The 144,179-nt window shown below is 34.9% G+C and overlaps 5 protein-coding genes and 1 long non-coding RNA gene across 7 annotated transcripts in view; 2 read left to right on the top strand and 4 right to left on the bottom strand.

Annotated features, from left to right (window-relative positions):
- LOC138311019 (uncharacterized) overlaps positions 1 to 3,355 on the bottom strand; it is a 7,554-nt gene extending 4,199 nt beyond the window's left edge. The window contains exon 1 of the mRNA XM_069252447.1: positions 3,095 to 3,355. The gene's annotated coding sequence lies outside the window, so the exon portion shown is untranslated. The remainder of the gene's footprint in view (positions 1 to 3,094) is intronic.
- The window catches only part of LOC138310704 (uncharacterized), a 73,796-nt gene extending 58,255 nt beyond the window's left edge, over positions 1 to 15,541 (top strand). For both annotated transcript variants that reach the window (XM_069252037.1, XM_069252038.1), the window contains exon 3: positions 10,568 to 15,541. In XM_069252037.1, the coding sequence (XP_069108138.1) occupies positions 10,726 to 12,429 (1,704 nt within the window). In that variant the 5' untranslated portion in view covers positions 10,568 to 10,725 and the 3' untranslated portion in view covers positions 12,430 to 15,541. The remainder of the gene's footprint in view (positions 1 to 10,567) is intronic.
- Positions 15,542 to 35,411: 19,870 nt separating this feature from the next.
- Positions 35,412 to 56,326, top strand: LOC138310316 (FMRFamide receptor-like). Its single transcript, XM_069251480.1, has 4 exons — positions 35,412 to 35,546; positions 50,788 to 51,226; positions 55,105 to 55,536; positions 55,906 to 56,326. The coding sequence occupies exons 2-4, from the start codon at positions 50,807 to 50,809 to the stop codon at positions 56,149 to 56,151; spliced, it is 1,098 nt and encodes a 365-aa protein (XP_069107581.1). The 5' UTR covers positions 35,412 to 35,546; positions 50,788 to 50,806; the 3' UTR covers positions 56,152 to 56,326.
- A 27,289-nt stretch (positions 56,327 to 83,615) lies between these two features.
- On the bottom strand, positions 83,616 to 86,670 carry LOC138311027 (uncharacterized). Its single transcript, XR_011206511.1, has 3 exons — positions 86,598 to 86,670; positions 85,238 to 85,342; positions 83,616 to 84,815 (listed from the first exon to the last, which is right to left on the bottom strand). It is a non-coding gene; the product is annotated as an uncharacterized lncRNA (long non-coding RNA).
- A 2,345-nt stretch (positions 86,671 to 89,015) lies between these two features.
- LOC138310197 (putative per-hexamer repeat protein 5) lies at positions 89,016 to 90,994 on the bottom strand. Its single transcript, XM_069251314.1, has 3 exons — positions 90,971 to 90,994; positions 90,433 to 90,735; positions 89,016 to 89,267 (listed from the first exon to the last, which is right to left on the bottom strand). Exons 1-3 carry the CDS (start codon positions 90,992 to 90,994, stop codon positions 89,016 to 89,018), a joined length of 579 nt encoding a protein of 192 aa, XP_069107415.1.
- On the bottom strand, positions 90,782 to 129,916 carry LOC138310196 (putative leucine-rich repeat-containing protein DDB_G0290503). Its single transcript, XM_069251313.1, has 15 exons — positions 129,905 to 129,916; positions 128,459 to 128,513; positions 126,669 to 127,852; positions 115,396 to 115,472; positions 114,768 to 114,845; positions 114,543 to 114,627; positions 113,801 to 114,031; positions 112,160 to 112,255; positions 106,899 to 107,009; positions 105,677 to 105,904; positions 104,069 to 104,230; positions 102,920 to 103,021; positions 102,631 to 102,716; positions 98,242 to 98,359; positions 90,782 to 92,318 (listed from the first exon to the last, which is right to left on the bottom strand). Exons 1-15 carry the CDS (start codon positions 129,914 to 129,916, stop codon positions 92,145 to 92,147), a joined length of 2,799 nt encoding a protein of 932 aa, XP_069107414.1. The 3' UTR covers positions 90,782 to 92,144.
- Positions 129,917 to 144,179: the final 14,263 nt, after the last annotated feature.

Below are 144,179 nucleotides of genomic sequence, written 5' to 3'. Positions count from 1 at the left end.
GGTTGTTTGACTGGTTTCCTATCCTGCGTGTCAATGGTATGTTTGATTACATTTGTCCGACCAAGGTCCTTGTCTGAGCTTGCAAATAAAGAGGAATATTTCAGTAAAAGAGCTCTAGCTTGTTCCTTCTCCGATTCTTTGAGATTCTCCGAGGTCCTTTTGTACAAATCTTCCAGGTGCTTAGGTAACTCATTGCATTGCTTCCCTGTTCCCTTGTCAACAGTATCCAACACTTTCGCAATAGGGCTAAGTGTTGCCACAAATGAATGTTTGTATATTCGTTGGGTATCCGTTGTAGGGTTAAGTAGCCTTATGGGAACAGTAGAACCGGACCTGACCAGAGTTCTTGCAACAATACCCCGTCCTGAAGCTACGAATTTGTCGCTGGACTCTATCATGCATTCCTGTTCAGGTAACAGTTCGACAGTTTGATAATGGACCTTGCCTTCACATATTATTTCAGACCTTGGGGGTAGACTCACTGTGTCACTCATACACACCCTAAAGCATCCTAGTGACCCTTCAAGCTGTAGTGACTTTTCTTGGCCTACAATGGTCAACTTTTGTTTGGCTACATCCACTACACTTCCGCTATCTTTCAGGAAGTCCAATCCAAGAATCCCTTGTAGTGAAATATCTACGACTACAACTGTGCATGCCGCGTGATACTCGTCTATTTTGAAAGTAAACCTTCCTTTCCCTTTGACTTTTAACCTTTCTCCATTTGCTGCTACTATCTTCTGATACACAGGTTCCAATGTTACCTGTTGCTCACTGGAGATAGACTTGTAAAAGTCTTCAGACATGAGACTTACTGTAGCTCCTGTGTCCACCAGCATTTTTGCACTTAGTCCATTAACACTAACGTCCACAAATAAACCACTTTCGCTGATTACTGGTTTGTCTTCAGATACACCCTGTGCATGAAGTACTGTAGGAGTATTCTTACTATGTGCATTGTTACTTTCTCCCGTTGTAGACTGTTCGCCTTTTGCCACGGGTAAAGGAGACTTTTTATTTTCCTTGCAGTCTCTCTTAAAATGTCCTGTTTTGCCACATTTGTAGCATCTTGATCCCTCACGTGGATCGCGTTTTGACCAGGTGTTCTTCTTATGACCTGTATTACCACCTGTCCTTGTCTTGGATTCTCGCAGCTCTTTTATCTCCTTCTCCATGTTGGAGATTGACTCTTTAACTGAGGACATGAATATCTCCAGTTCACCTGGTAAATCCTTTTCTGCATAGCTTTCAGAACATTGTGCCTGCCGTGCATATCCTTTACTACTACTTCGGCGTTCTTTGTCAGCTCTTGTAAAAGCTTCTATTTCCACAGCGAGTGCCACAGCTTCGTTAAGTGTCTTTGGTCGGGACTGCTGGACCCTTAACCTCATATCAAAGTCAATGAGGGCATCGACGAAGTGGTCCCTAGAAATCATTTCCGCTATGTCCCTTGTTGCCGTGGGGTATGCTAAATGTGTTAAGCGTTTTATCCCTTCACCTAACTCCGGTAATGTTTCCGAGGTCTTCAGTCTCCGTTCCCTCAGCATAGAGCGATACAGTTCTGTTTGGTTATATGGCGCAAAACGTGATTCCAGTGCCTCTGTGAGTTTTGCATAACTGTGTTTATCACCACTTTGCAGATTCCCCAGTACTGTTTGTGCCTGGCTTCTAAGGGACGCAGCCAAATACAGACCCTTCTGCATGTCGTTCCATGAATTAATCTGTGCACAAGCCTCGAAATGTGCCTTATAGTCAATCCATGATCCAGTACCATCAAACGTTGCTGGCTTGATATGCGACTTGCTTTGTGTAAATCCATCAGTCCTTGTTTGACCTATGTTATTATCCTGCGTATGCCGTGTGTTTGCATCCATGGCATGATCACCACGTCCATCTCGTTGTCGAGGTCGTCCAAGTGCATAGGCACTGTGTACTGATGTACCCTTGTACATATCCCCAATATCCGCCATACGACTGAGTCTCGGCATCTCGCCATGAACACTTCCCCCAGGACTAGAGTATAACACCGCATTGTCCTCTTGTGTTCCATAAGTCTTCCGGTTAACCGACCCTCGAAATGGTATGTCGATATGTGGCGTACTGCTACTGATAGGACCTAAGTTCGTCCTCATGGTTGATACACCCGAGTCCCTTACCGTAACCTCGTCATCAACCTTCCTATTCGTAGACAATTCATGGCTGAGTTGCGCCACCTCCTCTTCTAGCCTACTAATTTCCTGAGTCATATCCATATTAAAGCAATGAAATACTAATTACCAAAAGAAACAACTGGATATCACACAAATATCACAAATAACAGCTATCTGTATACTAGGTATCAAAATACCTGTTCAACAATTTGAATCTAACATAAAACACAGATGTATAAACAACCCCAATCCGACCGCTTGCCACCAGAAATTGTGTAACGTGTTTGAGTTCGTACCAGGTCTTTTCCTGGGTTGGGGTGTTGGCGGTAGCAAATATATACAAAGGAACCGCTGGTCTACCTTGACCAACACATAACAAATCCCTATGACATGTGAACAAAGAAAGAAACATGCACTGTGTACCTCACAGTTACTCAATGAACAACATACAGATAGAAAGAAATATGTACTAAGTGATCAAACAACAATAGCCTACTATACACTGTGCCAGCACTCTGTACCTATGCACCCTGTACTGCTGTGTACTCTGTATCTGTTAACCATGTACACCTATGCACCCTGTACTCTGTGACGTGCACCTTGTACCCTTATACCCTGTACCCTGTGCCTGTGCACCCTGTACTGGTATGTATCATGTGCCTGTGCACCCTGTACTGGTATGTCCCCTGTGTCTGTGCACCCTGTACACTTACACACCCTGTACCCTGTACCTGTGCACCCTGTACTGGTATGTCCCCTGTGTCTGTGCACCCTGTACACTTACACACCCTGTACCCTGTACCTGTGCACCCTGTACTGGTATGTACCCTGTGCCTATGCACCCTGTACTCCTTTACACCATGTACCCTGTGCCTGTGCACCCTGTACACTTATCCTCAGTACTCTTAGCACCTGGTATGCCTTGGGGGTATTACTGGATTTACCTTTGTTATTGCGTCAGCGCTATATATAGTAGTATCCACTTGAAAAGCTGGAGCAGGAATGATGCTGGGGAGCTGGGTTCTCCACTTTTATAGTCAGCATCAACCAATCAGATTTCAGCCAATCAGAATGCACCATTGCATTATACTCAAGCCAAGCTGATACTGTTGATCAACCGAACCAGTGCTGATATAAGTAGGTTATGGTCTTCAAATGAACCATTCAGCTATATATACAAAATAACTTAACTGTGGGCGACCTATTTCTGTCACAAAGCTCATCTAATAATACCGCCATGCAGTCAAAACGATTGCATTCAGTCAATCCAGAATCCAATGCCAAGATTGCGAGACAAACAGTAAATAGACCGATAACGAGAGTCGCAGAGACTGGTGGTGCGTCTAGGCCAGCCTTCCGGGCTTCCCTTTCTCATGATTACGTGACAGTAAATAGGAACATGGAAATAAGATTTGACCATGTCACTTTAAACTCAGGTGGACATTATAACAGTGGAACATTTATTTGTCCTTCCGCCGGCCTGTACTTGTTTACATGGTCTGTTGAAATCTTCGAACACATGCTGTACACAAACCTTGTCCGTAACGGTGCTGCAGTCGCGACAGGATACTCCGGAGATACGGATTATCACTCGGCCGGTACTTGTATTGCGCTTGTCGAGTTGAATGACGGAGATCGGGTGTGGGTGGAAATAAATAGTTTTACTTCTGGACCTCCTAAATCAGGACACATTGTTGGCAGGACAGGTGTTACAACTTTTTCTGGATTTCAAATACAGTAAGACAATGTACACTATAAACGTAATAAATTATATAAAATAAATCTTTGTTTTGGTAATTTCAATCATGATCAAGGAAAAAGCAATTAAAAGTTCATTAACTCCAATGAATTGTGCGACTTTTGATACATTTTGTATTTCAATGCGTTGACCGTATGTGGTCACAGTCAGTTTTGTGTGTTGCACATCGGACTTCACGCCCAGTTACACACACGCGTCAACGTTATTTTTTCTCATTCTATATCACATACTGCTTATTTAATTGGAATTTGAATTACGTTCTATAACGACGATAATATTGACGTATTAAGTAAGGAATTTTAGCACTGTTGGCTTTGAATGTAGCAGATGGCATTGCAAGGACAGTTCTGTGTTGTACGACAATACCGAGTTCACAAATAAGAGTTCGCCAATTCCAAGAATATGCATACAGAAGAATATAAATACAATAGCCTCCAAAACAATTCTACACTTAAAACACGCAAGTGGCGGGGAAATAGATGAAATTATTAAACATAACGTAGTGAGTTCTGTCATAACCAAACGTGGCAAGAAATATCCTCACTGGAGGGGGACAGAGTACCAATTTTGTCTCTTGTGGTTTTGATTAAGTATGACATTGGAAAAAAAACAGTTGACAAACGAACCGTAAAAAAATCTTCGACTTTGAGAGAAATAAGCTATATTGCTAAAAACTAAATAAGCAATTGTTTTTCTGATAAAGAAATACCGGGGGAATACCTTTTTTAGATTGTTACGTGCGGACTGTCACAAAGACTTTGGAATTACACGTTCTGTAAATTAACGCCGGAAAATCAATACAGTGGTTTCATTCCGATTTGTGAAACTAATTCTACCTTGACAAACCGGTTCAGGGTTGTACACGCCACACCTCTATACCGGGCGCCTCACAGAAAATTAACTTACCGTATACTTCCTGTCAAACCAGCCACGTCCCATTACGTCTTCCATTTATCACTTCTAAATTTTCCTGCAAATCGAAGAGAATTGCTTGTGCTGCTTGGTTTTAAGACTAACACAAAAATAGAACAGAGAGAGGAAAGTATGCTTCGTTTAAGTGAGACTACGAAGCTATGTTTTTTACAATTGTTGATTTATTCTGGTACTTAAAAATAATTAAAAATAAATACGATTTGAGGTGGGTTAGAACTGAGCTCTGTATTCTGTTTTCTAGTCCGTGATATAAAATTGACCAAACTTAGGCTTTAAAAGAGTCTAATGCCAAAACTTAATGCAACAAAAGAAAATAATTTAAACTCGTTAGATGTGAAACTTTAATACCAACAGGCTTATTCTCAGTTATTATGAAAAATGTATTCAAAGACCTGACAAACCGTAAAACTTTAAGGATCAGATAACAAAATAATTACCGTAGACAAGTATTCCTTACTTAGTCATCACATTCAGTGTGGATATGGTGTCTGATTCCGTACCGCATTCAGTGGGGATATGGTGTCTGATTCCGTACCGCATTCAGTGTGGATATGGTGTCTGATTCCGTACCGCATTCAGTGTGGATATGGTGTCTGATTCCGTACCGCATTCAGTGTGGATATGGTGTCTGATTCCGTACCGCATTCAGTGTGGATATGGTGTCTGATTCCGTACCGCATTCAGTGTGGATATGGTGTCTGATTCCGTACCGCATTCAGTGTGGATATGGTGTCTGATTCCGTACCGCATTCAGTGTGGATATGGTGTCTGATTCCGTACCGCATTCAGTGTGGATATGATGTCTGATTCCGTACCGCATTCAGTGTGGATATGGTGTCTGATTCCGTACCGCATTCAGTGTGGATATGGTGTCTGATTCCGTACCGCATTCAGTGTGGATATGGTGTCTGATTCCGTACCGCATTCAGTGGGGATATGGTGTCTGATTCCGTACCGCATTCAGTGTGGATATGGTGTCTGATTCCGTACCGAGACATACATGGGTATATAGGTTATTTATCTAAGTGTATATCTTTGATTTGCTTACAGGTTTTCACTTTCTGTACTTTAATATAAAGATTATATTTTACACCTGTGTTGTTTCATTTTATAGGTTAATACTTTGAGTTATCATCTTAGCCGTATATAACTTGCATGAATAGTGACGTGTGGTGTTATTTTATATTATTTCATATCGTAATGTACCTGCTGCTCCCATTGTATAATACCACAAAGGCGACTACATTTAGGGTTGGAACTTTTATCTTCTTCATTATTGAATTCCTGAACGTCTTCATTGACACCACCTCAATTGCCCTTCTGTCAATCGCTCGCCCCTGGTAGGAATGGTCTGGATCCTTCTGTCAATCGCTCGCCCCTGGTAGGAATGGTCTGGATCCTTCTGTCAATCGCTCGCCCCTGGCAGGAATGGTCTGGATCCTTCTGTCAATCGCTCGCCCCTGGCAGGAATGGTCTGGATCCTTCTGTCAATCGCTCGGCCCCTGGTAGGAATGGTCTGGATCCTTCTGTCAATCGCTCGCCCCTGGTAGGAATGGTCTGGATCCTTCTGTCAATCGCTCGCCCCTGGTAGGAATGGTCTGGATCCTTCTGTCAATCGCTCGCCCCTGGTAGGAATGGTCTGGATCCTTCTGTCAATCGCTCGCCCCTGGTAGGAATGGTCTGGATCCTTCTGTCAATCGCTCGCCCCTGGTAGGAATGGTCTGGATCCTTCTGTCAATCGCTCGCCCCTGGCAGGAATGGTCTGGATCCTTCTGTCAATCGCTCGCCCCTGGTAGGAATGGTCTGGATCCTTCTGTCAATCGCTCGCCCCTGGTAGGAATGGTCTGGATCCTTCGTCATCGTCGCCTGAGGAATGCAGTCAATCGCTCGCCCTGGTAGGAATGGTCTGGATCCTTCTGTCAATCGCTCGCCCCTGGTAGGAATGGTCTGGATCCTTCTGTCAATCGCTCGCCCCTGGTAGGAATGGTCTGGATCCTTCTGTCAATCGCTCGCCCCTGGTAGGAATGGTCTGGATCCTTCTGTCAATCGCTCGCCCCTGGTAGGAATGGTCTGGATCCTTCTGTCAATCGCTCGCCCCTGGTAGGAATGGTCTGGATCCTTCTGTCAATCGCTCGCCCCTGGTAGGAATGGTCTGGATCCTTCTGTCAATCGCTCGCCCCTGGCAGGAATGGTCTGGATCCTTCTGTCAATCGCTCGCCCCTGGTAGGAATGGTCTGGATCCTTCTGTCAATCGCTCGCCCCTGGCAGGAATGGTCTGGATCCTTCTGTCAATCGCTCGCCCCTGGTAGGAATGGTCTGGATCCTTCTGTCAATCGCTCGCCCCTGGAAGGAATGGTCTGGATCCTTCTGTCAATCGCTCGCCCCTGGTAGGAATGGTCTGGATCCTTCTGTCAATCGCTCGCCCCTGGTAGGAATGGTCTGGATCCTTCTGTCAATCGCTCGCCCCTGGTAGGAATGGTCTGGATCCTTCTGTCAATCGCTCGCCCCTGGTAGGAATGGTTGACCTTCTGTCAATCGCTCGCCCTGGTAGGAATGGTCTGGATCCTTCTGTCAATCGCTCGCCCTGGAGGAATGGTCTGGATCCTTCTGTCAATCGCTCGCCCTGGAGGAATGGTCTGGATCCTTCTGTCAATCGCTCGCCCTGGTAGGAATGGTCTGGATCCTTCTGTCAATCGCTCGCCCCTGGTAGGAATGGTCTGGATCCTTCTGTCAATCGCTCGCCCCTGGTAGGAATGGTCTGGATCCTTCTGTCAATCGCTCGCCCCTGGTAGGAATGGTCTGGATCCTTCTGTCAATCGCTCGCCCCTGGTAGGAATGGTCTGGATCCTTCTGTCAATCGCTCGCCCCCTGGTAGGAATGGTCTGGATCCTTCTGTCAATCGCTCGCCCCTGGCAGGAATGGTCTGGATCCTTCTGTCAATCGCTCGCCCCTGGTAGGAATGGTCTGGATCCTTCTGTCAATCGCTCGCCCCTGGTAGGAATGGTCTGGATCCTTCTGTCAATCGCTTGCCCCTGGCAGGAATGGTCTGGATCCTTCTGTCAATCGCTCGCCCCTGGTAGGAATGGTCTGGATCCTTCTGTCAATCGCTCGCCCCTGGTAGGAATGGTCTGGATCCTTCTGTCAATCACTCGCCCCTGGCAGGAATGGTCTGGATCCTTCTGTCAATCGCTCGCCCCTGGCAGGAATGGTCTGGATCCTTCTGTCAATCGCTCGCCCCTGGCAGGAATGGTCTGGATCCTTCTGTCAATCGCTCGCCCCTGGCAGGAATGGTCTGGATCCTTCTGTCAATCGCTCGCCCCTGGTAGGAATGGTCTGGATCCTTCTGTCAATCGCTCGCCCCTGGTAGGAATGGTCTGGATCCTTCTGTCAATCGCTCGCCCCTGGTAGGAATGGTCGGATCCTTCTGTCAATCGCTCGCCCCTGGTAGGAATGGTCTGGATCCTTCTGTCAATCGCTCGCCCCTGGTAGGAATGGTCTGGATCCTTCTGTCAATCGCTCGCCCCTGGTAGGAATGGTCTGGATCCTTCTGTCAATCGCTCGCCCCTGGTAGGAATGGTCTGGATCCTTCTGTCAATCGCTCGCCCCTGGTAGGAATGGTCTGGTCAATCCTGCCCTGGAGGAATGGTCGGATCCTTCTGTCAATCGCTCGCCCCTGGTAGGAATGGTCTGAATCCTTCTGTCAATCGCTCGCCCCTGGTAGGAATGGTCTGGATCCCTTCTGTCAATCGCTCGCCCCTGGTAGGAATGGTCTGGATCCTTCTGTCAATCGCTCGCCCCTGGTAGGAATGGTCTGGATCCTTCTGTCAATCGCTCGCCCCTGGAGGAATGGTCTGGATCCTTCTGTCAATCGCTCGCCCTGGAGGAATGGTCTGGATCCTTCTGTCAATCGCTCGCCCCTGGTAGGAATGGTCTGGATCCTTCTGTCAATCGCTCGCCCCTGGTAGGAATGGTCTGGATCCTTCTGTCAATCGCTCGCCCCTGGAGGAATGGTCTGGATCCTTCTGTCAATCGCTCGCCCCTGGTAGGAATGGTCTGGATCCTTCTGTCAATCGCTCGCCCCTGGTAGGAATGGTCTGGATCCTTCTGTCAATCGCTCGCCCCTGGTAGGAATGGTCTGGATCCTTCTGTCAATCGCTCGCCCCTGGTAGGAATGCTCGCCCCTGTCTGGATCCTTCTGTCAATCGCTCGCCCCTGGTAGGAATGGTCTGGATCCTTCTGTCAATCGCTCGCCCCTGGTAGGAATGGTCTGGATCCTTCTGTCAATCGCTGCCCCTGGTAGGAATGGTCTGGATCCTTCTGTCAATCGCTCGCCCCTGGTAGGAATGGTCTGGATCCTTCTGTCAATCGCTCGCCCCTGGTAGGAATGGTCTGGATCCTTCTGTCAATCGCTCGCCCCTGGTAGGAATGGTCTGGATCCTTCTGTCAATCGCTCGCCCCTGGCAGGAATGGTCTGGATCCTTCTGTCAATCGCTCGCCCCTGGTAGGAATGGTCTGGATCCTTCTGTCAATCGCTCGCCCCTGGTAGGAATGGTCTGGATCCTTCTGTCAATCGCTCGCCCCTGGTAGGAATGGTCTGGATCCTTCTGTCATTCGCTTGCCCCTGGTCGAGACACACCTTGGTCTATATAAGTGATAGTTTCTGTTCAACGCTCAGTAGAAAGAGGAAGTGGGACGACTGATTTGTCTGTTTCAGTATTACATGACCGGATACGGTTCGGTGTCATTGCCGATATGTTCCAGTGAAATATCATTATAAAGGTCTAGCTGTCCACTATCACAAAAGACACAACTGGACCTCCCTTAACACACGCAACATATTACATACCGATGAGGGTGTGCTTAAATGATCTTGGCTATTAATTTTATACTTAGCCTTACCAAACAATAATAGGAGAACGAGAACAAAAAGTCTAAGAAACACATCATTTTGATGATTTTTTTTTCTATTTCATCACATACAGTGGATTCCACAAATCTATATTGTATGTAAAGGTTTTATATTGGATTCCACAAATCTATATTGTATGTAAAGACTTGTATTTGACAAATATAATCATATCCTAAATCAGATAACTTCATGTCCTGAAATCCTGAAACCGGGAGGATCAAAACACGCAACATCATCACTGGTTCTTTTAACTGAAAGTGTCAAAACTAATTTCTTCGTGTCACAATTATATTCTAGTGAACGTAATAGAAACTCTGTGTAAGAGCTGCATTGATGACAATCATCCAGCCAACACTGTTTCCTACGCCGCCGATTTACCGGTCGATACTACATTATCGCTTTTTAGCAGTTTGCAAAGGAAATAAAAAGCGAATAAATGTCAGTAATCTTCCGAGATGTTAAATATTTTGAAGTTATTGACCTCAGACAAGGTTAGAGCGTTGTTAACACGACACATTCACACTCGATACAAAAGCCACCTTACCAGATCACAAAAGGTCGAGCGTAGATCACCAGACGTACTGACAGCTGGTCGACGGTTTTACTCGTGGAACTGTGGCTTTCCTGCACTAAAATCAAGCAAGTTTTTTAATGATCCTGACTATCATTAGGACGTTGAAGTAGTTAAATCAAACCAAAGATAATTTTAGGTCACAATATGTCAATCCACAATCTTACGTCTATGTCACATCAATGTATCGGTTGGACATCGGTAACTAATAAGTCAATATTTATAGCATTATTTCTTTGTTTCAGGTGGCAATTTCTGTACTAAAAAAACTGACGCTGCACAGATCCCAGCGACGACCACAAGGCGCCTAGACGCATCGTCTGATATGGATATGCTTCATAGGACATCAAGGAATGTTCATTAATTCCTAGTACACTATTTGTTCTGGGTTTTATAGATCAACATGAGGACGAGTAGACTAAGATGGCGTCGTTTCTACTTCCTGTCTATGGGCCTCTTTCTCCTCAGTGTGTTCCTGTTCTATCAGTCTTTGTCAGTGGAAACAGTCACGTGTCTGGATCGATTTGTCTCCCCAAGGATCTCACAGGAAATCCAGGACCAACTTCTCACCGGAACAGGAAGTACGAATAACGCTAAGTTATACAGGAAGTTTGTTGACGACAGATTGATTTCCGGTGTGGCTTCCGATATGGAAGGAAATGTTGTTCCTAACAGTATTCACTTCGTGTGGTGCCATAACCGAAGTCTACATTTTGAGAATTATTTGAGTATTTTAAGTGCCTGGAAAGTTATGCAGCCCGATATTATTGAGTTACACACGAAATATGATGTCCACGGTGGCCAAGATAAATACAATTACTGGTTTGAGGATCTAAAGAAAACCATACCTGGGTTTGTTGTTAAAGTCATGCCAAATTACAATAACGACCCGGCCTGCGGGGTGTGGTACGGTATAGATGTTCTCATGGATCGTGGTGGAATGTATTTCAGTGAAAATCTATTTTTGATGCATTCTCTTAGAGACTTACGTAAAGAAGACTCGGCGGTTGGGGTAACTAATGGCGACTGGAAGGTCAGTTACATCATGTCTGTTCACCACAACAGGCGTGCCCTCGTCACCTTAAAACAGTTGTTAACTTTAAAACATTCGGAAGATTCAGACGTCACCTTTCCAGGCAATTACTCCCACTGTGAACAGATGGGCAATGATTTTGAAATTCTATACGAAAATACGACATGTATTGAGATGCCAGCTTTATATCCGAAAGACATAATGCATTCAAATACTTCATTCGCACATAATGTAAGATTGGTTCTTTATGGAGATTCAGCTGTGGTAACGCCGAGGGCTAAACTACTCGGGGTTATTCCAAAAGTCATTCACCTCGTCTGGTTTAACAGGAAAACAATGGATTTCATGATGTATCTCAGCTTGAGGAGTGCTCTCACGTTTCTAAAACCAGATAAAGTTTATATTCACGGTGATAATTTACTCGAAGGGAACTACATGGAAAAATTCAAAAGAGATCCGAGGATAGTGATGGTACTTAGAGAGGTACCCAGATATGTGTTCGGAAAGGACGTGCTTTATACACAACACAAAAGTGACATCATACGAGCAGACGTCTTGTTGAAATATGGCGGGATATACATGGATTGGGACGTACTATGGCTCCGGCCAATCGACGATTTGATCGATAAGGGGTATGACGCTATACTTAACTTTGATCACATGCCCTGGCCGGACTTTCCAGACGCGTTTAATTTGGGAGTCTTAATGGCAAAGCCAGGGTCAGAGTTCATTCAAAAATGGCAGTCGGCCTTGGTGGACTACAGATCGTGGGACTTCTTTTATAACGCCATCTTACTGCCTTATAAGGTATATGAACGATATCCGCACAGCGTTCATATAGAGAAACACTTACAGGTAATGTGTTACCAACTGAAGTGCCATCCGACATTCAAGCCCGGATACAAAAATTACAACAGGGAGCAAGACTTTAACTGGAAGATGGATACGTATTCGGTCCACTTCACATTTCCGGACCCTCCCGCCTTAACCAACATATCGACACTCCGTAAAGCTAAAGGCATGTTCGCCGACATCGGGCGGTATATCCTGGAACAACCGTATGAGTATGACTGAAAATACACAGGCAATATTTCCCGTCATAATTATCATGTCGTTTACTACAAGACAGCTGTTTGTCTATGTTAATGAAGAATTTATTCTCTAGTACTTACATCTTTGGTTTTCTAATGTTTAATCATTATTGAAATCCAAATACAAATAGAAAAATTCTTTGAAGTATCTGAATTCAATGTATGGTTTTCATGTGAAAATAATTCATCTACTGTTACCAATATTTTTTTTATTATTTGAGACTAATAAATAAAACATTGACAGGTATACTATTGGAATTCTTATAATTAGTAGAAATAATAGTACATAGAGAATATTCATGGTTTCACTTGAATAATAACAATGATTTTACATCGAGCAGGATGGAAGTTTTTGATATTTTACATGAGTGCTTCGCACTTGTGAGAAAGTTAAAAAATGTCCGTCTCACGTACTGAGACTTATCATCAAGAAACAAGAAATATTTGATCTTATATAAGAGACTATGTCATATGAACATTATAAAAAAATATTCAATAATTTGAATTTGAGTGGCATATCAAATTATTTAACGAGTTTGATAAATTTCGTATCACAAGTGTAAGATTCGATTTATCACATAAATGTTAATAATAGAAATATATTATTATTAAGTTCAACTTTAGATTTTGTTTTTATATAAAACAGTAGAAATCTGGCTCGGATTTGACGTTTCCGTCTACTGAGACAATCATGCGACGTCATATATATATATATATATTTAAGACGTCAAATATACATGTGACGTCATAATAGTGTTATTACACATGTGTCTTACGATATTTCTGACATGACTGTATGACATGGCTGAACGGACCAGTAATGTGATAAATACCACATGTATGCTCATCTTACAACATTATAGTTCATTGTGAGAATTGTAAAACAATTTATTCCTTCGTTTAATCTAATACAATGTTATAAATTGGGCTTTAAGACTCAGCTCATTTATATATGCCTAATAAAGCAACACTACTTGACAATGTTTATATGGTAATTGCACTCAGTTACAGTATAAAATTCTATGTTTCATTTTAATTCGGATACAGTTTTATAATTGATACGTGTCCATACAGTCATTGTTGTAATTAAGACAATCATTTACATTATAATCTGTACACGCCTATATAGGAATGGTTAAGTGTTATTATACAACTATGATATGTATAGCTGGCGATTTGTTTCTAATGCTAGGTTTACACTATGTTCCCGGCGACCACGGTAGCCCCGTTTTCCCGAAACGTGGTGTGCCGTGGAATTTTGGCTATTTTTGTCTCTGTATTCAAGTTGAGCTAGGTCTTGTGAAGTTTTGGCACGGTCTTTTACGGATTACGTGGTGGACCGTGGATACAGGGGAAAGTGGTGTTCCCGGAGGTTAAAGGTACACTACGGCTTTAGCACGGTCTATCAAGGATAACACTACGTTCTCTCTAGCCCTGTTACGATCTGATGAGGTCTGCTACGTTTTACATGTTTTGATCAAGCTCCGATACGTTTTTCACGGTCCACCAAGGCTTACTAAGGATGAAAGCTTGATTACGGGCTTTTTGGAGCAAATGAAACAATATTTATTGCCGAAAATGTCATTTCAAACACGTTTCGTTACAAAATGTGTTAAAAGAAATATATAATTATTATAGCCAAGTGTTTCTACGCATTTTTTTCTGTAATTGTTATCACTTAATCTGCCTTTTACAATAATAGGTTTCGTATAATTTGATGGTTTAAATGTGTTTGATAATGACTATTTCTATCTATTAAAACAAATAATTCCAAAAAGTAGCAAAATGCACCAGGCAAGGCAATGATACTCTATCATATAATGCTTGCAACGTAAGACCGTAATAGGACGTAACACGCCGTATTACGTCGGGCTTTCCACCGCTACAAGCCGTGATGTGCCTTGACAGAACGCATCAAAACGGCTATCATCCACCTTGGCTTGCCGTCAAAACCTTGACAAACCTTGACAAACCGGCACAAAACGTGCAGTCAATCTGCATCAACCTTGGCAAAACGTGGAAAAAACGCAACAGAACGTCACAAAACTTGAAATCACCGTGAGATTCCCGGGAACGTGCTTGCTGCCCGTTCCACCACGGACCGTCTGGAAGTTTTGTTACGGCCTCGTACGCACTGTTACGTTTTGTTACGTCAATGCCGTTTTATTACGTCCTGTGGGGTTCACCATTTGTACCGTGACTGCCGTGGCAAATTTTTTGACAGTTTAAAAATCTGGCACGGCATCCACGGTAATCACGACCGCTCACGTTTGTCTATCACGTCCTTCTGCGTTGTCTATGCGGTCACCACGTTTTGTCCGCGGTGGTCTGAAACGGGGCTGCCGTGGCTGCCGGGAACATAGTGTAAACCTAGCATAAGCTGTAGCAAGTTACTTTTAAGGTAGATATTGCACGGCAATATTATTAAAAGAGGTAGTGAGTTTTAAAACAAATATTTTGTATAACCCAATACTGTGATTGGCCATCTTTTAAAGCATCAAGGAACATATATCTATCTGTCGTTTCTATTGATGATTTAACTTCTGTTTGTACATGTGTTATAGTTTCATAGTTCTTTCCGGTAAAGTCGGTCGAAACATCAACATAACCATCTATATAAATATAAGTATGGAAGTGGATGTTAGTGGACTTAACACACGTTCAGTACATATATTTCTGTCAAATAACCACATCATTGTGTTAACTAGTGTCTATAACCTGTGCAAGGAACACATGTTTGACCATATTCGACTTAATACACAATTAGTCCTTATATGAGCTGAACAAGGTCAAACATTAACAATAATTTCATCTGACTTCACAATTCAACATATTATGCTTGTAGATTAACGGTAAACAAGGTTATGTAGAGTGTGCTATACATTGAAATCCTCTAGGGCTGCGTGCTAGAGATGGTGTGGACTTGTATATTATAGGAAGGCATTGAGTGTGTTTGGTAGCAGATAATGTGAACTTGTATATTAGAAAATGAGGAATTATGTGTGATTGGTATTAGATGTGTATGTATGTCAGCATTAAATGTCGGAAGAAAGAGCAAAATTTATAATGAAAGTAATAAATGATTCCTGAATTTGCATGTTTGTCTTGTTTATAATTTCTGGTTCATTAGTTTTTCTACGTCATTTACAAGATTGATATATTTTAAGTTACAATACATTATGTCCCCTACAAATCAGACATACATTCATCTGACCAGTGCACGAACACCTATTTCATTTTTCACTTCTCATTTCTAAAATAAGCCAAATCTTTTGCTGAACGACTTGTGACGACAAATCACAAAATTGACCAGAATAAAGAAAACTTTTCAGAAATACAATCTTTCATTTTTATTCAGGTGTTGGAGGTCTCTCTTGTGCAATTTCCGCCATTTTTACAGTAGTCTTTCACTCGTTGCCGAAAACAAACCAACACAAATATCATTCATTGCTTACTTTTTAAATTCATCAACCGAAATCCGTGTTTTTGTTCAAACACTGGTCAGGTGAGTCTATATAGAACATGGCATTTATCATATTAACTGGAACTTTCACATGCTGATCAAAACCCTGTCATTCTCATAAGAGTTACCTCCCTTCGCCTTCGTATATACATTTCAATTTTTAGATCATAATTCGATATCTCAGAAATATACTTATATAAGTAGATAAATGAGACCGAACTCTCCTTTGTGGGGAAATCCTCTATCTAGAGACGTCCTTAAGACACACGCTCTGAGATAATTAAAGGGGCGAATAGGATGGGTAAGACTTCCACAACAATTACATTTATTTACGTCTTTTAGATCAAATTCGATCAATATCATATCCGTATATTCCAATATATTAATATATATGCGTTTATCTTAATATGTTTTCCAGCGAAGACATTGTAGGCGAATAAAAACTATACACTCAGGTAAGTAATTTTCAATATTTATTCAGTTATTACATATTTTGTATATTGGTTATAACATATGTGTCAGGTCAAACAAAACACGTGTTATCATCAATTATTTTGAACCATTCTCACCTATGTCATAGAACTATTTATCTAGTATGGACTGGTTGAGTCATACAACTATTCCCAACTATGTCACACAACTATTCACACCTATGTTATACAACTATTCACACCTATGTCATACAACTATTCACACCTATGTCATACAACTATTCACACCTATGTCATACAACTATTCCCACCTATGTCATACAACTATTCACACCTATGTCATACAACTATTCCCACCTATGTCATACAACTATTCCCACCTATGTCATACAACTATTCACACCTATGTCATACAACTATTCCCACCTATGTCATACAACTATTCACACCTATGTCATACAACTACCTATGTCATACAACTATTCACACCTATGTCATACAACTTCACACCTATGTCATACAACTATTCCACCTATGTCATACAACTATTCACACCTATGTCATACAACTATTCACACCTATGTCATACAACTATTCACACCTATGTCATACAACTATTCACACCTATGTCATACAACTATTCACACCTATGTCATACAACTATTCCACCTATGTCATACACACTATTCATACAACTTTCACACCTATGTCATACAACTATTCCCACCTATGTCATACAACTATTCCCACCTATGTCATACAACTATTCACACCTATGTCATACAACTATTCCCACCTATGTCATACAACTATTCACACCTATGTCATACAACTATTCACACCTATGTCATACAACTATTCCCACCTATGTCATACAACTATTCACACCTATGTCATACAACTATTCACACCTATGTCATACAACTATTCACACCTATGTCATACAACTATTCCCACCTATGTCATACAACTATTCACACCTATGTCATACAACTATTCACACCTATGTCATACAACTATTCCCACCTATGTCATACAACTATTCACACCTATGTCATACAACTATTCCCACCTATGTCATACAACTATTCACACCTATGTCATACAACTATTCACACCTATGTCATACAACTATTCCCACCTATGTCATACAACTATTCACACCTATGTCATACAACTATTCACACCTATGTCATACAACTATTCACACCTATGTCATACAACTATTCCACCTATGTCATACAACTATTCCCACCTATGTCATACAACTATTCACACCTATGTCATACAACTATTCCCACCTATGTCATACAACTATTCACACCTATGTCATACAACTATTCCCACCTATGTCATACAACTATTCCCACCTATGTCATACAACTATTCACGATCTATTCACACCTATGTCATACAACTATTCACACCTATGTCATACAACTATTCACACCTATGTCATACAACTATTCCCACCTATGTCATACAACTATTCACACCTATGTCATACAACTATTCACACCTATGTCATACAACTATTCCCACCTATGTCATACAACTATTCCCACCTATGTCATACAACAATATTCCACACCTATGTCATACAACTATTCACACCTATGTCATACAACTATTCACACCTATGTCATACAACTATTCACACCTATGTCATACAACTATTCACACCTATGTCATACAACTATTCACACCTATGTCATACAACTATTCACACCTATGTCATACAACTATTCCACACCTATGTCATACAACTATTCACACCTATGTCATACAACTATTCACACCTATGTCATACAACTATTCACACCTATGTCATACAACTATTCACACCTATGTCATACAACTATTCACACCTATGTCATACAACTATTCCCACCTATGTCATACAACTATTCACACCTATGTCATACAACTATTCCACCCTATGTCATACAACTATTCACCACCTATGTCATACAACTATTCACACCTATGTCATACAACTATTCACACCTATGTCATACAACTATTCACACCCTATGTCATACAACTATTCCACCTATGTCATACAACTATTCCCACCTATGTCATACAACTATTCCCACCTATGTCATACAACTATTCCCACCTATGTCATACAACTATTCACACCTATGTCATACAACTATTCCCACCTATGTCATACAACTATTCCCACCTATGTCATACAACTATTCCCACCTATGTCATACAACTATTCACACCTATGTCATACAACTATTCCCACCTATGTCATACAACTATTCCCACCTATGTCATACAACTATTCCACCTATGTCATACAAACTATTCCACCTATGTCATACAACTATTCCCACCTATGTCATACAACTATTCCCACCTATGTCATACAACTATTCCACCTATGTCATACAACTATTCCACCTATGTCATACAACTATTCACACCTATGTCATACAACTATTCCACCTATGTCATACAACTATTCCACCTATGTCATACAACTATTCACACCTATGTCATACAACTATTCCCACCTATGTCATACAACTATTCCCACCTATGTCATACAACTATTCACACCTATGTCATACAACTATTCACACCTATGTCATACAACTATTCACACCTATGTCATACAACTATTCACACCTATGTCATACAACTATTCACACCTATGTCATACAACTATTCCACCTATGTCATACAACTATTCACACCTATGTCATACAACTATTCACCTATGTCATACAACTATTCCCACCTATGTCATACAACTATTCACACCTATGTCATACAACTATTCCCACCTATGTCATACAACTATTCACACCTATGTCATACAACTATTCCCACCTATGTCATACAACTATTCCCACCTATGTCATACAACTATTCACACCTATGTCATACAACTATTCACACCTATGTCATACAACTATTCACACCTATGTCATACAACTATTCACACCTATGTCATACAACTATTCACACCTATGTCATACAACTATTCCACCTATGTCATACAACTATTCCCACCTATGTCATACAACTATTCACACCTATGTCATACAACTATTCACACCTATGTCATACAACTATTCCACCTATGTCATACAACTATTCACACCTATGTCATACAACTATTCACACCTATGTCATACAACTATTCACACCTATGTCATACAACTATTCACACCTATGTCATACAACTATTCACACCTATGTCATACAACTATTCACACCTATGTCATACAACTATTCACACCTATGTCATACAACTATTCACACCTATGTCATACAACTATTCCACCTATGTCATACAACTATTCACACCTATGTCATACAACTATTCACACCTATGTCATACAACTATTCACACCTATGTCATACAACTATTCACACCTATGTCATACAACTATTCACACCTATGTCATACAACTATTCACACCTATGTCATACAACTATTCCCACCTATGTCATACAACTATTCCCACCTATGTCATACAACTATTCACACCTATGTCATACAACTATTCACACCTATGTCATACAACTATTCACACCTATGTCATACAACTATTCACACCTATGTCATACAACTATTCCCACCTATGTCATACAACTATTCACACCTATGTCATACAACTATTCCCACCTATGTCATACAACTATTCACACCTATGTCATACAACTATTCACACCTATGTCATACAACTATTCACACCTATGTCATACAACTATACACACCTATGTCATACAACTATTCCCACCTATGTCATACAACTATTCACACCTATGTCATACAACTATTCCACCTATGTCATACAACTATTCACACCTATGTCATACAACTATTCACACCTATGTCATACAACTATTCCCACCTATGTCATACAACTATTCCCACCTATGTCATACAACTATTCACACCTATGTCATACAACTATTCACACCTATGTCATACAACTATTCACACCTATGTCATACAACTATTCACACCTATGTCATACAACTATTCACACCTATGTCATACAACTATTCCACCTATGTCATACAACTATTCCCACCTATGTCATACAACTATTCACACCTATGTCATACAACTATTCACACCTATGTCATACAACTATTCACACCTATGTCATACAACTATTCACACCTATGTCATACAACTATTCACACCTATGTCATACAACTATTCACACCTATGTCATACAACTATTCACACCTATGTCATACAACTATTCACACCTATGTCATACAACTATTCCACCTATGTCATACAACTATTCACACCTATGTCATACAACTATTCACACCTATGTCATACAACTATTCCACCTATGTCATACAACTATTCACACCTATGTCATACAACTATTCACACCTATGTCATACAACTATTCACACCTATGTCATACAACTATTCCCACCTATGTCATACAACTATTCACACCTATGTCATACAACTATTCACACCTATGTCATACAACTATTCACACCTATGTCATACAACTATTCCCACCTATGTCATACAACTATTCACACCTATGTCATACAACTATTCCCACCTATGTCATACAACTATTCCCACCTATGTCATACAACTATTCCCACCTATGTCATACAACTATTCACACCTATGTCATACAACTATTCACACCTATGTCATACAACTATTCCCACCTATGTCATACAACTATTCCCACCTATGTCATACAACTATTCCCACCTATGTCATACAACTATTCCCACCTATGTCATACAACTATTCCACCTATGTCATACAACTATTCCCACCTATGTCATACAACTATTCCCACCTATGTCATACAACTATTCACACCTATGTCATACAACTATTCACACCTATGTCATACAACTATTCCCACCTATGTCATACAACTATTCCCACCTATGTCATACAACTATTCCACCTATGTCATACAACTATTCCCACCTATGTCATACAACTATTCACACCTATGTCATACAACTATTCCCACTATGTCATACAACTATTCCACCTATGTCATATTCAACTTGTCATAAACTATTCCACCTATGTCATACAACTATTCCCACCTATGTCATACAACTATTCCACCTATGTCATACAACTATTCACCACCTATGTCATACAACTATTCCCACCTATGTCATACAACTATTCACACCTATGTCATACAACTATTCACACCTATGTCATACAACTATTCCCACCTATGTCATACAACTATTCACACCTATGTCATACAACTATTCACACCTATGTCATACAACTATTCACACCTATGTCATACAACTATTCACACCTATGTCATACAACTATTCACACCTATGTCATACAACTATTCACACCTATGTCATACAACTATTCCACCTATGTCATACAACTATTCCACCTATGTCATACAACTATTCACACCTATGTCATACAACTATTCCCACCTATGTCATACAACTATTCACGCCTGTGTCATACAACTATACACACCTATGTCATACAACTATCCCCAACCTATGTCATACAACTATTCACACCTATGTCATACAACTATTCACACCTATGTCATACAACTATTCACACCTATGTCATACAACTATTCCCACCTATGTCATACAACTATTCACACCTATGTCATACAACTATTCACACCTATGTCATACAACTATTCACCACCTATGTCATACAACTATTCACACCTATGTCATACAACTATTCCACACCTATGTCATACAACTATTCACACCTATGTCATACAACTATTCCACCTATGTCATACAACTATTCACACCTATGTCATACAACTATTCACACCTATGTCATACAACTATTCCCACCTATGTCATACAACTATTCACACCTATGTCATACAACTATTCACACCTATGTCATACAACTATTCCACCTATGTCATACAACTATTCACACCTATGTCATACAACTATTCACCACCTATGTCATACAACTATTCACACCTATGTCATACAACTATTCACACCTATGTCATACAACTATTCCCACCTATGTCATACAACTATTCCCACCTATGTCATACAACTATTCCCACCTATGTCATACAACTATTCCCACCTATGTCATACAACTATTCCCACCTATGTCATACAACTATTCCCACCTATGTCATACAACTATTCACACCTATGTCATACAACTATTCCCACCTATGTCATACAACTATTCCCACCTATGTCATACAACTATTCCCACCTATGTCATACAACTATTCACACCTATGTCATACAACTATTCACACCTATGTCATACAACTATTCACACCTATGTCATACAACTATTCACACCTATGTCATACAACTATTCACACCTATGTCATACAACTATTCCCACCTATGTCATACAACTATTCCCACCTATGTCATACAACTATTCACACCTATGTCATACAACTATTCACACCTATGTCATACAACTATTCACACCTATGTCATACAACTATTCACACCTATGTCATACAACTATTCCCACCTATGTCATACAACTATTCCCACCTATGTCATACAACTATTCACACCTATGTCATACAACTATTCCCACCTATGTCATACAACTATTCCCACCTATGTCATACAACTATTCACACCTATGTCATACAACTATTCCCACCTATGTCATACAACTATTCACACCTATGTCATACAACTATTCCCACCTATGTCATACAACTATTCACACCTATGTCATACAACTATTCCCACCTATGTCATACAACTATTCACACCTATGTCATACAACTATTCCCACCTATGTCATACAACTATTCACACCTATGTCATACAACTATTCCCACCTATGTCATACAACTATTCACACCTATGTCATACAACTATTCCCACCTATGTCATACAACTATTCCCACCTATGTCATACAACTATTCCCACCTATGTCATACAACTATTCCCACCTATGTCATACAACTATTCCCACCTATGTCATACAACTATTCACACCTATGTCATACAACTATTCACACCTATGTCATACAACTATTCCCACCTATGTCATACAACTATTCACACCTATGTCATACAACTATTCACACCTATGTCATACAACTATTCACACCTATGTCATACAACTATTCCCACCTATGTCATACAACTATTCCCACCTATGTCATACAACTATTCTCACCTATGTCATACAACTATTCCCACCTATGTCATACAACTATTACCACCTATGTCATACAACTATTCCCACCTATGTCATACAACTATTCCCACCTATGTCATACAACTATTCACACCTATGTCATACAACTATTCCCACCTATGTCATACAACTATTCACACCTATGTCATACAACTATTCACACCTATGTCATATAACTATTCCACCTATGTTATACAACTATTCCACCTATGTCATACAACTATTCACACCTATGTCATACAACTATTCACACCTATGTCATACAACTATTCACCTATGTCATACAACTATCCTATGTCATACAACTATTCACACCTATGTCATACAACTATTCACACCTATGTCATACAACTATTCCCACCTATGTCATACAACTATTCCCACCTATGTCATACAACTATTCCACCTATGTCATACAACTATTCACACCTATGTCATACAACTATTCACACCTATGTCATACAACTATTCACACCTATGTCATACAACTATTCACACCTATGTCATACAACTATTCACACCTATGTCATACAACTATTCCCACCTATGTCATACAACTATTCCCACCTATGTCATACAACTATTCCCACCTATGTCATACAACTATTCACACCTATGTCATACAACTATTCACACCTATGTCATACAACTATTCACACCTATGTCATACAACTATTCACATGTCATACAACTATTCACACCTATGTCATACAACTATTCCCACCTATGTCATACAACTATTCACACCTATGTCATACAACTATTCCACCTATGTCATACAACTATTCCACCTATGTCATACAACTATTCAACCTATGTCATACAACTATTACACCTATGTCATACAACTATTCACACCTATGTCATACAACTATTCACACCTATGTCATACAACTATTCCCACCTATGTCATACAACTATTCCAACTATGTCATACAACTATTCACACCTATGTCATACAACTATTCCCACCTATGTCATACAACTATTCCACCTATGTCATACAACTATTCACACCTATGTCATACAACTATTCACCACCTATGTCATACAACTATTCCACCTATGTCATACAACTATTCCACCTATGTCATACAACTATTCCCACCTATGTCATACAACTATTCCCACCTATGTCATACAACTATTCCCACCTATGTCATACAACTATTCCCACCTATGTCATACAACTATTCCACCTATGTCATACAACTATTCACACCTATGTCATACAACTATTCAACTATGTCATACAACTATTCCACCTATGTCATACAACTATTCCCACCTATGTCATACAACTATTCCCACCTATGTCATACAACTATTCCACCTATGTCATACAACTATTCCCACCTATGTCATACAACTATTCACACCTATGTCATACAACTATTCACACCTATGTCATACAACTATTCACACCTATGTCATACAACTATTCCCACCTATGTCATACAACTATTCACACCTATGTCATACAACTATTCCACCTATGTCATACAACTATTCACACCTATGTCATACAACTATTCCACCTATGTCATATGTCATACAACTATTCCACCTATGTCATACAACTATTCCCACCTATGTCATACAACTATTCCCACCTATGTCATACAACTATTCACACCTATGTCATACAACTATTCCCACCTATGTCATACAACTATTCCCACCTATGTCATACAACTATTCCCACCTATGTCATACAACTATTCCACCTATGTCATACAACTATTCCCACCTATGTCATACAACTATTCACACCTGTCAACAACTATTCACATATACAACTATTCCACCTATGTCATACAACTATTCCCACCTATGTCATACAACTATTCACCACCTATGTCATACAACTATTCACACCTATGTCATACAACTATTCACACCTATGTCATACAACTATTCCACCTATGTCATACAACTATTCCCACCTATGTCATACAACTATTCCCACCTATGTCATACAACTATTCACACCTATGTCATACAACTATTCACACCTATGTCATACAACTATTCCCACCTATGTCATACAACTATTCCCACCTATGTCATACAACTATTCCCACCTATGTCATACAACTATTCACACCTATGTCATACAACTATTCCACCTATGTCATACAACTATTCCCACCTATGTCATACAACTATTCCCACCTATGTCATACAACTATTCCACCTATGTCATACAACTATTCACACCTATGTCATACAACTATTCCACCTATGTCATACAACTATTCACACCTATTCATACAACTATTCACACCTATGTCATACAACTATTCCCACCTATGTCATACAACTATTCCCACCTATGTCATACAACTATTCACACCTATGTCATACAACTATTCACACCTATGTCATACAACTATTCACACCTATGTCATACAACTATTCCCACCTATGTCATACAACTATTCACACCTATGTCATACAACTATTCACACCTATGTCATACAACTATTCCCACCTATGTCATACAACTATTCCCACCTATGTCATACAACTATACACACCTATATCATACAACTATTCACACCTATGTCATGCAACTATTCCCACCTATGTCATACAACTATTCCACCCTATGTCATACAACTATTCCCACCTATGTCATACAACTATTCACACCTATGTCATACAACTATTACCACCTATGTCATACAACTATTCCCACCTATGTCATACAACTATTCACACCTATGTCATACAACTATTCACACCTATGTCATACAACTATTCACACCTATGTCATACAACTATTCCCACCTATGTCATACAACTATTACCACCTATGTCATACAACTATTCCCACCTATGTCATACAACTATTCCCACCTATGTCATACAACTATTCACACCTATGTCATACAACTATTCACACCTATGTCATACAACTATTCCCACCTATGTCATACAACTATTCACACCTATGTCATACAACTATTCACACCTATGTCATACAACTATTCCCACCTATGTCATACAACTATTCCCACCTATGTCATACAACTATTCCCACCTATGTCATACAACTATTCCCACCTATGTCATACAACTATTCCCACCTATGTCATACAACTATTCCCACCTATGTCATACAACTATTCTCACCTATGTTATACAACTATTCCACCTATGTCATATTGCAGTAAGGTTAGTAACCGTTTACATTAGCATCATGCATAGGAGACATAATCCTGAATTATATGCGCATGCGTCGCGTGACAATAAGTTCTGAGAAGCAGGTGTGCGTTCACCTAGAGAACCATTTATATGTCGTGAAGTTTTAACGTTGTGATTACATTCTGTCTCCCCGAGCCTCTAAATTGGTTTAAATGACTTATCAAGAGATTCCTATCTGCCTCATTTTAGCGACAATAAAACGTTATTGTCAGCCTTAAAGTGAAGGTTTTAGGGAATGTCAGACAGTGTAGGTATTCTACTGCCGGTATATAGATCTCACATACTCACACACAGTCATATATTTTCTCTAGAATTGAGAACTCCTAAAAACAAAAGATGTTTAGAAACTCGTGTTTTTCCTCTAATATAGACAATCTGCGGAATCACTAGCTGCAATATTGTATCTCGTTGTCGTACAATTGAAGTCTATTACTACAAATAAAGCAAGGTACGTAATAATTATGCACCTTTGTATGCATTTTATCGTGTTGTCTTGTACAAATATATATAATATGACTGAAAGCAATGCCTTAAAGGGCGCAGTCAGATGTTTTAGTAACATTGATAGATGTTTTTATTACCAACAATGTGAATATATTTAATTCAACAGTAGTACTTTCACCTCTCTGCAGTGATCACTGCCCAATCCTAGCTAATATTTGTTTTAAAATTTTAAAAGTTAAACCATACAAAAATGTCTTCAATTTTAATGAAACAAATTGGGATAATATTAACAATGAGTTAGTGAATGTTGATTGGGATACCATATTTAATGACAATGATAATATTAACAATGAGTTAGTGAATGTTGATTGGGATACCATATTTAATGACAATGATAATATTAATGATTTATATTCTGTTGTCTTAGAGAAAATAAACACTACTACTAGTTCACATATACCACATAAAACAGTTACTGTACATCCTAATGATAAACCGTGGATGACTGGTGAAATAAGACACAAATTGAGACAAAAGAACAGATTACATCAATCCGCTAAACAAAACAAAAAAACAGAGAACAGGACTGGGCCAAATTTAGGAAATTCGGAACAAAGTTATTGATTTGATTAGGCAAACTAAGGATACTTACATGAAAAAATTACAGAGCTCTCTTGCTAATAAGTCTATACTAATCCTAGAAAATGGTGGCAAATTGCCAAAAATATGGGGAAAATTACTAATAATAGCAATCAATCATTTAAAAAAAAAGACAATGAAATTCTTATCCATCCACTGGATAAAGCTGAAGCTTTGAATACACATTTTACTAGTATTGCCTCCGATATTACTGACTCTGATCTACCCGACTTACCTCCCCTGTCCCATGTTGAACTATCTGATATAACAATAACTGAACAAGATATAATTGATCAACTTAACATTTTAAACAAAAACAAACCAGCTGGACCAGATGGCATTTTACCAGTTATTATTAAACACATATCACCATCTTTAGTATATCCACTTAAATTATTGTTTAATAAAACATTAACTATTGGAGAAATCCCTGATATTCTAAAAGTTTCTAATGTTACAGCACTTTATAAAGGAAAAGGTGAAGTTAGTGACCTTAATAATTATAGACCCATAGCGGTCACTTCTGTCTTTATTAAAATGTTGGAAAAAATTATTTTTAAATATACATATAATTTTATTTCAAGTCATAATATGTTAAGTGAACATCATTCAGGTTTTTGACCCACTGACTCTACAGTTTATCAGTTAACTGATATATATAATCTATAAGTAGTAACATTTTTATCTTATTTTTATTTCTAATGGCATTTTTTCCAAACCAAATATTAGCAATAGAAATTGAGTTAAATTTACCTAAGCTTGATAAAACTTTGATGATGTATTCAGCTGAGTTTATGGATGGTATTAATTTATACGTTGTCTGTCGGTGATACATATAAGTTACTCTAACTATATAACAGAACTATATTTCAGCCATTCAATAAACCTACACTTTAGAACTGACACTAGCTTTTTATTTTCTCTGAAATAAGGCACGTGGAGAAGTGTTAAGAAGCCTTTTAAGTCAACTTAAAGTCAGTGGAAACACGGTGTAAAGTAAAATTACACGATTTGTATCGTGAAAAATTGGTGCAAATTGTCCAATTAAATTCAATATCTCAAAGCATACTTTGGTTACACCCGATTTTTAAGGTGCCAGCCATCATTGTTACAAAAGAGTTCTAATATTTTACAAGCTTGTTCAATGGTGGGACTTTGTATGTAATCAGAATCACACTGGGCCGAAGATGAGGGACAAATATAAGCTAAATATTGTTTCTGACATTCCTATCTCACATGCGATGTGAAAATCCATGCGGCATATGAATATGCACAAAAACAGTTTATAGCATATATTTCACGTTCGTTGTGAAAATATGCCTTGCAGGTAGAGCGTTAGAATTTTACACCTCACCTTTGGTCATCGTTGAGCGTTCGCCAGAGACACACCAAAGTCTATAAAAGTAGTAGTTTCTACTCCTGCTCAGAGCTCAGCATTAAGGGAGTGGGACGACTGGTTTCTCCATTGTCAGTATAATGTGATCAAGTGGGGTGTGCTTGTTGGCAAGAGTTTCTCTATTAGAAGACACAACGCGAATTTACAAACTCTTCTTCCACATACTTCACACATACAATACAACACATAAAACTATCCTTAAATGGTCCAGGCAATTAACTTAATATAATTACACAAACAAACCAATTATGTAAAGCTGCAGTGTTGCTGCTACATAATCTTACTAGAGTGTCGATTAGGACAAAACTTGATGTCATCTACGAACAAATGTTATTTCTTATCCTACTTTCGTCGATTACTTTTGCCTACACAGAAACAGTCAATGCTAAGGTAAAGATAAAGAAAGTAATAGTCACAGGTGTCTCGGATATTGTCAGTAGAAAATCACTGTTTAAAATGTACCTCAATGTACACTCACTTCGAACGGTTGCTTCTGTAACTTCACCAACTTCAACTTCACACCAGAGTGTGACGTCAAAGTGCTGTCTGCTACGTCACGCGACCTCTTTGACGAGGAAGTTACCATTAGTGTTGACCCACATATAGATTGCCAAACATTCCATGTGTATCGTGTTTAATTGGCGATGTCGTCCGCATCTCACTGTTACACACTATATGTCAAGTATTTATCTGTTACAATGGTGTCACTGCTATACGTCAACATTGTATTTATCTCTTTACACCAGCAGGCCTTTATGATCTTGTGGCGCCAATATATCTGTGGATTGATAGGAGCCTTTTCTTCCTCTTGCACTTTTCGTAAATGGTCCTACCTACAAATGTATATATTACTTCCTTTTCATCGTCTTCCATATTTATTCAGAGATAAAAAAAAATTCTTCAGTAATTACGCTACTTTGATTTCATCATTACCATTAAGATTGCATTATTCGATATTTGTCTGTGGTAAACACATGTGGGACACATCGTAATATACCATCTGCCATTAGGCAATTAATAAAAGATGTAATATTAAACACAAAAGAGGAATACTACAATTTTCGTTGTAAAAAATTGGATGTAGACCGAGTTTGATGTTAATTAGTTACATAAAAAGATTACCAGAAATTGATGTATTGTTTAATTTATAAGTACATCCGAAAATCAGTCATTGTGTATTACAAAAAAAAACAAAAAAAACACCAATCCACGCTAATATTGACATGCGTTACCTAACAACACTGTACCATTGTAACATGACAACGCTAGGTAACTCCTAAGTTGATATCGAAGTACCGCAGTAAATTTTGCAGATCCGCATTAAATGTTATCTCATGAGATAAAATGATGATAATGTTACCTCTAGCTTAAACGTTATTGTCGGGAGTTTCAGTGATTAAAGAAACTGCATACATAATTCTGTAAGATTTAGTTTGAGGTGAGAGTGATCTTTCCACAAATACTATACTAACACGGGAACTTATCAAGACCCATACACATCACATTTTTTTTTTTTTTTTGCTTTTATTGTTATTTCCTAATCTGGAGATATATAGAGGTTCCTTAACAAGCGACTGTTGTTTATCATGTTATTCAATCTCGAGTAAGTTAATTTTCAAATTTTGAAAAGACACGAGCTTTAGCGATTGTCTTTAAAAACTTGAAAAAATAACTGACGAGAGTTTAGATAAACATGATAAACAGCAGTCATGCGTTAGGGAACTTATTTATCCCATATAACTTTAACATTATATCTATACCGTGGTGACCATTTTCTCGTCCTACACTCTGGAGTGTGTAAAAACAATTATTACCAACTACTATGAAATTTATCACATTGGTTTTCAATTGTGAAACATGCATAGTTATGGAATAAATCTAGGTAAAAAAACAGACACAAATGTGAAAACACACGTCTTAAACCAATACCTGGATCAACAGAAGGACTGATGCCAAATTTGGACGCAATTTCTGATCTACGGTATATTCTTGTTGTGTGTGTGTGTGTCTGTCTGTCTGTTTGAGAGTCTGCGTTATATATGTGTCGTGGTGTGTGGATGTCTGTCATTTTGGGAGTCTGTGGTATATTCGTGTTGTGAGTCTGGATGTCTGTCATTTTGGGAGACTGCGGTATATTTGTGTTGTGTGTGTGTGAATGTTTGTCTGTTTGAGAGTCTGCGTTATGTATGTGTCGTGGTGTTAGATATCTGTCATTTTGGGAGACTGCGGTATACTCGTGTTGTGTGTGTGAATGTCTGTTTGTTTGGGAGACTGCGGTATATTCTTGTTGTGTGTGTGTCTGTCTGTCTGTTTGAGAGTCTGCGTTATATATGTGTCGTGGTATGTGGATGTCTGTCCTTTTGAGAGACTGCGGTATATTCTTGTTGTGTGTGTGAATGTCTGTCTGTTTGGGAGTCTGCGTTATATTTGTGTTGTGTGTGTGAATGTCTGTCTGTTTGGGAGGTTTGGGAGGCTGTGGTATATTCGTTTTGTGTGTGTGAATGTCTGTCTGTTTGGGAGGCTGTGGTATATTCGTTTTGTGTCTCATGTTGTGTTCCAATAGAAGAACCCTTGCCCTGTTTATATTGCATTGGTATTGACCTATGCCACCGAAAACACCGAACAAAGCACCCCCAACCCGGTCACATCATACTGACAACGGATAAACCAGTCGTCCCACTCCCTTCATCAGGAGCAGAAACTAGACCATGTTGAGAACATGGCACAGATAAGAATTGATGGAGTCATTTAAACCAAAGGTAATATAAAAATCACAGTGGATGTCTGAAATAATAACTAAATATATATACTTCGAAATGAAATCGATCGATCCTAAAACTTCTTACCACTCTTCATCACACCTGCCATTTCCCATGCCAGCAGATAGCGGGATATCCCTCTCTGTTACATAGAGTTGCTGCCACTTTCTTATAAATGTGTTTTGATAGATTTTAAAATGAAAACTTGAATTTCAAAAGGCTATCCAATATTCTTTTACATGTATTTAAATATGAATTCCGTCCTTCACGGGGGATTTATACTCAATTGATAAATATTCGACCGTTGGATCATGAAAGCTCATCGTTATAATAATTCAATATATCCCCTATGGTGATGTTTCTGCCAGCCTAATTATAATGTTATTATCTCGGTCCACTGACAATCGTGACATTATCTGTCTAGCTTCGTAGATACCAAGTCGATTTGAACATCATTTACACCTCAAACCTAGGTGAACCACACATTAGCGCCAATAGTACCCCAGCCATCCTAGACCATATTATGCCACACCAACTATGTAAGTGATAATTGTACTCTCTATTTTCTAGAACGTAAGCGATTTCGAATGAAATGAAATTTTAAAAAAGGTTAATTTCAAGTAAAAACATGCTAATTTGTTTTGAGAAATGATTCCACTTGCCCATAACATCACTTATAGCTCACAAACACTTGTCAATGAGCCGCCAAAAACAGTCATATGGATGTTCCATGAGTTCACGCTACTACGACCTCACGTGTTGATACCTGCGGTGGGATGGTGTAGCGGGTAATTACACTGCCCACCATATATGTACAGATCACGTGAAATTCAAACACATGTCTAACCTAACGCTTCCCTAATTGAGAATCTTTCTGAAAATAATTGTGAAATGGAATGTACGAATCTGGATTTTACCTACAATGGCACAAATAGACACTTTCTTTTTTATGTTATGCTTTGTTTACAAGAGAGCTTTGAAGTATGTCTGGTCCAGCGCTGAGTTTCAGCAGGTCCGAACACTCCGAATGGAACACCTCCCAAATATAGTTTGATTCTATAAATGTTCATTTAAAGAAAGTTCAACATGCTTTAATTTATTTTAGTCACATAACTGTTTGAAAATTAAAAAATCCAATTCAACAATAGTATGTCTTGTATACGGAGTTTTAGAGACCGCAGAACCAATGGGATTCCCATAGACGACAATGTATGCATTTGTCACTGTCTTAGTTTTCAACTCCGGTCATTCATTACTAATTTTGAAGACGTCATCTCACACACCTGTGAATAAAAAAATGTTAAAGACGTACCCTTTTGCTAAACGTTTAGGTGGGGGTTCCATCTTGTGTTGAATTCCGCTCTACAAATCGACCACATTTTTCCTAATATTGCAATCTTGATTTTCTGCCCTCTCAGAAACAAACTTCAGAGGATTTCAAAATTGCTTTACACATTTGACATCTACATTTAGATGTATTGCCCCACCCGAACATAAAACATTTGAAACTGATGCATCCTGAATATCCAATATGCAGGCTCCGAAATATTCGCCTCTCTATGAAATCTTATACCCTCAAGGAGGTTTCCAGAAATCTATTTTTGGTTTGACGCTGTGATCCCTCTTTAAGGTTTATCACACGACGTCATTTTCCGGAATTTTTATATTCATTTAAGCATTATATGTCACTGTTTTTTTTAACTTCATTTGGCAATGAAAGAAATTCTGTTTACACACTGTGTACGTGGATTCTCACAAAAGTTTGCAAACAAAATTTAACTTTCATGACCCGATAAAATTAAAAGATAGCGACATCAATGCTTATAATTAATTTTCAAGCCTAATTGATAAAATAAAATACATTTACACGAATGATTCCATTGATATTCTAAGGAATTTGGGTTTTTTCCAAATCATTACGCAACGTCGATGTTTCTGCTTCGCGCGCCATTCCTGGATAGTGATATGATAAAAAAGAATCGGTCAATAAGAATGCCGGATTTAGTACAAAATTTAGTAAAAATAATCATATTTAGATAGAAATATTATCAAATTAGGCAACAAGGATTAAACATTATCACAGTGACTATTTTGTACAAGAATATAAAGGCTTTCTTTAAATTCGAAAAAGAATTTAGTAACACCATACTACCACGTTTAGTACTCACCTAAGATCATTAGGATCCTTCCCTACCTTTAGGGTAGGGTAGAGGAATCTCTGAGAAGGAGAATTCCGACTGTATAACCCGATGCTTGCCGAGGGTTAGACTGTCATGAATCTCATCCGAGGTATTCTCCCTGTCGTACTCTTTAGGTAGGGAATGATCCTTTTTTCTGCCCCTGTAATTCCCTAACCCCATTATTGAAATAAACAAATACGTCATTAAAAAACCCAACAAAACTAATCAAAAGATCAACTTAGAGATTTCCATTTTACTTTGTCTAAAACTTTGTTAAACTTGTTGCTCTGTTACAAACAAGAATCTAAATCTGTTTTTTAAATATTCACCGCCATAGAAATCTTAATTAACATTGAATGAAACCCTGTTAAATAAGTCTTGTTATCGGGTAAATATCAAAGAAATATGTGAATGTAGGTGAACTTCCGATTGTGATGATAATTAGGTCAAAGTTCAGCACGCGCGTAAAGTACGAGCTCGAGTTCGAATGTGATATTGATTGTCCAATTTGACTGTACTAATAATTTTTTATTTGCATATGACGTTTTATAACTTCCAGTTTATCACGCGAATATGTTCTACGCGTGCAGGCTGTCTTGCCCTGGATAAGACAGAGAAATCTAACCCTTACCGGAAGTGCAGACCTCTCTGTCCGATGGGATAGAAACAATTATCAAATGGGCAAGAGTTCCACTATTTCAAGGAGACAAAACACTAATATACCACAGCCTCCCAACACATGCAGATATCCACACAACGCCACATATTGCTCACGTGATAGGCAGTCCTGAAATTACCCTGGTTATTAATAGAAAGTTAATAAACACTACCAATACAATCTCATCCGGGCTCTCAAAACACTAACCACAATGTACTACCAATTGAGCTACCTGGTCGCCGGCCATCTACTCCAGTTACATCCGCAGCCAACATCTTACATTTTTTAGGTTTTAAAAAGACAAACAAACCAATTCATAAAACAATAAATATTTTAATTAGGGGGGTCAAACTTTAACTATAAATACATTGTGTTTGAAATTATTATTAGGCAAATTATTATTATTGTGACGATAGGTTTTGTTAAGAATACAATAACTGCAATAAGCTTTAAAAGCAATTAACATATTTCCAGATTGAATCTATGAAATACCAGTTATTTAAAGTGTTCTTCCTGTTCCCGACCTATCCTCGCCTTAAAGGGGAAGTTGTTTGTAAGCCTAAGAGATGAAAGCTTTGATACAGAAATGACACTCTTCATTCTGATTGGTCACTTGACCAGGCGACGCCGTATAAACCGATTATCACGTGATCTAGCTGTTAGTTAACATTAAGGCTGCCCATACATCATTTCGGATCTGTGAAAATCTTCTCATTTCCTAAAGGTAAGCCAAATTATTTATTTTCTGATTTCCATTGTGATTCAAATGATTATAAATATTGTAATGTTTTTACTCTCTCTAACGCAATATACGTAGTAGTACCAATCAATCATTTAACTCAATAATCAATTCAGTTAGATTTTTAATTGCGATAGATGGCATGTTCGCGCCAAAGTTACATTGTTTTTATTGTATTTCAGATCACATTAAATACGAATTGTTCACCAATCGAATATTTTCATCTTTAATCAATACACTCCAGTTAAACAATACCTATATTATCCATATAAAGTTATAAGTTTAGTTATTTATGTATTAAAAAAACTGAATATGTCATGAAAATGGCATGAATACTTATTTCCTCAATATTAAATCAATTAATTTACAATTTCGGTTTACCTAAAATGTGAACATAACTTAAAGCCAGCATTTGTTTGGTAAATTATTCACGTCTGTGATCACTTCAATTGCCCTGACTAAACCTCTAACTAAAAGATATGTATAACATTGTGTCTAAACAGTGTTATCATAAAAAGACAACATGATGTGAAGGTGGCAAACTAGTGTTCTACACTCACTCATTACATTAGGTAAGTAACTACAATGAATGCCCCTACGTTCATTTAAAATATCAAAAACCGTACAACGTCTACATATCATCCATCTTGTTTACTTAATCTTCTACGTTTTTGTGTCTGCGCTGTTTGTATTTTTTGTGTTAACATTTATTGCATTAGATATATCATGACAAAAGACCAACACAAATAATCCTTCACTTTGTTGTCGTAGACTCTACTAAACTGCTGTTAACCCTCCAAACATTTTGTTGCAACAAAACAATTAACGTGATTATACACATTCAATTCAAAATAACAAGAAATCAGTTTCATTTTTGATTAGGAATTCAGTTGATAATCTGTTACATGTAAAGTATGAAGAATATACCGCAGTCACCTAAAACATACACGAATACAAATTAAATTGTGTGCAGGGGATGTTGTCCATAAAGGCCTTAACATATGAATGTAACGTAAAGTAGAACCAGCCTACATTCATTGGGATATACAGATGTATTAGATTTCGTATGTTGATATCAACATATTTAATCATTACCATTGCAATAATATCACTGAAAGAATACAGATACAGTGTATCGAAAACAAACTGTTTTTACATGCGATTTGATTTCACATGTTGTCTTGATGGCAATAAAAATCCTGAAATTCAATCGCCCCAAGTTGTTTCAAGCAGTACATGTAAGGAAACGTAATTGTATAATCCTACATTGACAGATTGAATATTCGTGAAAGTATAAAAACGCGAAATAAAGTCGCCGGGAAAAGTGTTTTAATAAATTATTCTGTTAGTCTGATGTACATTACTCTTGTCGATTTATTTGCAAAAATATTCTTCCTTTTTTAAATACCGGATGATGCATTAATGCAGTAAGAGTAAACATATTTTTTCTCCCATTGCATTGTACATAGCCAGGTAGTATAATCCGTGGCTTTGTACAAGGTTCCTGATTACTACGTAAACACTTCCTCATGCCTGTAGAAATAGGACAGATGCTGTAATAAATTCCAACACTTAAACCTAAAACCTAATTATCGTACCCCGCTGAATGTTTGATAGACACCACATTGCCAGAGTTGTGTGATCCTTCAGATTGTGATATAATTAATACGACAGAGTTTCCTCGTTTTATGTTTTCCCTGCAACATGTAATTATACATGAACTGTTAATACCTCATATTTTGTGCATATAATACGAGCTAATTGCAATTATGAACAAGTGAATTTGATATGTACAATCCAGATGTGTATTTGATAAAATAAAACAATGAAATATTTTTTTCTCAAAAGGAAATATTGAAATATCGATATTTTAGTTGACATACACTTTTAAATCAATTACACTTTCATGCTGCATAACAATACAATTACAAATAATCTATCATCTTATACCGATGTCCTTCTCATAGTAAGTTTGCATTGTTTACACTATTATAACATTACGTCTTCTGAGTACGATAACAAAAACAACGATCGTATGTTTGATATACATATCCTGTTATATTTCCCATGTGGGAGTGGGACGACTGGTTTGTCCGTTGTCAGTAAAATGTGACTTCTTTTGGTGTGTCTGGCGGTATGCTTCACTGAGGTACTAAACTTGGTAAAAAGACAAGGAATCCACTATCACAATGAGACACAATAGACTGAAGACTAGGGATACCATCCTTAAATGATCCTGGCTTGTTACTGGGACGTCAAGGTCAAGGTCAAAGATTAAAAGTGTTATTAACTTAAAATAAGCAAGTCGAAATATCTACAATTGAGAAATAAATGAAGATACTTATTACAAAAAAAAAACATTAAAAAGGATTTAGTTTGGATTCTTTACACGATACATATAATTATAAAACAGACCTAATGCAACAACAAACACAACAATTTAGCTGTCGTTATTATCTTCCAAAATAATTCGGTCAACACTTACTGCAATACACTTCTCGTGTTCTTATATCCCCTATTGACCTGACATATGATATAAGTAGTATTGAGGATGAATGGAAAACGTTAGTGTCAATTTGAAAGTGAATTGTCCGGGAAATAACAGTGTCGTCTTCAAAGACTTCAATTGGACTGTTATGTAACGATTTTAATTATGTACTCTCGTATTTCGTGACGGTGTAAGGTTTTACATTCACCTCGTGACTGACGTAGATGAGTAGATATAAGTGTGTAAGATAACTAGAACCATTGGGCGGATGTTGTAAGGGTCATCTGAATTATCTTTTCCGCTACACTCACACACAATAAATGTACGTTATAGTCTCGATGTGTACAATGTAAATATGTACTTTCAGAAACGAAATTATTCGCGAGGTGGGGATTTTCACCTATTTAAATACATGACGATATACATGTGTGCGAAAGTACCAAGTTTACAGTTACGAAATTATTTTAACTCTAATAGAACGATTTCTACAAAAGCAATATTTCCTATCCTGAAATTTACCAAATTTTCTCTTGAAAATGATCTGAATTTTAGTTCAATAAATCTTAACCTAAAATTGACCAGAATGTTGTTTGTGGTTTCATATGATATACAAAATAGAAATAAGTGTAAATGTCGTCTAAATTATGGAACGATTCTTAGAGGTTTTGATTGTGCTAGCCCTGACTCTAGGGAACTGAGATGTCTTTATACTGGAGTTCTTTTTATGATATTTAACAATATACAATAAATATAATACCGTAATATAATGATTAACCAGAATACATTTTAACGTCGTTAAGATCGGTGACCTCACATCTCATGATACACAACTTTATATATTTATCCAATAAAAATGTAGAGGGATACCAAGATAACAATGGGCTGACACACACACACACACACACACACACACACACACACACACACACACACACACACACACACACACACACACACACACACACACACATATATATAGCATATTACGTAAAGAAATGTTTCATAAGTTTCATGAAATGAGTCCGTATTGCACGAGCACAGGTCAAAACTCTTTTATTGAAATTACATATGAAAAAAAAATCCATATACATGTATCGATAAAAAATTAATTTTTCAAGGAACTACTCTATCCTTAATTTCGAAAATATCCTGTATTAAATTGCGTTACCACAACTAGGCCGAAGCAGCCATTTTACCAGGCCATCCTTGACTTCTGACGTCACTTTATTATTGATACTAGTAGAACGACGTCACTGGTCATATTACTCTGGTGGTATGTGAAGACATTACATGAGTGAATTCATTGGATATCAGATGGATTGTATGATAAAAGGTGAATTGAAGTTAAAGTTAATTTCAAGATTTGAATGGTGTCGGCCAGAGAATGAAGAGCATAGAAAAACTTTGTGGTCGCTCAAACATGTCGCCAATAGCGTAAGTTGGCAACTCTGGTTGACCCTAAATATAATATAAAGATAGTCAATGACTAATAAAATGAAACTAGAAACAAACGTCTTTACAATATAAAGATAGTCAATGACTAAAACTTTACCCATTACATTTTTCCACAAAATATGTCTCGTTAAAAAGCTCGCTAGAGGTCAAAGTTTACCAAAAGTGACTATTTTTAGATTTTTTTTTTAATTTTTCATTTTTTCCCCAATTTTTTTTTCAATACATCGATGCAGTATGTCATTCTGAAGGTTTTGATGTCTCCAAATTTAAAATTGGTCGACTAACTAATGTTTTATGACGTAATTAATATTTAAGTAAGAATTTTTTGCAAATTTCGACAAATATATTTTAAACATCTCCTCTGACGCCACCAGTCAAATCAAGCCCAAACTCACACAAGATCTTCCGCTTATCACCGTGAACAATTCTTGCTAATATGGTGTCGATTCAAATTCAAATATGGCTGCAATGATGTCACTTCCGGTTTAACCTAGACAGCCATGATTCGTTAACCATTGAGCTAATTCCTTTGAATTTTTTTTTTATATTTTATGTAGAATACCATACTGATAAACTTTGTAATTGTACATTTTCTCTAAAAATGTCAACTTCCGGTTGATCATTGACTCATATTGCAAATTCGCTGTTTTCGGTGAAAATCACGAATACATCTTCTTGTCATGTTTTTTGACAAAATGATTAACAAATCTTCTTTTGAAATTCTAGGAGGCATAGACACCTAATATTAGGCATGTAGCATGCTGGCATAAATGCCTACCAAGTTTTTCGATATGATTGACCTTGACTTATATTCAAGGTCACCAGGGGCCAAAAAATCTAAAATCTCAAAATGACTTCTTCTGAAGTTCTGGAAGGCCTTATTTATATAAATGACCTTTATCGGAATACCTTTTAGGTGAAAAGCCCGTCAAATTGTCCCGGTGACAATTTCTAACTTTATTATTTTTTTTTTATGTTTTTTTTTTTGCTTATTGCAATTTTTTTTGATTTAAACGTTTAATACTGAGGACCTTCGGATACTACACAAGTATATGATATGTTTAATGTAATACTTGAGGATACTACACAAGTTTACGATGATATGTTTATGTATACATGAGGATGCTACACAAAGTATGATGATGACTACATTGAGTATGATCCTACACAAGATATGATATGTTTATGTTTACTTGAGGATACTACACAAGTATGATGTGTTTATGTATACTTGAGGATACTTCTACACAAGTATGATGTGTTTATGTAATACTTGAGGATCCTACACAAGTATGATGTGTTTATGTAATACTTGAGGATGCTACACAAGTATGATGTGTTTATGTAATACTTGAGGATGCTACACAAGTATGATGTGTTTATGTAATACTTGAGGATCTACACAAGTATGATGTGTTTATGTAATACTTGAGGATACTACACAAGTATGATGTGTTTATGTAATACTTGAGGATCCTACACAAGTATGATGATGTGTTTATGTAATACTTGAGGATCCTACACAAGTATGATATGTTTATGTAATACTTGAGGATGCTACACAAGTATGTATAGGATGCTAAACAAGTATGATGTTTATGTAATACTTGAGGATCCTACACAAGTATGATGTGTTTATGTAATACTTGAGGATGCTACACAAGTATGATGTGTTTATGTAATACTTGAGGATCCTACACAAGTATGATGTGTTTATGTAATACTTGAGGATCCTACACAAGTATGATGTGTTTATGTAATACTTGAGGATCCTACACAAGTATGATGTGTTTATGTAATACTTGAGGATCCTACACAAGTATGATATGTTTATGTAATACTTGAGGATGCTACACAAGTATGATATGTTTATGTAATACTTGAGGATGCTACACAAGTATGATGTGTTTATGTAATACTTGAGGATCTACACAAGTATGATGTGTTTATGTAATACTTGAGGATCCTACACAAGTATGATGTGTTTATGTAATACTTGAGGATACTACACAAGTATGATGTGTTTATGTAATACTTGAGGATCCTACACAAGTATGATATGTTTATGTAATACTTGAGGATACTACACAAGTATGATGTGTTTATGTAATACTTGAGGATACTACACAAGTATGATATGTTTATGTAATACTTGAGGATCTACACAAGTATGATATGTTTATGTAATACTTGAGGATCCTACACAAGTATGATGTGTTTATGTAATACTTGAGGATGCTACACAAGTATGATTGTGTTTATGTAATACTTGAGGATCCTACACAAGTATGATATGTTTATGTAATACTTGAGGATCCTACACAAGTATGATATGTTTATGTAATACTTGAGGATACTACACAAGTATGATATGTTTATGTAATACTTGAGGATACTACACAAGTATGATGTGTTTATGTAATACTTGAGGATCCTACACAAGTATGATATGTTTATGTAATACTTGAGGATACTACACAAGTATGATGTGTTTATGTAATACTTGAGGATCCTACACAAGTATGATGTGTTTATGTAATACTTGAGGATCTAACTACACAAGTATGATGTGTTTATGTAATACTTGAGGATCCTACACAAGTATGATATGTTTATGTAATACTTGAGGATACTACACAAGTATGATGTGTTTATGTAATACTTGAGGATCCTACACAAGTATGATATGTTTATGTAATACTTGAGGATCCTACACAAGTATGATGTGTTTATGTAATACTTGAGGATCCTACACAAGTATGATGTGTTTATGTAATACTTGAGGATCCTACACAAGTATGATGTGTTTATGTAATACTTGAGGATGCTACACAAGTATGATATGTTTATGTAATACTTGAGGATGCTACACAAGTATGATGTGTTTATGTTGTTTATGTAATACTTGAGGATCCTACACAAGTATGATATGTTTATGTAATACTTGAGGATACTACACAAGTATGATATGTTTATGTAATACTTGAGGATCCTACACAAGTATGATATGTTTATGTAATACTTGAGGATGCTACACAAGTATGATATGTTTATGTAATACTTGAGGATGCTACACAAGTATGATGTGTTTATGTAATACTTGAGGATGCTACACAAGTATGATGTGTTTATGTAATACTTGAGGATCCTACACAAGTATGATGTGTTTATGTAATACTTGAGGATGCTACACAAGTATGATGTGTTTATGTAATACTTGAGGATCCTACACAAGTATGATGTGTTTATGTAATACTTGAGGATCCTACACAAGTATGATGTGTTTATGTAATACTTGAGGATCCTACACAAGTATGATATGTTTATGTAATACTTGAGGATCCTACACAAGTATGATATGTTTATGTAATACTTGAGGATCCTACACAAGTATGATGTGTTTATGTAATACTTGAGGATACTACACAAGTATGATGTGTTTATGTAATACTTGAGGATCCTACACAAGTATGATATGTTTATGTAATACTTGAGGATCCTACACAAGTATGATGTGTTTATGTAATACTTGAGGATCCTACACAAGTATGATATGTTTATGTAATACTTGAGGATCCTACACAAGTATGATATGTTTATGTAATACTTGAGGATCCTACACAAGTATGATATGTTTATGTAATACTTGAGGATACTACACAAGTATGATGTGTTTATGTAATACTTGAGGATCCTACACAAGTATGATATGTTTATGTAATACTTCAGGATCCTACACAAGTATGATATGTTTATGTAATACTTGAGGATACTACACAAGTATGATATGTTTATGTAATACTTGAGGATCTACACAAGTATGATATGTTTATGTAATACTTGAGGATCCTACACAAGTATGATGTGTTTATGTAATACTTGAGGATACTACACAAGTATGATGTGTTTATGTAATACTTGAGGATCTACACAAGTATGATGTGTTTATGTAATACTTGAGGATACTACACAAGTATGATATGTTTATGTAATACTTGAGGATCCTACACAAAGTATGAATACTGAGATTTATGATTGTTTATGTAATACTTGAGGATCTACACAAGTATGATGTGTTTATGTAATACTTGAGGATCTACACAAGTATGATTGTTTATGTAATACTTGAGGATCTACACAAGTATGATGTGTTTATGTAATACTTGAGGATCTACACAAGTATGATGTGTTTATGTAATACTTGAGGATCCTACACAAGTATGATATGTTTATGTAATACTTGAGGATGCTACACAAGTATGATATGTTTATGTAATACTTGAGGATGCTACACAAGTATGATATGTTTATGTAATACTTGAGGATCCTACACAAGTATGATGTGTTTATGTAATACTTGAGGATGCTACACAAGTATGATATGTTTATGTAATACTTGAGGATGCTACACAAGTATGATATGTTTATGTAATACTTGAGGATCCTACACAAGTATGATGTGTTTATGTAATACTTGAGGATACTACACAAGTATGATGTGTTTATGTAATACTTGAGGATCCTACACAAGTATGATATGTTTATGTAATACTTGAGGATCCTACACAAGTATGATGTGTTTATGTAATACTTGAGGATCCTACACAAGTATGATATGTTTATGTAATACTACTTGAGGATCCTACACAAGTATGATATGTTTATGTAATACTTGAGGATCCTACACAAGTATGATGTGTTTATGTAATACTTGAGGATCCTACACAAGTATGATATGTTTATGTAATACTTGAGGATCCTACACAAGTATGATATGTTTATGTAATACTTGAGGATCCTACACAAGTATGATATGTTTATGTAATACTTGAGGATCTACACAAGTATGATGTGTTTATGTAATACTTGAGGATTCCTACACAAGTATGATGTGTTTATGTAATACTTGAGGATGCTACACAGTACACATGTAATGATATGTTTATGTAATACTTGAGGATGCTACACAAGTATGATGTGTTTATGTAATACTTGAGGATCTACACAAGTATGATGTGTTTATGTAATACTTGAGGATGCTACACAAGTATGATGTGTTTATGTAATACTTGAGGATCCTACACAAGTATGATATGTTTTATGTAATACTTGAGGATGCTACACAAGTATGATATGTTTATGTAATACTTGAGGATCCTACACAAGTATGATATGTTTATGTAATACTTGAGGATCTACACAAGTATGATGTGTTTATGTAATACTTGAGGATCCTACACAAGTATGATGTGTTTATGTAATACTTGAGGATGCTACACAAGTATGATATGTTTATGTAATACTTGAGGATCCTACACAAGTATGATGTGTTTATGTAATACTTGAGGATACTACACAAGTATGATGTGTTTATGTAATACTTGAGGATGCTACACAAGTATGATATGTTTATGTAATACTTGAGGATCCTACACAAGTATGATATGTTTATGTAATACTTGAGGATGCTACACAAGTATGATGTGTTTATGTAATACTTGAGGATGCTACACAAGTATGATGTGTTTATGTAATACTTGAGGATCCTACACAAGTATGATGTGTTTATGTAATACTTGAGGATGCTACACAAGTATGATGTGTTTATGTAATACTTGAGGATGCTACACAAGTATGATGTGTTTATGTAATACTTGAGGATCTACACAAGTATGATGTGTTTATGTAATACTTGAGGATCCTACACAAGTATGATGTGTTTATGTAATACTTGAGGATCCTACACAAGTATGATATGTTTATGTAATACTTGAGGATCCTACACAAGTATGATATGTTTATGTAATACTTGAGGATCCTACACAAGTATGATATGTTTATGTAATACTTGAGGATCCTACACAAGTATGATATGTTTATGTAATACTTGAGGATGCTACACAAGTATGATATGTTTATGTAATACTTGAGGATACTACACAAGTATGATGTGTTTATGTAATACTTGAGGATCCTACACAAGTATGATGTGTTTATGTAATACTTGAGGATGCTACACAAGTATGATGTGTTTATGTAATACTTGAGGATCCTACACAAGTATGATGTGTTTTATGTAATACTTGAGGATACTACACAAGTATGATGTGTTTATGTAATACTTGAGGATGCTACACAAGTATGATGTGTTTATGTAATACTTGAGGATGCTACACAAGTATGATGTGTTTATGTAATACTTGAGGATCCTACACAAGTATGATGTGTTTATGTAATACTTGAGGATCCTACACAAGTATGATGTGTTTATGTAATACTTGAGGATCTACACAAGTATGATGTGTTTATGTAATACTTGAGGATACTACACAAGTATGATATGTTTATGTAATACTTGAGGATCCTACACAAGTATGATGTGTAATACTTGAGGATGTATGATATTTGAGGATCCTACACAAGTATGATATGTTTATGTAATACTTGAGGATACTACACAAGTATGATATGTTTATGTAATACTTGAGGATACTACACAAGTATGATATGTTTATGTAATACTTGAGGATCCTACACAAGTATGATATGTTTATGTAATACTTGAGGATCCTACACAAGTATGATGTGTTTATGCAATACTTGAGGATCCTACACAAGTATGATATGTTTATGTAATACTTGAGGATGCTACACAAGTATGATGTGTTTATGTAATACTTGAGGATCCTACACAAGTATGATGTGTTTATGTAATACTTGAGGATCCTACACAAGTATGATGGTGTTTATGTAATACTTGAGGATCCTACACAAGTATATGATTTGTTTATGTAATACTTGAGGATCCTACACAAGTATGATGTGTTTATGTAATACTTGAGGATGCTACACAAGTATGATGTGTTTATGTAATACTTGAGGATCCTACACAAGTATGATGTGTTTATGTAATACTTGAGGATCCTACACAAGTATGATATGTTTATGTAATACTTGAGGATCCTACACAAGTATGATGTGTTTATGTAATACTTGAGGATGCTACACAAGTATGATGTGTTTATGTAATACTTGAGGATCCTACACAAGTATGATGTGTTTATGTAATACTTGAGGATGCTACACAAGTATGATGTGTTTATGTAATACTTGAGGATCCTACACAAGTATGATGTGTTTATGTAATACTTGAGGATCCTACACAAGTATGATGTGTTTATGTAATACTTGAGGATCCTACACAAGTATGATGTGTTTATGTAATACTTGAGGATGCTACACAAGTATGATGTGTTTATGTAATACTTGAGGATCCTACACAAGTATGATATGTTTATGTAATACTTGAGGATGCTACACAAGTATGATATGTTTATGTAATACTTGAGGATCCTACACAAGTATGATGTGTTTATGTAATACTTGAGGATGCTACACAAGTATGATGTGTTTATGTAATACTTGAGGATCCTACACAAGTATGATATGTTTATGTAATACTTGAGGATCCTACACAAGTATGATGTGTTTATGTAATACTTGAGGATCCTACACAAGTATGATGTGTTTATGTAATACTTGAGGATGCTACACAAGTATGATGTGTTTATGTAATACTTGAGGATCCTACACAAGTATGATATGTTTATGTAATACTTGAGGATCCTACACAAGTATGATATGTTTATGTAATACTTGAGGATCCTACACAAGTATGATATGTTTATGTAATACTTGAGGATGCTACACAAGTATGATGTGTTTATGTAATACTTGAGGATCCTACACAAGTATGATATGTTTATGTAATACTTGAGGATCCTACACAAGTATGATATGTTTATGTAATACTTGAGGATCCTACACAAGTATGATATGTTTATGTAATACTTGAGGATCCTACACAAGTATGATATGTTTATGTAATACTTGAGGATCCTACACAAGTATGATGTGTTTATGTAATACTTGAGGATCTACACAATATGATATGTTTATGTAATACTTGTCCTACACAAGTATGATATGTTTATGTAATACTTGAGGATGCTACACAAGTATGATGTGTTTATGTAATACTTGAGGATCCTACACAAGTATGATGTGTTTATGTAATACTTGAGGATCCTACACAAGTATGATGTGTTTATGTAATACTTGAGGATCCTACACAAGTATGATATGTTTATGTAATACTTGAGGATCCTACACAAGTATGATGTGTTTATGTAATACTTGAGGATCCTACACAAGTATGATATGTTTATGTAATACTTGAGGATCTACACAAGTATGATATGTTTATGTAATACTTGAGGATCCTACACAAAGTATGATGTGTTTATGTAAGGATGCTACATGGGATTCAAGTGATATTTCGTCACTCCGGTAGTTATATTTAAACACACTTAATACTGTGGTTATCATACAATGCGCATCATACACTTATTACATCGGTTAGTCCATGTGATTTACTTAATACGGAATAGTTACTTAATAGACCATCAAATACTGTGAGTTATCATGTGATGTCACTTCATGGAGTTATATTTAACGGCAATATCATGTGATAGGTTATCACACTCATGATCGGAGTTATATTTAACGCGCAATGATCAGATCATAGACCATACACTTAATACTGTGATAGGTTATCATGTGATGTCACTCCGGAGTTATATTTAACGCGCAATGATCAGATCATAGACCATACACTTAATACTGTGATAGGTTATCATGTGATGTCACTCCGGAGTTATATTTAACGCGCAATGATCAGATCATAGACCATACACTTAATACTGTCATAGGTTATCATGTGATGTCACTCCGGAGTTATATTTAACGCGCAATGATCAGATCATAGACCATACACTTAATACTGTAATAGGTTATCATGTGATGTCACTCCGGAGTTATATTTAACGCGCAATGATCAGATCATAGACCATACACTTAATACTGTGATAGGTTATCATGTGATGTCACTCCGGAGTTATATTTAACACGCAATGATCAGATCATAGACCATACACTTAATACTGTCATAGGTTATCATGTGATGGCACTCCGAGTTATATCTCCTTTCCTCCCAAAAATATCCAAACATTTTCACAACATTTACTACATTTGGTGACTGAAACAAACCCAGATAAGGAATTCCAGTTGTTGAAATTCGCTGGGTAAACGAATATTTTCTCGCGTCCTAATTTTCGGCTTATCTGCGATTAACGTATATTCCATATATATTCATATTGTGTTATAAAACGTAATATATGATAATGTGACCAAACTGTGATTAATTCGGATTTTTGTTATAACATTTCAATATGAGACGTAAACAGCTGTTGAGTATATTGATTGTTATCTTATAAATAAGGACACAAACAGGGCATGACATCTGACACAATAAAATTAATCAGGACAAAACAGATAAGATACATGGATTATCTGTCTTATTAAGTGTGCGGTTTTTGACATTCCATTAAGTGTGCGGTTTTTGACATTCCATTTGTATTTAACTATTTTTTTTCGTTATATATGTCAAAGAGATTGCACATATCAACATTTCCTGTAATATTTTCAATAATCAGGGGGTTTCAAGGGGATATGTTCGAATCACAGGGAACTAAACGTTAAACATGATTCCATGTGGAGCTTTAATAATATTTTTTTATATTTACACATTGGTAGTATATGACTATCTATACCTTTATCGGTTGGCTGGTAGACCGTCGGTCTCACATATTACCATAGCAAATATTAGTCTTTAAGATCGATACATTAGGAACATTCCGTACGCCTTTAACCCATTATTCTATGGACAACTTTAATTTAAAGAAATCCAGGAGCCTGAAAAACCCATCTATGTAGTGAGATTGAGGACTTGCTTTAGCAAATGGTTTTGATATTTACCAACCATGGAGTTTAATATATGGGTAATTCAATCTAATTAAAAATAGAATTGTTATTCCGCTCCCACTATATTGAGTGTAACGTAGAGTATCGTAGTGGGAGCGGAATCACAAGTCTAATTTGAATTAGATTGATGTGTAGTCATGCTATTGATATAATATTCATACACGTTTTTTAAGGATTTTATATCAGGGCTGCGGTGGCAGAGTGGTTAAGATGTCTCGACATATTACCACAAGCCCTCCACCTCTGGTTCGCGATTTCAAATCCCAAATGGTGCATTTGCTAGCTACTGACCGTTATTCGATGTTTTTTCTCCGGGTATTCCGGCTTTCCTTCATCAATAAACCTGGCATGTCCTTACATGACCCTGACTACTTATAAAACATTAAACTAATAAAACCAAAGCCCAAGTACTAGATCAGTTCAAAACTGTTTTGTGTAATGTTTGTCCCTTTATTTTGTATTACATGACTGAACTTATATAACCTTACAATTCCTTCCTAATTACGTAACATTATCAGACATTTTAGTACAATAATAGACTAATGACGCGTTCTGAACGACGTCATGATGCAAACAATGCGAAATTATTGTGCGTACTATCGTACTACCGCATTGAAAAACCTCAATTGTTTTACGTTATTCAATTGGTCTGCAATCCTGGGAAGGTTATAGGACCATAAATCATATATAGAAGACAATAAATTTATATAGGGATTGAAAATAATCTTTTAATTTTCATAGCGGCTGTGAATAGCAGAAGCTATCTACATTTCCCGTGGAGCGCGTTAGAGCTTCTGTTATTCATAACCGCTATGGAAATTAGAAAAATACATTCAATCCATGTATTTACATTAGAATAACTTATGAAAATAAAAAAAAATGAAAAGTTATTATATTACATTTAAAATTATGACACCCATATACGACGAGAAACGAGATTAATGTAACAGCTCGATGACAAAAACGTTCCACAACGTCGTGTTTTCAATCCTCCGCCTTCCGGTCGACTTGTTTTTGCAAATGACAAACGATAAACAAAAAATATAGTTAAAATAAGATTTGATTAACTAAATACAGTAAACCTTAGTTGATTCTACACCAAGAAACAACACATTAAAGATTTTACATTAAAGAATTGTTGGGGACTATTTTGTATTGATATGAAACTGGCATAATGTTTGAAATCAGCTGATGCATTTATAGTGTATTTATAGTGTTTTCATATCTTTATATGTAGTGTATGTTATGACCTTAATTTTGGCCATTATAATCCTCCGGGGAAAATCAGCTAGTAATTTGTGGTTTTCTTTTTTAATCTATTTATTTATTTATTATTATTGCTTTTGTTTCTCTGTAACGCAGGTCGGTTTATATTCTACTATTTTTTGCCAATCATTATAGAACTGTGAGACTGGACACCATGGAGAACGTCACCCCGGCCGTCACCATCAACACCACCTCCCACGACGAGGACGCCATGGCCATCGCCACCAAGATGCACTGGATATCCAGTGTAGTCTTTGGCACCATCTTCATGGTCATCGGACTCACCGGAAACAGTTTATCTGTCCTGGTGTGGCGCCGGAAGGCGATGAGGTCCTCTACCGGAACTTATCTGATCGCCCAGGCGGTGGCGGATTCCGGTCTGTTAGCCTTCTTCTTCATCACAGATACAATAAAGATGATATGGCCGGAGATAGCCAAGAGCTATGTGTACGGGAGTTTCTTCTCCTACGTGGGCTACCCGATCTTCTTCCTGTTTGTGGTGTGTAGTATCTGGCTGACCGTAGGGGTCACAGTCGACAGGTACATACAGGTGTGCTGGATCATGCATGCCAAGGTAAGTTGGTACGCGTGTTGCATTATGTTATTTTTCAGAGAAAAGTGAATAAAACCTCGATCTTCATGTTACCTCGCATATATGACTTCCTCATTGCACAGTTAGAAAAAAAATAATTGAAACTTAACCATCTTATTACGCGATTTGATTCCACGTATTTCACCAGTGATAAGACTTACGAATATACATCCCGGCCAAATCGTGTTACATCTCGGCCAAATCGTGTCACATCCCGGCCAAATCGTGTCACATCCCGGCCAAATCGTGTTACATCTCGGCCAAATCGTGTTACATTTCGGCCAAATCGTGTCACATCCCGGCCAAATCGTGTCACATCCCGGCCAAATCGTGTTACATCTCGGCCAAATCATGTCACATCCCGGTCAAATCGTGTCACATCCCGGCCAAATCGTGTCACAACCCGCCCAAATCGTGTTACATCTTGGGTTGCTTTACAGTAATCTAAGAGGTTGGCTACATAACAGTCGTAACAACGATCCTTATACAGTTTATTCACTTTCTCTTTTGTTCCCATTTTTCCAAGATTGAATAATATTTTTATTGATCAATTTCCATTTTTGTGTTTGGCTCTGTGTAATTTTGGACGGTTTAAATGCATTTGATGTGCATATGTCTCCTTGCGATGGTGGTACTTCTGTCGACTTAACAGTGCGTTGTTATTGAAATACACTACAACAGACACAGAGAAGGAAACCCTACTTATCTCATCCATCTGTGAATGGTGAGCAACAATTAACAATGAGCGTTAAGCTACCTTTGACACCAAATGTCTTGAAATTTGAGGCTAACGCTGAGGCAGTGTCATTGGTAGTTCAAACGAAAACAGATAGGTATCACATCCAGTCGATCGACTTTTTTAAAGGACCGTCAACTGATTATATTGTATACATCATATTATGATTCACATTCTCGCTGCACCTGGCAGAGATAGGACGGTATATAGCAGACACTGAAGATAACATCTCTGTTTATTATTTACATAGCTATTTACTTTCTCTCCATATAACTCCGGCCTGTTTACTGTTCGTAATAGGAATCACGAATCGGCTTATTTAATCTACCTTTCTGAAACGGCTTTTGATTTTTAAAATGGGAATGTAGAACGAGATAGATAATTTTGTAGAGTCGCAAAAGTTATTAACTTAACGTTAATACTACACTTATAATCAATTCCTAAACGTTTTAATTAAAAATATATTAAATGTTAATTTTCATAACGCGGGTCGTATTATGTTTCCCGCCGTCGTCCTAAATACCGCTCGTTTGTTGATTATCACTGCGGCAGACGGTAAAACAGCGAAATGAATCTTCACTGTAAGCATATGTAGAAGAACAGGGAAAATACACATTCCTGTCGAGTGCCCCGACATTTGTGTGACAGAGACCTTATTTTAACACTTTACAAGTCACACCCGACCCGCTCCTTTTACACATATATAGATTACGCAAGGAAAATCTTGCATTTGTTTTGGTGTTTAACCTTATCTTAGGGCCATCGATATAGGCTTTCTTTTGTTATTATTGTTTAAAAAAATGATTTCGGGAAAGTAGTGGGGCTTTAATGTATTATATTGCTACAGAATTCGATTTGTTCGATAATAAAAGGTGACATGTCAGTCAGCTATCTTAGTTAAAAACGCGGTATAAAATTCTAATATATCCAGTAACATCGGACATGGAGAGGCTGATAACATAATCAGCAATCTCTGTAAGAATCCTTGATATAAATAAGTCTCTGTCAGAATCCTTGATATAAATAAGTCTCTGTCAGAATCCTTGATATAAATAAGTCAATTATTAATCAATAATGATTATTTCTGTATAAATCTATATTGACTGCCGAGTTTCAGGTCAGTGACTTGGTTTTCGTAGTATATTATAATCGTGAAGACTATCAGCCTCCAAAGTAGTTGTACACACTAAAACGTAATGTTCCTACTGGTATAATGGTTTCACGTGAAGTATTGACAGCAACAGAAACAAACTCTGGGTTACAAATAGTATTTTAAAGATTAAATATTTTTCAAAAAATTTCAGTATTACAAGCAAATATAGGCAGAACATCAAGGCTGCAAATAACTTCATCCCAGAACTAATTTTATTTTATAGGATTTCGATGTAACACGTTCTGCAGCATCATAATACAATCTAATGATTTTAAATTATAAATCATTAATAAGTGTGAGATGAAAAGAATAACGCTTCCAGAAAGAAAATTAAATTCAGAAGAAAAACATATCGAGATTCGTATGCCAAAAAAATATTCGAAACTGCAAGCTAACAAGTGGTAAACTATTACGTAATTTTATTTTGAAGGAAGTAAGGGAGTGGGAGTGTTATTGTTAAAGTATCTTGTGTGACGCAATGATGTGCCACTTATGGACAAGGAAGCTGACACATTTAGCCTTGTCTTGTTTGGCCAATATCCAACAAATGCTGCTGTGTTATAAAATATAATTTAAATATATTTTTATCAATTTAGTTAAAGCCCCATTACTTTTCCGAAACAAGAAAATAAAAGTTTCTTAAAAACAATAATAACAAACGAAAGCTTATATCGATGGCCTAAGATAAGGTTACGACACCAAACAAATGTTTACAGTGAAGATTCATTTCGCTGTTTTACCGTCTGCCGCAGTGATAATCAACAAACGAGCGGTATTTAGGACGACAGCGGGAAACATAATACGACCCGCGTTATAAAAATTAACATTTGATTTTTTTTTTTATTTAAAACGTTTAGGAATTGACAATAAGTGTAGTATTAACAGTAAGTTAACAAATTTTGCGACTCTAGAATTATCAATCTCGTTTTACATTCTCATTTCCCGTTTCAGAAAAGTAGTGGGCCTTTAAAGCCTTTATGAGAAGTAACGATAACAAATATGAATTCCAAAATCAATCATTCCCATTTAAGATAAGGCTGAAATGATAATGTTGTTGAATTCAATTTTCCACTGAATGTAGGAATCTTATGTAACAAAGACAACTAAATAAAATATTCTAAAGACAAGCAATCCAGTTCCCATACGCATATCGTAAGTAAAGTGTTATATAAGGTAATATAAACGGCAATCGTCACCCTGTGAATAGAAACTTAATTCATACGTTCAAACATGTATAACGTCATTTCTTCCATTCAAACCTTCAATGATACATAAGACCGAACATTAAAAAGTCAACACTTTGACATTGTAGAACATCTTATTCATCTGACGATAACATCAGCTAAAAATAAAATGGAGCTTGATATTATGAAGATTGTCTGTAAAGCTCTGGTATTTATATAGACCATATATCCTAAGGGAATATAGTTTAATGTTTTACATTACCAACTCATTCTGGGGGTGTTTCCATTAACATTGTGTTAAGTGGTCAGTTAACGTTACCATGGTCACATTAGTGACGTCATAATGGTCACGTTTAGGGCGTCATTTATAGCCTCATAGACGTCAGTTTGGATTGGTTAGGTTATAGAGTAGAAGTGACAAGTGAATGTAAATATAATGGTAAAGGACACCATTTGAAAAAATAAATACAAAAAAAAATGAAAAAAAGTAATTTCTTCCATCCAAGACATCAATGATTCGAATAGCCATGTAAAAAGTCAAATAACATTTTGAAAACAACAATTCGACAATATAGAAATTCAAACTTCCATGATCATAACATTAAAAAAATAAAAAAGGAAGCCGATTATCTGTGTCAAAATATAGTGTATAAACTATAGTACATTATCTTGCTTTCGAGTAAAGATGTTCGCTACAAAATAACTTGACAGTTTTCACCAGATATGTAGCGTGTTTGTGTTTCCATACGCAAATTACTATATATTATCTCCATTTCCTATTTTTAAGACAATGTGCAATGACAGACGGGCCAATGTCGGGATAGGAATCATCACCTGCCTTTGTTTCATCGTCAACCTTCCGCACTTCATGACCTTCAAGCCGATTGCAGACGACATGCGCGGACCTGAAGAAGACGCCTTCAGTTATACAGACTTCGGGGCCGGCGAGGGAAGCATGCGCTATGAATTCTGGGTACATTGTATGTTTCTGGTGTTGGTTCCCTGGGCAACCATATTCATGCTGAATATGCTTATCATCCGAAAAGTCGCAAGGACAAATAGGAAAATGGAGGAAAAGAGGAGCTCTTTCGCAAGCGAAAAGGTGAAAAGGTCAGAGAGCCAGATCACGCGCATCCTTCTGACCGTGACCTTCACCTTCCTGGTCCTGATCGCACTCCAGTGCATCACTCAATGCTTCTTCATGTTGAAAGAGGCCAAGGTAAGTTGAAAATAATGTCGTGTTGTTGGTCACCTTATATATGATAATACAGCATATTAGTAAAGGAATAACTGTTTTCAAACTGCCACAAGGTTCCGAAGGAGCATTTTTCGTCATAGCGATGTTCAGCTCAACTCCGATTTTAGGTCTAGAGTTATTTGTCCTTGTGTGTAGGTATTGGTTGTGACGTCATTATTATGACGTCGTTTTACCTGAAGACGTTGTGTTTGTGACGTCACAATCAATACCTACACACAAGACCAGATAACTCTGTAGTATGAAAATAAACATCATTTGTTGTGTAGAAAACAGCAAAGACTTAAAAACGGACGAAAATAGTTTAATTTATTCGAACGTTTTCACTTTCAGGGTGATAGAAGGATCATCAATGAGGCGTTCGCCGTGGCCAAACTGGGAATCGTTATCAATTCCTCGATCAACTTCTTCCTGTACTGTCTCACTGGCAAGCGCTTCAGGAAGGAGCTTGGTTACGTCCTGTTTCATCACTGCGCATGCGCGCGCAAACGCTTTTATATGCGTGACTCCACAACAGGGGACAGTACCAACTCCAGCATTGACAAATCAAAGTCCTTGACGGGATCGTCAAAATTCTGAGGAACGTCACGCGAACCAGATAGAAAGTTCTCCGGCTGGGAGATAGATAAAACACTATTACATCTAACATAAAATATTATTAAATCAAAACATACTACGTGAGGTGTAAGGATGATGAATTCATAACCTAAAAACGTTTGGTTAGAAATCCTTATTAAAAATTTAAGTTCCAAGATATCTTAATTGTTGGGCATTTTATAGTACATCTATTTGTCTTTTTAGATATTGCATTTGGTTATGATACCCCAAGCATTACTGAAGGCGAACAGCATACATGTATTGTATCTTTCTGAGTGGTATAGAGAGAGACGAACTGCATACATTCATTGCATTTTATCCTGCAACTGCCCCACATATTGACTACTGCCGGATAAATTTATGCTTTATCCGTCGATACGATCACATGAATTTGTTCCACGTAATTTTTTCTAACTTGACCTAGAATTTTAACCTTTCGGTGGATAAAGCGTTTTTAGTTCCGCTAAAACGTGAAGTCACATTCACCGGAATGACGTCATTTTTACAATATCGAAAATCTCGTATGGCGGTGTCATCCTTTTCTTGACTCATGACAAAGGTATGTATTGTATAGTCATAGGTATTTTCGAAGCGAAACCAAAAATAAATTTGTTGAGATAACGTAGCCAAATATATGTATTAAAAGTTCGCAGGTGCCAGGATAACTTTCTGCAGTGTACCACGGTTAGTAAAAAATTTTATACAACACTACTTTTATTTTGGTACTCGACACGCAGAGCGAGATAATATCGAAAAATATAACAAAGCCTCGTCGTTTCTTGGCTTTTTTTCTTACGTCTCGCACGCACCAATAATATATTTTAGCATTTTATTGAGTGGTATAGAAAGAGACGGACATTGAGATTGGTGTTTTAGAATGTTTAATGAATATATAGTTTAGATTGCTTTTGTAATATATTTAGTGGCATTAACTTCAAGCAATAGTTGACACTACCTATATTGATACAAACATTTAAAAAAAAATATTACTCAATACATTAAAGATGTTCCACCGCTGAAAAATGGTATTTTTTCACTATCAAAAACAGGAGCAGACGATTTGGTATTTTTCTTCAGTTACAAAAGTTACTTACTTTACACCATTTCCACCATTGAAAAGTTTGGGCTTCTAATTTTACTTAAAGTTTAAAATATATAAAAATAATTAATTGCATCCCGAAAAAAATCTCTGACACTATATCCTATATGGAATGAAGTACCAAAATCAAAACAAATTATTTTATATCATATTTTGTGCTAATTAGACATACATATACATGATTAAACACCAATTATTGTTCAAATGATGAGTATCATTTATGCTCTGTCGGCGGTGGAGCATCTTTAAATGTGTACTTCCACATGCATCGCTATGAGTTATGTAAGGAGAAAAGTCGATTATAATTCCTTCCTCATTTCTAAATTCTAACAGTTACCAAAGTGAAAAAAACAACTTAGATAAATTACAGAGATATAAAAAGACAAATCTTTACAATTCACAAACAACTTAAATAAATTACACAGATTATAAAAGACAACTCTTACAATTACACAAACAACTTTTAATTTAATTACAGAGATATAAAATACAACTCTTACTAATACACACAACAACTTAAATAAATTACAGAGATATAAAATACAACTCTTACAATACACAAACAACTTAGATAAATTACAGAGATATTAAAATACAACTCTTACAATACACAAAAACAACTTAGATAAATTACAGAGATATAAAATACAACTCTTACAATACACAAACAACTTAGATAAATTACAGACATGTAAAATTACAACTCTTACAATACACAAACAACTTAGATATAAATTACAGAGATATAAAAGACAACTCTTACAATACACAAACAACTTAGATAAATTACAGAGATATAAAATACAACTCTTACAATACACAAAACAACTTAAATAAATTACAGAGATATAAAAGACAACTCTTACAATACACAAACAACTTAGATAAAATTACAGAGATATTAAAAGACAACTCTTTACAATACACAAACAACTTTAAATAAATTACAGAGATATAAAATACAACTCTTACAATACACAAACAACTTAAATAAATTACAGAGATATAAAATACAACTCTTACAATACACAAACAACTTAGATAAATTACAGAGATGTAAAAGACAACTCTTACAATACACAAACAACTTAAATAAATTACAGAGATATAAAAGACAACTCTTACAATACACAAACAACTTAAATAAATTACAGAGATATAAAAGACAACTCTTACAATACACAAACAACTTAGATAAATTACAGAGATATAAAATACAACTCTTACAATACACAAACAACTTAGATAAATTACAGAGATATAAAATACAACTCTTACAATACACAAACAACTTAAATAAATTACAGAGATATAAAAGACAACTCTTACAATACACAAACAACTTAGATAAATTACAGAGATATAAAATACAACTCTTACAATACACAAACAACTTAGATAAATTACAGAGATATAAAATACAACTCTTACAATACACAAACAACTTAGATAAATTACAGAGATATAAAATACAACTCTTACAATACACAAACAACTTAGATAAATTACAGAGATATAAAATACAACTCTTACAATACACTACGACAACTTAGACAGTAACATTAACAGAGATATAAAATAACAATACTCCTTAAAATACACAAAAAACTTAGATTAAATATTACAGAGATGTAAATTACAACTCTTACAATATACAACTAAACAACTTAGATATAATTGACAGAGATATAAAAATACAAACTCTTACAATACACAAATACAATAAGATTAGATATAATTACAGAGATATATAAAATACAACTCTTTCATATACACAAACAACTTAGATAAATTACAGAGATATAAAATACAACTCTTACAATACACAAAACAACTTAGATAAAATTACAGAGATATAAAATACAACTCTTACAATACACAAAACAACTTAGATAAATTTCTGAGATATAAAAATACAAATCTTTAACAATACAACATAGAACAACTTGAAGTAACAATAAAACTACAGAGAGACTATAAAATACAAACTGGTTACAATACACAATACACTTAAATAAATTACAGAGTTTAAAAGACAACTTCTTACAATACACAAACAACTTAGATAAATTACAGAGATATAATAGTGTGTGAACTCTTACAATACAACATGTGACATAACTTAGATAAATTACAGAGATAGCCTATATAATAGTTTACTCTAAATGCAAATACACAACACTACTTTGATAAATTACAGAGATGTAAAAGACAACTCTTACAATACACTACGACATTTAAAAGTAAATTCAGTAATGTGGTAATACCAAAGTGTCTTCAATACTGGACGGTATTTCTGTCAGAGGATAAAATTTTTAATTTTGAAAATATTTTTTTTAATGAAAGATTGCTCGACTGCCGATAGAGCAATAAATGAGCTTACCCTTCATTTGAACAATAATTCGGTATTTAAATCATGTATATATATATGTCTGTATAAACAAATTTTTTTAAAAATAATTTATATCTTGCTAGCTTTCGGTGCATGCCGCAAATTAAGTACTGCATTCATTATAGTTACACATGTGCCCACGGAATTTTTTGGATGCAATTATTTTTTTTAATATTTCTATCTTGAAGTAAAATAATAAAAAGGTTCAAACTTTCAATGACGGTAAATGGTTTTTGTAAAGTAAAGTAACTTTTTTAACTGAAAAAATACGAAAATAGTCGAAATCGTTGCTGCTCTTTTTTTGATAGAGAAAAAATTTAACACGAGACACGTGGTGTTGATTTGTTGTGACATGATCAAATGTGATTTTTACTTTAGGTTAGATAGCTCCATTAAGTGTTTACTCTCATAAATCCAATAATCTCCTAACACAATTTGTTATCTACCTTCACTTAATTTGTTCTACCTTCACAGTTTTGTACATAAATACATATATATATCACAATTCACCATAAAAATGTGATTCTCCTTTATGTGCCTGTACGTTCTCACATGACAGCATGTAAACGAAGAATTTTCGAACAATCTTATGTTATGATTTATTCGATGTGTTACACAATGAATATCTATTCTCCTAACACTCGACTGAGTTTAGAACTGGTAAACTACAGTGTATATATAATATCACTTTGTTGTTGTTGAACATTAGCTTGGTTACATATAATTACTCGTTTATCAGTTTATTTATTATTGATCGTTCTGTTATTGCCCGTAATTGGTGAATAGTGCTGACTTCATTGTATATGTCCCTAACGTGCAGTGCGACACTAAATTGTAGTGCGCATGAAACTCTATTTTGCTATATTTGCATGTGTTTACTTATGTCATGCTGATAATTAAATTGAAATATGTCGAGCTTATAATATCATTATAGTGCTATTATTTGATCATATACAAGGATACGTCTCCAGAGGTCAGAAGGACTTAAATTGATGTTTTATTTACATGATTACATGATTTATAGGCAGAACAAATATTTTGCCTTGTTTTCATTTAGATTTTGTTTTTCAATATTTGAGTGTTATTCTTTTTGTTATTGTTCCATTCTATTGCTGACGGAGAGATAAACTTAAGCATTAAGTACTGATGCTATTGTAATACAACAATGTAAAACAATTATATCGCTTGTGTTGATTTTATGATGTGGGTGGTAAATGAGGGATGTGGTCATAGAATTATGTCCAAATGTAGAATCTAAAATGCCGAAAGAAATGACAGGCACGGTTCACAGTCGTCAACGTCCGTCAAATTATCACTGAACAGGTGAGAATGGACAATTATCGGAACGTGCTGCATATACGTATCTCCAGTTTGAAAAATCAATATGGTTCTCATTATTTTTGCGGTCCACAAAGTCCTTGCATTTAGTCATACAAATTTAATGTAAAATTTCGTCATATAGGGATTGAACGTATTTTTCTAATTTGCATAGCGGCTATGAATAGCAGAAGCTATCTACATATCCCGTGGAGCGCGTTAGCGCTCCTTGGAAGATTACAAACGATAAACAAAGAAATATAGTTAAAATAAGTTTTGATTGACTTATTACAGTAAACCGTAGTTGATTATATATCAAGAAACAACACATTAGATGTTATACATTAAAATAGTGTGGGGGACTATTTTTTATTGATGTGAAACTGGAATAATGTTTGAAATCAGCTGATCGATGCACGAGAATCATGTATTCTCAGTGTTTTCATAGTGGTTTCATAGACAAATGTTTGTTTTCGTCAGTTGGTTGATTCATATATAGTGACGAAACACTCAGAATGTAAATATAGATATTTAATTCTTAATTTCGTCAGAGATATTTAATGTTAAATTACGTCATAGATATTTAATGTTAATTACGTCATAGATATTTTAATGTAAAATTTCGTCATATGTATTTAATTCTAAATTTCGCCATAGATATTTAATGTTAAATTAACAGTCAATACATTTCGTTATAGTTTTTCTCTACAGTTAGACTACCAAATCTTTAACTCCCCATTCATTCTTTTAAAATTTATGTTGTATTTCAGTGGTCATGTATTAAGATCAAAAGTAAATTCATTATTCAAATGATACATCTTGTAATTGTATATATTTTATTTTGTTAATAAATGTTGTGAAAACATTGTTAGTCTGCTGATTTTGTCCTGGTGGTTGTGTTCCCTATACGATACTGCCTACTAACATAAAATACATGGATTAGAGTGAAGCACGTAGATGAAGACCATGGCAAATTGTTACCGCCGACTTCAATATTTCTTTGGAAAAGTACTTTTTGTAAGGAAGTCTTTGTATTTCAAGGTTAAAAATGCTTAGTACTTCAACAGAGTTACATTATTACAAGGATTCGCAACACAAATAAAATCAACCGAGAGTCAAACCAGCTCACCTATATCTAGCATGGAAAACACTACACCCAAAACTTAATATCTAGTTTAACAGTTTTCGCTTTGGTGGTTATCGACGACTGGAATTCCTTAACCTCTAAAATTGTGAATGCCGAGTCCATCCACAGTTTGTGAACTATTGCACGGGAAAAGGTAACTATTCCACAGTTGAAGGTAACTATTCCACAGTTGAAGGTAAGTATAGAGACTGGTGAACATGGTTTAGCATGTAGTCAGCGATACATCCTCATTCATCGGTAAATCCGCGGAGAAATGGATTAAAGATTAACTCCGGTACTGGTCAACGTTGTCGTGATGTGTTTGTAAACTTATTTTCATAATACCGATCTACATAATTTTCATCACTAAATTCCAAAATAAATTTCATAATTTCTTTCACACCCAGAAAAGACTTCATTTTAACAAATCCAGAAGAGAGAAGATTAATATTAAATTCCACGAGACAAATGCCGAATCTTCTGCCAAAATGAAATAACAGATGCCTGATATGATTTTCCCATATTTTGTATATCCAAATAACTTCATATCCATAACTTACCACGCCAACACTTTTCATGAAGATAATAATTCCAAAGGAATTCTTTCACAAATCATACTCTTTTGTCGCATGATTTCACTTTTGTGTGTAGATGTACCTGTAGTATTATGATCCAAAATATTGGGGAATATTGTGTTGTTTTTCTTCTTCTTAATTTTGATTAGCTCACTCTACTGTACTGTATGGGGAAATTTTTGCCCAAATCACTTCAAATTTATATCCAAACAAGAGGCCCATGGGCCTTAACTGTCATCTGACTATTGGCACAATACAACATAGTCGTTTATAGATTTTAGCCTATTTGACCCCTGTGACCTTGAATAAAGATCATGGTTATTCATTTGAACAAACATGGTAGCCCTTAATCCCAGCATGTCACAGGTCCAATATCAGGCCTCTAGGCCTCACAGTTATTCACAAGGAGTCATTTAAAGATTTTAGCCATTTTGACCCCTGTGATTTTGAATGAAGGTCAAGGTCAAGAATCATGAATAGGTCTCAAGGTTTAAATAGATAGTAAAGGCTTACCTGAAGCTGTGGAATACCCAGTGTAATAGTGGAAAGTACCCGAGACATTCCATGCCATGTTTTAATCATGAGAAACACCTCAATCTGTGGAAAAGTAAAGATAATACATAGTCTCGAACAATTCATTATCTTGACTATTCCACAATTTTCGGTGTTTCTCCTATACGTATGAACATATGGACTGTTTTATCAATGTGCTTATAACGACATGTTTTTGTATTGCGCAGGAATATGTTATAGATTATTTATTTTAAGTGGACAGGAAATAATGCCAGTATTTATCTAGACCTATTCGGGTAATTGTTTAAACGAACACTTTCATTTTTCAATTTAGGAACGCTTTGTTTGTTTGTTTATTTGATTAATTAACGTCCTTGATTAACAGCTATGGTCATGTAAGGGTTAATTGTTACGGCCTCCCATGTCGGGAGGACTGCGGTAATATTCATGTTGTGTAATTCTTCTTGTATAGTGGAACTTTTGCCCTATAGACAAATTTATAAAAAAAAAGTGATTTAATAAATTCGGAATTTGAACAACTAATCAAAACTGCGTCTTTGGATTTTTATACCAGGAACAAGGAAAAATATTACAAACTACCGGAAATTCCGTTGGTGATAAATTGGTGTGAGTTTCCGGAGCTAAACTTGCCAACTTTTATTTGTGTAAGACGGAAGTTACGCACAAGATTCTGAAGCTCTACTGCCACCGAAGATCACAGAAATCAAGCAAAGCACACCCCACCGCCAGGTTTTTCATGGACATTAGGATACTGACAATGTGTTGTGGTGTCCTTGCGGGCATTTATCTCGCATGAACGGACAGTCGTCAGTAATACAGGATCGTCCTCCCTGGACTCCCAACCTTTTTGCTGAGCGAGAGTCTAAGCAGGCGAGCCAAATCACTTCAAAACGAAAACTACCACTTTTATAGACTTTGGTGTGATCTCAGCCATGGGGACAGAACAACCCTTAAGGGGCGAGTCACAACTCATTACATTAGGAAAGATTAAGTCAGTTAGGAAGAAGAGAAAAGATAAGATCCTGGTTCTAGACTGGTGGAATAACAACTTAAGCAGTCCTCATTACCAGTTGTAGACAGCAGTGGAGTGATCATGTACTACGCCACATCTCGTAGGTGACGCAACGAACGGAGTTTTAACAGCTTATCGACTTTTAATCTCGATATTTATCTAGTTTTAAGACTCGCATAAAATGAACAATAAAACTAAACTTGATATTTGATAAATGCATAACAGCGCAATGATTTCCCGCGAGATATAGGCGATACTAATACTTAACCGCTACAAAGTATTTAAGAAAGTTAGTTTTTGGATTCACTTAAATTTCTCTCCAAAGTAAAATGATAGTTCTCTATGATAATTATCTCTATATGGTTATTTCACGATGTCTTACAGACACTGCAAATAACAAGAGGCCCAAGAGGCCTTGACGGTTACCTGAGTGCTGCATTGCAAAGTTGGTTCAAATCTATAAAAAATATTTACGAATTAAAATAAACTTTAAAGTTGAACTTTCGTATAAGAATTTGTATTTTTTATTTTTTTTTCATTTTGATAGTAAGTATATTATGTTACCAAACCTTATGCTTAAAATTCCAATTTACTTTGCTAACGTTAAACAACAAAACCAAACTAGAAGTCAGTCAGTGATTTTATAAATTTCACTTTTTAATCTATGGAGATTATTTTGTTCCATCAAACCTGTGAATTCAGAAGAAGATTTTTGAAAATTTAGTCATTTTGACCCATTTTGGCCCCGCCTCTCTGGTTTCTGGGGGTCAGCCAGGACCAATATGGATACGACGATAAAATGCTATCTCAAGCTAATAATTCTAACCCAGTTCGACTAATTTCCTGTGAAAAATAAGCAGATAACATTCATAAATGTGTTTTTCCTACATGTATATAAACTATAGTAAACTGGACCCCCTCCCCAGGGGGAAATATGATGACCCAGGGTCATAAAATTCACAATTTTTGTAAAGGACCTTAAGACCTTTCCATCTATGAAGAGTATTTGATTCTACCAGTTCCAGAATTTCAGAAGAAGATTTTTGAAGTTTTAGCCTATTTGACCCCTTTTGGCCCCGCCCCTAAGGCCCCTGGGAGTCAGTCATGGAAAATTTGTTAATAGGATTCAATGGCCATTTCATAGGGATACATCTGACAACATTTGACTCATTTCCTTTTACAAATGACCAAAAACTGCTCAAAAATGTGTTTTCCCTATTTAAACTATAGTAAACTTAACCCCCTCCCAAAGGGGAAACCTGAGACACCAGGGTCATATAATTCACATTTTGTGTAAAGGACCTTTAGATCTTTCTATTTGTGAAGAGTATTTGATTCCATCACATCTGTGAGTGGAGAAGAAGATTTTTGAAATTATAGTCAATTTTACCCCTTTTGGCCCCTCCCACAGCCCCCAGGGGGGTGGGGACCATATAATTCACAATTTTGATTGGCCTTATGCCTTAGAAGGTTTGTGCAAAATTTCACTGAATTTGCTTCAGCGGTTTTTTGAGAAGTTGAAAATGTAAATTGTTTACGGACATACGACGGACGACGCACGACGACGGACAAAAGGCGATTAGAATAGGTCACTTGAGACTTCGTCTATGGTGACCTAATAAAATAAATATATACATAAAAATAGATATTAACATAACGCCTGATAAATCTCACAAAAATGACAATTTAATTTTAACTTTTTGTTTCCTTTCTATTTTACTACTGTATATAGTTGGTAGTAGACTAAAGGTTACACATTGTGCACACGGTGTGAACTACGAGTGGACACGGAGTGCACGAGGTTTAGACTACAGGTAGACACGGAGTGCACGAGGTTTAGACTACAGGTAGACACGGAGTGCACGAGGTTTAGACTACAGGTAGACACGGAGTGCACAAGATTTAGACTACAGGTAGACACGGAGTGCACAAGATGTGAACACGGTGTCCACTACAGGTGGACATGATGTCCACTACAGGTAGATACGGTGACCACTATAAGCTGGACATACATGAAGCTCACATTAATTCCTCAGTTTGACAAATAATTGATACAAAATTTGTTGATTTATATATCATACGAACCAGTCAAATGTACTTGATTTAAAACGGTCTGTAAAATAAAAGATTAATACCAAACATTGTGTTTATAATATTTATTTCAATCTATATGCATATATAATATAAGTTTTTATAGTTCTTTGTTAGAAATATCCACAGTATTTTGACACATGATACGTCAAATTTATCGAAGCAGGTGATAGACTATTTTTCGCTAGACGACCGAAAACGTTTCCCTGGCTGGTCAAAATACATAGCTGAAATGTTTGTGAAGCAAGTAATACATGTATGTATATCTTAATAAATGTGTAAGTGTTTATATTATGTATTTGAAAGTTATTACATGTAGCATTGAAAATTGTTGTGCATGATGCTTTTACATTAACGCAACCGAAGCCGTCCCCCGAAAACTCGCCCCTATCGGGATCGTAGAACGGACCAAAAATGTAAACAATGTATTAAAGAACTGAAATCAAATTGAGGCAAAATAATGATTGCACATAGGCAACTATGTGTTTGTGTGCACGGTGATCAAACAACAGCATGTCTGCTTGTTTTGTTTTTATAAGCCTAACAGTACAATCTGTAGATCCCTTTCATTGGTCAAAAGCTTTCAGGTAATTATTTAGTGTTTCACACATTATCCGTTTATTTAAGTTGAACATGGAACATATTTAATTGGTGAAAAAACAGACTGCATTATGATTGTTTTCACATCGGCTGTCATAAAGGTAATCAAGCCTATGGCTGTTTGTTTTATGACCTCGCTAATTAGCAGGTACTCAAATTTTGAGTTGTTCTAATGAAGCCATTGTTATATGACCGCAAATAATTCTATCACACCACAAATTTCTAAATCATTATTGAGAAAGAAGACGAAGACTAAAGATGACTGCTAGACAGCAATCCCTCGCTGGTAAGTTTTATTTATTATAGGTTTAATGCCTTTTTCTTCTTTTTTTTTTTAAATTTCAATCGTATTTGATATATAATGTAGTACTGTATATAATATTCCTAGCGTATATAAATTAAAAGTTTTCAAAAAGCAATTAATGTGACATCCAAAAAACTTTACTTTTGATGATTTATTTTTATAGACAATGGATACATTGTTAATTTAAGAATTATGAAGAAGCCAGAATCAATCATACAGTATCTTAATTATTGATTATAAGGATTTGTATAGGCTTTGCCTGTCATCTATTCCAATTGTTAACCATTGTACTTTACTATATTTATGATCTATATTATATATTATAATTATGTTTATATTTATGGTATTACCAATAAAATATTTTGAAACGAAATGCTAATTAAGTCTATATTATTTTTAGCAAAGGCACCACGTTATGCCGCTCTTTACTTCCTTGAGGATGATACAACAGGAATTGCACCATCTTCCATAATCAAGAGTGGAGAGTGTCAGATTGGATCTGAGGTTACATGTACCTGGAATGGTGAAGAAGTGAAGGCTAAAGTTATTGATATCAGTAGTAAGTCTTTTAATTTCTATAATTATCTTTTTAGTACATGTACTATTTTTTGAGATTTTTTTGTCTATTCATATATTAATTTATTAATTAAAAAATTACTTGTGTATTTATCTGCTCTTTATTTATTTGCTTATTTTTAATATTTTTATTTATTAAACCCAAGGCTTTATATGTAGAATCTATATCCTATATATCCTTATATATATATACACCACTTATAAATCCTTGATTATTTTTTAGTTATGACAATAATGTGTAACATACATTATTGAACAGTCTTCTATGCAAATATGTATTTAATACTGTTGATGACAACTAGTAAATCTATTTTATTTATTTATTTATTTTTATTGATTTGATATGAATATCGTAAAATTGTGTTAAGAATATATTACGTGTACCGGTATATGTAGACAATATAATTATGGCTGGTTCCGGATTTTGGTTCCGTATATTATTGTTACGGTATATTATAATGACGGCCAGTATAAGGTGCGTTTAGCTTCGATGTCACCTGGCTGTGTACAGGTAACTTAGAGACCAGACTTGCTAAGGAATTAGGCCTTGTACAGATATGCTTCAGGCAGCATCTATTGATAGTGTTGTTAATTGCCTTGCATAGTTGGTCATGGGGTATTGGCCATGGTCAACTGACCGGGGCGGGGACCTACATGCAGCGCTGGTTGGGCCTATAGCTAGGGGGCATTACATTCCACTAATCCACTGTTATATTGCCTCAGGGACCCTCATTGCCTTCCATGCGCTCACAGAGCGGATCGCTGGTCCGCCCGCTCTACGTGGCGAGAGCTCGAGATTCCCCGCTCATGGAGCGAGACCGCTCGCCCTCAGAGCGGATTCGCCCCGACGATCATATCTATCTCGGAGCGGGAACAGTTACTAGTACGACATTGAAGCAGTTTCGAAAAGTCATTGGCATTGGTAAGTCTTATACAATGTATATCATTTTCTTTTTTTCATATTCATAATCTATTTTTAACAAAATGGAAAAGAATCGACAACAAGACTATATGTGCACATAAATGAATTGTTTACAGGAAGATGTTAGAATTACGCTGAATGTTCACGGTAAGTACAAATTCCTTTTGTAGTATCTTGTAGTTGAATAAGGTCATTGTGACATTTATTTGGAACAGACATATACAAGTACAGAGTGAAATATCGGGAAATCATATTATCTATTATACAAAATAACGATTCCGGAAGAATGAAAGAGCTTTTACTCTTACATCCATACCATGTACGTTTCAATTACGTTAGTGTAATTTAACAACGTGAAGTTAACGCGGAGACTTTCATGTACTTTGGATAGTTGCATTGCCAACCGTATACCGGGATCAAGGATTATGTTGTTTTGATTACACATGTCCCTGTTGATAATGACATTTTTTAAAAACAAGCTATAATTTTCAAATATATAGCAGAACAAAATACTCGGAAAACATATATAAATAGTCTTAAATCTGACATGGATTCAAAACCGTATCCGTTGGTGATAAATTACTCAAATGATCAATATATTCATGTGTACTACTTGGTTTCGCTTTATATTTTCTAAATAAAACTAAATAGATCTATGCACAACTATCTGCATCATTGATTTTAACCCTTTAACATGATTTTGTCCTAAATTTAGCCAGATGAATTACATGTGTCATAATGACATTCACACGCTGATGGTCTTGGCTTTTATGATCTTTTAATGACACAAACACGAATAAGCAGTGATTCCATGATCAGAATTAATTAAACTTGACCTCTCGTTGACATCATTTTCGCGTTACTTTCGAGTCGTCTGGCTTACGAGGTCCTAAAATCATAAAACTGAATAAAAATTGCTAGTTTTCATTTGTATTTTATAATCTTTTTGATAGTCTATATCTCCACCTTAACACAAACCCCAGGTCACGGGGTATATAGGAAGGTATAAACTCAGGAAATTATATATTTCGAACGCGAGTTATATTGGAAATCATCGGGGGGAAAGGAAAAGACATTGTGATCGATACATTATTATCCAGATATACATTTATGTATCATGACGTATACAACAATTATCGCATAGTTAAATTGATAGATGTTGCGTCAAGTAGTTTTAACTGATGATATTTTCAGCGATATACATGATAATTTCAAAGTTTCCTCAGAAGCTCTTACCCTCTTTTGTCGTATAATCACCAAACAGTTCGGCCTATAGACGCAAGTATTCACGTTGTTCCAAACATTCTTACGATCGTTGTTTCAGTGTGTTTAGAATATAGATAAACCATTTTGAGAATGTCCGATATTTGGTTTTATGGTCTGAAGATAGTAGAGAGTTTTGGACATTAAGTTTGACAGCTGACAGAAACTGAGTTCAATAGGCCTTTGAACATTATCATGTGTAGAAGTTTCTGAACATACATAAAATTTTAAAATTCAAACGATTTTTTAGTACAGCTTATTACAAACCAGATTGGATGGTTATTAGGCAAATTTGTTTGAATTTGTCTTATTGTAATGTCTACGGTTGTAGATTATAGGTACAGTGTTCATCACCAAATAATGTTGATGGTGATTATAATGATAGGAAAGGACTTTTTCAGTAAATCACGAAAAACAATGCTTTTAAATTTAAATATACGTTATATCCTAAAAGACCCACGGGAGGTCGGTTATTAGGGCAAACTTATGTCATTGTTATTTATATTATACGTTTATAATGGTGTTATCTTGTACGTACAAGCCATAGATAATGAGTTGTACGGTTCATGATACGATTGTACTTTATATGTAAACGTATAAATATATATTAATTGTGTTACGTACAAAGATTAAATTATAATGTTATAATTGGCCCTAATACAGATAGTATATATTTATGACTATGCAAATAAGTTAATGCTATCCAGAGCGGTGCATTATAATTATGATACTTTGATAATAAGGAACAGGGACTAATAATGAATACGGGTTTACTATTAATAAATAAGCGGATAACAAATCCAATTATAAGCAGAAAATTAGTTTGGAATTTGTAATCAAAACAATGTAGATGTAGAATTGTTTCCTTACTATGGATTTCGCATTGTTGTTCAATTATAGCTAGCTTACTAAGCATCACCATTACGGTTGTCCAAGCGCGACGGCAGCCTTATGCATTATACAGTGTTCTAAATCTCGAATTTCGTCCAGAATTTTCAGAGTCAAAAAGGTTAGTATTATTTGAATATTTTTTTCGTTTCAGATGTTTTGAGATTCACTTTATGATATGCAAATTAGTCAATTGATTGTTACATTTTCATCATATTTTTTAAGCAACACTTTTAAGTATTTTAGGATTCTGCTGATACCCGATATGTATTGTGTTTCTGGTTCACCCCCTTAGGGGGTGTGGACATTTTTCAACGATAAATAAACTATTCAAACATAACTTAACATATGTATTTAGGCTCTTTAGAACGACATGCAAATATTAAATGTTGAACAAGGGAACTTGAGATATCATGTTTGTTACTACTATAATATGTGGTCCTGCACTAGCTGCATTATCATTTGTAGTTTTTTATACGATTTTAAGTGCTTTGGTTCATGTGAGGTCTCGAAATTGAATACGAAACTTACTATTCTAGTTTTATTCTAGCTTTGCTTTTTTTTGCGTACAATAACCAAATAACTGGCACGCGTGCACGTGGTAGTCCTACCGCTCCAATGTTGCACTTTAAATTGTTCATCATTCACATCATATTCTTCAGGTGTCCGGTTTTGTAATTATGTAACATAGCCTTCACAACCTGTACTACGCACCCCAGGACAAGGCATGGGACAACCATTGACACGGGTGTGTGGTATTTCACGGTTGGTTGATCAGGTACACTTACTGTGACATTCCCTGTATGGACCCCCTTGTGTATACCTGTAAAGTTGGTATCCCAGTGGAATTGTGATATCAATCAATCGACTCAATCAAAATGTGTTTTATTTCATATAGAGATTTAGATCGTCTATTTATACCTTTATGTCTCAAGAATAAATATATTTTTTTTCTTATGTCTAGGATATAAGTGACCTCTACCTTACCTGGCAGAAAACAAAACAAGCGAGTGTTCACAGTTCTTATCATGTAATCATGAGGTAAATAATCATCATGGTCTATCCTTTCGCAGAGATTTTAGATAGTATACTATGTATGTCTCTGTCGTGGTGTAAATATACCGAATGTAAAATGTGATTAACCTTGATTAATAATAGAACTCGGCTTATCTGCTTATGGAAATTAAGTTTCCATCACCAACTTCATTTGATTGAAAACATAGCTTTTTTTTAACGTAGACCGTGTGTGTGCACAGTGGTCACTGTCGTTACTAGCAGTACTTAAAACTAAACCTGGGTACTCATTCTTGAAAATTATTTTCTTCGTGTGTTGACATATAAAACTGGATAATAGTCAAGGCCATGACAACAGAGTCACCGACTGATGAGCGGGCATTGTTTTGATTGGTCGTAGTATCAGTTTGAGTTGACACTTTCCAGGTACTTTGTTTTCCAGGTACAACCAGAGGATCAGCTCGCGTGTCACTCTTACCTGTATGGAGTGGAGATGGACCCCCTGTGGTCAGCGAAAGCTACAGGATGTTTTCCCACGACTTCCAATTACCCCATAAATTATGTTGTTAATAAGTCGGTTAATGGGTCAAGTGTTGTGACACCTGCGGATTGTAGTGGTCTATACAGTAGGCTAAAATACACTTGTATAAGCAGTCTAAAGGCATCACCCTTGTGCAGAGATTTTAATTAATGAAATTATCATTATCTCTGCCTTGCGTAAACTTTTAAACATGCACGGCTCACAGGTATCTTTTTACTAGAAATCTAATCTCTGTTTTAACAAATTAACTTAATTATACAAAACTTCGAGAATATTTCACAATTTTCACTATGTAAATTTAAAAGGAGAAAGAATTCGGAAAAAAAAAATGGTCATATTTAATCATCCATTTTGAACATGTTTCTGTATAATCAAGAACCAATTCAACATAACGAAAAGAAACAAAAATATGTATATAATGTATTTCGTTGTTCAATACACGCAGTTCATAGACAAAAATTAGGGCGGGGGGTTAAAAAAAAAAAAAAAAAAAAAAAAACTTGCGAGTTTGAATTATATAATACACAATTCATTTATAGTTGTAAACGTGTTTCTCTTCTTTTTAAACAATCTTCAACAGTTACATCATTTATTGGTCATATAGATTATCATTATTGGTTTTAAAGAATTGGATATCCGAAATCTAGCAACTATCAGAAATGTTAAATTCCTGACATTGTGCATTACATTTGCATTGTTCTTTCTCGACATGCCATTTGTAAATAATTTTGCAGTTTCTGGTATAAAAATACATATACATGTAACCAGAAACATATATCTTCATGTACAAAAGTGCATACATGGGTGTTTTCTGAAGTGTTTCTGAAGTAAATACATGTAGTGCTTGATACACTTGTTACATTTGTATATGTTATGTACGAGCGGTATATTTTACTGTAAACCAAGGGACTTATAATTGTTTACGAAATATGACATTATACGGCAATTACATGATGGTCATCTATAACTTACCTGTGGACTGATATTTTGGAAACGTGACGTGTGCTAATCAACAAAGCGTGACAGGTCACTAAACACCCTTCTTACATAATCTGGTTAGCCCCCCTAATTAGCCAGGGTTGACCACACGCGTTTTAGTTACAGCAGTATACAGGTATAGAGATTAACGCAGCACGACATTGGCTATATTCGGAAGTATTCTGATTTCAATACTTGATATGCTGCTATTGGTATAAGACATTGACATTTTCAGCCTCATTTTTTTTTCGTCTGATCAATGTATGTTTTATTTTCAAGTAAAGACATTAATGAATGAACTTGAGCGAAATATCAAAACAAGTATAATTGTACTGTATTATATGAAAGCTGAATTTATTTCATCAAAACCCAAATTGGTCGAAAAATACCACTCCTGATTAAATTATAAATATTTGTTTTATCGTTGATATGGGACGGTTCTCAAAAACTTGTTATATAGAATTAGAACCGCCAAATTACAGTAGAACATTAAATGGACAAAGATATATACTGGTGATTAGCAATATAATAATCGTGTACATGTATATGTAGTTCTAAACACCGCGGATATACTTATTATGTACATTTTATTGTGTATAATTATGCAGAGATGGCAATACATCTACGATAGGTACATCAATATATGTATGGTTATAAATCCAATATTTCCAAGTGTATTCCGAACTACTATGTATCTCTGTGATTGAGAATATATTAAACATGTATCGGGACATGTACACAGGTATTTGTGCCTTACAAATCGATGTTCAGATTCAGATTCTTTATTTTGTTTAAGTGTTACAACTTATCGCAACATAATGCATAAGGTTCACACTTAGCCAACATTCTGAATATTTAGGTATACAGGTAAGGTATTTTGTTGGCCAATGGAGGACTAGTACGTGTGAAAGGGACAGAACAATAGGAGATAATTACAGGTGAGGCTATAGGCTGTTTCATGAAACTTTCAAGTTTTTATAGGTATGTACTTTATGTGTTTAAACTACCCACTTTAATTGTAAAGGGAAAAAAAACGCTTGATATTTTGTATTATATGTATTTTTAAATAATAAACACACGTTGGTATATCAGAATGCATACATCCCCAGTACCAGTAGTATGATTTTGAATATAGCTACTACTTTCAAATAATTTAATTTTTAATGAATATATATCATTCATGGACACAAAAAGTTATTACATTTTGAACATAGCTACTACTTTACAGTCTGTAGGTCCTCATGACGTCACAGGTCAGGGTTCAAAGCTTGGGGCTTCAGGTGTGTTCTAAGAAAAGTCGATACTCATTATCTCTAATACTCGTAATGGAAATCGTTTACTTTGTCCATTCTAAATTTTATCTTAATGGGTGCGTTTTTGCAAGTTTTATACATCAAATCCATTCCGTGTACACTAAAACGAAAATAATCTGGAGAGAGAGATGTACAGAAGTGGAAAAAAAAAATAAAAATCAGTAAGATGATTATTTTTTTTTAACAATTATGTGTCTGTTACTATTCCAGCTGTCTTTAGAAATTGCAAAAGTAAGAAATCTAACGAAAGTTGTATCCTCATTAATTATATATAATCCTCTATCTTCAGCCAGCCTCCGTATCTCCAGGTAAAATTGCACAGGTTTAGGTCGTTCATCGCAGTTGGTCCTCATTGATTGGCCATTTTTAACTGAAAACAGCATATAAGAAAAAGGTTAGTTCAAGACAAAGTTATTTATAAGAAAAAAAACCGTTCCAGACAACAAATCGGCAAAATAACCATTGTTCTCCCTTAAATGATTTTTCCTGCTGGTCCTAAGGACCGGCTGACCCTAAAAGTTACTGGTCCTTACAAAGTTATAATTCATCTTTATAGCTTACATAATTACTAGCAAAGTAATAGTTTTACTAACAAAATATATCTGCATATCCGGATTAGTATCGTAGGCTCTTAACAAAATTGGCCGAAAACCAGAATATTACCAAAATTTGTTTTGTACAGTTTGATCTTCAACCTTTCTTCAATTCTACTGCCATTTATGTTTTTTATATCTTCTATCTGGACCAAAAGTTGCCTGTCAAAGGACCAGCTACATTATACAAATTGTCTACCTGACTATAAAATTGCCGGTCAAGGGCAGATGGACAGGCGTTAATTTTGAACGCTGAAAATAACGATCCCCGATGGCGTCTCCTCCGGCGTATCTGGATCCGTATCTGCACGAGGACGTAAATGTGCAAAGTATCACATTTTAATAATGAGAATTATACAAAGAATGGTAATCGCATAACATGTAAAAATTGAAATTATTTAATATTAAACGTTGCTACTCATCCTATATTTCCAAGGGGACACAACAATTTCGTAAACCTAATTATATATATACATGTATATTTTAATCATCCTCATGATTAATTCTTATTATCTTACTTAGAACGACGAATTTCGTCGAACAAGTAGTTAAAACACCTTAAGATAAATGAACAAATAAATAAACAGTAATGATATTTTTCTGGGTTTTGTCTTTTTCTTGCATAATGCATCCGAATGCGACATACATGTAGTGTGTATATCATGATATGTATATGAGTGTAAGTTGACCAATAATGGTTATGAAACAGGTTTTGAAAATCACAGGTAGGCGTGTCGGGCGCTGTATGCAAATATTGATAGTGATGAGCTGCGGGTCGATTACGTCACGCACCAAATAAGTCTCGTTACCACAATATATATTCTGATACCAAAAGGCGGATATCTTAGGAGTCCGACAACTGTTAACTAATAACTGATATTTTAGAAGCGATCTTTATAATTGTGTTTTTAATTTTAATCCTCATTTCTTTGAACTTGATGATAATCATAACTTACAGTCCGCCCATACAAAACATGCTAGGTAAATATTAAATGTACCTTATAGAATATGTGTTTTAACTTCATATAATTGACAGATCGCCAGCTGCCAGTCAAGTCGCACATGACTTTGCATTTTGTATTGTGTGTGCTACGATGTATGCTCCGACATTGAAAAGAAACACGTGCGTTTGCGAGCACGAGACGTGTTTATATTACACATGGCGATCGGTCAATTCATTTTCAGTTTTACTTCTTTTACCCGTTTCGGTGTGACATAATTGTGTATGTGTGTGTTTTTTTCCTTTTTTTACTTCAAATTAGTGTCTCATAAGTCAGTTTGTGTGGATATCATTATCATAATATTTTCATATGTACTAGTACTCTGATGAAAACTCGGTTGTTTTTATGTGATTTTGATATGTGACACTCAAATAAAATAAAATGTTACTGATACTCCAAGTGATCGCGTCTAGATCTTGAAAGGAGTACTCACTTCATTTTAGCGTGAACAATTGCAAAGTGAAAAATCGTTGCACTATTCTTTTGATAGTTGAGAATAGTTTTCCTTTACATGACATATCACTATGCCATTCTCCAATAAACAGGGTTCATGGTACATCGTTTTAGCTAGTAACAGCAAAGATGGCGGTCCTACACTCTGAAAAATGATTATCAGCACTAGTAAAGAAGGTATCGTAAAAGTAATGAAATAGAAGTTGTTTAATGTGTTTACGTTATTGGAAAATAAATGCGATAGAAATAAGCATAACTTAGTCGTCGAATAGCACCCACTTCAACATTTATGGTCATTTCGTCCATTTCGATGTATCGTAGGTGTATCGCTGAGCGAAGTCGTATAAATTAGATAATATTTGAAATTGACTGAAAGCATCATCGTTAACACTTTTTCTTCAAAAATGAATATAATGACAGGCACTTACCGTTTTGGCTGGAATATGCGATGTTGGTATTTTTACATTGAACAGGCTATATTCATCGTATTTTGTTTCAACCCGCTGGTCGATTTCAGGTCTTTTCAGATAAATATATATTGCACAGTGAAGATATCGAGGACAAGTAACAACATCCACGTCTAATTGTTTTCAAGTCGCATCGTATAAAAACACTTCATACCAAATAATGTTTCATCAATAACGTTAGGTATGTTCAGTATGATGGCGTAACTTAGACATTTACATAATAATTATATACAGTAAAACCCGTTATATCGCACCTTCTGTTTTCCTCGATTTTGGCGATATATCGTGTTTTGGCGGTATATCGGATTTTGTCTTTAAATCTTGAATTAGGCCTAAATTTAGTTACGTCCCCAGGTGCCATACTGAAACAGCTTTCTAGTCATGTCTGTGTACTGTACGGCCACTTTAGTATTTTTTCTAATGAATAGTTCCAAAATTGAAGGAATTTCGATAGTAGTCTTTCAATAAAATATGTCAGCTTTATGTGTGTAAATACGAAAACCGAACATCGTTTGTGCTACCAGTATCGTTCGCATCTGGTATTTTTTAATCGGGGAATCCCGCTCGGAAACAAAGAATAGAACGTTAAACTGAACAAGCGCAGTGCCGGTCGTGACCTCACTTCCGCGCACATGTCTTGCATATTTTACCAAACGGATAAATCGGTAATAAAAGGCACACAGACGACGATTTGTTCGTTACTAATAAACGGCGGGATTCTTCTGCACGTACGTAATATTTATATCGTTCTTGAAAAATGCTAGTTTGCGTTTTATGGTCCAATATAAAACGAACGGCGATATCGAGAAACAGACTTGTGGGTCCTTTTTGTCAATAAAATATAACTAAGCTTAAGTTAATAGCTACGTAAAAACACTTGTACAGAAGTGGTTTTATTCACCACAAACTGCGAACTCCTACCTGTTAAACAATAACAAGGTGTATACATAATTTTTAATTGATTTCCATGTGTACACCGCGGTCGTTCACGGCGAGGCCATATATATAGGGTGTGTAGCTGATTACCTGTCAGTCGGCATGTTGTTCATGAGCACCTTACGAAAACATGTGTCCCTATCAACATGTATGTGGGCGATATTAACGAGGTCATTTTTTAGTGTTGTTTTAATCATTTGTTTCCGCAATGTGTTATGGCGGAATGGCGGTAGGGGGGTTTGCGATATAACGGGTGTATTTGTATGGTGGGAAATCGTTCTGAATAAATTCATTGCGAGTTTGGCGGTTTATCGCTTGGAATTTTGAGCGGGATCGCGCGAGGTTGGAGCGGGATCGCGGCGGGACGGGAGTAATGATCCATTCGCTCACAAGAGCGTATCCGCCCAATGTCCTCCCGCGCTCTACGAGCGTTGTTCGCCCGCTCGTAGAGCGAGTTTAGGTGCTCGTTCATAGAGACCGGATTCGCCAGCATCACGGGTGCGAGACCCACTCGCCCTCAGAGCGGATGTCGCCCACCGATCATATCTGTCGTGCGGAGCGGGTACTGGTTAATTGTTCGACAATTTAAGCATGTTTTCGAAAGTCCCCCCCCATTGGGCTTGGTAAGTCTTAATAGCGATGTATAACATTTTCTTTTTTCATAATCAATAAATCTATTTTTAAACAAATGGAAAAGAATCCGACAACAAGACTATATGCTGCACATAAATGAATATGTTTTATCAAGGAAGATGTTAGAATTACGCTGAAATGTTCACGGTAAGTACAAATCCTTTTGTAGTATCTTGTAGTTGAATAAGGTCATTGTGACATTTATTTGGAAGCAGACATATACAAGTACAGAGTTGAAATATATCGGGGAAGATCATATTATCGTATTATACAAAATAACGATTCCGGAAGGAAAGAAAGAGCCTTTACTCTTACATCCATACCATGTAAACGTTTCAATTACGTAAGTGTAATTTAACAACGTGAAGTTAACGCGGAGACTTTCATGTACTTTGTATAGTTGACATTGCCAACCGTATACCGGGATCAAGGATTATGTTGTTTAGATTTATCACATGTCCCTGTTGATAATGACATTTTTAAATAACAAGCTATATTTTTCAAATATATAGCAGAACAAAATACTCGGAAAACATAGATAAATAGTCTTAAAATCTGACAAAAGATTCCAAAACGTACGTTTGGTGAAATTACTCAATGATCAATAACCATGTGTACTGGCAACAACTCACTTGGGGTATGCAGTTTATTTTTTCTAATAAAACTAAATAGATCTATGCACAACTATCTGCACATCTAGATTTTTAACCTTTAAACAATTTTTGCCAAAATTTAGCAGATGTAATTACATGTGTCCATATTGTACCATTCTCTACGCTGATGGTCTTGCTTTTTATATCTATATATAATGACACAAACAACGGAATAAGCCAGTTGATTCCATGATCAGAATTAATAAACTGACCTCGTTGATCATCTATTTGGTTACTTTCTGTTCAATGGCTGTTGCGATGCTCTAAATCATAAAACTCAAAATTTCTAGTTTCATATTTGTAATTTTAAATCTTTTGATAGTCTATCTCAACCGGAAGTCACGGGGTATATAGGATTAAACTAGAAATATATATTTCGAACGCAGTTATATTGAAATCATCGGGAAAGGAAGACATTGTGATCGACATTATTATCCAGATATACATTTATGTACATGACGTATACACAATATCGCATAGTTAATTGATATTGCGTCATTAGTTTTAACTGATGATATTTTCAGCGATATACATGTAATTTCAAAGTTTCTCAGAAGCTCTTACCCTCTTTTGTCGTATATACCAACAGTTCGCCTATAGACGCAAGTATCACGTTGTTCCAAACCTCTTACGATCGTGTTTCAGTGTTAGAATAAATAAACCATTTTGAGAATGTCGATATATGTTTATGGTCTGAAGAATAGAAGTTTTGACATTAGTTTGACAGCTGACAGAAACTGAGTTCAATAGGCCTTTGAACATATCATGTGTAGAAGTTTCTGAACATACATAAAAAATTTAAACATTCAAACGATTTTATTAACAGCTTTATTACAAACCAGATTGGATTGATTATTAGGCAAATTTGTTTGAATTGTCTACGGTGTAGATATAGGTAAGTCATCACCAATATGTTGATGGTATATAATGATAGGAAAGGACTTTTTCAGTAAATCACGAAAACATGCTTTTAAATTTAAATATACGTATCATCTAAAGCCCACGGGCGGCGTATTAGGGCCACTATGTCATTTTATTTATCTTATACGTATAAGGTGTTATCTTGTACGTACAAGCCATAGATACTGAGTTGTACGTTCATGATACATGTACTTTCTTGTACTATAATATATATATTAAGTTGTACGTACAAGATAAATAAAATGATATAATGGCCCTAATACAGATAGTATATATTTATACTATGCAAAAAGTATACACAGAGCGGGCAATAAATTGATACTTTGATAATAAGGAAACAGACTATTCATGAATACGGGTACTATAATAATAAGCGATACAAATCCATTCTAAGCAGAAATTAGTTTGGATTAAACAAAACAATGAGAAGTAGAAATGTTTCCTTACTATTGATTTCGCATGTTGTTCATAATACAAGCTTACTAAGCACCTTACGGTGTTCCAAGCGCACTGCAGCCATATGCATTATACAGTGTCTAAATCTCGAATATCGTCCAGTTTTCAGAGTAAAAAAGTTAGTATTTTCAATATTTTTTTTCGTCAGATGTTTTGAGATTCACTTTATGATATACAAAATAGTCAATTGATAGTTACATTTCATCATATTTGAAGCAACACTTTTAAGTATTTTAGGATTCTCGATACCATATGTAATGTGTTCTGGTTGGCATTTTCAACGATAAATAACTATTCAAACATAACTTACATATGTATTTAGGCTCTTTAGAACGACATGCAAATATAAATGTTGAACAAGGAACTTGAGATATATGTTTGTAACTATTAATATGTGGTCTGCACTAGCCTGCATACATTTGTACGTATACGATTTTAAGTGCTTGGTTCATGTGAGGTCTCGAAATTGAATACGCAACTTACTATTCTAGTTTTTATTCTAGCTTTGCTTTTTGCGTACAATAACCAAATAACTGGCCGCGTGCACGTGGTAGTCCTACCGCTCCAATGTTGCAGCACTTTAAATTGTTCATCAGTCACATCATATTCTCAGGTGTCCGGTGTAATTATGTAACATAGCCTTCACACCTGTACTACGCCCCAGGACAAGGCATGGGACAACCATTGACACGGGTGTGTATTTCACGGTTGGTTGATCAGACCTACCTGTGACACCCCTGTATGGACCCCCTTGTATACCTGTAGGTTGGTATCCCAGTGGAATTGATATCAATCAATCGACTCAATCAAATTGTTTTATTTCATATAGAGAGATTTAGATAGCTATTTATACCTGTTTCTTATGTCTCGGATATAAGTGACCTATATAGCTACCTTACCTGGCAGAAAACAGCGAGTGTTCACAGTTCTTATCATGTAATCATGAGTAAATAATCAATGGTCTATCCTTTCGCAGAGATTTAGATAGTATACTATGTATGTCTCTGTCTTGGTGTAATATACCGAATGTAAAATGTGATTAACCTTGATTAATAATAGAACTCGGCTTATCTGCTTATGGAATTAAGTTTCCATCACCAACTTCATTGGATTGAAAACATAGCTTTTTTAACGTAGACCGTGTGTGTGCACAGTGGTCACTGTCGTTACTAGCAGTACTTAAAACTAAACCTGGTACTCATTCTTGAAAATTATTTTCTTCGTGTTGACATATAAAACTGGATAATAGTCAAGGCCATGACAACAGAGTCACCGACTGATGAGCGGGCATTGTTTTGATTGGTCGTAGTATCAGTTTGATTAACACTTTCCAGGTACTTTGTTTTCCAGGTACAACCAGAGGATCAGCTCGCGTGTCACTCTTACATGTATGGATGGAGATGGACCCCCTGTGGTCAGCGAAAGCTACAGGATGTTTCCCACGACTTCCAATTACCCATTATTATGTTGTTAATAATTCGGTTAATGGTCAAGTGTTGTGACACCTGCGGATTGTAGTGGTCTATACAGTAGGCTAAAATACACATGTATAAGCAGTCTAAAGGCATCACCTTGAGAGATTTTAATAATGAAATTATCATTATCTCTGCCTTGCGTAAACTTTTAAACATGCACGGCTCGGTATCTTTTTACTAGAAATCTAATCTCTGTTTTAACAAATTACTTAATTATCAAACTTCGAGAATATTCAATTTTCACTATGTAATTTAAAAGGAGAAAAATTCGGAAAAAATGGTCATATTTAATCATCCATTTGAACATGTTTCTGTATAATCAAGAACCAATTCAACATAACGAAAAGAAACAAAATATGTATATAATGTATTTCGTTGTTCAATACACGCAGATCATAGACCAAAATTAGGGCGGGGGGTTAAAAAAAACAGAAAAAACCTGCGAGTTTGAATTATATAATACACAATTCATTTATAGTTGTAAACTTGTTTCTCTTCTTTTTAAGCAATCTTCAACAGTACATTTATTTTGTCATATAGATTATCATTATTGGTTAAAGAATTGGATATCCGAAATCTAGCAACTATCAGAAATGTTAAATTCCTGACATTGTGCATTACATTTGCATTGTTCTTTCTCGACATGCCATTTGTAAATAATTTTGCAGTTTCTGGTATAAAAATACATATACATGTAACCAGAAACATGTATCTTCATGTACAAATGCATACATGGGTGTTTCTGAAGTGCATACATGGGTGTTTCTGAAGTAAATACATGTAGTGCTTGATACACTGGTTACATTTGTATATGTTATGTACGAACGGTATATTTTACTGTAAACCAAGGACTTATAATTGTTTACGAATATGACATTATACGGCAATTACATGATGGTCCATCTATAACTTACCTGTGGACTGATATTTTGACACGTGACGTGTGCTAATCAACAAAGCGTGACAGGTCACTAAACACCCTTCTTACATAATCTGGTTAGCCCCCTAATTAGCCAGGGTTGACCACGCGTTTTAGTTACAGCAGTATACAGGTATAGAGATTAACGCAGCACGACATTGGCTATATTCGGAAGTATTCTGATTTCAATACTTGATATCTGCTATTGGTATAAGACAATTGACATTTTCAGCCTCATTTTTTTCGTCTGATCCGTGTATGTTTTATTTTCAAGTAAAGACATTAATGAATGAACTTGAGCGAAATATCAACAAGTCGTCGGATGTACTGTATTATATGAAAGCTGAATTTATTTCATCATCAAAACCAAATTGGTCGAAAAATACCACTCCTGATAAATTATAAATATTTGTGATATGACGGTTCTCAAAAACTTGTTATATAGAATTAGAACCGCCAAATTACAGTAGAATTAAATGACAAAGATATATACTGGTGATTAGCAATATAATAATCGTGTACATGTATATGTAGTTCTAAACACCGCGGATATACTTATTATGTACATTTTATTGTGTATAATTATGCAGAGATGGCAATTCATCTACGATAGGTACATCAATATATGTATGGTATAAATCCCTATTTCCAAGTGTATTCCGAACTATATCTGTGATTGAGAATATATTAAACATGTATCGGACATGTACACAGGTATTTGTGCCTTACAAATCGATGTTCAGATTCAGATTCTTTATTTTGCTTAAGTGTTACAACTTATCGCAACATAATGCATAAGGTTCCCACTTAGCCAACATTCTGAATATTTAGGTATACAGGTAAGGTATTTTGTTGGCCAATGGAGACTAGGTGTGAAAGACAGAACAATAGGAGATAATTACAGGTGAGGCTATAGGCTGTTTCATGAAACTTTCAAGTTTTATAGGTATGTACTTTATGTGATACCCCACTTTATGTAAAGGGGAAAAAAACGCTTGATATTTTGTATTATATGTATTTTAAATAATAAGCACACGTTGTATATCAGAATGCATACATCCAGTAGTAGATTTTGAATATAGCTACTACTTTCAAATAATTTCATTTTTAATGAATATATATCATAATGGACACAAAAAGTTATTACATTTTGAACATAGCTACTACTTTAGAGTCTGTAGAGTCCTCATGACGTCACAGGTCAGGGTTCAAAGCTTGGGGCTTCAGGTGTGTTCTAAGAAAAGTCGCATTATCTCTAATACCGTAATGGAAATCGTACTTTGTCCATTCTAATTTTTATCCAATGGTGCGTTTTGCAAGTTTTATACATCAAACCATTCCGTGTACACTAAAACGGAGAGAGAGAAGTACAGAAGTGAAAAAAAAATTAAAAATCAGTAAGATGATTATAACAATTATGTGTTACATATTCCAGCTGTCTTTAGAAATTGCAAAAGTAAGAAATCTAAACGAAAGTTGTATCCTCATTAAATATATATAATCCTCTATCTTCAGCCAGCCTCCGTATCCAGGTAAAATTGTACAGGTTTAGGTCGTTCATCGCGGTTGGTCCCTCATTGATTGGCATTTTTAACTGAAAAGCATATAAGAAAACGGTAGTTCAAGACAAAGTTATTTATAAGAAAAAAAAAACCGTTCCAGATAACAAATCGGCAAAATAACCATTGTTCTCCCTTAAATGATTTTTTCCTGCTGGTCCTAAGGACCGGCTGACCCTAAAAGTTACTGGTCCTTACAAAGTTATAATTCATCTTTATAGCTTACATAATTACTAGCAAAGTAATAGGTTTACTAACAAAATATATCTGCATATCCGGATTAGTATCGTAGGCTCTCAACAAAATTGGCCGAAAACCAGAATATTACCAAAATTTGTTTTGTACAGTTTGATCTTCAACCTTTCTTCAATTATACTGCCATTTATGTTTTTTATATCTTCTATCTGGACCAAAAGTTGCCTATCAAAGGACCAGCTACATTATACAAATTGTCTACCTGACTATAAAATTGCCGGTCAAGGGCAGATGGACAGGCGTTAATTTTGAACGCTGAAAATAACGATCCCCGAAGGCGTCTCCTCCGGCGTATCTGGATCCGTATCTGCACGAGGACGTAAATGAGCAAAGTATCACATTTTAATAATGAGAATTATACAAAGAATGGTAATTGCATAACATGTAAAAATTGAAATTATTTAATATTAAACGTTGCTAACTCATCCTATATTTCCAAGGGGACACAACAATTTCGTAAACCTAATTATATATATACATGTATAATTTTAATGATCATCCTCATGATGTAAATACTTATTATCATACTTAGGAACGACGAATTTCGTCGAACACGTAGTTAACAACACCACCTAAATATAAATGTAACAAATAAATAAACATTAGTGATAATATTTGTCCTGGGTTTTTGTCTTATATATCCTTTCTTGCATAAAAACATGCATCCTGAATGCGACATACATGTAGTGTGTTAGAATCATGATATTGATATAATGAGTGTAAGTTTGACCCAATAAATGGTTTTATGAAACAGGGTTTTGAAAATCACAGGTAGCCGAGTCGGGCGCTGTAAACTTTCAAATAATGATATGATGCAAGACTGCGGGTCGATTACCGTCACGCACCAAATAAGTCTCGTTACCACACATAAATAATTCTGATAACAGACAAAAGGCTGATCCGATCTTAGGATTCCGAACAACTGTTAACTAAAAACGGAAATTTTAGAAGCTGATACTTTAAAAATGTGTTTTAAATTTTAATCCTCATCCTACTTAGAACTTGATGAGTAATCAATGTGTAAAATTCCAGTCCGCCCATTACAAAACAGTGCTAGGTCAGATATAACATGTACCTTATAGAATATGGGTGGGGTGTATTTAACTACATGATAATTGACAGATCGCCCTAGCTGCCAGTCCACGTCGCACAAGACTTTGTGCATTTTGTTATTGTGTTGTGCTACTATGTATGACTCCGGATAAAAAAAAACATTGAAAAGAAACACGCTTGGTGCGTTTTGCGAGCACAAGAACGGTGATTATATTAACACATGGCGAGTACGTTCAATTCCATTTTCCAGTTTTACCTTCTTTTTACCAGTGTTCGGTGTGACATAATTGTGTATGTGTGTGTTTTTTCCCTTTTTTATTTTACTTCAAATTAGTGTCTCATAAAGTCAGTTTGTGTGGATATCATTATCATTAATATTTTCATATGTACTAGTACTCTGATGAAAACTCGGTTGTTTTTTATGTGATTTTGATATGTGACACTCAAATAAAATAAAATGTTACTGATACTCCAAGTGATCGCGTCTAGATCTTGAAAGGAGTACTCACTTCATTTTAGCGTGAACAATTGCAAAGTGAAAAATCGTTGCACTATTCTTTTGATAGTTGAGAATAGTTTTCCCTTTACATGACATATCACTATGCCATTCTCCAATAAAACAGGGTTTCATGGTACATCGTTTTAGCTAGTAACAGCAAAGATGGCGGTCCTACACTCTGAAAAATGATTAACAGCACTAGTAAAGAAGGTATCGTAAAAGTATTTCATGAAAGTAGAAGTTGTTTAATGTGTTTACGTTATTGGAAAATAAATGCGATAGAAATAAGCATAACTTAGTCGTCGAATAGCACCCACTTCAACATTTATGGCCATTTCGTCCATTTCGATGTATCGTAGGTGTATCGCTGAGCGAAGTCGTATAAATTAGATAATATTTGAAATTGACTGAAAGCATCATCGTTAACACTTTTTCTTCAAAAATGAATATAATGACAGGCACTTACCGTTTTGGCTGGAATATGCGATGTTGGTATTTTTACATTGAACAGGCATATTCATCGTATTTTGTTTCCCCGCTGGTCGATTTCAGGTCTTTCCAGATAAATATATATTGCACAGTGAAGATATCGAGGACAAGTAACAACATCCAGTCAATTGTTTTCAATTCGCATCGTATAAAAACACTTCATACAAATAATATTTTCATCAAACGTTAGGTATGTTCAGCTAATGATGGCGTACTTAGACAATTTACATAATAAAATAAACTACAGTAAAACCCCGTTATATCGCCACCTTCTGTTTTTCCTCGATTTGGCGATATATCGAGTTTGGCGGTATATCGGATTTGTCTTTGAAATCTTGATTAGGCCCTAAATATAGGTAGTCCCCCCGGTGCCATACTGAAACAGACTTTCTAGTCAGTCTGTGTACTGTACGGCCACTTCGTATTTTCTAATATGAATAGTTCCAAAATTGAAGTAATTTCGATAGTAGTCTTTCAATAAATATGTCAGCTTTATGTGTGTAAAATACGAAAACCGAACTCGTTTGTGCTACCACGTATCGTGCCTGCTATCTGGTATTTTTAACACGGGGAATCCCGCCCGGAAACAAAGAATAGAAGTTCTGAACAAGCGCAGTGCGGTCGTGACCTCACTTCCGCGCACATGTCTGCAAATTTTAAAACGGATACTCCGGTAATAAACGGCACACAGACGACGATTTGATCTTACTAATAAACGGCGGACTCTTCTGCACGTACGTAATATTTATATCGTTCTTGAAATTGCTAGTTGCGTTTTATGGTCCAATATAAACGAACGGCGATATCGAGAAACAGACTTGTGGGTCCTTTTTGTCAATAAATAACTAAGCTTAACGTTAATAGTACGTAAAACACATGTACAGAAGTGGTTTTATTCACCACAACTTGCGACACCTACCTGTTAAACAATAACAAAGGTGTATACATAATATTAATTGATTTCACTGTGTACACGCGGTCGTACACGCGGCCATATATAGTGTGTGTAGCTGATTACCTGTCAGTCGGCAGTTGATCATGAGCACCTTACGAAAACATGTGTCCCTATCAACAGAATTTGGCGATATTAACGAGGTCATTATAGTGTTGTTTTAATCATTTGTTCCGCAAATGTGATGGCGGATGGCGGTAGGCGGGTTTGGCGATATAACGGGTGTATTTGTATGGAGGGAAATCCGTTCTGAATAAATTCATGGCGATAAGCGAGTTTGGCGGTAAAACGGGTGGCAATATAACGGGGTTTTACTGTACATACATATACATGTAATTACATGAAGCAAAGCATTCTATAACGTTGCATGGTAAAAGTAAATAAGGATTTTGAGAGGAATTATCTGACATTAATTTGAATTGGTTAAAAATATCTACTGTATATATTCTGAGTATAAATTAAAAGAGGCCATATCGTACAAACATCATTCAGATGGTAAAAAATACCAGTTAGTTAAAGACATTTGAATTACAGGCCATATGCATATTGTTTGAATTTGTCTTCACGACCATTTGTATGTCATCATGCCAAAAACGGGGTATTTTGATAAAAACGACGAAACTATACGACACATTCTAATAATAGATCAGTATATATCAAATCTTGAATTAGTGTCAAATTTTGGAAAGACAACACATGGACATATACTGTATATATTATCAATAGTATATTTTATTAAATACTGAATAGGATTGATTCACAAAGCACGTGTTAACACATCATTCTATTTTAAAACAATTTCTTCATAGTTTCCGATGAGCAAGTTGTTCAAGAAGGTAAGTTCGTTAGCTAACTATACTCGTCCCTTTAGTTTTAGATTGTGTCATGCTAAGTAATCATCGCGGCATGTTAGTCAAAGCTGAAACGATGTCAATATCTACCAACAGATCGCTTGGTGACAAATCGATGCCGAAGTGTATCATATCGCTACCGAAGCAGATCATATCGCTGTCGGAGCGGGATCGCTGCCGGAGCGGATGATCTCGCTGCCGGAGCGGGATCGCTACCGGAGCGGATGATCTCGCTGCCAGCGGGATCGCTGCTGGAGCGAGCATTAAATCGCTTGCGGAGCGGGACCGCCGCGGGAGCGATCTCGCTTGCGCGGATCCGCAGCGAGTTCCGGGCGAGTTCGCTCGATTGTCGCTCGTCGCTCGCGGCGCGATTTAGTCCCGAATCACCCTTCGGGTAGTGTATGTAACATGGACACGTGGCTGATTGATCTCACCACTCACGGGTGATTTTAACCTCTTCTTAACGTAGTACAAGACCCACATGTGACAATATGAAAGAGGAGGGAGGCGGGTTTAAGCTCAATACCTCATCCTTCCATAAATTTATCAATTTTTGACCCTAAATGCATGATTTTAAAAGGAACTTCTCAATAATTCAATTTTCTTATAGGGCCTATGTAAAGTGACAAAAGTTAATCAAAACACTCCTTTTTAGCTGTTATTGATTAATATCTATTTTTAACAATTATGCTTTATCTTTTAAAAATGCCTTAATTAAATCATTATTATTTATTATTTTGGAGTTGAGTTCCATTATTTATATATTTTGCAAAACAAGAAAACTTTATTTAATATATAAATAATGAATTCTTGCAAAATCTATCAAGCATTTTCTTTCCTTTTATGATTGTATGTCTGCCAGTATTGTTGTCGACTTTAATGGGCCGTAAATTAGATGAGACCTACAATAATAAAAGGACACATGGTAGTCTTCCTAAACAATCACATCTCTTCCATCTCTAACGCAGAAGGGCCTACTTCATAGAACCCCCCAGGAAAATACCTATCTACTGGAGGGGCATCAGCATTTAGGAAAACAAATTTATGTTGCTTTGGGAAAGGAATAAAGCCAATATAAATACTTCCAATATGAAACGACAGAGAACAGGAAAGAACATCAAAATGAATCATATTCTACCAAAATCTTTGAAACAATATAAAAAACATCGAAGAACAAACACATGTAATGATGATCTGGACACAACATCCAATTATAAAGGTATCCGATAACGTCTCAGAGACGGCGATGTTCCACTGACAAACAGGATATCTTTCAATGCATTCTTGGATTAAAGTTAAAAACATTGATTCATCTCATGATTTTAAGTCGATTTCTGTGAAAGTTCTCATCACGACTAACAATTTTGCTAAATCCAACCATTCTCAAAACTTATTTAGAAAAAAAGGACGTTCGGGTTACATCTGCTGTACTCCACCCACAACACGAACTGGCATGGCATGTCACGTGCTGTATTCCACCCACAACATGAACGGGCATGACATGGCACGTGCTAAAATAAGCGTGTTATTACGTACGTATTGCTTTAAGATACCGTACCTGACCCTGGGGGTTCGTTCGTACCTAACCCTGGGGGTCCGTCCGTACCTGACCCTGGGGGTTCGTCCGTACCTGACCCTGGGGGTTCGTTCGTACCTAACCCTGGGGGTCCGTCCGTACCTGACCCTGGGGGTCCGTCCGTACCTGACCCTGGGGGTCCGTCCGTACCTGACCCTGGGGGTTCGTCCGTACCTGACCCTGGGGGTTCGTCCGTACCTGACCCTGGGGGTTCGTCCGTACCTGACCCTGGGGATTCGTCCGTACCTGACCCTGGGGGTTCGTTCGTACCTGACCCTGCCTGTTTATAGGAAGTTAATCAACCAACAAAATAAAAAACAAAAACAATCATGTGGTAAACATTTAATGTCTATTATATCACAGACTGCTGTTCTGTAAACGACTGACAGTGGTGTATATGTTCACTATCAGGATGTAAAACATTAGTCAATGTATATAAAAAAATAAATGTATATGCCACGGAATGATGTCAATAAAACACATACATACACACACACACACACACACACACACACACTGGGATAGGTCTCCGGCGACATATATGAGATACTATCTTTTGTTCAGAGACTTGATTCTAACACAGAGGAGAAGAAGATGAAACAATGTTGTTCATAGATCACTGATTCAACCAAGGAAGGATTTAGGAAGAGGAAACTATTTATTATTCAGAGATCGGAGTTTAAACTTTATTCTATCCCGAAAGGTATTGGAAGATGACGACATCAGTTTGTTGCTATCCAAATGATCCCACTTCTACAAATGCAAACATTAGTTCTAGGCGAAACATTGATCACAGACAATGAAGTGGTATCACGTCTCAAAGACTTTGAGACATCTGTGTATAAGGGCTGCGACAGACTGGAGTGGTATCACGTCTCAAAGACTTTGAGACATCTGTGTATAAGGGCTGCGACAGACTGGAGTGGTATCACGTCTCAAAGACTTTGAGACATCTGTGTATAAGGGCTGCGACAGACTGGAGTGGTATCACGTCTCAAAGACTTTGAGACATCTGTGTATAAGGACTGCGACAGACTGAAGTGGTATCACGTCTCAAAGACTTTGAGACATCTGTGTATAAGGGCTGCGACAGACTGGAGTGGTATCACGTCTCAAAGACTTTGAGACATCTGTGTATAAGGGCTGCGACAGACTGGAGTGGTATCACGTCTCAAAGACTTTGAGACATCTGTGTATAAGGGCTGCGACAGACTGGAGTGGTATCACGTCTCAAAGACTTTGAGACATCTGTGTATAAGGGCTGCGACAGACTGGAGTGGTATCACGTCTCAAAGACTTTGAGACATCTGTGTATAAGGGCTGCGACAGACTGGAGTGGTATCACGTCTCAAAGACTTTGAGACATATGTGTATAGGGCTGTGACAGACTGGAGTGGTATCACGTCTCATAGAATTTGAGACATGTGTGTATAGGGCTGCGACAGACTGGAGTGGTATCACGTCTCATAGAATTTGAGACATGTGTGTATAGGGCTGCGACAGACTGGAGTGGTATCACGTCTCAAAGACTTTGAGACATCTGTGTATAGGGCTGCGACAGACTGGAGTGGTATCACGTCTCAAAGACTTTGAGACATCTGTGTATATGGCTGCGACAGACTGGAGTGGTATCACGTCTCAAAGACTTTGAGACATCTGTGTATATGGCTGCGACAGACTGGAGTGGTATCACGTCTCAAAGACTTTGAGACATCTGTGTATAGGGCTGCGACAGACTGGACAGTCTTGTTGGTTGGACATCAATGTCTCAGCACATTTCTCACACAAACAGTAGTGGCCGCACGGCTGTATCATAGTATTTTTCCTACTCCACCTGCACACCGAGCATAGGACCTTCTCTTCCTGTAAACAAAGGGAGGTAATAAGTAAGTTCACACTGTAAACAAAGGGAGGTAAGTAAGTACATATTGTAAGTAAAGTCATTACACACTGAAAACAAAGGGAGGTAAGTCAGTAGATACTATAAACAAAGGGAGATAAGTTAGAACACACTGAAACAAAGGGAGGTAAGTCAGTACACACTGAAAACAAAGGGAGGTAAGTCAGTACACACTGTAAACAAAGGGAGGTAAGTCAGAACACATTGTAAACAAAGGGAGATAAGTCAGTAGATACTGTAAACAAAGGAGGGTAAGTCAATACACACTGTAAACAAAAGGAGGTAAGTCAGAACACACTGTAAACAAAGGGGGGTAAGTCAGTAGATACTGTAAACAAAGGGAGATAAGTCAATACAACTATAAATAAAGGGAAATAAGTCAACGCAAACTGTAAATAAAAGGAGTTAAGTCAATACAAACTTTAAATAAAGGGAGATAAGTCAACACAAACTGTAAATAAAGGGAGATACGTCCGTAAACACTTTTAAACAAAGGGAGATAAGTCAATACAAACTGTAAATAAAGGGAAATAAGTCAATACAACTGTAAATAAAAGGAGGAAGTCAATGCAAACTGTAAATAAAAGGAGTTATGTCAATACAAACTGTAAATTAATGGAAATAAATCAATACCAATACAACTGTAAATAAAGGGAGATACGTCAGTAAACACTTAAACAAAGGGAGATAAGTCAATACAAACTGTAAATAAAGGGAAATAAGTCAATACAAACTGTAAATAAAGGGAGATACGTCAGTAAACACTTAAACAAAGGGAGATAAGTCAATGCAAACTGTAAATAAAAGGAGTTAAGTCAATACAAACTGTAAATAAAGGGAGATAAGTCAACACAAACTGTAAATAAAGGGAGATACGTCAGTAAGGTGGCAGTGTACAGTAGATTTGAAAAATTCAGCAAAATGAAGTGCAGGCTTTAATTATGTACACACAGCTTTTTAACCTTAAATAACATCTATATAAAAGTATATATATTTTTAATCTACACAACATTTGCAATAGTTATGCAGAGTTCAATTTTGGACAGGTCTGCTTTTTGTGGTTTTGTGAGCCTGTAAAAACCATGGTAACCAAATTTGTTTTTTTGAAAAAATGCAAAAAATTGGGATTTTCAACCCAAAATTACACCCCCTCTAGGAGAATTTTTTTTCTTGAACACAGTTTAAAACCAAGCATCACTGTCGTGATAGCGGAACTGAGCCTATTTCGACATAGGTATATCATTAAACTTTTGAGCAATTTTACCTCGTACCCCAGCTATCAATTTCTGCTGCTACAGTATCGAGTTTTTCCATCTTAGACGCACATTCGGATACCCTCTAAACCATTAATCTCGAACCCATTTTGGGGAATTTCTTTATGCAAATGTGAAGCCTGCATATAATTCTCTAGATTGAATTCACCAATTTTAGGACATATACATTTTTTAATTTTTTATGCATATAATAAAACAGGGGCTTTCTGCTTAATAAAAATCTCACCCATGGCCATTCGGTCTTACTGTACACTGCTACCTTATACAGCATGTTTTGTATTTTCAAGTTTTCCGAAAACCCAAATTATGTCTAAATAAGGTTGTGACGAACAAAATGACCTATCCGGATACTGTGTATCTCTAATAGTCACCGAGTAATGCCAATTTCCCCATAAGGTATATTTTCACCAATATTCCTCCAATACAAGTAACAAGGGGAGGTAATTTGAAAAAATGAAAGTTTAATAACTATGCTGTTTTCTGAAATAAAATTATTCTGAAAATTTTATATGGTATTTGGAGTTTCTCTCTATGCAGAAAAGTGAAAAATACTGGGTTGCTATGAAATCTGACCCTGTTCTGTGACGTCATAGTTACCATGACGTCATAATAATGGTGACGTCATCATTATATGTGCAAATGACGTCATAAAAACTTAGTGTTATTATTTCTGACAATACAAATCCTATTCTAATTCACCTTAGCACTAAATACACTTATTCTGATAGATAAATCTTAACATGACATTCAAAATGTCATAATTTCCTGCATATTACATCAAAATATTGTGATCCCACCCTTGAAATACAGAATATTACATGTAATCATATAAAACTGTACGTTATTCCCATTTTATTGAAAAAAAAGCCCCTTTTCCCTCTTATCTTAAGATAATGGCAATAATTGACAATACCGGCTTAGCCGAACACTCATTCTAGTACAAAAAAATACATATTATAGCCTTAATTATATGAAAACTGAGAAATCAATGAAAAAAATCCCAAAATTAGCACTTTTGCTGTAAATTTCCATGGATACCGGGTAATTAGCAGAGCAAAATTAATTAGAATTCATATTAAATGGACTGAGAGACACGCGGTTAGCTGTTTTCAGCTTGCTGTTCAAGTGTAAAATGATTAATCAATTAACAGTCAAGCATATCATACCATACCTAGGTAGCAAATTACAGAATGGCAAAATGAGCCAGTTACCTCCCTTTAGTTGTACCAAATGAAAATTATATGTATTTACACAGTTTCAAACTGTTTGATTGTGATTTCTAGGATAAATGAATGAAAATTTAGCAAAATCAATTATAATCAAGGTCATTTTCCAAAAAATGAGAATTTCAGTCACTTATAAGGTGGCAGTGTACAGTAGATTTGAAAAATTCAGCAAAATGAAGTGCAGGCTTTAATTATGTACACACAGCTTTTTAACCTTAAATAACATCTATATAAAAGTATATATATTTTTAATCTACACAACATTTGCAATAGTTATGCAGAGTTCAATTTTGGACAGGTCTGCTTTTTGTGGTTTTGTGAGCCTGTAAAAACCATGGTAACCAAATTTGTTTTTTTTGAAAAAATGCAAAAAATTGGGATTTTCAACCCAAAATTACACCCCCTCTAGGAGAATTTTTTTTCTTGAACACAGTTTAAAACCAAGCATCACTGCCGTGATAGCGGAACTGAGCCTATTTCGACATAGGTATATCATTAAACTTTTGAGCAATCTTACCTCGTACCCCAGCTATCAATTTCTGCTGCTACAGTATCGAGTTTTTTCCATCTTAGACGCACATTCGGATACCCTCTAAACCATTAATCTCGAACCCATTTTGGGGAATTTCTTTATGCAAATGTGAAGCCTGCATATAATTCTCTAGATTGAATTCACCAATTTTAGGACATATACATTTTTTAATTTTTTATGCATATAATAAAACAGGGGCTTTCTGCTTAATAAAAATCTCACCCATGGCCATTCGGTCTTACTGTACACTGCTACCTAAACACTTAAACAAAGGGAGATAAGTCAATACAAACTGTAAATAAAGGGAAATAAGTCAATACAACTGTAAATAAAAGGAGTTAAGTCAATGCAAACTGTAAATAAAAGGAGTTAAGTCAATACAAACTGTAAATAAAGGGAGATAAGTCAATACAAACTGTAAATAAAGGGAGATAAGTCAATACAAACTGTAAATAAAGGGAGAAAAGTCAATACAAACTGTAAATAAAGGGAAATAAGTCAATACAAACTGTAAATAAAAGGAGTTAAGTCAATACAAACTGTAAATAAAGGGAGATAAGTCAATACAAACTGTAAATAAAAGGAGTTAAGTCAATACAAACTGTAAATAAAGGGAGATAAGTCAATACAAACTGTAAATAAAAGGAGATAAGTCAACACAAACTGTAAATAAAAGGAGATAAGTCAACACAAACTGTAAATAAAGGGAGATAAGTCAACACAAACTGTAAATAAAGGGAGATAAGTCAATACAAACTGTAAATAAAAGGAGTTAAGTCAATATAAACTGTAAATAAAGGGAGATAAGTCAATACAAACTGTAAATAAAAGGAGATAAGTCAATACAAACTGTAAATAAAGGGAGATAAGTCAACACAAACTGTAAATAAAGGGAGATAAGTCAATACAAACTGTAAATAAAGGGAAATAAGTCAATACAACTGTAAATAAAAGGAGATAAGTCAATACAAACTGTAAATAAAGGGAGATAAGTCAACACAAACTGTAAATAAAGGGAGATAAGTCAACACAAACTGTAAATAAAAGGAGATAAGTCAACACAAACTGTAAATAAAGGGAAATAAGTCAATACAACTGTAAATAAAAGGAGATAAGTCAATACAAACTGTAAATAAAAGGAGTTAAGTCAACACAAACTGTAAATAAAGGGAGATAAGTCAACACAAACTGTAAATAAAGGGAAATAAGTCAATACAACTGTAAATAAAGGGAAATAAGTCAATACAACTGTAAATAAAAGGAGATAAGTCAATACAAACTGTAAATAAAAGGAGTTAAGTCAACACAAACTGTAAATAAAGGGAGATAAGTCAATACAAACTGTAAATAAAGGGAAATAAGTCAATACAAACTGTAAATAAAAGGAGTTAAGTCAATACAAACTGTAAATAAAGGGAGATAAGTCAATACAAACTGTAAATAAAGGGAAATAAGTCAATACAAACTGTAAATAAAAGGAGTTAAGTCAATACAAACTGTAAATAAAAGGAGATAAGTCAATACAAACTGTAAATAAAGGGAGATAAGTCAACACAAACTGTAAATAAAGGGAGATAAGTCAATACAAACTGTAAATAAAAGGAGATAAGTCAATACAAACTGTAAATAAAAGGAGTTAAGTCAATACAAACTGTAAATAAAGGGAGATAAGTCAATACAAACTGTAAATAAAGGGAAATAAGTCAATACAAACTGTAAATAAAGGGAGATAAGTCAACACAAACTGTAAATAAAAGGAGATAAGTCAATACAAACTGTAAATAAAGGGAGATAAGTCAACACAAACTGTAAATAAAAGGAGATAAGTCAACACAAACTGTAAATAAAGGGAGATAAGTCAACACAAACTGTAAATAAAAGGAGATAAGTCAACACAAACTGTAAATAAAGGGAGATAAGTCAATACAAACTGTAAATAAAAGGAGATAAGTCAATACAAACTGTAAATAAAAGGAGTTAAGTCAATACAAACTGTAAATAAAGGGAGATAAGTCAATACAAACTGTAAATAAAGGGAGATAAGTCAATACAAACTGTAAATAAAGGGAGATAAGTCAACACAAACTGTAAATAAAGGGAGATAAGTCAATACAAACTGTAAATAAAGGGAGATAAGTCAACACAAACTGTAAATAAAAGGAGATAAGTCAACACAAACTGTAAATAAAGGGAGATAAGTCAACACAAACTGTAAATAAAAGGGATAAGTCAACACAAACTGAAAATAAAGGGAGATAAGTCAATACAAACTGTAAATAAAAGGAGGAAGTCAATACAAACTGTAAATAAAGGGAGATAAGTCAATACAAACTGTAAATAAAGGGAGATAAGTCAATACAAACTGTAAATAAAAGGAGGAAGTCAATACAAACTGTAAATAAAGGGAAATAAGTCAATACAAACTGTAAATAAAGGGAGATAAGTCAATACAAACTGTAAATAAAGGGAGATAAGTCAATACAAACTGTAAATAAAGGGAGATAAGTCAATACAAACTGTAAATAAAAGGAGATAAGTCAATACAAACTGTAAATAAAGGGAGATAAGTCAACACAAACTGTAAATAAAGGGAGATAAGTCAATACAAACTGTAAATAAAGGGAGATAAGTCAATACAAACTGTAAATAAAGGGAGATAAGTCAATACAAACTGTAAATAAAGGGAGATAAGTCAACACAAACTGTAAATAAAGGGAGATAAGTCAACACAAACTGTAAATAAAGGGAGGTAAAACACTACGTACTTAACTCTTCCTGTAAATAAACTTTGAAAACTTTCAGGAATCGTTGACCGTGTCACCATGTAGTAATTGCATGGCATTAATATCCTTACCTGTAACTCTGTAAGGACCGTGTCACAAAGTTCCTGTAGTAACTGCCATTTCCCCCTAGATTCCTCCTCTTCAGTACTTTGGTATTGTTCTGCACATAACTTAGACAGACTTTTGGTCCTGAAAAATAATCATGAAATAAAAATTTTGTTTTGTTTTAACCAATATTTGATCAATTGTTGAATATATATAGTCACATCTTGTTATGTGTATACCAAGGGAACCAATGGATAAAACTGCGAGTTGTCCAACTATCTAATAAGTTAAGGGTACATGTTGAATATGTAGTGAAAAAAGTATTGAGATAAAAAAGTATCTTAAAATTGAATTTAATAGGGTCTTTGAGTTATTAAAGTTCAGGAAATCAACTGTATATGTACACTAATTCAACAGTATATAGTGATACATTTTACTTACATTTGTACCTTCAATATTAAAACATTATTACTGATGAGTAAGAGGACAACCCAGAGGGCAAACCAAATAAGTTAGGTCATTAAAACCACATGGTCTTTATAAATAGGTCACATCGTGTTACCTTAACTAGAAATCTGATGTCTGTCAGATAGGGCCCCGCCAAATTTAATTGTCTCTTTATGAAAAATTCTTTGGAAAAATTCAAACCTCTATTGCACCAATTAATTGTCTGTAAGCCGCAGTAAATGACTTGTAACCCAAAACACATTACAAGAGCTGTTGGAGAACAGCAAAGCTATTCAGAAGAAGTTGATGTTCAAGTATTTACTATTTAAAAATATCAAGCAGTGCCCTCAGTCTATATTATTTTGCCCCCAACAGAAGTTGAAATGTCTTCTTTTGCAGTATAAATTTTTTATGGTAAACAGACAATGTTATGAGTTTATGTGAAAAAACTAAAACATGGAAATATGACAAATTAACAGACTCAAAAAACCCCTAAAGGGCCCCAAATTACATTTACGATGACTTAAGCTTAAACAATAGACAAAATAGAAACTTGCTCAAAAACTTTAACATGGAAATATGACAAATTAACAGACTAAAAAAAACCCTAAAGGGCCCCAAATTGGTAGTATTATCACGTTCAGCATCTATAAACATTAGGAAAATAAAATAATAAACATTTATGACGACTTAAGCTTAAACAGTTGACGAAACAGAAACTTGCTCAAAAACTTTAACGTGAAATGGGACGCCAACGCTGACGCCGATGCCGATGCCGACGCCGGGGTGACAACATTAGCTCCCCTTATTCTTCGAATAGGCGAGCTAAAATAGAATTAAATTGGTTGATAAGGTAATCTCCGTAAACCAATTGTGGACAGACAGACATGGTGATTACTATAGGGTTCGTGTTTGATGTGTGCAGCACACATAAGCAGGCTTATACATGAGTGAATGTAAGATAAAGGCTGGATTGATCCTACCTACCTGTTATAGTTCTGAGTTATATTGTGTGAGTTCGTCGACCAAACATCCCACTTTCCTACCTGTTGTGATTATGAGTTATATTGTGTGAGTTCGTCTACCAAACATCTTACTTTCCTATCTGTTGTGATTATGAGTTATATTGTGTGAGTTCGTCTACCAAACATCTTACTTTCCTATCTGTTGTGATTATGAGTTATATTGTGTGAGTTCGTCTACCAAACATCTTACTTTCCTATCTGTTGTGATTATGAGTTATATTGTGTGAGTTCATCGATCAAACATTCGACTTTCCTACCTGTTGTGATTATGAGTTATATTGTGTGAGTTCATCGATCAAACATTCGACTTTCCTACCTGTTGTGATTATGAGTTATATTGTGTGAGTTCATCGATCAAACATTCGACTTTCCTACCTGTTGTGATTATAAGTTATATTGTGTGAGTTCATCGATCAAACATTCGACTTTTCTACCTGTTGCGGTTATAAGTTATATTGTGTGAGTTCATCGATCAAACATTCGACTTTTCTACCTGTTGTGATTATGAGTTATATTGTGTGAGTTCATCGATCAACATTCGACTTTCCTATCTGTTGCGGTTCTGAGTTATATTGTGTGAGTTCGTCGATCAACATTCGACTTTCCTAACTGTTGCGGTTCTGAGTTATATTGTGTGAGTTTGTCAACCAAACATCCAACTTTCCTATCTATTGTGGGTCTGAGTTATACAATGTGTGAGTTTGTCGACAAAACATCCGACTTTCGTTCCTGTTGCGGTTCTGTGCTATATGATATGCCAGTTCGTCGACCAAACATCCGACTTTCCAACCTTTTGCGGTTCTGTGTTATATAATGTGTGAGTTCGTCAACCAAACATTCGACTTTCCTTACCGATTGCGGTTCTGAGCTATATAATGTGTGAGTTCGTCCACCAAACATCCAACTTTCATACCTGTTGCGGTTTTGAGCTATATAATGTGTGAGTTCGTCGACCAAACATCCAACTGTCCTTCCTGTTGCGGTTCTGAGCTATATAATGTGCGAGTTCGTCGACCAAACTTCCAACTTTCATACCTGTTGCGGTTCTGAGCTATATAATGTGCGAGGTAATCGACCAAACATCCATTTTCCTTCCTGTTGTGGTTCTGAGCTATATAACGTGTGAGTTCGTCGACCCAACAACCGTCGTTCCTACCTTGTACAGTTCTGAGTTATATAATGTGTGACGTCGTCGACCAAAAATCCAACTTTCCTACCTGTTGCGGTTCTGAGCTATATAATGTGTGAGTTCGCCGACCAAACATCCTGCTTCCCAATCTGTTGTGGTTCTAAGTTATACAATGTGTGACTTCGTCGACCAAACATCTGACTTTCCTACCTATTGCGGTTCTGAGCTATACAATGTGTGCGTTTGTCGACCAAACACTCAACTTTCATACCTATTGCGGTTCTGAGCAATATAATGTGCGAGGTCGTCGACCAAACGCCCGACTTTCCTTCCTGTTGCGGTTCTGAGCTATATAATGTGCGAGTTCGTCAACCAAACATACAACTTTCATACCTGTTTCGGTTCTGAGCTATATAATGTGCGATTTCATCGACCAAACGCCCAACTTTCATACCTGTTGCGGTTCTGAGCTATATAACGTGCGAGTTCATCGATCAAACATCCAACTTTCCTACCTATTGCGATTCTGAGCTATATAACGTGTGAGTTCGTCGACCAAACATCCATCTGTCTTTCCTGTTGCTGTTCTGAGCTATATAATGTGCGAGTTCGTCGACCAAACTTCCAACTTTCATACCTGTCGCGGTTCTGAGCTATATAATGTGCGAGTTCTTCGACCAAACATCCAACTTTTCTTCCTGTTGCGGTTCTGAGCTATATAATATGTGAGTTCGTAGATCAAACATCTGACTTCCCTAACTGTTGCGGTTCTGAGTTATATAATGTGTGAATTCGTTGACCAAACATCCAACTTTCCTACCTGTTGCGGTTCTGAGCTATATAATGTGTGAGTTCGTCGACCAAACATCCGACTTTCCTACCTGTTGCAGTTCTGAGCTATATGTGTGACTTCGTCGACCAAACATCTGACTTTCCTACCTGTTGTGGTTTTGTATTATATAATGTGTGAGTACGTCGACCAAACGCCCGACTTTCCTACCTGTTGCGGTTCTGAGCTATATAATGTGCGAGTTCGTCGACTAAACGCCCGATTTTCTACCTGGTACGGTTCTGAGCTATATAATGTGTGAGTTCGTCGACCAAACATCAGACTTTCTTTCTGTTGCGGTTCTGTGTTATATATTGAGTGAGTTCGTTGACCAAACATCCGACTTTCCTACCTGTTGCGGTTCTGAGCTATTTCTGTTGCGGTTCTGAGCTATATAATGTGTGAGTTCGTCGACCAAACATCCGACTTTCCTACCTGTTGCGGTTCTGAGCTATATAATGTGTGAGTTCGTCGACCAAACATCCGACTTTCCTACCTGTTGCGGTTCTGAGCTATATAATGTGTGAGTTCGTCGACCAAACATCCGACTTTCCTACCTGTTGCGGTTCTGAGCTATATAATGTGTGAGTTCGTCGACCAAACATCCAACTTTCCTACCTGTTGCGGTTCTGAGCTATATAATGTGTTGAGTTCGTCGACCAAACATCTGACTTTCTTTACTGTTGCGGTTCTGTGTTATATAATGTGTGAGTTCGTCGACCAAACATCCAACTTTCCTACCTGTTGCAGTTCTGAGCTATATAATGTGCGTGTTCGTCGACCAAACATCCAACTTTCCTACCTGTCGCGGCTCTGTGTTATATTATGTGTGAGTTTGTCAACCAAACATCCGACTTTCCTACCTGTTGCGGTTCTGAGCTATATAATGTGTGAATTCGTCCACCAAACATCCAACTTCCTTACCTGTTGCGGTTCTGAGCTATATAACGTGTGAGTTCGTTGACCAAACATCCCACTTTCCTACCTGTTGCGGTTCTGAGCTATATAATGTGTGAGTTCGTCCACCAAACATCCGACTTTCTTTTCTGTTGCTGCTTCAGCTTCCTCCAACTGTAAGCAATGATGAACCATGATTCCACATTATTTTGTTCTTAAACAATTCTATTTAAAGGGTGAGGTATTTTCATATAGCAGGACATTTACAGGGGTGATATTTCCATCAGTTCAGAGGATATTGCTCTATTTGAGTATCGTAATATAGATATTTTTGATTGGTAGAAAAGTTGGTATGAGATTTGTTGTACATGTTTTACCTGTATTTGTGTCCTGGAAAGCATCTTCTCTTTGAAACTGACTGTTGCCTCCAGGTTCATAATTAGTTTATCTTTCTTTGCAAGTAAGTCTTCAAATTTAACCTGAAAGAAATAGCATAGGCGTTTTCTGAATTACTGTATGATTATATTAAAGATGCTCCACCGCCGACATAGCATAAATGATATTCATTATTTGAATAATAATTGGTGTACTATCGTATATATACATGTCTAATTAACACAAAAAAATAATATGAAATAATTTATTTTGCCTTTGGTGCATGTGCAATCAGTACTTCATTCCATATAGATATAGTGCCACCGAATTTTTTCGGGATGCAATTAATATTTTTTCATATTTTTAACTTGAAGTAAAATGAGAAGCTCGTACTTTTCAATGTTGGTAATGGTGTAAAGTAAGTAACTTTTGTAACTGAAGAAAAATACTAAATCGGCTTCTCCTGTTTTTGATAGTGAAAAAAAACCATTTGACGGCGGTGGAGCATCTTTAAATGATCATATTTATATGCATAGACATTTAAATGTTCAATCTGGACCTCTGGTTAAAGTGTCTGACATTCTACCACTAGACCTCCACCTCCACCTCTGGGTCATGGTGGCTGAGTGGTTAAGGTGTCTGACATTCTACCACTAGACCTCCACCTCTGGTTTGTGGTGACTGAGTGGTTAAGGTGTCTGACATTCTACCACTAGACCTCCACCTCTGGTTTGTGGTGACTGAGTGGTTAAGGTGTCTGACATTCTACCACTAGACCTCCACCTCTGGTTTGTGGTGACTGAGTGGTTAAGGTGTCTGACATTCTACCACTAGTCCTCCACCCATGTACAATTTCTACGGGAAAATCTGCAGATCAACAACAACACAAAGTGTATATTGATGCATTGTGTTTAGAAACTACAGATTATCTAGAAAGCCGAGACAAAGGATGACAATTTTATGACTTGTGTCCTATCCAGCCTCGAACTCATGATCTAGTCGGCACCCAATGGCCTAACTTTTAGCTTGATCACCTCACTACACTACATCCATAACATTTATATTTGAGATACCTGGAGTTTGATAACTTCTACAACATTTGTGGTTACTGTAATAGAGGCAGTGGTGATAAAGCATACATTAATAGATACCTGTGACGTTTTCTTCCATTGTTCTATCTCAGATTTATAGCTCTCGCGGATTCGAGTTTCCTCATCAATTACAGAGATTTCTCTCAGTGTCAGCTGCTCTTCAGTTTCCTTCAGTTTTGTCATCACTTTCAGGACTTTTTGTCGTTCATTTGTTAACGATTCCTGAAAGTTTTCAATGGTTTATATACTGATTATTATACACATTAAGTTTCCTGTATATTGCTCAATTTCACTTTCCAAATATTTTACTGACAAAACATGTTAATTTGTTACCTGACTCTCTATATAAATGTAAATGGAGTAATTTCACCTATTGACCGGTCAATAGTTTGACTTTTCAGTCAACAGTCAAAACTATTTCTGGAGGTGTTGGGACCAACCCGATGAACTGTTTCCCGAGGCCATAGGCCTCCTGTTACAGGTGGTACAAACAAACAGAACTAACGTATGAAGGTAAGGGGAGGTAACTCCTTAATGAAGAAACATATCATGTATTAATCCTGATTTTATTTATTCTTATTTACAGTGTACGTAGTAACTCTTTAAATCAACCTTTATGTTAATTTTATATCATTAATGTGCTTCCCATGATTCTAAATATATTAATAGTACATTGTCTATTTGGTGATATTTACCACAACAGATAAAACTGCTATAAAGATCATATACATTCGGTCTGATAACTCTTTTTGTCTTGATTCCTGAATTAATTATCAAGTAATAATTAATGTCATCAAATGTAGCAGATATTTTTGTAACAGAAATTCGAATTTTGTGTTAAGGCAGAAAATTCGATGTAAACAAATTTAAAATTTGAGATCACAAAAAGTTTCAAAATAAGAGTTGAATTTGGATTTAATCATCAACTAAATATTTCCTATATTAAAATGGTGTGATCACAATGGTTGTTAAAATCACAAAATATTACAGTGACAATTACTAGTCTCAGACTAGAGTAGTGGTAATTAAAGTATACAATGTACATTAATTTTTAAAGGAAATCAAGAATATAGAAACTAATCAGACTGTTATATAGTAGGCTATTTAGTTTTTAGCCTAGGCTAGTTTGTTTGTTTTAGCCTAGGCTAGTTTGTTTGTTTAAAGATGCTCCACCGCCAACAGAGCATAAACGATACGTATCATTTAAACAATAGTTGGTGTTTAATCGTGTTTATATATGTATATATGTCAAATTTTTTAGATGTTCGCGACTATGAAAAATGTCTTTTTTTTTGTCTATGACTTCATAACCCCAAGAGATATTGAGAATAATGCTTATAATTTAATTCAGATAACTCGTGTACTAATTTGGCATAAATTTCCATGATTTTACTTACTTTTACAATAAAACAAATTGAGATATTGAGAGTAATGCTTAACTTCCGTGATTTTACTTACTTTTACAATAAAACAAATTGAGATATTGAGAATAATGCTGAAGTAATTTCTGTTCCACATCAAGGTAAAATGTAGCCATAACATGTCTGTTGTACATATATGTACAGTAATAGGTGAATTACAAAGTAATTCTGTTGGCTTCCACAGGTTTATTATAACGCTGTTTTACTGTATATAAAAATAAAATATTTTACTGTTATATCACTTTACCTCCAGTTGTTGAATCTTTTCCTGTAACTTTGACTCCCTTGCGATAAACACTTGGTTGTGTAAGCTGGGGTGAGATCCTTGGTTGTGTGCGCTGAGGTGAGATCCTTGGTTGTGTGCGCTGAGGTGAGATCCTTGGTTGTGTAAGCTGGGGTGAGATCCTTGGTTGTGTAAGCTGGGGTGAGATCCTTCTGTTGGAAGCTCGGTGCCTTGTGATTCTCTTCTGTGACTCTGATAACACAGAAACTGTACAATATATTGTATAATTTACTGTACAATATATTGTATAATTTACTGTACAATATATTGTATAATTTATAAAACATGGTTGTTGTATTAGCTTGTAATGTGTTTTCAAGATGGCTGCTGTGGCCGCCATCCTGGATTTCATAATGACCTGAAAAATAGCACCACTTTGTTGGGACCATGTCAGGATCATTTCATGCAAGTTTCAGCCAAATTGCAGCTGTAGAACTTGAGAAGAAGTTCAAATGTGTTTTGAAGATGGTGGCTGTGGCAGCCATCTTGGATTTTGGATCGACTCGAAAAATATCAACACTTTGTCGGGACCAAAAATTGTCAGGATCATTTCCAGCAAGTTTCAGTCAAATCGCATTGGTAGAACTGGAGAAGAAGTTCAAAATGTGTTTTAAAGATGGCCACTGCGACAGCCATCTTGAATTTTGGATTGACCCAAAAAAATTACACTTTGTTGGGACCATGTCAGGATCCTTTTATGTAAGTTTCAGCAAAATTGCACCGGTAGAACTTGAGAAGAAGTTCAAAATGTGAAAAGTTAACGCACTGTGACAGCGGACGAAACATGACGACTATAGGTCATCCTGACCCTCCGGGTCAGATGACCTAAAAACAAATCAAATTGACATATCCAAGATGCCTGCCTGTCAGCAATCTTGCAATTGACTTGTGTAATTGAGGGAGATCCCTTGAATCAGTGCATTCTCAGAAATACTGTGCTAACAAACTTGTTCAAGATGGCTGCCTGTCTACCATCTAGTGGTCCAATTCGGTTACCAAATGCATTGTGCCCAACTAAAGTCTTTGGGCAACAACATATACATGAAGTGTGAGAAAGAACCCTTCAGTACCTTCTGATAAATTGTGGTAACAAAAATTGTTTAGGGACGGACGAATCTTGAACAGCAATAAATAGGCGGAGAGGGTATTTGTATAAAATGGCCGAGATAAACATCTATTACCTTACCTTGGTGACCAATTCCTGAATCAAATACATTAAAGGTGAGTTGACCATTTCTTGTTTGCTCAGATACAGTAAGGCAGAACACAGCATCACTTCACAGCATTTACAGTCACCCTGTAATTATAAACAGAACACAGCATTTACAGTCACCCTGTAATTATAAACAGAACACAGCATTTACAGTCACCCTGTAATTATAAACAGAACACAGAATTTACAGTCACCCTGTAATTATAAACAGAACACATTTACAGTCACCCTGTAATTATAAACAGAACACAGAATTTACAGTCACCCTGTAATTATAAACAGAACACAGAATTTACAGTCACCCTGTAATTATAAACAGAACACAGCATTTACAGTCACCCTGTAATTATAAACAGAACACAGCATTTACAGTCACCCTGTAATTATAAACAGAACACAGCATTTACAGTCACCCTGTAATTATAAACAGAACACATTTACAGTCACCCTGTAATTATAAACAGAACACAGCATTTACAGTCACCCTGTAATTATAAACAGAACACAGAATTTACAGTCACCCTGTAATTATAAACAGAACACAGCATTTACAGTCACTCTGTAATTATAAACAGAACACAGAATTTACAGTCACCCTGTAATTATAAACAGAACACAGAATTTACAGTCACCCTGTAATTATAAACAGAACACAGAATTTACAGTCACCCTGTAATTATAAACAGAACACAGCATTTACAGTCACCCTGTAATTATAAACAGAACACAGAATTTACAGTCACCCTGTAATTATAAACAGAACACAGAATTTACAGTCACCCTGTAATTATAAACAGAACACAGCATTTACAGTCACCCTGTAATTATAAACAGAACACATTTTACAGTCACCCTGTAATTATAAACAGAACACAGCATTTACAGTCACCCTGTAATTATAAACAGAACACAGCATTTACAGTCACCCTGTAATTATAAACAGAACACAGCATTTACAGTCACCCTGTAATTATAAACAGAACACAGCATTTACAGTCACCCTGTAATTATAAACAGAACACAGCATTTACAGTCACCCTGTAATTATAAACAGAACACAGCATTTACAGTCACCCTGTAATTATAAACAGAACACAGCATTTACAGTCACCCTGTAATTATAAACAGAATACAGCATTTACAGTCATCCTGTAATTATAAACAGAACACAGCATTCACTGTCACCCTGTAATTATAAACAGAACACATTTACAGTCACCCTGTAATTATAAACAGAACACAGCATTTACAGTCACCCTGTAATTATAAACAGAACACAGCATTTACAGTCACCCTGTAATTATAAACAGAACACAGCATTTACAGTCACCCTGTAATTATAAACAGAACACAGAATTTACAGTCACCCTGTAATTATAAACAGAACACAGCATTTACAGTCACCCTGTAATTATAAACAGAACACAGCATTTACAGTCACCCTGTAATTATAAACAGAACACAGCATTTACAGTCACCCTGTAATTATAAACAGAACACAGCATTTACAGTCACCCTGTAATTATAAACAGAACACAGCATTTACAGTCACCCTGTAATTATAAACAGAACACAGCATTTACAGTCACCCTGTAATTATAAACAGAACACAGTCACCCTGTAATTATAAACAGAACACAGTCACCCTGTAATTATAAACAGAACACAGCATTTACAGTCACCCTGTAATTATAAACAGAACACAGAATTTACAGTCACCCTGTTATTATAAACAGAACACAATCACCCTGTAATTATAAACAGAACACAGTCACCCTGTAATTATAAACAGAACACAGCATTTACAGTCACCCTGTAATTATAAACAGAACACAGCATTTACAGTCACCCTGTAATTATAAACAGAACACAGTCACCCTGTAATTATAAACAGAACACAGAATTTACAGTCACCCTGTAATTATAAACAGAACACAGCATTTACAGTCACCCTGTAATTATAAACAGAACACAGCATTTACAGTCACCCTGTAATTATAAACAGAACACAGCATTTACAGTCACCCTGTAATTATAAACAGAACACAGCATTTACAGTCACCCTGTAATTATAAACAGAACACAGCATTTACAGTCACCCTGTAATTATAAACAGAACACAGCATTTACAGTCATCCTGTAATTATAAACAGAACACAGTCACCCTGTAATTATAAACAGAACACAGCATTTACAGTCACCCTGTAATTATAAACAGAACACAGCATTTACAGTCACCCTGTAATTATAAACAGAACACAGTTTTACAGTCACCCTGTAATTATAAACAGAACACAGCATTTACAGTCACCCTGTAATTATAAACAGAACACATTTACAGTCACCCTGTAATTATAAACAGAACACAGCATTTACAGTCACCCTGTAATTATAAACAGAACACAGCATTTACAGTCACCCTGTAATTATAAACAGAACACAGAATTTACAGTCACCCTGTAATTATAAACAGAACACATTTACAGTCACCCTGTGATTATAAACAGAACACAGTCACCCTGTAATTATAAACAGAACACATTTACAGTCACCCTGTAATTATAAACAGAACACAGCATTTACAGTCACCCTGTAATTATAAACAGAACACATTTACAGTCACCCTGTAATTATAAACAGAACACAGAATTTACAGTCACCCTGTATTTAAAAACAGAACACATTTACAGTCACCCTGTAATTATACACAGAACACAGAATTTACAGTCACCCTGTAATTATAAACAGAACACAGCATTTACAGTCACCCTGTAATTATAAACAGAACACAGCATTTACAGTCACCCTGTAATTATAAACAGAACACATTTACAGTCACCCTGTAATTATAAACAGAACACATTTACAGTCACCCTGTAATTATAAACAGAACACATTTACAGTCACCCTGTAAATATACACAGAACACAGAATTTACAGTCACCCTGTAATTATAAACAGAACACATTTACAGTCACCCTGTAATTATAAACAGAACACAGAATTTACAGTCACCCTGTAATTATAAACAGAACACAGCATTTACAGTCACCCTGTAATTATAAACAGAACACAGCATTTACAGTCGCCCTGTAATTATAAACAGAACACAGCATTTACAGTCACCCTGTAATTATAAACAGAACACAGCATTTACAGTCACCCTGTAATTATAAACAGAACACAGCATTTACAGTCACCCTGTAATTATAAACAGAACACATTTACAGTCACCCTGTAATTATAAACAGAACACAGCATTTACAGTCACCCTGTAATTATAAACAGAACACAGCATTTACAGTCACCCTGTAATTATAAACAGAACACAGAATTTACAGTCACCCTGTAATTATAAACAGAACACAGTATTTACAGTCACCCTGTAATTATAAACAGAACACAGAATTTACAGTCACCCTGTAATCATAAACAGAACACATTTACAGTCACCCTGTAATTATAAACAGAACACATTTACAGTCACCCTGTAATTATAAACAGAACACAGCATTTACAGTCACCCTGTAATTATAAACAGAACACAGCATTTACAGTCACCCTGTAATTATAAACAGAACACAGCATTTACAGTCACCCTGTAATTATAAACAGAACACAGAATTTACAGTCACCCTGTAATTATAAACAGAACACAGAATTTACAGTCACCCTGTAATTATAAACAGAACACAGAATTTACAGTCACCCTGTAATTATAAACAGAACACAGAATTTACAGTCACCCTGTAATTATAAACAGAACACAGAATTTACAGTCACCCTGTAATTATAAACAGAACACAGAATTTACAGTCACCCTGTAATTATAAACAGAACACATTTACAGTCACCCTGTAATTATAAACAGAACACAGAATTTACAGTCACCCTGTAATTATAAACAGAACACAGCATTTACAGTCACCCTGTAATTATAAACAGAACACAGAATTTACAGTCACCCTGTAATTATAAACAGAACACATTTACAGTCACCCTGTAATTATAAACAGAACACAGCATTTACAGTCACCCTGTAATTATAAACAGAACACATTTACAGTCACCCTGTAATTATAAACAGAACACAGAATTTACAGTCACCCTGTAATTATAAACAGAACACATTTACAGTCACCCTGTAATTATAAACAGAACACAGAATTTACAGTCACCCTGTAATTATAAACAGAACACAGCATTTACAGTCACCCTGTAATTATAAACAGAACACAGCATTTACAGTCGCCCTGTAATTATAAACAGAACACAGCATTTACAGTCACCCTGTAATTATAAACAGAACACAGCATTTACAGTCACCCTGTAATTATAAACAGAACACAGAATTTACAGTCACCCTGTAATTATAAACAGAACACAGAATTTACAGTCACCCTGTAATTATAAACAGAACACAGAATTTACAGTCACCCTGTAATTATAAACAGAACACAGCATTTACAGTCACCCTGTAATTATAAACAGAACACAGCATTTACAGTCACCCTGTAATTATAAACAGAACACAGAATTTACAGTCACCCTGTAATTATAAACATAACACAGTATTTACAGTCACCCTGTAATTATAAACATAACACAGTTATTACAGTCACCCTGTAATTATAAACAGAACACAGTCACCCTGTAATTATAAACAGAACACAGTCACCCTGTAATTATAAACAGAACACAGCATTTACAGTCACCCTGTAATTATAAACAGAACACAGAATTTACAGTCACCCTGTAATTATAAACAGAACATAGGATTTACAGTCACCCTGTAAATATAAACAGAACACAGAATTTACAGTCACCCTGTAATTATAAACAGAACACAGTCACCCTGTAATTATAAACAGAACACAGAATTTACAGTCACCCTGTAATTATAAACAGAACACAGTCACCCTGTAATTATAAACTTAACCAAATCAAACATACAGGTTACTCTGATCAGAAACTACTCCTACCAATCAGACAGCTATAAATCTAAAACACCCAGATGATTATTTTAGTCTCCCATACACAAAGAGAGACAACAACAATTCAGCCAACCAGTTTTCTCTTAACATAGATTCAGCCAACCAGAGTTTTCTACTGATACAGATTTGTGAACAACAAAGCCAAATTCAGCCAATCATGCTTTTTTACTTACAGATTTAGCCAACAATCTACCAATCAGATGGTAACAGACCTGATCGTGCCCCTTTTTCTATACCTACTGGTGATAGTCTACAGAGGGCTCCTCTTTTATGGACCGTCTCCTTATCTAAGTACCACCTGGGAACAGAAATCCTTGAGTCCTCACTGGAGCAAGTCTGGAATGACAAGTACTGTATAACTACTGTAAAACTACAAAATAAACAGATGTTTCTTTTGATAAATAATGCAGCAGTAAACTGAATAAATTGTCAATATTAATATATCATATGCTATAATAGTACAGAATCCAGTTAAATATCTTTTTGTTCTATACATAAAATATCTTAAAGAATTACATAATTAACACCAGACCTTTTATAAAACTAAATATCATGGTAATTTATATGAACAAGAGATTTTAGCACCCAGCTAACACTGATCTATGTCAGTCAATAGAAAGATATTAAAAACTTCTTATATTGTTTAGCAAAAACACACTTCAATTGTCAAATTAAACATGGCCACTGTATATGCAGAACTCAGAACCAAGAAACTGTCTGCCATCCTGTGCTTGGATTTGTAACAAAGTTAATATGCAGAACTCAGGACCATGAAGTCTCTGCAAGTTTAATTTAAGGAAGCAAGACCACATCTGTATTTCTGAGAAAGTGACAAATCCAAAATGGCAGCTTATCAGTCCTATTGTTTCCTGATCATTCACAAAGTGTGATTGATAAATCAATGTAGAGTTACAAAGAAGTTGAGACATCAGAGAGATTTCATCAGTACTTTCTGAGCAATAGCGATAATTAATTTCAACTATCAATTCCAAGACGGCTGCCTGTAAGTCATCTTGTTGACAAATCAATTCCAAAATTAAATATATACAACTAAAGTCCAAGAAAAACCTGCACGTGAAATTTGAGAAAAATCCCTTCAGTACAATCTGAGAAATAACTTCAACTATTAAAATCTAAGAGGGCTGCCTATCGGCCATCTTGTGGACGGGTCAGTCACAAAATACAATATGTACAATTAGGGCCCAAGGGAATCCTACATGTACAATATGTATATAGATATAAAATTTAACAAAAATATCCCTTCAGTATTTTCTGAGAAATAGTAGTAACAAACATTAATTATCAAAATCCAAGATGGCTACCTGTCAGCCATCTTGTTGACTGATCGGTCCCAAAATGCAATATGCACAACTAGGGCCCTTACATAATTGTAACCCACAAATGGAATTTGAGACAGATCAGTACTTTATGAGAAAAAAACTTGAAGTGAAAAGAATTGCTATTGTTAACAGACGGACGGAAGGACAGACAGAAGGACAGACGGATGGATGACAAAACACAGAACAGCCTTTATCTTATGATGGTGGGCTAATTAACTTGATTACCTTTTATCCTAACGTAATACAGGCCCTATAAGGCCTCTTTGGTAAAAAGTCGATTTTAGCTCATTTGACCCTTGTGACCTTGAATGAAGATTAAGGTCGTTTTTTTAACAAACCTTCATACCAGCATGCTACAGGCCCAATATCAGTATCAGCTAGGCTTTTGTTATTGAAAAGAAGTCATTTGAATGAACAATTTACAAACGGCAGACAGCGAATGGTAATGATAGAAGAAGCATGACTATATATACGTAATCCTGACCCTTTGGGTCAAATGACCTAAAAATATTGATAATAAAATATATTGAACATAACTTACCTCTGACTGGTTTGTTTCTATGATGTCCAGTATAGAAACGTCCAGAGAGGGATCGACCAGTCTGGCCAGGTCTACAGCCGACTCTAGTGTATCTATCTCTGTCTGGGTGAGGGAGAAAAACGCCACAGGTGTCCTCTGCCTCACTCTGTTCTCCTCTAGAGCACTCTCCAGTGACCTGTAGCACCCAGACTTGATCAGAATCTCATGCATTGTCTGGGTACAAAGGATGGTCTGAAAAAGTAACCAACATCTCATGTATTGTCTGGGTACAAAGGAAAAATAACCAACATCTCATGTATTGTCTGAGTACAAAGGAAAAAGTAACCAACATCTCATGTATTGTCTGGGTACAAAGGATGGTCTGAAAAAGTAACCAACATCTCATGTATTGTCTGGGTACAAAGGATGGTCTGAAAAAGTAACCAACATCTCATGTATTGTCTGGGTACAAAGGAAAAATAATAACCAACATCTCATGTATTGTCTGAGTACAAAGGAAAAAGTAACCAACATCTCATGTATTGTCTGGGTACAAAGGATGGTCTGAAAAAGTAACCAACATCTCATGTATTGTCTGGGTACAAAGGATGGTCTGAAAAAGTAACCAACATCTCATGTATTGTCTGGGTACAAAGGAAAAATAACCAACATCTCATGTATTGTCTGGGTACAAAGGAAAAATTAACAATTAAATGACGATTTGACACAATGGAGGTGTATAAATGGTATAAAACTGACAAACCTTGAGGTGAAGTTCTTCACTCACTGAGGCTATCTGATCAGCAGAGCTACTGTTTAACATTGGGAAGGCATTCTTACCAAACTCACTGAAAAGGATTGAAGGTCAAAAGGTCAAATATTGGAAGAAGATATTTTAATAAACATGGCACAAAAAAAAGTTAAAATAGTGGAAAGGTTCAAGCTAGGCAATAAGGTCTTAGGATTTTTAATAATTTATATTGCTTACTTAAGAAACTCGAATGCAATCTTCTTAGCTAAATCATCAGTCATATATTCTGCTGCATGGCGGATGTCTTTGTATCGTCTACAATAAAAATAAAAACAAATGTATTAATCAAATAAATGATCCTTTTTGTTTGTACTATAGAGAATAAAGCATTCTTGTTGTTTTGTTTCTATTGAATGAAAAAAAAATGTTCTGGAAAAATTGATGTTATTGTGATAACAGGGACATTAGCATACTGTAAACTATTTTCCTTCTGTTGTTACAACAACAGAATTTTTCAGCTTCCATTTTAAAACAAGTTTGTGAAGATTCATGGATTTGAAAACTGATTGGAAATTCCTATCAGTATCTTTTGAAAATTTACTTGGTTGACCTTTCGGATGACCAATGACGACGGACAAAAGGCAATAATAGCATAAGTCACTAGAGACTTCATCTCAGTTGACCTCAAATATTCCTCCATAAATCAATAAAAAGATAATATTCCTTTTTATTAACATTTACTTGTCACTTCTACTATATAAACTAACAAACTTAGGCAAATTGAAGTATATTATGGCATAACTGACACCCAAAACGCCTTTTAATCACTGAATCCTCCATATCTCTTCTTACACAGTGACCTTACTCAGACTTGAGGAGGTTGAAGTAACGGTTGATAAGCTCTGGTTTCTTCTTGATCGCTTGAAGCCATATACCACTCATCTGTATCATAAAAAACACAACTAATCATTTATCTCGTAATAAAACACAACTAATCATTTATCTCGTAATCACATAAAAAACACAACTAATCATTTATCTCGTAATCACATAAAAAACACAACTAATCATTTATCTCGTAATCACATAAAAAACACAACTAATCATTTATCTCGTAATCACATAAAAAACACAACTAATCATTTATCTCGTAATCACATAAAAAACACAACTAATCATTTATCTCGTAATCACATAAAAAACACAACTAATCATTTATCTCGTAATCACATAAAAAACACAACTAATCATTTATCTCGTAATAAAACACAACTAATCATTTATCTCGTAATCACATAAAAAACACAACTAATCATTTATCTCGTAATCACATAAAAAACACAACTAATCATTTATCTCGTAATCACATAAAAAACACAACTAATCATTTATCTCGTAATCACATAAAAAACACAACTAATCATTTATCTCGTAATCACATAAAAAACACAACTAATCATTTATCTCGTAATCACATAAAAAACACAACTAATCATTTATCTCGTAATCACATAAAAAAACACACACTAATCATTTATCTCGTAATCACATAAAAAACACAACTAATCATTTATCTCGTAATCACATAAAAAACACAACTAATCATTTATCTCGTAATCACATAAAAAACACAACTAATCATTTATCTCGTAATCACATAAAAAACACAACTAATCATTTATCTCGTAATAAAACACAACTAATCATTTATCTCGTAATCACATAAAAAACACAACTAATCATTTATCTCGTAATCACATAAAAAACACAACTAATCATTTATCTCGTAATCACATAAAAAACACAACTAATCATTTATCTCGTAATCACATAAAAAACACAACTAATCATTTATCTCGTAATCACATAAAAAACACAACTAATCATTTATCTTGTAATCACATAAAAAACACAACTAATCATTTATCTTGTAATCACATAAAAAACACAACTATTCATTTATCTCGTAATCACATAAAAAACACAACTAATCATTTATCTCATAATCACATAAAAAAAACACAACTAATCATTTATCTCGTAATCACATAAAAAACACAACTAATCATTTATCTCATAATCACATAAAAAAAACACAACTAATCATTTATCTCGTAATCACATAAAAAACACAACTAATCATTTATCTCGTAATCACATAAAAACACAACTAATCATTTATCTCGTAATCACATAAAAAACACAACTAATCATTTATCTCGTAATCACATAAAAAACACAACTAATCATTTATCTCGTAATCACATAAAAAACACAACTAATCATTTATCTCGTAATCACATAAAAAACACAACTAATCATTTATCTCGTAATAAAACACAACTAATCATTTATCTCGTAATCACATAAAAAACACAACTAATCATTTATCTCGTAATCACATAAAAAACACAACTAATCATTTATCTCGTAATAAAACACAACTAATCATTTATCTCGTAATCACATAAAAAACACAACTAATCATTTATCTCGTAATCACATAAAAAACACAACTAATCATTTATCTCTTAATCACATAAAAAACACAACTAATCATTTATCTCGTAATCACATAAAAAAACACAACTAATCATTTATCTCGTAATAAAACACAACTAATCATTTATCTCGTAATCACATAAAAAACACAACTAATCATTTATCTCGTAATCACATAAAAAACACAACTAATCATTTATCTCGTAATCACATAAAAAACACAACTAATCATTTATCTCGTAATCACATAAAAAACACAACTAATCATTTATCTCGTAATCACATAAAAAACACAACTAATCATTTATCTCTTAATCACATAAAAAACACAACTAATCATTTATCTCGTAATCACATAAAAAACACAACTAATCATTTATCTCGTAATCACATAAAAAACACAACTAATCATTTATCTCTTAATCACATAAAAAACACAACTAATCATTTATCTCGTAATCACATAAAAAACACAACTAATCATTTATCTCGTAATCACATAAAAAACACAACTAATCATTTATCTCGTAATCACATAAAAAACACAACTAATCATTTATCTCGTAATCACATAAAAAAACACAACTAATCATTTATCTCTTAATCACATAAAAACACAACTAATCATTTATCTCGAAATCACATAAAAAACACAACTTATCATTTATCTCGTAATCACATAAAAAACACAACTAATCATTTATCTCGTAATCACATAAAAAACACAACTAATCATTTATCTCGTAATCACATAAAAAACACAACTAATCATTTATCTCGTAATCACATAAAAAAACACACAACTAATCATTTATCTCGTAATCACATAAAAAACACAACTAATCATTTATCTCTTAATCACATAAAAAACACAACTAATCATTTATCTCGTAATCACATAAAAAACACAACTAATCATTTATCTCGTAATCACATAAAAAACACAACTAATCATTTATCTCGTAATCACATAAAAAACACAACTAATCATTTATCTCGTAATCACATAAAAAACACAACTAATCATTTATCTCTTAATCACATAAAAACACAACTAATCATTTATCTCTTAATCACATAAAAAACACAACTAATCATTTATCTCGTAATCACATAAAAAACACAACTAATCATTTATCTCGTAATCACATAAAAAACACAACTAATCATTTATCTCGTAATCACATAAAAAACACAACTAATCATTTATCTCGTAATCACATAAAAAACACAACTAATCATTTATCTCTTAATCACATAAAAACACACAACTAATCATTTATCTCGAAATCACATAAAAAACACAACTTATCATTTATCTCGTAATCACATAAAAAACACAACTAATCATTTATCTCGTAATCACATAAAAAACACAACTAATCATTTATCTCGTAATCACATAAAAAACACATCTAATCATTTATCTCGTAATCACATAAAAAACACAACTAATCATTTATCTCGTAATCACATAAAAAAAACACAACTAATCATTTATCTCGTAATCACATAAAAAACACAACTAATCATTTATCTCTTAATCACATAAAAAACACACACTAATCATTTATCTCGTAATCACATAAAAAACACAACTAATCATTTATCTCGTAATCACATAAAAAACACAACAATAATCATTTATCTCGTAATCACATAAAAAAACACAACTAATCATTTATCTCGTAATCACATAAAAAACACAACTAATCATTTATCTCGTAATCACATAAAAAACACAACTAATCATTTATCTCGTAATAAAACACAACTAATCATTTATCTCGTAATCACATAAAAAACACAACTAATCATTTATCTCGTAATCACATAAAAAACACAACTAATCATTTATCTCGTAATCAAATAAAAAACACAACTAATCATTTATCTCGTAATAAAACACAACTAATCATTTATTTCGTAATCACATAAAAAACACAACTAATCATTTATCTCGTAATCACATAAAAAACACAACTAATCATTTATCTCGTAATAAAACACAACTAATCATTTATCTCGTAATCACATAAAAAACACAACTAATCATTTATCTCGTAATAAAACACAACTAATCATTTATCTCGTAATCACATAAAAAACACAACTAATCATTTATCTCGTAATCACATAAAAAACACAACTAATCATTTATCTCGTAATCACATAAAAAACACAACTAATCATTTATCTCGTAATAAAACACAACTAATCATTTATCTCGTAATCACATAAAAAACACAACTAATCATTTATCTCGTAATCACATAAAAAACACAACTAATCATTTATCTCGTAATCACATAAAAAACACAACTAATCATTTATCTCGTAATCACATAATCAAAGTACTGAAAGTACTAAATGGCTCGGTCTCAATGATTGGAGGATATATTTCTAAAGTCAACATTTTTTTGGACAATAAGAAATAAAGTTTGCTAGTGTTCCTTCCAGTTTGGACTTTTGAGGATTCCTTGGACACCAAGGTGTTAAATAAGAAACATATACTAAACTCTTAGGAGCCCATTCTAATATTTCCTATGGTGTTATATGCCAAATGACTTTATAGCATCTTTAACCTTTTCCTTGTTAATTTGATGTCAATTAAAATATCCATTCTGAATTGCTATTCTCATTAAGTTCCTGGGACCAAAGTATCAGTTAACAAGTATTGTTTTGCAGCAGAGACAGACAAGAGGCATATTTTTCTATGCCAAAATGTCTTAAATATAGAATATGTCAGTCCTCAAGAAGACTTATCAATATAGTCATACCATTTCTGAATAAACTGGTCAATTGGTCTACTTTTAAACAAAGTTTTTGTAATTAGTCTTTTGTAAAACAGCAAGTTGATTGATATATCCAAACATGATTTAAACTAGCTCTGATAAAATATCTTAAACATTTTACAGCCATTTAAACAAGAGCTGTCGGAGAACAGCAAAGCTCGCCTATTCAGAAGAAGTTGTTGTTCAAGTATTTACTATTTAAACATGGAAATATGACAAATTAACAGACTCAAAAAAAACTAAAGGGCCCAAAATTGGTTGTATTATCACGTTCAGCATCCATACACATTAGGAAAATAAAATCAGAAACATTTATGATGACTTAAGCTTAAACAATTGACGAAACAGAAGCTTGCTCAAAAACTTTAACGTAAAATGGGACGCCAACGCTGACGCCGACGCCGACGCCGACGCCGGGGTGACAACATTAGCTCCCCCTATTCTTCGAATAGGCGAGCTAAAAACGTCTGGTCTATTTTCATGTTAAGTATACATTATGCCAAAAAGTAATCATTCTACATTTTATTCCAATATCAATTGGGTATCTTGTTAGCTCGCCATAAACCATGAATTGTTTTATACACTTTTTTTAACTTGAGGAAATTACAAATGATTTTTTCTACAATATTTGTATTTTCAAATCCCCATACTTCTGATGAGTATAATAAAACTGGCATTACAAGTGACTAAAATATTTTCAGTTTAAAATCAACAGGAAGGGATACATTTCTTTGTTTCTTAAAAATAGTAGACACTGATTTAATTGTTTGTTCAGCAGTTTTTTCCTTTTCTTTAAAAACGCTACCATTAATATTAAAAAATATACATAGATATGTTTACCCTTCTTATCAAAATAATTCTATATCCCATAACGTAAACTGGTGTTGATGGGCCAATTTACGTTTTGAGAATATTACAACTTTTATCTTTCTGATATATTAGATTATAATTTCCATGTAATGCAATAATGTAATGCAATATTATTCAAATCCGTTTAACTTTGTTGTAGAACAGTGTCATCGCCATATAAAATGATAAAAGTTTGGGATACATTTCAATATTATCTGTAAATAATTTGTCAATAGTTGTCAGACAATTAACATTCTTTTTCCGCCAGGTAAGATTCCAAGTCATCAAGGTATATTGAAAATAGGAAAGGAGATATAAATAAGGTACCATACTGTGCATGTATATGTTCAATGTAAATTAACAATGTAAGCTGATCTTGCAGAATTGCCTTACAGCGTTATAATAAATGCAGTTGTCTCATTGCATTGGATATAATTGATTTAAGGCAGTTCATGTGGCGACCGAAAAAGGTAAAATCACCATTTTCAGAGTGATCAGAGAAGATTGATAGTCAAGGAGGAAAACATAAGACAACCTGTGTTATGCAAATTAATATCTAATTTATTTTGAATAAAGTATGCCGAAGATGATGATTAGTGTATTATTAACAATAATCTTAATATGTTTTCTAAAAATATTAACAACTAATGTCATATTGTGTTATAAATTTAATGTTTTATTTATTCTTTTTATTTCAAGCATGTAGATGTCATAGAAAATAAACAAATACCAAGTATATGCATATTAAAGTAAAATTCACAAATCACAACACTAATGTGTATTGTATATATGGAATGAAGATGATGATGGTAATTATTTGGATCAAAAATGTTTACAACATTAAATGTATTATATATATGGAATTTGAATATGATGATAGTAATTATTTTTATATCAAAAACTATTACAGTATTAAGCTACCACAGTTGAAAATGATTTCTTTCATTTTGTTCACACATTTTTTCTCCTGGACTGGTTCCAATTGAAATGATACTTGCATGTAGACATTCTGTAAAACATAGAAAACAATAAATGTATTAACAGAGTAATTACCGAAAAGGCTAATATCATATAATTAAACATTTTTTTTATAAATAACAATACCAGTTTAGAGTAAATATTATTGAAATTTATTTTCTGTTGTTCTTTAGTCCTCCTGTTCTTTGGAGTTTTGTCCTTCATAAATTGATTAATACTAATACAGCAGTTGTCATATAATGTATCTGATAATGTGCACACAGAAGTATAAGTATATGCATATGCATGTGTGCATGGGCACGGTGATAAGTTTATTTTGCCGAGTAAAAAGTTCAAAGAACTAGTATTGTTCATACTCAAAGATGTAATCGCACTAAAAACAGTGATCGTGTAGGCTTTTGTGTGATTGCATTTGTAAGGGGTGTATCTCTGAACGCCAACATTTTGGATTTAGCTGTAGGGTAGTTTGTTGTGACAGTGGTTATAGTCTTTTTCCTAAAGGCAGACCCAATGCCACAGGTAAATTTACCTGTAAAAGTTACCTGTGTTGATACTTATCTAAGTGTATATTGATTAATTTTCATTTCAATAAGTGTTCATATGTAATATCAGATACATATATACATATAATATATGTTTCTGTTAATATCTATGAAAATATAACAATAGAATCTATGAATGAAATTAAATTAAATTAAATTCACAATGATTTTATTTCAAGAATTTTAAAGATTTTCTTGATATATCTAAAAATCTCTGGTATAAATCTCATTAGATTTTCAATAGATTGATACTAAAATCAAGCAAAATTCTTTGAAACTTATTTCACATGGAAGTAACTTTACCATTCAGTAATATCAAAGAAAAAATCCAAAAAGGAATTATCCAGTTTCAACTTAGTGTAACACTAATTTGATTAAAAGTTTGAAATAATATAAGCCTTTTGCCTGTTGAAAAGTGATATATTTCCACAAGGTCTTCCATATATGTCTGTTAAGTGACCTTATATACATATATAGTACATGTACATGTAACATCTGCGTTAATAACCTACCAAAGAGTAAGTGAATTTATGTCAAATATGATTTTCAAATTTTACTTGTACTTGACTGACCTTTTTAAGTTAACAGAACATACAATATATTTTGAAAGTTGCATTATGATGCATCATTTATCATAATTATATAATTTTCCTGCTTTCTTATCCTATGATGGTATTTCTAGATCAGCGTGATGCTACATTATAATGTAAATGTACATGTACATTTGTATATCATTATAGCAAAAAAGCACCCAATAATTAAACTGTTGTCCGTTAACAGCGCAGTAAAATTATATATTTTTGTGCATGTTAGAAATAACATATAAATTTCTTTCCTATGGTTGAATTTCGGTCAAACATTGTTACTAGATACAAATTGGTATATGTACTATAATCTTTAAACAGAAAAAAATTAGAAAACTGTTAATTTGGTATTCTGAGCAATAAAAGTTTGCAACATTTTGAGAATTACAAGACCTTCAACATATGGACTTGAAATAATTTTGCCAGTATTGCAACATTAACATCTACAATGTGTATTAAAATGAATATGGTTAAGACCCTAAGTAACAGTCTTCAATCTCATTTCATTTAGTATTTTTACATTATTAAGTGACTTCTAAAAAATATTTTGTATCAAAAATACATATAGAGCATTAAACCCCAATGATATATTATTACCAATGTTTATAAAACATCATAATGTGTGTTTGTGTCGGCTTCAATAGATTACCAACTTAAACTATAATCAACAGGTCAAAATTTCCGACAATATTAATTTAAACTTTTGTGATATTGTTTTTCTCCACTCATTTTCTAACCAAATACTTCACGGTGTACGTCTATGCGATAAGAGAAATCATGCGCAACTATGCACGGTCACAAGAAATGAAAGTTGGCTAAGAATGTAGCCCTACTGGAACTCCTATGTCAAAACAGAATACTGTTACATTAGAATATACACTGATCAAGAAACCTGTTTTTCTGATAAAATTGAGATATGATTTGTAAAAAAATATTTCACCTGGAACTCAAAATGCATCGTTCTTAATAATCCACATGTAGCTCCATATTAATTCTTAGCATATATATTAAAGCACTGATTATCTTTGATTAATAATTTACGTTGTATCAAGGACGTATATGAGACATCCTTGGTTGTATATAATACGGAATATATTGAATGAATTTTTATCCAAAACCCACCAATGTTACCTATGATACTGATTGAAATACAGGTATATCTCAAGTGACTTTACAGGTGAAAATAAAGACAGCTTATATGAAACAGTATATAATTGCCTTCCTATTGTTTCCTAAAACAACACCTACCTGTTGTTGATAAATATGTTGGCGTTAAGAGAACACCCCTTTGTAAGACTGTGCCAGGTGGTAGAGATTAGTTCCGCTCGAGTGATCACACAATGCAAGTGAGAATCGGGAGTACGTTTATCTAAGTTTTAATTACTAATCTCTGATGATTGTTGATAAAATATAACTCAGGATAATTGCTAAACATTTAACCGTTTTCTCCACGTTTGTTGTAGATTGAAACAGCTTTTTAAGTGCCGTTCTACGGAAGAATTATGAAAAAGAAATCGGCATTTTCATCGATCTACAAATGAAGTAGTCCAAAAAAATCTCACTTCGAGTGTATACGAACATTTTATGTATGATTTTTGTCATTCGGACCAAGAATACGTTATATATATTATCAGAACGTCAAGCTCCTGTAGGCCTACATGTGATGAAAGTGGCTAAAATGTTTTTAGTGACAACCTCTATACGTGCTTTAATATGTATATATAATCTGATAATGTATACATGTGCTTATAAAATTATCGATAATTATGGATGTGGTAAATATTCATACCTTATTAACTGCCGTAAGTTGGAAGATTACGCCAGCTTGGACATTTAGAAAATGTTCATCGTCTCTCACGCGCTATTTGATCAGTTTACAAAGTTTATCCTAAATTTTCTTAGAGTTGTCTTTCTTCCATTGTGGATTTACACGTACATGTAGCATAACGCAGCCGTGATAAACAAATCTCCATTTCGTCCTGAGATTTATTTGCTCCCGAACTAATGTGATTCAAATTACAAAAATCATTATTGTTAAAATTTTGATGTTTGAGGTGAAACATTGATTTCATTTTTTCCGTTGCGGGATAATTGTCACTAGTAGGGACAAAACGCGTGGGGCGAAGCGAAGCATTTTCGGGACGAAACGTCTTCATGCATTGTTAACAACATTTTCGGGACGGAAAGTCTAGATACATTGTAAACAATTCAAGTGAAAATTTTCCAACCTAAGATCATTTGGATAGTGTTTATGGTAAGGATATGAAAGCAGTTATCTACTTCTCCTATTTCAACATTACAGATACGCTTATTTCAGTAACTTTCATATTCAAAATTTGCTATTTAAAATTCCCGGTAAAATCAAAGTTGTTGAATACACTGCCGTTAGGAGCGCTAGTATCTGCGAGCAAGTTCTAAGCCAATCATATTGAGGAAATTGACTGAAAGAGAATTTTGCAACCACGATCACAATGGCGAGGTGATCCTCGCCAAAAAACACAACTAATCATTTATCTCGTAATAAAACACAACTAATCATTTATCTCGTAATAAAACACAACTAATCATTTATCTCGTAATAAAACACAACTAATCATTTATCTCGTAATAAAACACAACTAATCATTTATCTCGTAATCACATAAAAAACACAACTAATCATTTATCTCGTAATCACATAAAAAACACAACTAATCATTTATCTCGTAATCACATAAAAAACACAACTAATCATTTATCTCGTAATCACATAAAAAACACAACTAATCATTTATCTCGTAATAAAACACAACTAATCATTTATCTCGTAATCACATAAAAAACACAACTAATCATTTATCTCGTAATCACATAAAAAACACAACTAATCATTTATCTCGTAATCACATAAAAAACACAACTAATCATTTATCTCGTAATCACATAAAAAACACATCTAATCATTTATCTCGTAATCACATAAAAAACACAACTAATCATTTATCTCGTAATCACATAAAAAACACAACTAATCATTTATCTCGTAATCACATAAAAAACACAACTAATCATTTATCTCGTAATCACATAAAAAACACAACTAATCATTTATCTCGTAATCACATAAAAAACACAACTAATCATTTATCTCATAATCACATAAAAAAAACACAACTAATCATTTATCTCGTAATCACATAAAAAAACACAACTAATCATTTATCTCGTAATCACATAAAAAACACAACTAATCATTTATCTCGTAATCACATAAAAAACACAACTAATCATTTATCTCTTAATCACATAAAAAACACAACTAATCATTTATCTCGTAATCACATAAAAAACACAACTAATCATTTATCTCGTAATCACATAAAAAACACAACTAATCATTTATCTCGTAATCACATAAAAAACACAACTAATCATTTATCTCGTAACAAGTCAGTTTATGGCTTTAACTGTAGGTCATATGTAACATGAGGCCCAGAGGACCTTTATTGCTCACCTGACATGTTATGACAAATCTAGCAATCTAAATATTGGTGTAAATGTTATAAATATTATTCTCCTTACACCAAATAATACATTAGAACATAACGTGACTTTTTCTCACGTTTTCATTGGCTTAGCCTCCGGGCACAAATTAGCCATTGACGTCACTGTCGCTATCTGCGCTGTTCACTGGCAAACAAGTTGTGTGCGGACGACGTTTTGCAAAATATAAATGTCACGGTTTGGAAATTTGAATGCTGACAAATTTGCAAAAGACCAAAAAAGCAAATTGAAGTAAGCAGGCAACGAAATATGCAGTGAGTATTTTCAAACATTTAATAAACTCACCATGTGATCTATTTCACTAGGTATAAGGACAGCGTTTCTGTCACGGTCTAATAAACTCACCATGTGATCTATTTCACTGGGTTTAGGGACGGCGTTTCTGTCACGGTCTAATAAACTCACCATGTGATCTATTTCACTGGGTTTAGGGACGGCGTTTCTGTCACGGTCTAATAAACTCACCGTGTGATCTATTTCACTAGGTATAAGGACAGCATTTCTGTCACGGTCTAATAAACTCACCATGTGATCTATTTCACTGGGTTTAGGGACGGCGTTTCTGTCACGGTCTAATAAACTCACCATGTGATCTATTTCACTGGGTTTAGGGACGGCGTTTCTGTCACGGTCTAATAAACTCACCATGTGATCTATTTCACTGGGTTTAGGGACGGCGTTTCTGTCACGGTCTAATAAACTCACCATGTGATCTATTTCACTGGGTTTAGGGACGGCGTTTCTGTCACGGTCTAATAAACTCACCATGTGATCTATTTCACTGGGTTTAGGGACGGCGTTTCTGTCACGGTCTAATAAACTCACCATGTGATCTATTTCACTGGGTTTAGGGACGCCGTTTCTGTCACGGTCTAAAAAACTCACCATGTGATCTATTTCACTGGGTTTAGGGACGCCGTTTCTGTCACCGTCTAATAAACTCACCATGTGATCTATTTCACTAGGTATAAGGACAGTGTTTCTGTCATGGTCTAATAAACTCACCATGTGATCTATTTCACTGGGTTTAGGGACGGCGTTTCTGTCACGGTCTAATAAACTCACCATGTGATCTATTTCACTGAGTTTAGGGACGGCGTTTCTGACACGGTCTAATAAACTCACCATGTGATCTATTTCACTGGGTTTAGGGACAGCATTTCTGTCACGGTCTAATAAACTTACCATGTGATCTATTTCACTGGGTTTAGGGACGGCATTTCTGTCACGGTCTAATAAACTCACCATGTGATCTATTTCACTGGGTTTAGGGACGGCATTTCTGTCACGGTCTAATAAACTCACCATGTGATCTATTTTACTGGGTTTAGGGACGCCGTTTCTGTCACGGTCTAATAAACTCACCATGTGATCTATCTCACTGGGTTTAGGGATGGCATTTCTGTCACGGTCCAGTTGTAGCGTGGTAAAGTTAACACCAGCGGCCAGATCTTGGTCAGTGAGATCAGAGACCCACAATCCTTTAACATATAGCTGTCCAGACAGGGTCTCGTCCAGCAGTAAACTGCCTGAGTACACACCAAATATATATTGTTATATATAAAGTGAAAACCAGCTTAAAAGATTGTGTTAAATGACTTTATTGTATGAAAAATAAGTTTTAATAGTAAGCTAAGTCTTGTTTGAATATGATATCTGCATAGCAATAGACGGAGTCAGGTAGGAGATGAACCAGTAACTATAACTAAGTGTACTTTTACTCAATAGACGGAGTCAGGTAGGTGGTTAATCAGTAACTATAACTAAGTGTACTTTTACTCAATAGACGGAGTCAGGTAGGTGGTTAATCAGTAACTATAACTAAGTGTACTTTTACTCAATAGACGGAGTCAGGTAGGTGGTTAATCAGTAACTATAACTAAGTGTACTTTTACTCAATAGACGGAGTCAGGTAGGTGGTTAATCAGTAACTATAACTAAGTGTACTTTTACTCAATAGACGGAGTCAGGTAGGTGGTTAATCAGTAACTATAACTAAGTGTACTTTTACTCAATAGACGGAATCAGGTAGGTGGTTAATCAGTAACTATAACTAAGTGTACTTTTACTCAATAGACGGAGTCAGGTAGGAGATAATCCAGTAACTATAACTAAGTGTACTTTCATTCACATACCTAGTTGGGTTTTTACACTCTCTTTAGGAGGCTGAAGGAACAGAAATCTGGGAAGCTGTTTAAAAAATGTAAAAATTAAATCAACGGTCTTGTCATATATGGTTAATATATACATGTATATAGAAGTTTAAGAAAAACAATGAAATTAGAAGAATCATATTTCTGTCTTACAATTCCTTAAGCATACTAACCATGTCCAATTTAATTACCCTTAGTAAATTAGTCTACATATACTTGTAATATTATATGATAAATATCTATTCCCTTTGTATAACTCTTACATGTATAGAAGAACAGGGAAAATTGTAACATACATGTACTAAAATAAATATTCCTGTCAAGTGGTCTGACCAGGAATCATATCCAGGTCTCCTGTGAGAAAATCACTGTACTACCAACTTTAAGCCAAAGAAGCATAGCATATACATCTGCCGAGTGACGTAGACTGTATTTAACACGTGTCTCATTGACTACTTAATTTATACATGTATGGATATATTAAAAAAATCTCTTTATGCCATAAGTTTAGTTTTATCACCATTTTGAATTTCTACACAAAATACTTATTAATTTGTGTCAGTTTATGTTGTTAATTTGTATATGACAAGTAAGCACACTGTCTATATATATCTCCATTTATAAAATAAGTGAAACAGCTGGACTACATAAATGTGTTCCAAATTTTATAATGACGATCTCATCAAATTGGGAATTGGTAAATGATACAAGTATCGACAGAAGACCTGGTTAATGTAACACGTGAAACATCAAAACACATGTAACCAGGGTATTGGAACCCTATTTTTCATTTTGTTTAATAAATTTATTACCTGCCTCTGCCAGGGAATCGGAACTCGGGATACCTCTGGATTACTAAACTATTGTCTATCATCCCCTACTCTTATTACTTGTAAAAAAATTTAAATAAAACTCGAAGCTCACTCTGTAAGAGTATTGCAATTATCTTCACCTCCGTAATCCGAGGTCAATACTAAATAAGTTCAGCATCTAGCCCGTAGCAAATAAATATTGCGGCTTATTGATGAACCAGGGTTTGGTGACCGATCACTACACTGACACCAGTATAATACATGATTTCACATACTTTTAACTATGATCTCGAAATATTCTAGTGAATGAATTATTTATGGGACTAATTCTTTCCACCATATTTTTAATCGTAGCTAAACTTTTTTTCTTAGTCACTCCTGAGTATGAGTTAGCAGGCAATCGTCTTGTGCTCTTATTTTTTGTATCAGTACAATTTACTTTTAAATGAATGTATGTAATTTTTGTAAAATACTTCTATTTCCTGTAATATCTAAATCAAGATTACATCCTATGTGATGATACACATTGTGCCCATTTTAATTATTTATAAAAGATTTAAAATGTAATTGGTATTAACTGGCCGTTACTTTTATTATGTTGTTGCTGCCAACTTACATCCAGATTCATGTATAGTGTACGATCACATACTTTCTGAATACATAAAAAACTAAGGTGTAATTTACAATAATTTATCTACCTCTGCAGAACCTTCCATTGTTTTTATACATCTCTACACATTATATGGGTCAGACTCATGTAACATGTGATTCGGATCCTTCTTACATCAAAATATAGAGATAGATATTTTTGAATTAACAGCCACTCCTATAAAGACAGGCCTCTAAAGATTTACGTTTAAAGAAACTAATTATGGTAAATTTATGTCTTAACTTTACAAAATTACACCATGTAATTATATTTTAAACTTATTTTACCTTTACTATATGTTCTATTTTCCTAATTTGCACATGTAAACATTTCGCAGATATTTCTGTTATATCTCTCATACACACTTTTATTATGCATGGGTGAATTTTACATGGTTAAAAGTTTTGCTGCGTAATTAGCATTAATTTCCATGTTAATCAACAGAGATGTTACACCGCTGTCCGCTGTCGAATGGTATATTTTTTCTCTATCAAAAACAGGAGCAGACAAATTAGTGTTTTTCTTTGGTTACAAAAGTTACTTAATTTACACCATTACCACCATTGAAAACATTGAGCTTCTTATTTTACTTTGATATAAAAATTTAAAAAATTATACATTGTGATTTTTTTTTTTTTAAATTCCCTGGCACTATGCCCTATATTATAGAATGAAGTACTGATTGTACACAAATGGTTTTTATGTATTTTTGTGTTAATTAGACACATATATACATGTATATGATTGAACATCAGTTATTGTTTAAGTAATGAGTATGTTTATGTTGTGTCTGTGGTGGAGCATCTTTAACATGTCCCGACATATTACCACACGCCCTTCACCTCTGGGATGAGGGTTCGAATCCCATGTGGGGCAGTTGCCAGGTATTGACCGCTGGCCGGTGGTTTTTCTCCGGGTACTCCGCTTTCCTCCACCAACACACCTGGCACGTCCTTACATGACCCTGGCTGTTAATAGAACTAAACAAAACTAAACAAATCTTTAACACTACTTTAGATTGCCTATAATTATTACATAACTGAGCATTAATGATACCCATCACTTTAGCATTAATTGGTGTTTAATCGTGTATACATATGTTAAATTAACACAAAAAGTAATTCAAATTAATTTATTTTGCTTTCAGTGCATGCCCAATCAGTACTTCATTCCATATAGGACATAGTGCTACAAATTTTTTTTCGGGATGCAATTAATTATTTTTGATCTTTTTATCTTGAAGTAAAATTTGAAGGTCAAACTTTTCAATGGTGGTAATGGTGTAAAGTAGTAACTTTTGTAACTGAAGAAAAATACTAAATCGTCTGCTCCTGTTTTTGATTGAGAAAAAATACCATTTGTCAGCAGTGGAGCATCTTCAACACTACTTTAGATTGCCTATAATTATTACACAATACCTGTAACAACGAATGTTAACACTCCATGTTTAGATTGCCTATAATTGTTACACAATACCTGTAACAATGACTGTTAACACTCCATGTTTAGATTGCCTATAATTGTTACACAATACCTGTAACAATGACTGTTAAACACTCCATGTTTAGATTGCCTATAATTGTTACACAATACCTGTAACAAATGACTGTTAACACTCACCATGTTTTGATTGCCTATAATTATTACACAATACCTGTAACAAACGACTGTTAACACTCCATGTTTAGATTGCCTATAATTATTACACAAAAATACCTGTAACAAACGACTGTATAACACTCCATGTTTAGATTGCCTATAATTATTACACAATACCTGTAACAACGACTGTTAACACTCCATGTTTAGATTTGCCTATAATTGTTACACAATACCTGTAACAACCGGACTGGTAACACTCCATGTTTAGATTGCCTATAATTGTTACACAATACCTGTAACAATGACTGTGGATAACACTCCATGTTTAGATTGGCCTATAATTGTTACAACAATACCTGTAACAACGACTGTTAACACTCCATGTTTAGATTGCCTTTAATTATTACACAATACCTGTAACAAACGACTGTTAACACTCCATGTTTAGATTGCCTATAATTGTTACACAATACCTGTAACAATTGACTGTTAACACTCCATGTTTAGATTGCCTATAATTATTACACAATACCTGTAACAAACGACTGTTAACACTCCATGTTTAGATTGCCTATATAATTATTACACAATACCTGTAACAACGACTGTTAACACTCCATGTTTAGATTGCCTATAATTATTACACAATTACCTGTAACAACGACTGTTAACACTCCATGTTTTAGATTGCCTATAATTATTACACAATACCTGTAACTGACCACTGTTAATCACTCCATGTTTAGATTGCCTATAATTGTATTACACAATACCTGTAAAACAAATTACTGTTAACACTCCATGTTTAGATTGCCTATAATTATTACACAATACCTGTAACAACGACTGTTAACACTCCATGTTTAGATTGCCTATAATTGTTACACAATACCTGTAACAATGACTGTTAACACTCCATGTTTAGATTGCCTATAATTATTACACAATACCTGTAACAATGACTGTTAACACTCCATGTTTAGATTGCCTATAATTATTACACAATACCTGTAACAACGACTGTTGAACACTCCATGGATGTAGATTGCCTATAATTGATTAACACAATACCTGTAACAACGTGTTAAACACTTGTTTAGATTGCCTATAATTATTACACTAATACCTGTAACAACGACTGTTAACACTCCATGTTTAGATTGCCTATAATTATTACACAATACCTGTAACAACGGACTGTTAACACTCCATGTTTAGATTGCCTATAATTACACAATACCTGTAACACAACACTCCATGTTTAGATTGCCTATAATTATTACACAATACCTGTAACAATGACTGTTAACACTCCATGTTTAGATTGCTATAATTGTTACACAATACCTGTAACAACGACTGTTAACACTCCATGTTTAGATTGCCTATAATTATTACACAATACCTGTAACAACGACTGTTAACAAATAACACTCCATGACTTTAACACTCCATGTTTAGATTGCCTATAATTGTACACAATACCTGTAACAATGACTGTTAACACTCCATGTTTAGATTGCCTATAATTATTACACAATACCTGTAACAACGACTGTTAACACTCCATGTTTAGATTGCCTATAATTATTACACAATACCTGTAACAATGACTGTTAACACTCCATGTTTAGATTTGCCTATAATTGTTACACAATACCTGTAACAATGACTGTTAACACTCCATGTTTAGATTGCCTATAATTGTTACACAATACCTGTAACAACGACTGTTAACACTCCATGTTTAGATTGCCTATAATTGTTACACAATACCTGTAACAATGACTGTTAACACTCCATGTTTAGATTGCCTATAATTGTTACACAATACCTGTAAAACAATGACTGTTAACACTCCATGTTTAGATTGCCTATAATTATTACACAATACCTTAACAATGAACTGTTAACACTCCATGTTAGATTGCCTATAATTGTTACACAATACCTGTAACAATGACTGTTAACACTCCATGTTTAGATTGCCTATAATTGTTACACAATACCTGTAACAACGACTGTTAACACTCCATGTTTAGATTGCCTATAATTATTACACAATACCTGTAACAATGACTGTTAACACTCCATGTTTAGATTGCCTATAATTATTACACAATACCTGTAACAATGACTGTTAACACTCCATGTTTAGATTGCCTATAATTATTACACAATACCTGTAACAACGACTGTCTGTTAACACTCCATGTTTAGATTGCCTATAATTATTACACAATACCTGTAACAATGACTGTTAACACTCCATGTTTAGATTGCCTATAATTGTTACACAATACCTGTAACAACGACTGTTAACACTCCATGTTTAGATTGCCTATAATTATTACACAATACCTGTAACAACGACTGTTAACACTCCATGTTTAGATTGCCTATAATTATTACACAATACCTGTAACAACGACTGTTAACACTCCATGTTTAGATTGCCTATAATTATTACACAATACCTGTAACAACGACTGTTAACACTCCATGTTTAGATTGCCTATAATTATTACACAATACCTGTAACAATGTTAACACTCCATGTTTAGATTGCCTATAATTATTACACAATACCTGTAACAATGACTGTTAACACTCCATGTTTAGATTGCCTATAATTATTACACAATACCTGTAACAACGACTGTTAACACTCCATGTTTAGATTGCCTATAATTATTACACAATACCTGTAACAACGACTGTTAACACTCCATGTTTAGATTGCCTATAATTATTACACAATACCTGTAACAACGACTGTTAACACTCCATGTTTAGATTGCCTATAATTATTACACAATACCTGTAACAACGACTGTTAACACTCCATGTTTAGATTGCCTATAATTATTACACAATACCTGTAACAACGACTGTTAACACTCCATGTTTAGATTGCCTATAATTATTACACAATACCTGTAACAACGACTGTTAACACTCCATGTTTAGATTGCCTATAATTATTACACAATACCTGTAACAACGACTGTTAACACTCCATGTTTAGATTGCCTATAATTATTACACAATACCTGTAACAACGACTGTTAACACTCCATGTTTAGATTGCCTATAATTATTACACAATACCTGTAACAACGACTGTTAACACTCCATGTTTAGATTGCCTATAATTATTACACAATACCTGTAACAACGACTGTTAACACTCCATGTTTAGATTGCCTATAATTATTACACAATACCTGTAACAACGACTGTTAACACTCCATGTTTAGATTGCCTATAATTATTACACAATACCTGTAACAACGACTGTTAACACTCCATGTTTAGATTGCCTATAATTATTACACAATACCTGTAACAACGACTGTTAACACTCCATGTTTAGATTGCCTATAATTATTACACAATACCTGTAACAACGACTGTTAACACTCCATGTTTAGATTGCCTATAATTATTACACAATACCTGTAACAACGACTGTTAACACTCCATGTTTAGATTGCCTATAATTATTACACAATACCTGTAACAATGACTGTTAACACTCCATGTTTAGATTGCCTATAATTATTACACAATACCTGTAACAACGACTGTTAACACTCCATGTTTAGATTGCCTATAATTATTACACAATACCTGTAACAACGACTGTTAACACTCCATGTTTAGATTGCCTATAATTATTACACAATACCTGTAACAACGACTGTTAACACTCCATGTTAGATTGCCTATAATTATTACACAATACCTGTAACAACGACTGTTAACACTCCATGTTTAGATTGCCTATAATTATTACACAATACCTGTAACAACGACTGTTAACACTCCATGTTTAGATTGCCTATAATTATTACACAATACCTGTAACAACGACTGTTAACACTCCATGTTTAGATTGCCTATAATTATTACACAATACCTGTAACAATGACTGTTAACACTCCATGTTTAGATTGCCTATAATTATTACACAATACCTGTAACAACGACTGTTAACACTCCATGTTTAGATTGCCTATAATTATTACACAATACCTGTAACAACGACTGTTAACACTCCATGTTTAGATTGCCTATAATTATTACACAATACCTGTAACAACGACTGTTAACACTCCATGTTTAGATTGCCTATAATTATTACACAATACCTGTAACAACGACTGTTAACACTCCATGTTTAGATTGCCTATAATTATTACACAATACCTGTAACAACGACTGTTAACACTCCATGTTTAGATTGCCTATAATTATTACACAATACCTGTAACAACGACTGTTAACACTCCATGTTTAGATTGCCTATAATTATTACACAATACCTGTAACAATGACTGTTAACACTCCATGTTTAGATTGCCTATAATTATTACACAATACCTGTAACAACGACTGTTAACACTCCATGTTTAGATTGCCTATAATTATTACACAATACCTGTAACAATGACTGTTAACACTCCATGTTTAGATTGCCTATAATTATTACACAATACCTGTAACAACGACTGTTAACACTCCATGTTTAGATTGCCTATAATTATTACACAATACCTGTAACAACGACTGTTAACACTGGTTTAGATTGCCTATAATTATTACACAATACCTGTAACAATGACTGTTAACACTCCATGTTTAGATTGCCTATAATTATTACACAATACCTGTAACAATGTTAACACTCCATGTTTAGATTGCCTATAATTATTACACAATACCTGTAACAACGACTGTTAACACTCCATGTTTAGATTGCCTATAATTGTTACACAATACCTGTAACAACGACTGTTAACACTCCATGTTTAGATTGCCTATAATTATTACACAATACCTGTAACAACGACTGTTAACACTCCATGTTTAGATTGCCTATAATTATTACACAATACCTGTAACAACGACTGTTAACACTCCATGTTTAGATTGCCTATAATTATTACACAATACCTGTAACAACGACTGTTAACACTCCATGTTTAGATTGCCTATAATTATTACACAATACCTGTAACAACGACTGTTAACACTCCATGTTTAGATTGCCTATAATTATTACACAATACCTGTAACAATGACTGTTAACACTCCATGTTTAGATTGCCTATAATTATTACACAATACCTGTAACAACGACTGTTAACACTCCATGTTTAGATTGCCTATAATTGTTACACAATACCTGTAACAATGTACTTTAGATTGCCTATAATTGTTACACAATACCTGTAACAACGACTGTTAACACTCCATGTTTAGATTGCCTATAATTATTACACAATACCTGTAACAACGACTGTTAACACTCCATGTTTAGATTGCCTATAATTATTACACAATACCTGTAACAATGACTGTTAACACTCCATGTTTAGATTGCCTATAATTATTACACAATACCTGTAACAATGACTGTTAACACTCCATGTTTAGATTGCCTATAATTTATTACACAATACCTGTAACAACGACTGTTAACACTCCATGTTTAGATTGCCTATAATTATTACACAATACCTGTAACAATGACTGTTAACACTCCATGTTTAGATTGCCTATAATTGTTACACAATACCTGTAACAACCACTGTTAACACTCCATGTTTAGATTGCCTATAATTATTACACAATACCTGTAACAACGACTGTTAACACTCCATGTTTAGATTGCCTATAATTATTACACAATACCTGTAACAATGACTGTTAACACTCCATGTTTAGATTGCCTATAATTGTTACACAATACCTGTAACAACGACTGTTAACACTCCATGTTTAGATTGCCTATAATTATTACACAATACCTGTAAAACTAACCCATGTTTAGATTGCCTATAATTGTTACACAATACCTGTAACAATGACTGTTAACACTCCATGTTTAGATTGCCTATAATTATTACACAATACCTGTAACAACGACTGTTAACACTCCATGTTTAGATTGCCTATAATTGTTACACAATACCTGTAACAACGACTGTTAACACTCCATGTTTAGATTGCCTATAATTATTACACAATACCTGTAACAACGACTGTTAAATTAACACTCCATGTTTAGATTGCCTATAATCATTACACAATACCTGTAACAACGACTGTTAACACTCCATGTTTAGATTGCCTATAATTATTACACAATACCTGTAACAACGACTGTTAACACTCCATGTTTAGATTGCCTATAATTGTTACACAATACCTGTAACAACGACTGTTAACACTCCATGTTTAGATTGCCTATAATTATTACACAATACCTGTAACAATGACTGTTAACACTCCATGTTTAGATTGCCTATAATTATTACACAATACCTGTAACAACGACTGTTAACACTCCATGTTTAGATTGCCTATAATTATTACACAATACCTGTAACAACGACTGTTAACACTCCATGTTTAGATTGCCTATAATTATTACACAATACCTGTAACAACGACTGTTAACACTCCATGTTTAGATTGCCTATAATTATTACACAATACCTGTAACAACGACTGTTAACACTCCATGTTTAGATTGCCTATAATTATTACACAATACCTGTAACAACGACTGTTAACACTCCATGTTTAGATTGCCTATAATTATTACACAATACCTGTAACAACGACTGTTAACACTCCATGTTTAGATTGCCTATAATTATTACACAATACCTGTAACAACGACTGTTAACACTCCATGTTTAGATTGCCTATAATTATTACACAATACCTGTAACAACGACTGTTAACACTCCATGTTTAGATTGCCTATAATTATTACACAATACCTGTAACAACGACTGTTAACACTCCATGTTTAGATTGCCTATAATTATTACACAATACCTGTAACAACGACTGTTAACACTCCATGTTTAGATTGCCTATAATTATTACACAATACCTGTAACAACGACTGTTAACACTCCATGTTTAGATTGCCTATAATTATTACACAATACCTGTAACAACGACTGTTAACACTCCATGTTTAGATTGCCTATAATTATTACACAATACCTGTAACAATGACTGTTAACACTCCATGTTTAGATTACCTATAATTATTACACAATACCTGTAACAACGACTGTTAACACTCCATGTTTAGATTGCCTATAATTATTACACAATACCTGTAACAACGACTGTTAACACTCCATGTTTAGATTGCCTATAATTATTACACAATACCTGTAACAATGACTGTTAACACTCCATGTTTAGATTGCCTATAATTGTTACACAATACTGTACAACGATGTAACAATCGACTGTTAAATTTTACCACTCCAATGTTTAGATTGCCTATAATTATTACACAATACCTGTAACAACGACTGTTAACACTCCATGTTTAGATTGCCTATAATTGTTACACAATACCTGTAACAATGACTGTTAACACTCCATGTTTAGATTGCCTATAATTATTACACAATACCTGTAACAACGACTGTTAACACTCCATGTTTAGATTGCCTATAATTGTTACACAATACCTGTAACAACGACTGTTAACACTCCATGTTTAGATTGCCTATAATTGTTACACAATACCTGTAACAACGACTGTTAACACTCCATGTTTAGATTGCCTATAATTGTTACACAATACCTGTAACAACGACTGTTAACTCCATGTTTAGATTGCCTATAATTGTTACACAATACCTGTAACAACGACTGTTAACACTCCATGTTTAGATTGCCTATAATTATTACACAATACCTGTAACAACGACTGTTAACACTCCATGTTTAGATTGCCTATAATTATTACACAATACCTGTAACAACGACTGTTAACACTCCATGTTTAGATTGCCTATAATTATTACACCAATACCTGTAACAACGACTGTTAACACTCCATGTTTAGATTGCCTATAATTATTACACAATACCTGTAACAACGACTGTTAACACTCCATGTTTAGATTGCCTATAATTATTACACAATACCTGTAACAACGACTGTTAACACTCCATGTTTAGATTGCCTATAATTATTACACAATACCTGTAACAACGACTGTTAACACTCCATGTTTAGATTGCCTATAATTGTTACACAATACCTGTAACAACGACTGTTAACACTCCATGTTTAGATTGCCTATAATTATTACACAATACCTGTAACAACGACTGTTAACACTCCATGTTTAGATTGCCTATAATTGTTTACACAATACCTGTAACAACGACTGTTAACACTCCATGTTTAGATTGCCTATAATTATTACACAATACCTGTAACAACGACTGTTAACACTCCATGTTTAGATTGCCTATAATTATTACACAATACCTGTAACAACGACTGTTAACACTCCATGTTTAGATTGCCTATAATTATTACACAATACCTGTAACAACGACTGTTAACACTCCATGTTTAGATTGCCTATAATTATTACACAATACCTGTAACAATGACTGTTAACACTCCATGTTTAGATTGCCTATAATTATTACACAATACCTGTAACAACGACTGTTAACACTCCATGTTTAGATTGCCTATAATTGTTACACAATACCTGTAACAACGACTGTTAACACTCCATGTTTAGATTGCCTATAATTGTTACACAATACCTGTAACAACGACTGTTAACACTCCATGTTTAGATTGCCTATAATTGTTACACAATACCTGTAACAACGACTGTTAACACTCCATGTTTAGATTGCCTATAATTATTTACACAATACCTGTAACAAATACCTGTTAACAACACTCCATGTTTAGATTGCCTATAATTATTACACAATACCTGTAACAACGACTGTTAACACTCCATGTTTAGATTGCCTATAATTATTACACAATACCTGTAACAACGACTGTTAACACTCCATGTTTAGATTGCCTATAATTATTACACAATACCTGTAACAATGTACTTTAGATTGCCTATAATTGTTACACAATACCTGTAACAATGTACTTTAGATTGCCTATAATTGTTACACAATACCTGTAACAACGACTGTTAACACTCCATGTTTAGATTGCCTATAATTATTACACAATACCTGTAACAACGACTGTTAACACTCCATGTTTAGATTGCCTATAATTGTTACACAATACCTGTAACAATGTACTTTAGATTGCCTATAATTATTACACAATACCTGTAACAACGACTGTTAACACTCCATGTTTAGATTGCCTATAATTGTTACACAATACCTGTAACAACGACTGTTAACACTCCATGTTTAGATTGCCTATAATTGTTACACAATACCTGTAACAACGACTGTTAACACTCCATGTTTAGATTGCCTATAATTGTTACACAATACCTGTAACAATGACTGTTAACACTCCATGTTTAGATTGCCTATAATTATTACACAATACCTGTAACAATGACTGTTAACACTCCATGTTTAGATTGCCTATAATTGTTACACAATACCTGTAACAATGACTGTTAACACTCCATGTTTAGATTGCCTATAATTATTACACAATACCTGTAACAACGACTGTTAACACTCCATGTTTAGATTGCCTATAATTGTTACACAATACCTGTAACAATGACTGTTAACACTCCATGTTTAGATTGCCTATAATTATTACACAATACCTGTAACAAGACTGTTAACAACTCCATGTTTAGATTGCCTATAATTTTACACAATACCTGTAACAAGACTGTTAACATGTTTTTAGATTGCCTATAATTGTTACACAATACCTGTAACAACGACTGTTAACACTCCATGTTTAGATTGCCTATAATTATTACACAATACCTGTAACAAGACTGTTAACACTCCATGTTTAGATTGCCTATAATTATTACACAATACCTGTAACAACGACTGTTAACACTCCATGTTTAGATTGCCTATAATTATTACACAATACCTGTAACAACGACTGTTAACACTCCATGTTTAGATTGCCTATAATTATTACACAATACCTGTAACAATGACTGTTAACACTCCATGTTTAGATTGCCTATAATTGTTACACAATACCTGTAACAACGACTGTTAACACTCCATGTTTAGATTGCCTATAATTATTACACAATACCTGTAACAACGACTGTTAACACTCCATGTTTAGATTGCCTATAATTATTACACAATACCTGTAACAACGACTGTTAACACTCCATGTTTAGATTGCCTATAATTATTACACAATACCTGTAACAACGACTGTTAACACTCCATGTTTAGATTGCCTATAATTATTACACAATACCTGTAACAACGACTGTTAACACTCCATGTTTAGATTGCCTATAATTATTACACAATACCTGTAACAACAACTGTTAACATGGAGATTGCCTATAATTGTTACACAATACCTGTAACAATGACTGTTAACACTCCATGTTTAGATTGCCTATAATTATTACACAATACCTGTAACAATGACTGTTAACACTCCATGTTTAGATTGCCTATAATTATTACACAATACCTGTAACAACGACTGTTAACATTAGATTGCCTATAATTATTACACAATACCTGTAACAACGACTGTTAACACTCCATGTTTAGATTGCCTATAATTATTACACAATACCTGTAACAACGACTGTTAACACTCCATGTTTAGATTGCCTATAATTATTACACAATACCTGTAACAACGACTGTTAACACTCCATGTTTAGATTGCCTATAATTATTACACAATACCTGTAACAACGACTGTTAACACTCCATGTTTAGATTGCCTATAATTATTACACAATACCTGTAACAATGACTGTTAACACTCCATGTTTAGATTGCCTATAATTATTACACAATACCTGTAACAACGACTGTTAACACTCCATGTTTAGATTGCCTATAATTGTTACACAATACCTGTAACAACGACTGTTAACACTCCATGTTTAGATTGCCTATAATTGTTACACAATACCTGTAACAACGACTGTTAACACTCCATGTTTAGATTGCCTATAATTGTTACACAATACCTGTAACAACGACTGTTAACACTCCATGTTTAGATTGCCTATAATTGTTACACAATACCTGTAACAATGTATGTTTAGATTGCCTATAATTGTTACACAATACCTGTAACAACGACTGTTAACACTCCATGTTTAGATTGCCTATAATTATTACACAATACCTGTAACAATGACTGTTAACACTCCATGTTTAGATTGCCTATAATTGTTACACAATACCTGTAACAATGTTAACACTCCATGTTTAGATTGCCTATAATTATTACACAATACCTGTAACAACGACTGTTAACACTCCATGTTTAGATTGCCTATAATTATTACACAATACCTGTAACAATGACTGTTAACACTCCATGTTTAGATTGCCTATAATTATTACACAATACCTGTAACAACGACTGTTAACACTCCATGTTTAGATTGCCTATAATTATTACACAATACCTGTAACAACGACTGTTAACACTCCATGTTTAGATTGCCTATAATTGTTACACAATACCTGTAACAACGACTGTTAACACTCCATGTTTAGATTGCCTATAATTATTACACAATACCTGTAACAACGACTGTTAACACTCCATGTTTAGATTGCCTATAATTATTACACAATACCTGTAACAACGACTGTTAACACTCCATGTTTAGATTGCCTATAATTATTACACAATACCTGTAACAACGACTGTTAACACTCCATGTTTAGATTGCCTATAATTATTACACAATACCTGTAACAACGACTGTTAACACTCCATGTTTAGATTGCCTATAATTATTACACAATACCTGTAACAATGACTGTTAACACTCCATGTTTAGATTGCCTATTATTGTTACACAATACCTGTAACAACGACTGTTAACACTCCATGTTTAGATTGCCTATAATTGTTACACAATACCTGTAACAACGACTGTTAACACTCCATGTTTAGATTGCCTATAATTATTACACAATACCTGTAACAACGACTGTTAACACTCCATGTTTAGATTGCCTATAATTATTACACAATACCTGTAACAACGACTGTTAACACTCCATGTTTAGATTGCCTATAATTATTACACAATACCTGTAACAACGACTGTTAACACTCCATGTTTAGATTGCCTATAATTATTACACAATACCTGTAACAACGACTGTTAAATTAACACTCCATGTTTAGATTGCCTATAATTATTACACAATACCTGTAACAACGACTGTTAACACTCCATGTTTAGATTGCCTATAATTATTACACAATACCTGTAACAACGACTGTTAACACTCCATGTTTAGATTGCCTATAATTATTACACAATACCTGTAACAACGACTGTTAACACTCCATGTTTAGATTGCCTATAATTATTACACAATACCTTACAACACTGTTAACACTCATGTTTAGATGAACAACGACTGTTAACACTCCATGTTTAGATTGCCTATAATTATTACACAATACCTGTAACAACGACTGTTAACACTCCATGTTTAGATTGCCTATAATTATTACACAATACCTGTAACAACGACTGTTAACACTCCATGTTTAGATTGCCTATAATTATTACACAATACCTGTAACAACGACTGTTAACACTCCATGTTTAGATTGCCTATAATTATTACACAATACCTGTAACAA

The sequence above is a fragment of the Argopecten irradians genome, chromosome 16 (assembly GCF_041381155.1).
Source record: "Argopecten irradians isolate NY chromosome 16, Ai_NY, whole genome shotgun sequence".
NCBI classification, from domain to species: Eukaryota; Metazoa; Mollusca; class Bivalvia; order Pectinida; family Pectinidae; genus Argopecten; species Argopecten irradians.
The sequence above is the reverse complement of the archived record's forward strand: the minus strand, read 5'-3'. Positions and strand labels throughout refer to the sequence as shown.

Bases quoted from the DNA above. Each gene is read 5' to 3' on its own strand.
- LOC138310316 (XM_069251480.1), top strand. From the start codon at position 50,807: ATGGAGAACGTCACCCCGGCCGTCACCATCAACACCACCTCCCACGAC. The intron at 51,227-55,104 runs GTAAGTTGGTAC...CCTATTTTTAAG, and splicing joins GCTGGATCATGCATGCCAAG to ACAATGTGCAATGACAGACG. The intron at 55,537-55,905 runs GTAAGTTGAAAA...TTTCACTTTCAG, and splicing joins TCATGTTGAAAGAGGCCAAG to GGTGATAGAAGGATCATCAA.
- LOC138310196 (XM_069251313.1), bottom strand. The intron at 114,846-115,395 runs GTAAGGTCACTG...TTTTTATTGTAG, and splicing joins TTCAACCTCCTCAAGTCTGA to ACGATACAAAGACATCCGCC. The intron at 107,010-112,159 runs GTAGGTATAGAA...TTATAATTACAG, and splicing joins CCCTCTGTAGACTATCACCA to GGTGACTGTAAATGCTGTGA.
- LOC138310197 (XM_069251314.1), bottom strand. From the start codon at position 90,994: ATGTCGCCGGAGACCTATCCCAGT. The intron at 90,736-90,970 runs GTGTGTGTGTGT...TCCTATAAACAG, and splicing joins CGCCGGAGACCTATCCCAGT to GCAGGGTCAGGTACGAACGA. The intron at 89,268-90,432 runs GTATCTTAAAGC...CACTACCCGAAG, and splicing joins AACCCCCAGGGTCAGGTACG to GGTGATTCGGGACTAAATCG.